Source organism: Bos mutus, chromosome 15, assembly GCF_027580195.1.
Source record: "Bos mutus isolate GX-2022 chromosome 15, NWIPB_WYAK_1.1, whole genome shotgun sequence".
NCBI lineage: Eukaryota > Metazoa > Chordata > Mammalia > Artiodactyla > Bovidae > Bos > Bos mutus.
Genome location: NC_091631.1, coordinates 15,099,515 through 15,234,293, shown reverse-complemented (window position 1 = coordinate 15,234,293; position 134,779 = coordinate 15,099,515). Strand labels below are relative to the sequence as shown.

Below are 134,779 nucleotides of genomic sequence, written 5' to 3'. Positions count from 1 at the left end.
ATAGAACAGAGACAGGGTAGATTTAGCAGGATTTTTAAAGGCTCTAGGATTTTTGGAATGGTAAATAAGCACTTGCTTCAAATTCAAGTCACCAGCGACATTAACCCCTAACAAAAGGGGGATCTGGTGCTTAAAGCCGAGTACTGAAGCTTTGGAGCCAAGCACTGATTTTTCCTCTCTAGCTATGAAAGTTTTAGGTATCATCAGCTTCCTCTACAAGGCTGTTTGTCTATCTTGAAAAGCTGTTGTTTAGTGTAGCCACCTTAATTATTTACTTTAGCTGTGTCTTCTGGACAACTTGCTGCAGCTTCTACATTAGCACTTTCTGCTTCACTTTGCACTTTTATGTTATGAAGATGGTTTCATTTCTCAAACCTCACCCATCAACCTGTGCTATTTCAAATTTTCCTTCTGCAGCTTTCTCACCTCTCAGCTTTCAGAGAACTGAGGAGAGTTAGGGTCTTGCTCTGGATGAGGCTTTGGCTTAAAAGGAAGTTGTGGCTGCTTTGATCTTCTATCCAGACCAGCAACACTTTCTCCAAATCAGCAGTAAGGCTGTTTTGTTTTGTGTGTTCACTGGAGTATCACCTTTCATTTTGGCCAACTGTTTCATATCAAAGGCCTAGTTTTAGGCCTATCTCAGCTCTTGTCATGCCTTCCTCACTAAGCTTAATCATTTCTAGTTTTTTATTTAGACTGAGAGACGTGTGACCCTTCCTTTCACTTGAACACTTAGAAGCCTTTCACTTGAACACTTAGAAGCCATTGCAGGGTTATTAATTGGCCTAATACAACCCTAATTGTTGTATCTCAGGGAATAAGGAGACCCAAGAATAGGGAGAGGAGTAGGAGAAATGATGGTCAGAACACACACAGCATTTTTCAATTAAGTTCACTACCTCATTTGGGGATGGCTTGTTGCAGCTCAAAAGCAAGTATAGTAGTAACATCAAAGATCACTGATTGGGACTGGCCTGGAAGTCCAGTGGTTAGGACTCCGTGCTTCTGATGCAAGAGGGGCGTTCAATACCTGGTCAGGAAACTGATTACCACATGCTACTCAGCCAAAAAAAAAAAAAAAAATCATCCATCATAACAAATACGAAAAATTATGAGAACTACCAGATTGTGACAGGGACACAAAGTGAGTAAATGTTGCTGGCAAAATGGCATGGATTTGCTCAATGGAAGGTTACTACAAACCTTTGATTTGTAAACAAACATAGCATCTGTACAGGGCAATAAAGTGAAGCACAGTAAAAATGAGGTCTCCTTACAATAAAAACAATGCTATCTTTCTCTCTGAACATAAAGCTCTTCAATGCAAATGCAAAGAGAAATTGCTCTTACTTGATTCAGCAAGTTCTTTCTTATTTGATAGGATAAGGAGGCAAATAGGGATAGGACTGTATACTCTGCAGGCTCCTTTTAGTCTCTTAGCATGAATTTAATATGGTAAAACAAATACACTGTCATTGAACTGAGAATAAATTTTATATGCCTCTGAAGCATTGGTCAGGCAAAAGAGGTTTTAGGGAGAGGCTTCTTGGGGTGCTCTTTAACCTGTCGTTTCTGCCTGACTTCCTGGCTAATGCATTGCTGCTTGCCTGAAATGGATTTTCATTTGTGCCTTTGGAATTAGCTTCTAGATGCTTGGAACAGCTGCTTCTCTGTGCAGATTCTCTCGTTTCCTCTAGGCTCCAAAGCCTCTGTGCTTTGGATGATCCTGTTCATCAGGGCAGCCTCCCTTCCCAGCTCCAAGTTGGAAGGTATACCTGAGGGTGTCAAGAAAGGGGTTTCAAGTCACTTCTCACTGAGCTTTCCCTGTTCTCACTTTTCCCCTTCTCTACTTGTTCCCTCTCCCCTTCTTGCCTGTTTTCCTTCCAGGCTATTTTCTCTGCAAAAATTGAGAAGTGGATTGCAGCCCTGTTATGGACTGAATTATATCCATACCCCTACCCAGATTCATATGTTGAAGCCCTAACTGCCTGTGTGACTATATTTGGAGATAAGGCCTTTAAAGGGGTGATTAACATTAAATTGTGGTCATTTCACATGCCAGCAAGGTCACGCTCAAAATCCTTCAAACTAGGCTTCAGCATTATTTGAACCAACAACTTTGAGGTCTACAAGCTGGATGTTGAATAGACAGAAGAACCAGAGATCAAATTGCCAATATTCATTGAATCATGGAAAAGGCAAGGGAGTTCCAGAAAAACATCTACTTTTGCTTCATGGACTACGCTAAAGCCTTCAACTGTATGGATCACTACAAACTGTGGAACATTCTTTGCAGATGGGAGTACCAGACCACCTTACCTGTTTCCCGAGAAACCTGTATTCAGGTCAAGAAGCAACAGTTAGAACCAGACATGAAATTGACTGGTTCAATATTGGGAAAGAAGTACATCAAGGCTGTATATTGTCACCTGCTTATTTAACTTATATGCAGAGTACATCATGTGAAATGCTGGGCTAGGTGAAGCACAAGCTGGAATCAAGATTGCCTAGAGAAATATCAACAACCTCAGATATGCAGATGACACCACTCTAATGGCAGAAAGCTAAAGAACCTCTTGATGAGGGTGAAAGAGGAGAGTGAAAATTCAACATTGAATTTCAATGTTGAATTTCAACATTCAACATTGAGAATTTGAATTACCTCATTAAAATTAATGAGGTAATTAAAAGCTTGAAATTCAACATTCAAAAAACTAAGATCATGGCATCTGGTCCCATCACTTCATGGCAAATAGATGGGGAAAAAGTGGAAACAGTGACAGATTTTTTTTTTCTTGGGATCCAAAATCACTGCAGATAGTGACTGAAGTCATGAAATTAAAAGACGCTCCTTGGAAGAAAAGCAATAAAGAACCTAGACAGCATATGAAAAAGCAGAGACATCACTTTGCCAACAAAGGTCCATATGGTCTAAGCTATGGCTTTTCCCCTCTAGCTCAGATGGTAAAGAATCTGCCTGCAATTCAGAAGACCTGGGTTTGATCCCTGGGTCAGGAAGATCCCCTGGAGAAGGAAATGGCTACCCGCTCCAGTATTCTTGCCTGGAGAATCCCATGGTCAGAGGAGCCTGGTGGGCTACAGTTAATGGGATCACAAAGAGTTGGATACGACTGAGTGACTAACACACATGCCCCCACACACACGTACAGATGTGAGAGTTGGATCATAAAGAAGATTGTGCGCCAAAGAATTGATGCTTTCGAACTGTGGTGCTAGAGAAAACTCTAGAGAGTCCCTTGGACTGCAAGGAGACCAAACCAGTCAATCCTAAATGAAATCAACCCTGAATATTCATTGGAAGGACTGATGCTGAAGCTGAAGGTCCAATGCTTTGGTCGCCTGATGAAAGAGTTAACTCATTGGAAGAGACCCTGATGCTGGGAAAGATTAAAGTCAAAGGGAGAAGTGGGTGGCAGAGAATGAGATGGTTATATAGCACCACTGACTCAATGCACATGAATTTGAGCAAACTCTGGGAGACAGTGAAGGACAGAGGACCCTGGCATGCTGCAGTCCATGGAGTCACAAAGAGTCTGACATGACTTAGTGATTGAACAACTACACAGAGGTCATGGGGTCATGTGGATGGGCCCTAATCCAATAGGATGGGAGTCCTTTTCAGAAATAGAAGAGACAGCAGGAATCTGTAAGCATAGGGGAAAGACCATGTGAGGACCCATCAGGAAGGCAGCCTCTAAGCCAAGCAGAGGGGCTCCAGGAGAAACTGACTCTGATGACACCTTGCTCTTGGGACTTCCAGCCTCCAGAACTGTCAGAAATCAATTTCTACTGGTTAACTCCCCCAGTTTGTATTTTGTTATGTCAGCCCTAGCAAACTAATGCAACCCAATTTCTTTCTCCTAATCTATAGAGATTCTGGAGATCTTGGCATAAGGCTAATTTTTATCACTTATATCTGGTCCTGCTGAAATTTTTCTCTCATCTGGGATGTTTTTATGGGCATCTTCAAGGGGGCATTGGAGAAGAAGGGTCTCCTTGGCCTTCCCTTAATCTCCTCTGACACTGTACATTTCTTATGGTCTCTAGCATGCAATTTAGAAGTTATGCCCTATCTGTTCCATTCATTAATAGCAACAGCTTTCATATCATCTGCCCAATTAACCTAGCTTGCAAGCAGCAGGTTATTAAATTCTGTTATCTCTGTCTAACACAATGCTCATGCTTAAAAATGCTGGAGATTTGGTCAATTGGTTTAAAACCTGAATTGGATCCAGGGCACAGGGATCCTGTTTCCTCAGTTTAGATTGTGAAGGCAGATTCCAAGGGGACTGAGGGAACTAGGGCTTCTTCCAACAATGTGAGTATTTTGGAGTCCCCAGTCTGATTTCCACATGAAGTGATGTGCTGGTCTGTTGTTTTCCTCAGGGACCTCCAGAAAGATGTAGACAAACAGCAGGTGAGGAGGAAGAGCCCCAGCAGAGCCCGCCGAGCGCTGTAAACAAGCGACGCTATATTAAGAAAGCTCTCCATCTGCAGCACTGCCTCAACCCTGCCCCCTACTGGGCGGATTCCTGAATTGACTTTCCACAGTCAGCTGCTTCGTGACAGGTGTGTCACGATTTTTAAGACACAAGTCGCAGCTTCTTAGAATTGGGAAGATTCTTAAATATCACATCCTTTGGTGTTCTGAAAAGTCTCATTGCGCAGCATGAAATGAGTTTAGGTAGCACATGAGATGACTTTAGGTGGAGACATTAGCTTCGTGTGCAAGTTAACTGCAGAATTGCTTTTTCTGTTTTTTTTTTCAATCCTTCTAAATTTGGGAAGGAAAAAGTATCTGTTTGGTAGATCTTTATACTCACTAACCTTCCTTTCTAACACAGAGAGAATTTTTTTTTCCTACATTGTATTTCGGCTACAAACATTTGATAGCTTATAAAAATCCTTCTCTAAGTAAATTAATAAGTAAAGAAGGTGGCTTCCTTTAAAGACAAATATTAAACAAATAATAGTGCAGGTGGTATTTGGATGAGGCAAAAATCGTGAATGTGGTCAGAGTGAAATTATGGAGATACTGCTATCCCATTCCCTCCCCTTTGCGTCTACAAATGGAGAAACTGAGGCCTCTTTGTAATGTTTCACCGAGAGGCTGAGTTGGGAGAGATGAGACAATTGAGTAGTGGCATCTGTTATGACTGGGGCTTCCCAGGTGGCGCTAGTGGTAAAGAACCCAGCTGCTGATGCAAGAGACTTAAGAGACACAGGTTCGATCCCCGGGTCAGGAAGATCCCCTGGATGCGGGCATGATAACCCAGTCCAGTATTCATGTCTGGAGAATCCCATGGACAGAGGGGCCTAGGGGTCTACAGTCCACAGGGTCACAAAGAGTCAGACATGACTAAAGCAACTTAGCACACATGCATGGATCTATTATGACTGCTGCTGCTGCTGCTAAGTCACTTCAGTCGTGTCCGATTCTGTGTGATCCCATAGACATCAGCCTACCAGGCTCCCCCGTCTCTGGGATTCTCCAGGCAAGAACACTGGAGTGGGTTGCCATTTCCTTCTCCAATGCATGAAAGTGAAAAAGTGAAAGTGAAGTCGCTCAGTCGTGTCCGACTCTTAGCGACCCCATGGACTGCAGCCTACCAGGCTCCTCCATCCATGGGATTTTCCAGGCAAGAGTACTGGAGTGGGATGCCATTGCCTTCTCCGCTATTATGACTAGGATGCCCCAAAGGAAGAAATGCTGGCCCAGAAGTAACCTGAGTTGGCCTTGCATCTGCTTGGACCTTCACAATGGTAATGCCTGATACACAGGGAGGTGAAAGGAATATCCAAGATGAGAGACCGATCCCCATTTTCTTAGTCTGCTGGGGCTGCCAGAACCAAATACCACAGACTGGGTGGCTTAAGCAGCAGAAACTAATATTCTCACAGGTCTGGAGGCTGGATGGTAGATATTAAGGAGCCCTCAGGTTAGTTTCTCCTGAGGCCTGTCTCTTTGGCTTGTAGACGGCCGCCTTCTCATGGCACCCTTACGTGGCCTTTCCTCTGTGCATGCATGTGTCCTTCTTCTCATAAGGACATCAGTCAGATTAGATTAGGATTCACTCTACAAAATTTTTTAACATATACTTTTATTTATTTATTTTTGGCTGTACTACGTCTTCGTGCTGTGCGAGGGCTGTCTCTAGTCGTGGCGAGCAGGGGCTGTTCTTCGCTGTGATGTGTGGGCTTCTCGGTCCAGTGGCTTCTCTTGTGAAGCATGGGCTCTGGCTTCCGTAGTTGCAGTTCCCGGGCTCTAGAGCTCAGTAGTCGTGGCTTACGGGCTTAAGTTGCTCCTCCCCACGTGGGATCTTCCCACATCAGGGATCGAACCTATGTCTTCTGCATTGGCAGGAGGATTCTTTATCACTGAGCCACCAGGGAAATGCAGGGATCACTCTGATACCTTACTTTAACTTAATCACTTCTTTCAAAACTCTATCTTGAAGTCTAGTCACATTTTGAGGTACTAGGGGTGAACATTTCAGCACATTCACATTCACATTTCAATCTAAAGCCCACGTTTAGATTGACAGACACAAACCACAAGTTACTTCAACATTACACTATATTGTTATTGATTGCCACCTGGAGGAATAGGTTTGTTAGAAAAAGGGATTTGTGAGTCCAGGTGGCCAAAAGGCCCGGGAACCCGGGGGAGATTCCTGGAAACTTACAGCAGTTTCTACGTAATGGTCTGTGGTCCATGAGAAACAGAGAAGCCACAAAGTCACTGAGGAAGTTTGAGCACTACTCTGATGTCATGCTACTGAGAGCCTTTCTTTTTTTCTAGAATAACATATGTAATATGTACATATTAGAGGTATTCATGGGTTTTGTTGTGGCTGGTGATTTGGGGGAATTGTAGGAGGGCATGGGAGAGACTGGAAAAGTTGAGGGGGGCCTGAGGAGAGTGAAGGTAAATTCTTCTTGATGGAAGTAAAGAGCATCAGGTCAGATCAGATCAGATCAGTCGCTCAGTCGTGTCCGACTCTTTGCGACCCCATGAATCGCAGCACGCCAGGCCTCCCTGTCCATCACCAACTCCCGGAGTTCACTCAGACTCAGGTCCATCGAGTCAGTGATGCCATCCAGCCATCTCAATTCAAGCTGAATTCAGCTGGTCTCCCCTTATTTATCACAAAGCAAAGTTATGTTTTACTTTTATTATTTAAAAATGTATGTTATTATTATTACTGGCTTCACTATAATAATAATTCCTGACCAGGAATTAAACCACCCAAGGCAGTGGAAGCATGAAATCCTACCCACTGGACCTCCAGGGAATTCCCCAGAGTTATTTTTTAAAACTGACATGTGGATAAGAAAGAATAGAATCCAGACTTTCTAATAGAAACTTATATAATGAAATAAATAAATGAATAATAATAATAGTATCTTCAGATACAGAAATAAAGATACAATTTTTTTTTCTGTAACGATAGTGGTAAAGTGTGCTTTTATCTGCATTTGAAAATAGTACTCTTTTTTGAGTGGGATAAATGTCCCAGAAAAAAATTTATAATAAGATATACATTTAAATCACATAAAATTTCAACTTTTTGATAAACATATTATAGACAAGTCAATGGCAGGTTTTTGTACAAATATAACTAGAAGCTGATTCTACCTATGTCTTTCCAAAAATCTATTCATAAGTTGAAAAACAATATAATTTTAATTAAAATTTATTAAAAACTTAGCAACTGTTCTCATTAGAGAAAAAGTTAAGCTACATAGTAACTATATATAGACACACAGTTAAATTACAGTTAAATTCCCTTCATTTAAGAGTATTCCTTTCTCACGCTCCAAAAACAATTATAAAATTTTTGGAGCCCCCAAATTGTAGAGCTTAAGACAGATGCCCAGTTTGGCTTTTTGTAAACATATCTGTGGCTGTCCTGGAATTAGTCGTTTCAGGCCATTATGTTTATTCCAGGCTTGAGAAACTCATTCCTCAGACTTGAATTCTAACCCCTGGGCACTTGGATAAAATTCATCCTACATTGATATTTGAACTCAGACCCTGTACAGCTGAATGAGATGAGGCAGAAAGAAATGCCTTTCAATGTTTGGGGTTGGAAGGTGGAACAGATGTCTCCAGTTTAGAAAGGATATCTAATAAAGTCTGAAACATTGGATGGCACTTCTCAGTCCTCAAACTCCCTCATGAAGACACGATCCTTAGGTCTTCACTTTCTTGAGGAAGGGGGAGAAGGCACTCATTAAATATTTTCTGGGACCAGTTAGCAGTAGCAAAGTAGGGAGTTCCATGTCAGACCTTTGACTTTGGTGGAAGACTAGAGTTAACTAGGTCAGAGGTCGTGAGCAAGTTACTTTGACCATCTCAACTTCTGATGCTGTTTCTTAGTCTACAGGAATTACGGGAGATCCCTACAGAGGCAGGAGATAGTGAAGGAGATGGGTAAGAAAGACGGAAGTCAGGATACAGGAAGAGAGAAGAGAACCAAACTTATTAACTGCTTCTGAACCAGTTCATGAACTTCCTAAGACTTCTCCTGATGGCTTTTTCTGACTGCTCAATGACACAGCCTTTTTTTGCCCACACGATGGCACTAGTTGTTTAGAAAACAGCTTAGCTAATAATGCCAGAAAGCCCGCCAAGGCACTCCTGAATTTGTGGGGAATGAGCTGCAGCTGACGTTTATAGCAATTAATAATGCATTAGAAAATTTACTAACAGGGATAATCCACATTGAGTTAATTAGAAAGCAATTTCAAGACTGGGGAAGTGGGGGAGAAACGAGCGGGTGGGGTGCCGGCTCTCCACCACCAGCTCTGTGAGAGTCTGCGTTATCACTGAAGGCTCTAGCCTAGCAGTGGCCTGTTGTGGTTCTGCTTCATCGCCAACTGGAGCTCCTTTCCAGGCTAAGAGAAGCAAGAAGGCATCGGGGTGGGCGGGGGACGGATGCTCCCTTTTCAATGTACTGGAAAGAATCTCTTCCTAGGACTCCAGAGACCCGTTTGTAATGCTATTTTTGCTACTAATTCTCATTCCCTCTAGGACATTGAATAGGACACTTTACCTTTAGGGGACTGTTTCTCACTTTTAAGAGACATCCATTGGGTCAGATAACCTCTAAGTTCCCTTCCAGCTCTGGCATTCGATTCAGTGATGTTGGAAGACAAGAGTTTTGTGAGCTGGAGATACACAGATACATGCTTCTATATGTAATCACAGTGTCGGTAAACAGCATCTGCTGGATTATGATAAGAGCAGAGAAGGCAGTGTTCACACACTCAGACACAGCTGCAGGAGTAGATTTTGATTGATATCAGCAACTGGAGCTCCTGGCAGTCTGGGAGGAAATTGAATTTGAAAAGGTCTTTTAAAAGGGCCTGCAGGGAGTCCAGGGGAATGAGTGGAGGAAACCTGCTAAGGAGGATTTGGGGCTTGGGTGGAGAGGCAGGTGAAGTGAGAGATAGTAGGCTGCCTGTGCACCATACGGAGCAGGGCCAGTGCTGGCCCCTTCGACATTTCTAGGATTAACCACAGCTAGTCTCTCAGCCAGGAGGGCTCCACTCAGTGCTGGGACCTGCCTGGCCTTGAACCGTCTAAAGTCTAGTTTGCCCTTTTCATTTGTTTCCTCCTGCTAAACTTGGTCAAGATCAGTCGGGCATGTTTTATTTTTAATCTGCTTGGAACAACATGGAAGTCTTGGCAGCTCTGACTTTGCTGTTTCGTGATGGAAGAAGAGGTTTGCTCCAGGTGGGGGTCTGTCACATGGCAAAGACTTGAAATGGGAATAGTGGGTGGAATTTCAGTGGCCAGGGAAAGGGGGCATGGATTCATGGCTCAGCGTGTTTTGCTGGCGATCCAATGGAGGTGTCATCTTTCAGCAGAGAAGACGGGACAGCTGCAAGATTTCAACATGGATAGGAAAAAGAGGTCCCCAGGTGTGATGGGGAGGGACAGGAAAATATTGGAAATCCTCTCCCTGAAGAATCTGATGTATAAAAATCTAGATTTTCAAATATAAAAAATTAGAAGTGTTTCTTCACATGTACCCAATATCTTATTTTGCCTTGTTTTAAATTTTTAATATTTTATTTGTTATCTTGATTTTTTCTATTTTAAAGGAGACATATGACTGATAAAAGCTTAAACAACACAGAAATCCTTGGCAAATATGATAAAAGATAAAGCTCAGATAAAGCTCTGGTTTGTCTCTGGTGCCTATGGCCTGATGCATATTCTTTAATGAGTCTCTTTGAACATCTAATTTTCCTAAGAACAGTTGAAAAGGATTCTATTTATGAATATTTGAGCTTAGAGAAAATTTCCAGCTCTGGTTTGGGGTTGAAGGATGTCCCACTGACTCTGTTTGCCTTGGATTTTCAGGGCCGAACCCAAGAAAGTTCCAGGAGAGTGGAACAGATGGGCCCTCTAGTGTTACATAACTTCTAAGTGGGTTTGTGGAATTGAAGCTGACCCTTGGAAGCTGGGACTTGCTGCTCTGTTCCAGTTCTGTGAGATGTGGCTGTTGCCTTGGTTCCTTCAAGGTGAGGTAAGGTGAGGTGGCCCTCCCTTCCTCCTTATGTGAGTCCAGTGGAGATGCAGGGTTTTACAGCGTGGGAGAGTGGAGGGGAAGGGAAACTTCCTCTGCATCAGTGATGCTCTGATGCTTCTCTACATGACCCCATAGTACAAAGAGGATATCAAGACCATAAGTCACATCCTGGAGGCCCTGCTTCCTGCTGATTTGAACATGGGCTTCGTTCTCCAGGAACTTCTCAGGTTCCACCCACCCAGCCTCATGATAGTGTTTGAAACTTGGGTATAAACACAGAAGCTCCTGCAAGACACAGGCCATCTCTCCCAATATTACTGCAATGGCTCCTGCTCAATCTTTATGACCGGAAACTGTGTCCCCCCAGGACTGTTTCGTGGTTGGACAGGCCTGAGTAAAAAACAATGGGGATATACGAGGAGAGGAGCTTCCCAGGTGGCTCAGTGGTAAAAAACCTGTCTGACAAACAGGAGACATAGATTCAACCTCTGGGTTGGGAAGATCCCCAAGAGAAGGAAAGGACAACCCACTCCAGTATTCTTGCCTGGGAAATCTCATGGAAATCTCGTTGAGCCTGGCGGGCTACAATCCATGGGGTTGCAAAAGGGTCAGATAAGACTGACTAAACAACAACAACAACATACTAGGAATGTCTTGGAAGACATGTTCTTCCTTGGAAGGAAAGTTATGACCAACCTAGACAGCATACTAAAAAGCAGAGGCATTACTTTGCCAACAAAGGTCCGTCTAGTCAAGGCTATGGTTTTTCCAGTGGTCATGTGTAGATGTGAGAGTTGGACTATAAAGAAAGCTGAGCTCTGAAGAATTGATGCTTTTGAACTGTGGTGTTGGAGAAGACTCTTGGGAGTCCCTTGGACAGCAAGGAGATCCAACCAGTCCATCCTAAAGGAGATCAGTCCTGGGTGTTCATTGGAAGGATTGATGCTGAAGGTGAAACTCCAATACTTTGGCCACCTGATGTGAAGAGCTGACTCATTGGAAAAGACCCTGATGCTGGGAAAGATTGAGGGCAGGAGGAGAAGGGGATGACAGAGGATGAGATGGTTGGATGGCACCACTGACTCAATGGACTCATGGTTTTGGGTGGACTCTGGGAGTTGGTGATGGACAGGGTGGCCTGGTGTGCTGCGGTTCATGGGGTCACAAAGAGTTGGACATGACTGAGCGACTGAACTGAACTGAACTGAGGAATGTCTAAAGAGGGCAGCACAGCACAGAGAAATCCTCACACTGATGCTAACAGGTTTTGCTGAAGATGAGAACAAGGCTGCCCCTCACATATCAGCTGAGCACAGGGGTACTTGGGTCTAAGAAATATAAAGGGGATTTGAAACAGAGACCTTGCTAGGTAGACTGAAGTTTGTTTTTGAGTCATCCTCACACTCTTGCTGCCGATGGCTCTCAGTATTCTCCTTTTACAGAATAGTGAAGTGGTTGAGAACATGCACTTTGAATCCCACTTCACTATTTAGTGGTGTGTGTCCACGGGTAAGCTTCTCCATTGCTTTAAACTTCTGTGGCTTCTCTTTAGAAAAAATAATGTCGAATGCACAGCGTTTTGGTGACAAATAAGTGATAGTAAGTAAAGTAAAGCACTTGGAAGCCTGGCCTATTGCTCTGGATAACAGGGGGCTAATATAATCAATATTGGGATGTAGACGAGGAGATAGCATCTCATAAATCTGTTACTTGGATTTAAGTAATATATCCAAGACCCAAAGCAATTGAAGGCACAGATCCTAGTCTGTTCCTTCAAAACTCTAGTAATGTAAACGTAGTGTTGTTTCGAGGAGCACAAACTTCCCTTACTGAGAACTGTCCAGGTAGGTCATTTCAAAATTATAGTAAAAGTGATCACAGAGTTAGCATTTGATAAGTTCCTATTAAGGGCAGATCTCTGGGCTTGCCAGGTGGCTCAGTGGTAAAGAATCTGCCTGTAGTGCAGGGGATGTGAGTTCGATCTCTGGGTTGGGAGGATCCCCTGGAGAAGGAAATGGCAAGCCACTCCAGTATTCTTGCCTGCGAAATCGAATGGACAGAGGAACCTGGTGGGCTACAGTCCATGGGGTTGCAGAGTTGGACACAACTTAGAGACTAAACAACAACAAGGGCAGATGCTGTTACAAGTATTTTCCTATGATAACTCTCACTGTATAAGCTCACTGACTATTTGAGGTATATGTATTTCCATCTTACAGATGAGGAAACTGAGGCACAGGTATAGAACCTTGGCAGAAGTCCAAAATTATGCTGACAAGATCACTTCCAACCAGTCTTGGGGAGTGACCTGGCAGCTCTGGCAGTGTTTCAGCACACACCAGAGTGTGGTTCTACACTCAGGTCCCCCAGCTAAGCTTCCTGAAGAACCAGGTGCCAGCTGGAGCTGGGGGCTCACGGGCTGTGATTGGCTGCCATCACTTGTGGTTAGCCCTGTGTGGTGGGGGGAGGCTGGGAAAGGCAGTGGAGACTGATAAATAATGCAGCAGCCTGCCTGAAAGACAGGAGAGCACCCTCTGCCTTCTCTTTGGTATCAAGTGATATCAACTGAATTGCAGTCTTCCTAACACTTTGCCCAGGCAGCCCGCTGAGCAAGGTAACACTCATGCTTTTCATGCCTTGAGTCACAATATTTATTATATTTTTATGTTGCTAACTAAAAGTACTTGGGCTTTTTCCCTTGTGGGGAATGAGAGGAGGGATCGAGGGAAGCTGACTTATGTTTGGTTTTTCTCTCTAATGTGCTTAAAATAGGAAAGGAACAAGAGACTAAGTTGAGGAAGACACTGTAGGTTCATAGAGAAGATGCAAAATACCCGAATTACTGTAAATGAGGGCTCTAGGCAGAGGAAGGGCTTGGGGGAGTGTGGTATTTATTTATTTGGCTGCAATGTGTGGCTTGTGGGGATCTTAGTTCCCTGACCCAGGGATCAAACATGTGCCCCCAGCAGTGGAAACTCAGAGTCTATCCAATGGACTGCCAGGAATTTCCCAAGTAGTGCCTATTGGAGGGATTTGCAAAGCGAATCAGCAGAAGGAACGGAGTGAGACTCTTGGAAAAAGTACTGCGCTTATCCAGGCAAGAAAAATAATCAGGAGCAAACAAATGTCAGGGTTGGAGGAAATATGTACTTGCCCAGGTATTTGCTAAGAATTGCCAGGAATTTCCTGAGCTGCATCAGATTAAGTAGGAGACCAGTATTTCCCAAAGCATGACCTGTGTGCCCCTAGTAACAGTGCCACTGAAATGCTTGTTAAAAAATACAGTTTCTGGACTCTGTCCCAGATGGAGAATCAGACTCTCTGGGACCTGATGATCTGCATCATTGTTTTAAAACACAAGCTCCCTAGTGATGCTGGCACATAGCAATTTTCAGAACTGCCACTGTAGAGACCCTACACAGAGGTTACGTTCGTGAACAGGATTCCTGATCAGGGGCTGTGACAATGCACTTCTTTCTGAAGTAGTTCAAGCAAGAAGTTGCCTGGAGGAAGAGCAAGAATCCTCAGGTCATTTTGTAGATGCCTTGAGACATAAAAAGGCTTTTGATGCTGTCAGTTTTTTGATGTTGGTGTTTGGCAAAAAGCAGACAATAGTTATTTGTGGAGTGAATGAATAAATGAACGAATGAGTGCAACGGGTGTGACAACAAGGGGTCACGCTTGGGCACACAGTAGTCACTCAAGCATTGTGTGGGGACCAAAGACGTTAAGAGGAGGGATTGTGGACCAAGTACTAACACGTATGTGTGTGAAGAGTTGGGGCTGGGCTGGGAGTAGGGGCAGTGCTGCAGCTCTGCCTTCCGAAATAACTAATGATGCACTCCCATGAATGACAGTTTCTGCCCCAGCCAAGTCACCTTAGACTGGCTGCCAAAGTGAATCCACGCCCTGTAGGGAGAAGGACCTCTCCAGCTGTGATGGAAGGTCATAGCAACGCTGAGAGGGTAGAGCATGGGAACAGGGCTGAGCCAGCAACAACCACCCTGCCTTATAGAGTCTGACGCTGGTCCACCACTGAGACCCTGTGTTAGAAGAGAGGAGATCAAGAGTTTGCAAGATTCCCAGGTGTCCAAAAAAAAAAAAAAAAAAAAAAAAAATGACCTCAGGATAACTCTTTCATGGTTCAAACTTCATGCTGTCTGCAAGTCCATATTTCAGTCCCCTTTCAACTTGTTTGGGATTCCAGGTGGCTCAGTGGTAAAGAATCCGCCTGTCAACGCAGGAGATATGGGTTCGATCCTTGGGTCAGGAAGATCCCCTGGAGAAGGAAATGGCAACCTGCTCCAGTATTCTTGCCTGAGAAATCCCATGGACAGAGGAGCCTGGCAGGCTACAGTCCACGGGGTCGTAAAGAGCTGGACACAACTGAGCAACTGAGAATGCATGCACAGGTTTACCAGAAAAGAAAAGCTAAGAATGGTGGTCAGATTTGACATTTGGCCAAACTTTTCTGGGAGGAAATTTAGGAAGAAGTATGGGAAAATGAGGAAGGAGAAGAGTGTGTCAGAGGATGAGGTGGCTGGATGGCATCCCCAGTGCAATGAACATGAACTTGGGCAAACTCCAGGAGATGGTGAGGAACAGGGAAGCCTGCGTGCTGTGGTCCATGGGGTCACAAGAGTCAGACACGACTGGGCCACTGAACAACAACAACAATGCGGAAATGACTATGGGTACATGGAAATCTAGCCTTAAAAATGTTTTTTCCCTAAAGTGAATATATCACAAAAATTTAAAAAATAATACATATTTGTTGTGAAAAATTCTAATGATATAAAAATGAATTAAATAGAAAATTAGAGATCTTACCAGTATCAATTCTATTTTTTTAAGAGTTGACATTGTGAAGGTTTCAGTGCATACTCTTCCAGACTATCTATATTTTCAGATATATACAAATATGAACAAATATGCAAGAATGAGGTCTTACTATACTTGCTATTGTTGTTCTTGTCTCAGCTTTGTCATGTGTGCATCATTTTATATCTTGATGTATATAGAAATTGCATATATGTATCAATGCATACAGAAAATTTTAATTTCTGTGTTGTTTTCCATTGTGTACCTGGTCCATAGTTTGTTTAATAATGCTTGGTGATTATTTATGCTGTTTTTTTATTTTGCAAAGTAAGAAAAAATTTTTTAAACGATTTTAAAATTTTTTTCTTTCTCTCTTTCCATATAAAATATCACTATGGGAATAACCTGTGGGAATGTTTTTATAGAATTTTCTAAAATCAGATTTATTCCACCAAAGATAATCTGTATTTCAACTTTTAAAAGACATTGCTGCATTTTCCACTAGAAATATTATACCAATTTATACTCCTCCCAAAAATGTATGAAGATACCTTCAATCCCTGTACCTTCATTAATGCTGATGAGCATCAATCTCATGTTTTCAATCTTTGCTAATCAAATAGATAAATGATATCTGATTAGAACTAGTTATTAAAAGTTCTGTCTTCTAAAAATAATAGATGCTTATTTCAGAGGCAGTAAAAATCCTCCATAAGGATAAAAAATATAAAACATCTATAGCTTTCACCTCGGAGAAGGCAATGGCACCCCACTCCAGTACTCTTGCCTGGAAAATCCCATGGACGGAGGAGCCTGGTAGGCTGCAGTCCACGGGGTTGCAAAGAGTCGGACACGACTGCACGACTTCACTTTCACTTTTACCTTTCATGCATTGGAGAAGGAAATGGCAACTCACTCCAGTGTTGTTGCCTGGAGAATCCCAGGGACGGGGGAGCCTGGTGGGCTGCCGTCTATGGGGTCGCACAGAGTCAGACACGACTGAAGCGACTTAGCAGCAGCAGCAGCATAGCTTTCACCTGTGTGCATGCTAAGTTGCTTTACTTGTGTCCAGCTCTTTGTGACCGTATGGACCATAGCCCTCCAGGCTCCTCTGTCCATGGGATTCTCCAGGCAAGAATGCTGGAGTGGGTTGCCAAACCCACCTCTAGGGGATCTTCCCAACCTAAGGATCAAAACTGCCTCTCTTCTGTCTCCAGCATTGGCAGGCGGGTTCTTTACCACTAGCGCCACCGGGGGAAGCCTCATAGGTGCCACACATCACCACTATTAGCTTCTTGGTGTATGTTTACCTAAAAAAGAGAAGAATAACACATTTTCCCTACTCCATTCTTGCTTCTAGTTTGGATAAACTTGTAGCAGCTAAATAGAAAAACAATCTAATAAGTAAATTTGATTTGGATGTCAGTGGCTAATAATAGCATGGTGATGGTACTTTTTCTGGGAGTACTTTCACAAATGTATTTCAGCTGATTCTGATAGACTATTTTAGGGTAGTGGGAGTCAAGGCGAGGTGTGGGTAGGGAGGGGAGACGGTTCTAGGGCTCCTTCTAACATGCCTTGACTTACTGATTATGAAAGTTCAGTATTTAACTTGAATAACTCTAGAGATAGTCATGCATTTTTTAAAAGAATTCAAAGTATTATCTTGGAATTCCAGAGAACTAGTGTGCTAGAAAAAGACAGGGAAGGGGAAGGCTAAAGAAATGAAAAAGACATTTGGGAATGAGTTCAAACCAAGGCGACAGAGAGGGCATGGGAAGGCCCCTGACCCTGACCCAGGACAGAATTTAGGAACATAATTGAACCGTATGCAACTTTGAGGTGTTGGTTGGGCTGCAGCTGAAATACTTCTGAGGTTAAGGAGGCCTTTGAAATGGTTTGGAACTGTTTGGTTCTCACACAGTCCTGCATACAGAACAAGGTAACAGGATTTCCTTTTCAACCAAGACTTGGAAGTTGGCTATTAGTTTTTACAAAAACATGAACCTCCGAAGCATAATGCATGCAAGATGGAGCAGACTTCAGCGGTTTAAGGGATGGCCTGACCGGAAACAGTCGGCAGCCATCAGGACAGCCCTGGCGGCTCCCCCTGCCCTCCCGCCCCCCACCGCCAACCCCACCTCTGAGCAGAGCCTGTTCCTCTGAGGGTAGTCTCCATGACCACATGACTAGAAAAATATCATCAATTTGGTTAGTTAATTGAGGGGAAAATGTTATTTAATATAATCGCCAAGTCAAGAGCATTAAACCAGAGACTTCCCTGGCAGTCCAAGTAATTAAGACTTTGCCTCCCATTACAGAGGGTGTGGGCTGGATCCCTGATCAGGGAGCTAGGTTCCTGCATGCCTCACAGCACTGCACCTGCCCCCACCAAAAAAAAAAAAAGCCCCAAACATAAAACAGAAGCAATATTGTAGCAAATGAAACCAAGACTTTAAGAAAAAAGAGCATTAATCCAGCCAAATATGGGATATATAGATGACAGTTTGAATATACAGTTGCTGTTTTTTCCAGTTATGTGTACTAAAGAATTTTGAGAATATTGGGCTAATTGGGTCTAGAGATACTCAAATGGCATTTTAAGACTTTTTCTCTACAGCACCATGATGGCTACACCACAACCCAGATTTCTAGGGTTTCCTGAAATGTATAATTGCTAATGTTTTTCAAAGAAGAAAAATATTACTCCCACCTCTTCTCATTACAAACTATAGAGCTAATTAATGATCAGTGCCTGGTAATGACTTTCAGGATGGCCTGTGGAATTTTATCTGAAAATACTCGAATTTTTCATCTTAAAAGTTCTTCAGAATCTTTGTATATGCACACTGTGGTTTGTTTCAGGTTTAGAGAGTTCTGTGGGGTTTGTTTCTAATGGAGACATAGCCTTTTAATTTACAGCAGCATTCACTAATTAAAATTGTAAGCATAATTACTATCCATGATACTTATTATTAGCATGCATTCATAAAGCTCAAAATTCACTTCATCCTTTCAAGTACTGAGTAATTAGTTTCTTTGGATTTGTAGCTTTATCATCCTTTTATGTCCCGTTTGGAAGAAATAAACAATCAACCTCCTGGGAGACAGCTTTAAAAAGCTGGAAATATATTGTCCAGCTACTGCAAAGAGGCTGATACAATGCAGAAAATATGACTTTTCTTTGGTTTTAGTAGCCAGTTTTTTCTTGCATTTATTCGGCAAACAACTATTGAGCATGTAATGTGTACTAGGAACCTTGGGGATACAGAGGTAAATCGTGAGATTTTTGTCCTCAAAGACCTTAAGGTTTTAGTGAAAGGGAAATAATATTGTACATATGGTATGTACATCAACTGTACCTCAATAAAAATAATAAACTAAAATATAAGGTTGTACACATATATGTAAAATTAACTATGGTGGTGTACGTACTTACATACCTGGTTTAAATGACCATCTACACTGTAAGAACAGGGAATGACTCTATTCTCTGATATATGATCAGCACCTAACATAGTATATTAAAATAGGAGATTTAATAATTAACTTTCTGGATGATTTAATAAGTGAATAATTGAACGTACTAATCTGTATTCTTTCCAAGATGCATCAGTGGGATGTTGACATTTTTTTCTCATCTGACTTGTTTTTATTGTTCCCAGGTTTCAGCCAGCATGGCTGTCTCTCTGCCACCTACCCTGGGACTCAGTTCTGCCCCAGATGAAATCCAGCATCCACATATTAAATTTTCAGAATGGAAATTTAAGCTGTTCAGGGTGAGATCCTTTGAAAAGGCCCCTGAAAATGCTCAAGCAGAAAAGCAAGATTCCTCTGAGGGGAAGCCCTCTCTAGAGCAATCTCCAGCAGCCCTGGACAAGGTTGGTGGTCCGAAGCCAGCCCTGACTCAACCGGTGTTAAAGCCCCACCCAAAATTTCAGAAAAAATCCCATGATGATGGAAAAGCAAGAGACAAAGCAATCCACCAAGCCAACCTGCGACATCTCTGCCGCATCTGTGGGAATTCTCTCAAAGCTGATCAGCACCACAGGAGATATCCAGTCCACGGGCCCGTGGATGGCAAAACCCAAGTCCTCTTACGAAAGAAGGAAAAGAGGGCCACGTCCTGGCCGGACCTCATTGCCAAGGTCTTCCGGATCGACGTGAAGGCAGATGTGGACTCGATCCACCCCACTGAGTTCTGCCATAACTGCTGGAGCTTCATGCACAGGAAGTTCAGCAGTGCCCCGTGTGAGGTTTACTCCTCGAGGAACGCAACGATGGAGTGGCACCCCCACACACCATCCTGTGACATCTGTGATGCTGCCCGTCGAGGACTCAAGAGGAAGAGTCAGCTGCCAAACTCGCAGCTCAGCAAAAGACTCAGAACTGTGATCGACCGAGCGAGACAAGCCCGACGGTGCAAGAGAAGAACTCAGGACAGGATCAGCAGCAAGGAACTGATGAAGAAGATCACCAACTGCAGTAAGATACACCTCAGTACCAGGCTCCTAGCAGTGGACTTCCCAGCACACTTTGTGAAATCTATCTCCTGCCAGATTTGCGAACACATTCTGGCCGATCCCGTGGAGACCAACTGTAAGCACGTCTTTTGCAGGATCTGCATTCTCAGATGCCTCAAAGTCCTGGGCAGCTATTGTCCTTCTTGCCAGTATCCCTGCTTCCCCACTGACCTGGAGAGTCCGGTGAAGTCTTTTCTGAGCATCTTGAACTCCCTGATGGTGAAATGTCCAGCAGAGGAGTGCGATGAGGAGGTCAGCTTGGAAAAATACAATCACCATGTCTCAAGCCACAAGGAATCGAAAGAGACTTTTGTGCATATCAATAAAGGGGGCCGGCCCCGCCAGCATCTCCTGTCCCTAACCCGCCGGGCTCAGAAGCACCGTCTGAGGGAGCTCAAGATGCAGGTCAAGGCTTTTGCCGACAAAGAAGAAGGTGGAGATGTGAAGTCTGTGTGCCTGACCTTGTTCCTGCTGGCGCTGAGAGCGAGAAATGAGCACAGACAAGCGGATGAGCTGGAGGCCATCATGAAGGGACGTGGCTCCGGCCTGCAGCCGGCTGTCTGCTTAGCCATCCGCGTCAACACCTTCCTCAGCTGCAGCCAGTACCACAAGATGTACAGGACTGTGAAGGCCATCACGGGGAGGCAGATTTTCCAGCCTCTGCACTCCCTTCGGAGTGCTGAGAAAGTCCTTCTGCCAGGCTACCACCCCTTCGAGTGGCAGCCACCTCTGAAGAACGTGTCTTCCAGCACTGACGTGGGCATTATTGATGGACTGTCTGGACTGGCCTCCTCTGTGGACGATTACCCGGTGGACACCATCGCCAAGCGCTTCCGCTATGATGCAGCTTTGGTGTCCGCTCTGATGGACATGGAAGAAGACATTCTGGAGGGCATGAGAGCCCGAGAGCTTGACGACTACCTGAATGGCCCCTTCACCGTGGTGGTGAAGGAGTCTTGTGATGGGATGGGAGACGTGAGCGAGAAGCACGGCAGCGGACCGGCAGTTCCAGAAAAGGCGGTTCGGTTTTCTTTCACGGTCATGAAAATCAGCATTGCTCACGGGTCACAGAACGTGAAGGTGTTCGAGGAAGCCAAGCCTAACTCCGAGCTCTGCTGCAAGCCGCTGTGCCTCATGCTAGCCGATGAGTCTGACCACGAGACCCTGACGGCCATCCTGAGCCCTCTGATTGCCGAGAGGGAGGCCATGAAGAGCAGCGAATTAATGCTGGAGATGGGAGGCATCCTCCGGACTTTCAAGTTCATCTTTAGGGGCACCGGCTACGATGAGAAACTGGTCCGCGAAGTGGAAGGTCTCGAGGCTTCCGGCTCAGTCTACATTTGCACCCTTTGTGATGCCACTCGCCTGGAGGCCTCTCAAAATCTGGTCTTCCATTCCATAACTAGAAGCCACGCTGAGAATCTGGAGCGCTATGAGGTCTGGCGTTCTAACCCCTACCATGAGACGGTGGAGGAACTGCGGGACCGGGTGAAGGGGGTCTCGGCGAAACCTTTCATTGAGACGGTCCCTTCCATAGATGCCCTCCACTGCGACATCGGCAATGCGGCTGAGTTCTACAAGATCTTCCAGCTGGAGATCGGAGAGGTGTATAAGAACCCCAATGCTTCCAAAGAGGAAAGGAAAAGATGGCAGGCTACCCTGGACAAGCACCTCCGAAAGAAGATGAACCTGAAGCCCATCATGAGGATGAACGGCAACTTTGCCCGGAAGCTCATGACCAAAGAGACGGTTGAGGCAGTTTGTGAATTAATTCCCTCCCAGGAGAGGCACGAAGCCCTGAAGGAACTGATGGACCTTTATTTGAAGATGAAACCCGTCTGGCGATCCTCATGTCCTGCTAAAGAGTGCCCGGAATCCCTCTGCCAGTATAGCTTCAATTCACAACGCTTTGCTGAGCTCCTCTCCACCAAGTTCAAGTATAGATATGAAGGCAAAATCACCAATTATTTTCACAAAACCTTGGCTCACGTCCCTGAAATTATTGAGAGGGATGGCTCCATTGGGGCATGGGCAAGCGAGGGAAATGAATCTGGCAACAAACTGTTCAGGCGTTTCCGGAAAATGAATGCCAGGCAGTCCAAGTACTACGAAATGGAAGATGTTTTGAAACATCACTGGTTGTATACCTCCAAATACCTGCAGAAGTTTATGAATGCTCATAATGCCCTGAAAGACTCGGGGTTTACCCTAAACTCGCAGGGAGGCTTAGGGGACTTGTTAGACCTAGAGGAATCCCCAGAATCCCAAGATTCAATGGAATTTTAAGCAGGGCAGCCGCTTATGAGTTGGTTTTGCAAATATGTTTTCCTCTGGGTGGCATGAGACCTTCTCCTGGCACCCTGCACTCCAGTGTGTGGGGCTTCACCACACAGGCAGTGGTAGGTTGGAGAGGCCGAAGATGCTGAACCCATGTCAGGAATGGGTAACTGGTGAGCTGATTGCTTGAGCTGTTTAGGGAGTTCAGAAATGCAACAGGGGAAACCAGTTATTTGAAAGCTCAATAGCTGAGAGGAGGAGTAACTGCAGAGGAGCAGAGATGAACAAAGATAGGTATGCGTGTGACTGAGTGACGTGAAAATCAAAGTCAGGGTTGCCAAAGAAGCCAGGGGAGAAATTTGACTTGTGGTCTCCATCCCCCCACCAAGTTACTCTAGTTTATATTGAGCTGTGTTTTTTATATCATTTTTGTAGAATTCTTGGTTTTATAAATTTGATGTATTTTGGCTTATTCTACAAGATTCAAAACAGCTTTTCAGATATCTGTAGGAATAATATCTTCCTTGTGTATGGTACAGTGACCTTGATAAAATGCTCTTGGTACATCCTGTCATTTGGTACACTTATGCAGAAATACCCTACATCCAGAATATTTTTGGAAAATCAGTCCTTTTCTGAATTTAAATGATGTCTCTTTTGTAATGGTTAGAGTTTAGGAGATCATCTGTACCATGGATTTTTCAATAACAAAGTTAGAAGAATAAAACTGTTAGCTGCAATTAGTTATTAATCTTGTGGTAGTACATGTTTAGTTTGCTATCAGTAGCCAAGTATGATCTTTATTTTTACTTTTAACTAGATTCTTCAAATGATTGTCCATACAATCTCAAAGGCACATGGGTCCTTTTTTGTTTTGTTTTTACTTTAAAAAATTATTTCTAATTGGAGGATAATTGCTTTGTAAAGTTGTGTTGGCTTTTGCCATATTATCAACATGAATCAGCCATAGGTATGCACATGTCCCTCTTCTCTTGAATCTCCCTCTCACCTTCCACTCCACAGTGGTCTTTTAAATCTGGGTTTGTTTACTGTATAAAAACAGATTTAATGTCTTGCTGAAAATTTCTGCCAGGTTTTCTCCATATGAAACCTGGACCAATTTTACTAAATCTAGTTCTCATGGCATCTTTCCCTCTACATTATGTTATTATTTTTTTTTTCTATTATGATCAGTTTAATTTCAGTGTATTAAGGTTTTTGTAGCAGGAAATTGTTGTACTTTTCTCACCTGCTAAGTTTAGAGGGAGGGCTTCCCAGATGGTGTCAATGGTAAAAAATCTGCCTGCCAATGCAGGAGATGAAAGAGAGGTGGGTTCAATCCCTGGGTTGGGAAGATCCCCTGAAGTAGGAAATGGCAACCCACTCTGGTATTCTTGCCGGGAAAATTCCATGGACAGTGGAGCCTAGTGGGCTATAGTCTATGGGGTTGCAAAGAGTCAGACATGACTGAGCCACTGAGCACGCGTGCACAAGTTTAGATGGAGCCTGCTCGTGGTAGAGTGGAAGAGTTAACATTTGTAGAGGGTTTTTTGGTTTGTTTTTTTTGCCACTTTTAGAATATTTCCACATTCATCCACATTCATTTGCCTCATTTTTCCTCACGACAACTCTGTGGGGTAGACATTGCTATGATTCTCATTTGTGGAGGGTTAAATGACTTGCCCAAATTTACGGGGATAGTAAATACCTGATCTGGAATTTGAACTCAAATCTTTTGTCTTCAGATTCCATGTTGTTTCTGCCACAAAAACGAACCATTAATTTTTTTGAAATAAAGCAGTAACATAATTTGTTTAGAATCTACAACTCACCACTATAGTTCATAATCTTGAGATTGCATTCTTGGGAGCAGGGACGGGTGGGTTTTAAGTCCTTGGTGTGCTTAGGGCCTTTTGCTAGGAGGAAGAATTGTCAAAGTTCTCAAGAGCCCCCAAAACCTCTGGTGGCTCCAGTTTCTGGAAACTCTTGTCTGCATCCTTAGGAATTTGGGAATTGCCAATTGCTGGCAATTTAGAGCAGGCATGGGAGTTTATATGCTAGTGAGTCATAATGATATGTTAGTGTTAATTAGTTTTTTTTCTTCATTTGATTTTATTGGCCTTAATTGCCACTCTTCACACACAGTATATCAAAGAGCTTTGTAATTTTGTTGTCAAATGTGCATCAGTGATATTATCCTAAATGGTATGCATTTGATGCTTTTATAGGGATTGAACCTGGTATTTTCCATTTAAACAATACAGCAGTTTTTTCTTGCTTTTTTTGTATAGAATATATAAATTACAAAGATACTTGTAATTTAGTTGTCAAAAACATATACATATTTTAATTTTATTTTCTCTAGAAAACGTTTACTTTTTGCATTAGGTAAACTAATGGACTTTGAAGCACCCCTTTCCTTCATCCCCTTTAATCCTTACAGCATGTCTCTGCCCTAATAAACAGCTAAATTCCTGTAATCTTCTTACTCCCTGAGGCATGCTTGCTCTGGTTTGTGGATTTTTTTTTCCCACTCCTCTCTGTTACTCGATTGGTGGCAATGTAAACACTCTCAATGTTAAATTCAACTTTTCTAGCATTGTAGGAATTCCTTTGAATGCATGTGACTAACAGCATGATTTATAGCACAACCCTCCCAGTAATCCCTTAATCAGATCACATTTTAATAAACCTCAGGAACATCTGGCTGCAGGAATTTCAATATGTAGAAATGCGGCCTATGGTTGTTTCTGTCCTCCTCACTGTTGAGATTGTAATATCCTAGACCCTGGTTTTATATTCAAGTCTTATTTTTGACAGTGTCCATTGTAAATGCAGTCACATTCTCTAGGGAAATTCACCACACTGAACGGAGCATTTTTTTTCCCTGAAGTGTAGACTGAGACTTGAGAAGTGAAAAGCATCTTTTTCCCATGAAACCTGATTCTACAAGTTCTGCCAACCCGCTGAGGTGCGCTGCAGGGCCAGTGATAATGGCTGATGAAAATTGATGAATAGTTGGTATGAGGTCAAAAAGCTCCTTGGGATTAATAAATATGTACCGAGAAGCAGGAACAGGAGGAAAAGATGTCTTTTCCTTCCAAGTGAATTAAAATTTAGTTTTGCCTCAATTTGTTATCACAAAATATAGATGAAGGTAAAGATTTCTTTTTTTGGGTTGAGCTTGTGGAGGCAGAGTTTGTAAGCACCAGGGGTGGCTGCGGGAATGAATCATCACTTCGATGCAAATGATTTTTGATTGCGGTTATGTCTGTGTCTTCACTTATTGTATGAGAGGTGGTCTATTCTTTCGATGTTGAGAGATTTTGTGACTGTATTTTGTCACTATTTGATTTTTCCCATTTAACTACAGTGACCTACATAAATGTACCTCATTCATTTTGGGTGAGATTTTTCCTTTTGTGAAATTGCACTTCACTTTATTTTCATACACATAATTATAAAGTTTGTTTAATGGCTTCTAAGACCTTTCTTCTTCTTTTTTTGTATTTGTTTTAGGAAAAGTTCAGGCACCAGGATGCAGTGGTTTTATTTGATGATTTGTTGTGGAGGAATTTCCATGTCAAATGTTTTTAATTAAAATATGTTTCAGCACTTAATTTTTATATTTTAATATTTCTATTCCTTATTAATATTATGGTTATAGTTAACAGTTGTATGTTTAAGTATTTGAAATAAAAATTTAAAATTTGGAAACAGTGGGTATTGTGATTTATATTCAAATAATAATATTGAGTACAACATTAAAAAAAATGAAATGACATTTTTCCTCGAGGGAACTACAACATGAATTTGGTGCTTTTATAATAAAAAGGCAACAGAGTAATGAATATAGTTTATACTAAAATAAGAGAGACCATTTGGTTCCAGATACTTAAGGTAAATATAGGATGTGAAATGAAAATTTAAATTCCTTTGACAATCATAAAAATACGATCCTCTGCCCCATAAAATTCATGCATTCATACACTCAACATTTTGATCAGAGTGGTTGACTTGCCAGGGCCACACAGATAATGGCAGAAGTGAGCTAGCCCCCAGGTTCTCTTGCCCAGTCCTTTCCCTAGAAACAACAACAATGGCGATCACAACAGTAATAATAGCTGCCACTGACCAAACCGTGTGGCAAACACTTTGCCTGTGGTTTTCTCATTGGATTCTTTTGGAGTCAGTACTACTATTTTCTTCACGTTACATGCGAGGTCACTGAAGCTTATCTCAGCCCGAAGTTGACAGGACTGCACCTCCACAATTTTTCCTCTAGTTCTGTCCACCTTACCTTCACACTAGTCTGTCAGTGCCACATCATCCGTGAAATTTCAAGCAACTTAGTGCCACCTTTTCTGGAGACTTCCCCAGCTCACTCCTACTCAGAACAGAGATTTGGCCTGGCTAGTGAAAGTCGCTCAGTCGTGTCTGACTCTTTGTGACCCCATGGATTATACAGTCCATGGAATTCTCTAGGCCAGAATACTGGAGTGGGTAGCCTTTGCCTTCTCCAGGGGATCTTCCCAACCCAGGGATCAAACCCAGGTCTCCCACATTGCAGGTGTATTCTTTACCAACTGAGCCACAAGGGAAGCCCTTGGCCTGGCTACTTCCATGAGTAGGGAGGGTACCAGGGTCTTTGGGGTACATGCTGTTTACCTACAAGTACAAACATATTTCAATATTTAAAAACTTGGTATGTTTGCATGGAAGTAGCCAGGCCAAACATACCAAGTTTTTAAATATTGAAATATGTTTGTACTTGTAGGTAAACAGGATGTACCCCAAAGACCCTGGTACCCTCCCTACTCCTGCAGCCCCAATCCATCTCCCAGGAAATTATATCCAGCAAGTAATAAGTTGACTGTGGGCATAGCAGGGGGCCTTAAGGGCTGTTCCAGTGCTGCCATCTTTGATTGACTTTTAAAAAATTCTACTATCTTTATTCTGTACTATTTTCCCCCACCTTTATTGAGGTATTATTGACACATAAAATTGTCTATATTTAAAGTGATGATTTGATATAAATGTTCATTGTAAAATATTTACCACAATCAAGTTAATTAGCTCACCCAGTGCCTCACATACTTACCTTTTGTATATGTGTAGTTCAGTTCAGTCACTCAGTTGTGTCCTACTCTTTCCCACCCCAAGGACTGCAGCACACCAGGCCTCCCTGTCCATCACCAGCTCCTAGAGTTTACTCAAACCCATATCCATTGAGTCGGTGATGCCATCCAACCATCTCATCCTCTGTTGTCCCCGTCTCCTCCCGCCTTCAATCCTTCCCAACATCAGGGTCTTTTCCAATGAGTCAGTTCATCGCATCAGGTGGCCAAAGTATTGGAGTTTCAGTTTCAGTATCAGTCCTTTCAATGAATATTCAGGACTGATTTCCCTTAAGATGGACTGGTTGGATCTCCTTGCTGTCCAAGGGATTCTCAAGAGTCTTCTCCAGCACCACAGTTCAAAAACATCATTCTTTGGTACTCAGCTTTCTTTATAGTCCAACTCTCACATCCATACATGACTACTGGAAAAACCATAGCCTTGGCTAGACGGACCTTTGTTAGCAAAGTAATGTCTCTGCTTTTTAGTATGCTTTCTAGGTTGGTTATAACTTTTCTTCTAAGGAGCCTGTGTCTTAATTTCATGGCTGAAGTCACCATCTGCAGTGATTTTGGAGCCCCCTAAAATAAAGTCTCTCACTGTTTCCCCATCTATTTGTCATGAAATGATGGGACCAGATGCCATGATCTTAGTTTTCTGAATGTTGAATTTTAAGCTAACTTTTTCACTCTCCTCTTCCACTTTCATCAAGGGGCTCTTTAGTTCTTCACTTTCTGCCATAAGCATGGTGTCATCTGCATATCTGAAGTTATTAATGTTTCTCCTGGCAATCTTGATTCCAGCTTGTGCTTCATCCAGTCCAGCATTTCTGATGATGTACTCGGCATATAAGCTAGAACACTTAAGACTGAGTCTTTTAACAATTTTCAAGTGTATGAGACAGTACCGTGTCAGTCATATAGTCACTCAGCTGTACAAGAGATCCTCACAACCTACTCATCTTACAACTGAAAGTTGATACCCTTTGACCAAGGGTATTTGATATTACCCCTGCATGTGAAAATGAAGCAGCTTCTTATCCTTTAAGGCTTAGCTAAATTCTAGATATTTCTTGATATGCTTTGTAACTATTTCAGCCTATTTTAAAAGCTATTTATAGGATAACTTTTAGGAGCAGGCAATGTATACTTGGCACTGGAGACAGAGGGGTGAATTCAGACAGTTTCTGCTCACAAAGAACTGGTTAGAGGTAGACACTGAACCAACAGTAATTATATTAAACGCATAATTCCACAGTCTAGTGGGTGTTATGAACGAGAAGTACTAGGTGCAATTCAAGTACAGTAAGACAAGGGGATTTAAATTTGGGAATCACTGAAACATCTAGGAAGAAGGAAACTTTAAGAGGAGCCTGGTAGGATGAGTGGGGTGAGGGCAGGTAAGGAATGATAGGCCAGGCCCAACATAACCTGTGGGAAGACCGGTGGGAGACCTGCCCACTTTTTAACCTTTAATGATTGGCCTCAGAACAGTCATGTATGGATGTGAGAGTTGGACTGTGAAGAAGGCTGAGCGCCGAAGAATTGATGCTTTAGAACTGTGGTGTTGGAGAAGACTCTTGAGAGTCCCTTGGACTGCAAGGAGATCCAACCAGTCCATTCTGAAGGAGATCAGCCCTGGGATTTCTCTGGAAGGAATGATGCTAAAGCTGAAACTCCAGTACTTTGGCCTCCTCATGCAAAGAGTTGACTCATTGGAAAAGACTCTGATGCTGGGAGGGATTGGGGGCAGGAGGAGAAGGGGATGACAGAGGATGAGATGGCTGGATGGCATCACTGACTCGATGGACATGAGTCTGAGTGAACTCCGGGAGTTGGTGATGGACAGGGAGGCCTGGCGTGTTGCGATTCATGGGGTTGCAAAGAGTCGGACACGACTGAGCAGCTGAACTGAACTGAACTGAACGGTCATGGCACTTGTGGGTGTGTCATTTAGCTTGGTAGTGTATTACAGTGAGTGTATAACGAGGATCAAGGTCTACTGGAAGTGGAGTCTTCTGCCATCTTGGAGCTGGTTGGTTCTAAACAGTTTTTGTCATGTCCCGTGACCATGCCATTCTTTTTAAAGGTTGTTCCCTGACCCCTTCCCTTTTGCTTCAACTGAAGATGTTTCAGAACTGAAGGAAGGTCTGTGTAGCAGAAGTCGACTGAGGGAGGGGCTGCTGAGTCCAGAGAATCAGGCAGAGGCCTCATCATGCAGGACCCTGTGGTTGGGTAAAGACTTTGGATCCCACCCCAAATGCAAATGGAAACCACTGAAGCATTTGAGGCATGCAACCCATGCAAGCCAGGGGAGGGATAAGAGTGAAATGCTTTTGGAAGGTGTTAAATGTGAAGTGATTTGTCTAAGACTGAGAAGGGCTATGTACATAATTTTAAATGTTGCAGTAGCCACTTCAAACGTCTTAGTGACACACTGCCTGTTAATTCTTTTGTCTTATTCCCTCAAGTGACTGTGGCTCTGTTTCTGGTTTAACAGAACTATGTTAGTGCCCTTCATTATTACTTCAAGGTACTGGGACTATTTAATCTGCATGTTTAAATATATACTATGGCAGATATTCCAGATGTTCAAGCTGGTTTTAGAAAAGGCAGAGGAACCAGAGATCAAATTGCCAAGATTCGTTGGATCATAGAGAAAGCAGGAGAGTTCCAGAAAAGCATCTATTTCTGCTTTATTGACTATGCCAAAGCTTTTGACTGTGCGGATCACAATAAACTGTGGAAAATTCTGAAATAGATGGGAATACCGGACCACCTGACCTGCCTCTTGAGAAACCTGTATGCAGGTCAGGAAGCAATAGTTAGAACTGGACATGGAACAACAGACTGGTTCCAAATAGGAAAAGGAGAATGTCAAGGCTATATATTGTCACCCTGCTTATTTAACTTATATGCAGAGCACATCATGAGAAATGCTGGGCTGGAAGAAGCACAAGCTGGAATCAAGATTTCCGGGAGAAATATCAATAACCTCAGCTATCCAGATAACACCACCCTTATGGCAGAAAGTGAAGAAGAACTAAAGAGTCTTTTGATGAAAGTGAAAGAGGAGAGTGAAAAAGTTGGCTTAAAGCTCAACATTCAGAAAACGAAGATCATGGCATCTGGTCCCATCACTTCATGGGAAATAGATGGGGAAACAGTGGAAACAGTGGCAGATTTTATTTTTCTGGGCTCCAAAATCACTGCAGATGGTGACTGCAGCCATGAAATTAAAAAACGCTTACTCCTTGGAAGGAAAGTTATGACCAACCTAGACAGCATATTAAAAGCAGAGACATTACTTTGTCAACAAAGGTCCATCTAGCCAAGGCTATGGTTTTTCCAGTAGTCACATATGGATGTGAGAGTTGGGCTATAAAGAAAGCTAAGTGCAGAAGAATTGATGCTTTTGAACTGTGGTGTTGGAGAAGACTCTTGAGAGTCCCTTGGACTGCAAGGAGATCCAACCAGTCCATCCTAAAGGAGCTCAGTCCTGGGTGTTCACTTGTAGGACTGATGTTGAAGCTGAAACTCCAATACTTTGGCCAACTGATGCGAAGAGCTGACTCATTTGAAAAGACCCTGATGCTGGGAAAGATTGAGGGTAGGAGGAGAAGGGGACAACAGAGGATTAGATGGTTGGATGGCATCACCGACTCAATGGACATGGGTTTGGGTGGAGGGAGGGAGGGAGGGAGGCCTGGCAGGGAGGATAGGGAGGTCTGGCATGCTGGGGTTCATGGAGTAACAAAGAGTCGGACATGACTGAGCGACTGAACTGAACTGAGCTGATGGCAGATATTGGGCTTCCCAGGTGGCTCAGTGGGTAAAGAATCCACGTGCAATGAGGGAGATGCAGGAGACTTGGGTTCAGTTCCTGGGTTGGGAAGATCCCCTGAAGGAGGGCATGGCAACCCACTTCAGTATCCTTGCCTGGAGAATCCCATGGACAGAGGGGCCTGGGGGTTTGCAGTCCATAGGGTTGCAAAGACTGAAGGAACTGAGCATGCATGGAAGATACTGGTTTCATGCTGACCACATCCATTTCCCTTTTCTGGGCACACAGTTAAACTATATTTCCCAGCCCCTTTGCATGTAGGTGAGGCTGTACTACTTGAGCTTTTTTTTTTTTTTAACAGTGGAATGTTGGAGGAAATGCTGTATCACTTGCAGGCTGAAACGTTTACAGGAGAGTATGCCTTCTCAGTGTTCTTTCTTTTCCTTGTATCTGAAGTCTTAAAGATAAGATAAAGATGGCAGAGTTGCAAAATTGAAACAGCCTGATTCTTTGAGACCCATCTTGGAGGAAACCTACTCTGGTGAATAGCTTAATAAGGGAAACCTGCATTGAACTCTTCTTGAGTGGGAGAGAGACTTTGTGACAATTTACTGGTGTTTTGGAGTTTTTGTTACCACAGCCAGTGTCACTTATCCTAACACCCATTTTCTTCTCATCTATGTAAGCATTCATGGGTCTGTTGGTTCCATTTATTCTTATATCTCTTGCGTATTCAGTTAGTGTAATGGATTCTATTTTACTTTCAATATTTATATCAGTATTAAGCTAGACAATGAGTAAGTCATTTTGGCTGCCCATAGTGGAATGCAGAGGCAACTCACTGAAGAATTTAATTCAATTCATTTCAATGAAAATTTAAGTGCCTACAGTATGCAAGGCATTATGCTAATTACTAGATATATAGAGATGACAAAGTCTCCTGTATCTTGGGTTGAACTGTGGACTTGGGAGAACAATACAAACTCCAGATAAGCTTGGGGAAGTCAAAAACAGAGAGAAGAAGCAACTCACTTTCCTGATAGAACCCGAAGTGAATGTCTTCCTGGGGTGGTTTAGCCTGAGACAGCTGGGGAGAGGTTCTGTGACCCAGTAAAGGTGCGGGATCAGGAAGAGGTGCCCAGGAGTGGTACAGAGCATAGAGAAATCCTAGATGGTCTCGCTAAGAGAACTGTCGCCATGCTGGGAAGGGAAGGGACAGAAAAGATAAAGATCCCCTCTTTATCATTTGAGCCCAGATGGACCTGAAAATAGCAGAGAGAGAGAGAGAGAGAAAGAGAAACTGTAGATGTCCTAATGCTTGTGGTTAAAGCTAAGGTGCCACCCACAAGTCAGGTGGGAATGTGAATGTTGTAGAAGCAGCTGGTGAGGAGGAATGATGACCCTAAATACCAAATGTTTCACCCTCCCTCGCTCCCACTCCTGACACCTCAGCATTATATTTCTTCCTAGAAATTGGAGAAAAAGCTGGGTGAAGACAGAGAACTCTAAATTTATTAAACTAAATTTCCAATGCACTGTGAAAGGGATACATAGTATAATGTGAATTCATTTACAGAAAAATACAGTTTTATTTCTTGTATTTTTGAGTCTGTAAGCAGAGATTTGGGGTGATGGGGTCCAGAGGAGTTTTCCGGGAGGAGGAGCAGATATCTGAACTGGGATGTAAAGAGTGGAGAGGAATGAGCCAGATGGATTCGGGTATTGGCAGGAGTTATCAAGTGCAAGAGGGAAAGCATACCCTGCGGAAGGAATGGGTTCCGCCAAAGCCCTGAGTACCTGTGAAGTAACAAGGGGGACTCAACACAAATGTTATCAGTTCAGCATTTGAGGAGATTGTGCATAAAGTGTGAAAGCATAAGCTCATTAGGTGAGATGTCCCCACACAGAGAATAGTAACACAGAGGTAAGCAGGAAGGAACAGCTCACATGATATGAATGAAGTTCTATGTGATTTTCTTGTACTGATGAAAAACTGGGGGTCCCTGCCCTGGCCACCTCTCCATGCGCATGCCATTCCACGATCCTCTTGTTTACTGTGTTCACCAGACTGATGCTGTTTCAGTTCCATAAACATGACAAGCTTCTTGCCCTTTAGACTTACTACTCCTTTTCCACTATGCTTTCCACTTTCTTGATACATTGAACTTGTTTGTGTATTTTGCTCTTGTTTATATATATACATATATGTGTGCCTATTTATATAGATATATAGATCCATGTGTAGATATCTGCGTGGGGGTCTTAGTTGCAGCACGGGGATCTTTGTTGAGTCATGCAAGATCTTTCTAGTGGTGCTTGGGCTCCAAGGGCTTAGTTGCCCCACGGCATGTGGGATCTTAGTTCCTTGACCAGGGAATTGAATCCACATTCCCTGCATTCCAAGGTGAGTTCTTATGCAATGGACCATCTTTGTGCTTGGAGAGGAGTAGAGTCCCTCAAAATAGTCACCCTGGAAAGCTATGTACTTATTTATTGACATTATTCTGTGTAAACCGTTTGGGACTTACCCTTAAAATCTATTTGTGAGGCATATCAGAAAACCCACTTTGTTAGCTCAGACTTCACTTTTGGCCTAAAGTGACAATAATGCTGAAAATGACACCTTACTTGGCTTTGGATAACATTTGTCTGTTTCCAAAAACCAAATTCATCTCTGACTGTTGAGTATCTTCTAAAGAATGAAACATAGACTCTGAAAGTGATTGAAAAGTGAGTCTTAGAACTGTGTTAGGCAAAAGCATTATATCCTTGGGATAAGTGAGTACTCTTCTAATGTGGTTCATTTGAAAGTTTGCATATGCTTAGTAGAAAAGAAACTTTATTGTCTTCAAATCACACGTGGTAGACTCATTAGTGCTGCTGCTGCTGCTGCTAAGTCGCTTCAGTCGTGTCCGACTCTGTGCGACCCCATAGACAGCAGCCCACCAGGCTTCCCGTCCTGGGATTCTCCAGCCAAGAACACTGGAGTGGGTTGCCATTTCCTAGTGAGATGACTTAAAAAGACCTATTTTTACTCAAACTTACGGTAAGTAAAACCAAAGTACTTGCCCTCGACTTACACACACACACACACACACACACACACACACACACACAAAAGCAGCTTTAATTGAATCTCTCAGATTCTAATTGAATCTCTCAGATTATCGTACGTAATCTGCTTTCACTATGAAACAAATACGTGTAATTACTTTTTAGCCACTTGGTCATTGTAGACAAATAAAGATAAGAGAAGACTGTGGGAATAACTACAACGTGAGGGAAAAACATTTTGAATACCGTGGAGGCTATTTCAGCTCCCACTCATGTCACTTTCTACTGACAGATAAAAAAGAAATAAAAGTAGAGTGATCTTGAAAAAATTAAACAGTATAATTTTGCCGATAACTGGGTAACTACAAATGTTAATAATAGGAATAAATCAATGTAAACAAAAGACATTTTCATATTTTATCAGCTTTATTAGGTAATAGAAACAACAGAAAATCAAAACAATGGTACAGCAAATTATGCAAAAAGAATATTCATCAAGCAACATTACTGAAACAAAGTGAACATGCTTTAATTTTTTCAGATTTATTTCAGTATCTGAGGCATGAACTGTTAGCAGAACTTTTCAGCACAATTTCATCTCCTGTATGGTTCATACTCCCCTAAATTTGACAATAATACCTTACACATTGTGGACTCAGTGGAAACAAATGAATGAGAGGCTGTGGTCTAAGCTCTTGGGCTAAAATGAAATACATCTCCAGAAAAATACTCCGGGGGGGAGGACATTTGTATCTAAGGTCATCTAGTTATCAATTTATGTGAAGCCTCGAAATTAACAGTTCTTTTAATTTCAGTTCTAGCAAGTATCTAATTGAACCTGAGCAAGCTCACTGATTCTACAACTTTCACTGGCAGCAAACGCCATATACCAACTAGACTCATAGACACACATACATTTCTTTTTCCCTTTTAAAAATTATCTACGTGTTAACTTTGTCAATCTCTAAACTTTTATTATTTGGGTAAGTAATCAATATTACTTGTGGAAATAATCTCTCATGAGATCTATTTAGAGATTCTTATTGTACTCTGACTCTTCTCCCTGTTTCAGAGAGCTAAGTATCAGTGGACTGAATTTTCATTAAATCTCTCAAAGAACTATTTCAACCCACTAGCTTACTTCATCATCTGTTAACCATATGACTGGGCAGGAGGGGAGGGGTGGGGTAGGGGGGTGGCGGGTAGGGGAGGAGGGGAGGGGCGGTGGGTGGGGGTGGGGGAGGAGTCTATGAAGAGAGTGCATGTGGATAGCTTGATAAAATGTAACAAACGATGTAGATTCATTTTGTCTTTCTTTATGTCAATGGAGATTATCTTTTTTTTTTCCATCTAGCTTCCCTGGTGGCTCAGACAGTAAAGAACCTGCCTGCAACACAGGAGACCTGAGTTCAATTCCTGGGTTGAGAAGATCCCCTGGAGGAGGGCATGGCAACCCACTGCAGTATTCTTGCCTGGAGAATTCCCATGGACAGATGAGTCTGGTGGGTTACAGTCCATGGGGTCCAAAGATTTGGGCACAACTGAGTGACTAAACACAACAACAGTCTACCTATCTATCTACCTACCTACCTATCTCCTTATAGTTTTTTCTGTATATGGGCATAGTCAAGTGGCCATCTTTGAGGTGTATAAAGAACATTCATGTGGGATACAGGTGATTCCAGTTTTAATTTCTGGTCAATCACCAAATTGTTACAGTCCAGAAAATAATTCATTTAACTCCTTTGGGTGTTAGCTTCTTTACTGGTTAAATTTGTATTAACTCCTTGGTGGATTATTTGTTACCAAAAGTCCTATAAAGGATATAAGCATACCTTGATTATTATTACTACTTCTGTGTTTAAGATTCCTTGAATAAAAATTCAGATCATAAATTCCATTGAATATAACTTTCAGTAAAATATTTTCAGAATACAGGTTATAGGTCCTTCATAGGTCTAAACACAATGACTGTATTCAGTATGGCATTATAAGCACTTTCCCCTAGTACTTTACTCATATAACTAAATGAAAACATTAGATATCTTCAATAAACAAAAATACAAAGATAAATTTTATCATTGTTACAATTCTTTAAAATAAGTTTAAAATTTTGATGCCCTTGAATCTGAAAGGCTTTCATGGAACTAATCAAACAACCTTCTAAGAAAGGATTTCTTGGCAGGAGTAATTATTTTCCCAGAACCCTTTTTATGGAGGGATCTCAGTGGAGGCTTTTTTAATGATTGAACTCTTTTGGGAGTTTGCAGTGCTCTTGCTATCTCCACATGCTCGTTACAGTAATATTTATTGCTTCCTTCTGATAGATGGATGAGTGTGCGTTCTGCCAGATCCATACACTGGGCATGGACCCAATGTCCATCTCCATGAGAGCAATAGATCATGGCAGGCTTGTTGAGCTCAGTTGAATAAAATGGTACCCACGTATTGATATCCACATCACAAGTAGGGCAGCATGTAATCCAATAGCCTGTCTCAGACTCATCTTCCTCATCATCTTCATTGTAGGTGTCAAATTCATCATCACCATCGAAACTGTTTGCTTCTGCACTAAAGCAAAATTCTTCTGAGTCTTCAAAGGGAGTGGAGTCCCCTGGGTCTTCTGTTGATGTCTGACTACTTGTCAAAGTTATCTGATCTTCATTCACATCGTCTTCAGCACATTTCAATGTATAGAAGTAAAATGCTTCTGAAACAGCCTGTTTATTGTCTCCTGGTATGCCGAGGAAAACAGTTCCATTTCCCATGTTGCTTCCAAACCATATCTTGCTGTGCTTAATATCTGGGGTCCAATCTGGGGTTTCCATCTCAAGAATGTCTATCTTGTTATCCTTGAAAGAGATGATGTTACAGACCATTCTTTTTTGATTTTCAAGCTGATAGCCACCAACAATAACAAATTCATCATTGCTTATTTGAGTCAGGATTGCACTGGAGACAGAGATTCCTCCTGGCAAGACTGTGCACTCCACAGCTGGGCTACCCAGGGGGAGATCAACCCTTATTCTGTACAGATTGGCAGGGCGGATGTTATTGGCAAGTGAATGGCCTCCTAAAATATAAACGGTATCATTTCTGGCAATGGAGACATGAAAAGATAGTCCATCTTGAAGTTCTGGAAGAATGTATGACGTAGAGCACCCAAATTCAAAATCCACCAAGAAGACATGGGGCAGGCAGTCAGCTACACTGTTCCATTTCTCTGTGGTTCTTTGGGCAGAAGGTATGTATGACCGTCCTCCAAAGAGAACACCCATACTTTTCCCCCGACTATACACCACATCAATGGAATGACCATATCTGCCTTCAGGAATGTCTCCTACCAAGTCCTTCTCTGTGCAGCGAAAGGTAACTTTTTTGTTGTTCTTGGAAACAACAGACATCACATAAATCTTATCTGAAAGCTCATTGTTTGGTGTTTTTCCTCCATGGATGATGTACTGATGCTTTTCAGACTCCAAGTTGCCGCTGAATGTGCAAGTGGCCGGGTATCGAAGAGGAGGAAGGTAGCAGGAATCCTTAGAGAAAACTGCAGGCTTCAGTTTGAGATGATTATGCTTTACCTCAAAATGGAAAACTCCAGTGGGGCAAGACCTCTTGGGCCAGCCTTTTTGGCCAAAGAAGAAAACTTGCCCATCAAAATTCATTAACGAGAAACCTGGTTGAATTAAGGCTATGCTATTTCCGACTGTTACCATCTGTAGTGACATATTCTCTGACGGTGGATAGATATTTTATCTGAAAGAATTAAAAAAAAAAAAAAAAACTTTCTTTACTTACTACATCTCTTCATATAAAATCACTATGTGTAGATTCCCTCACATGCAAAAAGCATGTTAAAAATAAAGAGTTGTCCCATAAGTTTGCAGTGGAATACCAAAAACTCAGGCGGCTAGACAAGCAAAGAGACACAGAACCTTTTTGCTTAAAACAATCGTAGCAGCTGGGAGCTGTTTTAGACATGGACTACCGTCCCTTAGATTTCTGGGAATTGTAGTCATTTTCCCTTAAAAATTCACCACTTGTCAGCAGAAAGAACTACATTTCCCAAGAATCCCTTCTCTGTGGGACGTGTGGCTCCAATAGTTGCTTCTCCAGGAGACAAGTCTCGCTGAGTAAAGACTCCCAAAATGCGAAGTGACTAGCTGGCAGCCAAGACAGAAAACTAGGGAATGGGAGGTGAGAATGGCTGATGCACACCTAACATCCGGGTTATGGGAAAGTTGCGTACCAGGAGGGGCGTCAGGCTTCCCCCCTCGGGTGTTGTTGGAGCCTCTCCCGGGGACTCATTAACAGATGACCGGGTAGGAAGCACAGCTGCTTCTGGCCAGAGTGGGGTTGCCTGGAAACCGCCGCTTGAAGAGATTCCTGGCCGAGGTGTCCTCACGGACTCCTGCCGGGACGGTTTGGAGCTTGGACTCAAAATTGCACACTTGGGCATCTTTAGGTTGCTGGGGCGGGAGTTTGAAGGGGGCACCAAGAGTACAAAGCTGTGACTGTTTTGCAGAACCAAAAGATTAATCTCTGAATACTCAGCGTGCTGGGGAGAATTTACCTGATAGTGATTTTTACCATTCCTGTATATAGTCATGGAAATATGGTAATTAGACTTTACCGAATACCTCTCCAAAGGCTGTTTGTTTTCTCAGCTGCTCTGGCTTCGGTTTTAGAGTTCTTTTAGGGAAGCAGAGAAGTTTTCCAACACCTCTTCTCTCCCCTGTCTCTTCCCATCCCTCCCGTCCTCCCTCTTTGGATAAGAAAATGAGAGTTAGTGGCCATTATTTCAGATCCCTTTCCTGTTCCAGAACCATGAAGTAATTCTTTAGTAATTCTGTTGTAAGCAAGCGTTAAGAAAAGAGGTACCAGAATTATACAGAAGGTAATATTTGCATGATTTTTAAAAAGAGATGTTTATCAGATGAAGTAAGCTTGATTAATTAAAAAAATTATTACCTACCTTGAAGAAATATCAGGAGCCTTTATGTGAAATACACTCCCTGTTTGCAAACTAAATTCCTAAATTAAAGGAAACAAAAAAAGCACAGATTCCTTGACTTCTAAGAATAAACTGTTAATGTTTCAAAAACAGTGGCTAAGAGGATGGACTCTGAAAGTTGACTCCCTGGATTCAAATCCTGGCTCTGTCACTTCCTATGTTACCTTGGGCAAGTACTTCAACCTGTGTCTAGTTTCCTCATCTGTAAAATGATAATTTTACCTACCTCACTGGTTGATGTAAGTTGTGACTAGTAAGTTAATACATGCAAAGCACTTAGAACAGGGCTTTGTACACTCTAAGTCCTAGTTGTGATGATTATATTTGAACTTATAAAAAGTAAGGTTGTTAATGCACAGTTAGCTGATTAGAAGGGTTTTAAGGTCTGGGAATCTGGTTAGTGGGTGTAGATTGATAATTTTTTAGACTGGTGAGAATTGAATAAACATATGCAACAGTCAGTCCTAAAGAAAATCAGTCCTGAGTATTCATTGGAAGGAATGATGCTGAAGCTGAAGCTCCAGTACTTTGGGCACCTGATGCGAAGAACTGACTCATTGAAAAAGACCCTGATACAGAGAAAGATTGAAGGCAGGAGGAGAAGGGGACAACAGAGGATGAGATGGCTGGATGGCATCACCAACTCAATGGACATGAGTTTGAGAAAGCTCCAGGAGTTGGTGATGGACAGGGAGGCCTGGTGTGCTACAGTCCTTGGGGTCACAAAGAGTCGCACATGACTGAATGACTGAACTGAACTGATGCAACAGAAGGGGCTTCCCAGGTGGCTCAGTGGTAAAGAATCTGCCTGGAATTCAGGAGACATGGGTTTGATCCCTGGATTGAGAGGATCATCTGGAGGAGGAAATGGCAACCCACTCCATTATTCTTGCTTGGAGAATCCCGTAGAGGATCCTGGTGGGCCTGTAGTCCACAGGGACACAAAGAGTTGGACACAACAGTGCATGCATAGGACAGAGGTGTTGGTGATGAGCTCAATTTAAGTAACAGGGAATATTTCCTTCTTCTTTTTACCCTTCCACTAACTCCTGATTAAATATGCAGACTCTAAAGTTAGATTGTCTGAGTCCAAATTTGGGCTGAAACACATATTTGCTATTTAACTCTCTTGGCCAAGTTTATTTCCTCTCTTTTCTTATCTGTGAAGTAGGGATAGTATTAGTATCTATTCATTGAGTTATTTTTGAGAGTAAGTGGGATGACACACATAAATCACATAGGACATATGTGATTATATATGCTGGTACATAATAAGTATTGAATAAACATTAGCCTGCCAATGCAGGAGATGCAGGTTTGATCCCTGGGTCAGGAAGATCCCCTGGAGAAGGAAATGACAACCCACTCTGGCATTCTTGCCTAGAAAATTCCATGTACTGGTCCAGGAGCCTGGAGGGGCTGCAGTCTGCTGCTGCTGCTGCTGGTAAGTCGCGTCAGTCATGTCCGACTCTGTGCGACCCCATAGACGGCAGCCCACCAGGCTCCCCCATCCCTGGGATTCTCCAGGCAAGAACACTGGAGTGCATTGCCATTTCCTTCTCCAGTGCATGAAAGTGAAAAGTGAAAGTGAAGTCGCTCAGTCGTGTCCGACTCTTTGTGACCCCATGGACTGCAGCGCCCCAGGCTCCTCCGTCCATGGGATTTCCCAGGCAAGCGTACTGGAGTGGGGTGCCATTGCCTTCTCTGGGGCTATAGTCTATGGGGTTGCAAAGAGTTGGACAGGACTTAGTGACTGAGCGTAGCACACCACACAGCAAACATTATTTGATGCTATAATTTATTTTATTCCGCCTGCAAAGTTTCCTTGGGCCATTTGGAATCTGTGGTCAGTCTAATGCAGTTTTGGTGGGGCCTTGAAGATCAGATCTAATTAATTGCTAATTATTCTCTTCTAGTTATTTTTAGCTTGGGAGATTCAAAGTGTGATATTTTAATAATCATCTTGTGGGTTATTAAAGCAAATAAGGAACTTGAATGAGAAGGATTATGCCTAAGGTTATGAAGCAAGCCTCTTTCTTCCTCAGACATGGTGGTTTGTAGGTCCAGCAACTTGCCTTGCTTATGAAATAACCTGGGCAAGTGTTTTATTTACTTGTGGCCTATCCAGGTATATGTGAGAGAAGGCATCTGTGCAACTAAGAAAGTGCTCTCCATCGGAACTAAAGGGAAATATTGTTGGCACTCAGTTTAGTAAAGGAAAACCAGCAGTGATTACACTCAGCATGATGTGTGCATGATTTTCAGAGTTGCGCACTCTGGGGTTGAGGGAGCACCTGCACCAGCGCCTGCTTATTGTAAACACCAGGGAAGATTGGCCTTCACCCAGTAATGACTGGGCTGGAAAGCTCGCTGTGCAGAGGTAATGGATCCCAGATCCCAAGGGGTGACCATACACCGAGAGTGCTTGCTTTTACACAGAAAGTTTCACTGTAGCCTATTGGCTTCATTTTAAAGTTCATGGGGATTTTGAATTTTAAATTAATTTTTATTGGACTATAATTCCTTTTCAACGTTGTATTAGTTTCTACTGTACAACAAAATGAATCAGCCACACATATACACATATCCCCTCCCTTTTGGACTTCCTTCTTGTTCAGGTCACCACAGTGCCTTAAGTAGAGTTCTCTGTGCTGTACAATGTTTTCTCATTAAAAAAAACATTACTAACAAAAAATTGATTACAAATAAAGTTCATAGGGATTTTGACTTCTCATAAAGGAAAACATGGTTATTGTAGATCAAACAAACATTTTCTTAGACAAGACATGACGAATACTATCTCTTTGTGTAGCCTTTTTGGGTCTGCAAAGATTCCTGACCTCGTTTCCCTTTGATGTCCTGCTCTTGGCTCACCCCATAATTACAGGGGCCTAAAAATAGTCGTAAAATAGATTACTGTTAAGATGAATTACCTCTTCGTGTAACACAAAGTATTTGTGTTTTTAATTTTTAGGTTACACATTTTAAACCATGGCCGGATGACTTATGTATTTAAAGAATGAACATTAACATTGAAAGTGTTTTCACTTTATTTTGCCATGTAGTTTAGATTTTGTAATTTTGCTTTACTAACTTAAATATGTCTTCACAGGAGTAGACTATGGTATATTTTCCAGTTTCAATGTGACTCTATTTGTCCCATCTCGGTTTTTAAATGAGTTTTTAAAAGGTGATACTATAACTAAAATAATCTACTGAAGTGGTTCTCTTTAAATAGGCCAGATAAAAACAGGCAGGGTTTGAAAAAGAAGACACTGTTCTTCGATTGAAGGAACTTTCAAAGTCAACACATTAAAGATTCTTTTTAAAAGACAGAAATACGGGACCAATAAATTTATACAAGTTTCTCAACCCCATGCTAACATCCCTCAGCAGGGAGCTTTTCACTTATTCACTATGAAGCTAGGGCATAGTTGAGAATCAAAAGAGGACTAATGGTGTGAGGTCTGGGTTTGTAGTTTCCTGTGTTTGAACTGACTTTTTTTCTCTTCCAAAGAAAGCTACTGTACTCGGAAGCATTAAATCTTACTGATCAGCGTGGCCCACGTTTTCCTGATTGCTCCAAAATAGCAGGTAACCTCATGTAACTGCAGTCTTTTCAGTGTGTGAATTAACCCTATCTTGCACAGTTAATCAGGCTTGAGGCACACATTGATTTTTTTTGCTGCCAGTGGAGCCAGGACTGGGTCTTCCTTCTGACCCTTGTACCAGAGAAGCATTTATGCACTAAGATTAATATGTCAACTCGGATGTCACAGGAATAAAATCCTTGTTGCAGCCTGAGACCAGAAAGCCCCTTTCTCTCCAAATTCTACATCATCCCTTCCCTATCTGGACACCCAGTCCAACTGGAACTAACATACTGCTAAAGGGGCATCTTTCCCTAAAAGTTGACAAGCGTAAGCTCCCAGGTTTTAGCTCCAGTAGAAATGAAGTTATTGGACCTACCTGAAGGCCAGGGGTCTGCTCAGCCCTCTCTCAATCTTTGCCGCTAAACCCGGTATTAAATGTCAGCACGTGGGGAAGATTCACTGACTGCTGACTCTGACCGTGGCCTGCAGAAGGATGACGGTAAACAGAGCATGTATGTGTGCCTACAGATGTCCCAGTGAACGCAGATCTAACGGGAGTAACTGACTGTGACTTTTTTTTTTCTTTAGATGGTTGAGGGAGATATCCACCAGGGTGTACCCTCAAGATTTAACTGTTTCCTTACTGGTGAGCAATGAAAACCTAATCTACTATTCATCTATAAAGGCAGAAAAAAAAAGCCCTGGTAGAAACCTGATTTATTAAAAACATTTTAGAAAAATGAATATAATTAATATGATTTAAATAAATACTGGGGCTTCCCAGGTGGCTCCGTGGTAAAGAACCCACCTGCCAAGCCAAACAGGAGTCATGGGTTTGATTCCCTAGTTGGGAAGATCCCATGGAAAAGGAAATGGCAACCCACTCCAGTATTCTGGCCTGGGAAATCCCATGGACAAAAGAGCCTAGCGGGCTACAGTCCAAGGGTTCACAAAGAGTCAGACACGACTTAGTGACTTAACAACAACAATGGCAACAAATAAATACTATCATAATTCAAATGGGGAAATTATTTTTCCTAGAACAGAAACCACTAGTACCAGTGTCAGTGATTTTGAGTGCTCTTGTTTTCTTTAATGCAAGGCTCAAGAGGACTTCTGTTTATGCGAGGCCTACCACCAGCTTTATATCGGGCAGCTGCTGTGTAGGATTGTACAATGGGGTGATTAAGAAAATGGGCTTTAGAGTCAAGTGGTCCTGGTTTTCTCTGCCAACTTTGCTGTTTTCCAGGTGGAGTCATCTTAATCCTTAAGCCTCTGTTTCCTCATCTCTGAAATGGGGATAGAAATATCTACCTCAAAAGATTGTTGCAAAAAGATTAAATAAATGTTCTGCCAAGGAAAATATTTCACAGCGGTCTTAAAAGCTGTGATGGTAGCCTCCCCCATTCCTACCCGAAAGTTGCACAGTCAAAGAAGAATAAACCAAAGGGTTCAGAACAGATGTAAAAGCTGGCTTAATTTTTTAAGATAAACTTTATTTTTTAGAGCAGTTTTAGGTTTGCAGCAAAATTGTATGAAAAGTAGAGTTTCCCATATACCTGGTGCCCCTGCTCATTCATAGCCTCTCGTTATCAGTACCTCCCACCAGAGGTACATTTGTTAAAATAGGTGAACCTGCATTGACACATTGTGCTGTGTTTAGTCGCTCAGTTGTGACCGACTATTTGCAACCCCATGGACTGCAGCCCGCCAGGGTCCTTTTTCCATGGGGATTCTCCAGGCAAGTGGAGTGGGTTGCCATGCCCTCCTCCATGGGATCTTCCCAACTCAGGGATCGAACCCAGATCTCCCACATTGCAGGTGGATTCTTTACCCATTGAGCCACCAAGGAAGCCCACACTGACACATTATTATCACTCAAAGTTCAGAGTTTACATCAACATTCACTCTTGGTGTTGTACATTCAGGGGTTTGGACAAATGTATAATGGCTGCTGCTGCTGCTGCTAAGTTGCTTCAGTCATGTCCGACTCTGTGTGACCCCATAGATGGCAGCCCATGTATCTATTATTATAGCATCATGCAGAATAATTTCACTGCCCTAAAAGTTCTCTGTTCTCCACTTACTCATTGCTCCCTTTCCTCAACCCCTGAAACCACTAATATTTTTTACTGTTTCCATACTTTTGCAGATTTCATGATGTCGTATAGTTTTCACATTGGCTTCTTTCACTTAGTAACATGCATTTAAGTTTCCTCCATGTCTTTTTATGACTTGATAGCTCATTTCTTTTTAGCTCTGAATAATATTTCATTGCCTGGATATCCACAGTTCATCTGTTTTCCTATCAAAAGACACCTTGGTTGCTTTCAGATTTTGACAGTTATGAATAAAGCTGCTATAAACATCCATGTGCAGATTTCTGTGTGGATGTAAGTTTTCAAGTCCTTTGGGTAAATACCAAGGAGCACTGTTAGTGAATCATATGGTAAGAGTAGGTTTAGTTTTGTAAGAAACCTCCAAACTGTCTTTATGATTTTGTATACCCACTAGCAATGAATGAGCGGAGAAGGCAATGGCACCCCACTCCAGTACTCTTGCCTGGAAAACCCCATGGACAGAGGAGCCTGGTAGCCTGCAGTCCATGGGGTCGCTGAGAGTCGGACATGACTGAGCAACTTCACTTTCACTTTTCACTTTCATGCATTGGAGAAGGAAATGGCAACCCACTCCAGTATTCTTGCCTGGAGAATCCCGGGGACAGAGGAGCCTAGTGGGCTGCTGTCTGTGGGGTCGCACAGAGTCAGACATGACTGAAGTGACTTAGCAGCAGTAGCAGCAGCAATGAATGAGAGTTCATGTTGCTTACATCCTCACCAGCAGTTGGTGTTGTCAACATTCTGGATCTTGGCCATGCTGATAGGTGTGTAGTATCTCATTGTTTTAATTTTGCACTTCCCTAATGACATGATGTGAACATCTCTTCATTTGCTTGTAATCTGTACGTCTTCTTTACTGAGGTGTCTACTAAGGTGTTTGGCCTATTTTTTAAACAGGTTATTTGTCTTCTCACTGTTGCGTCTTAAGAGTTCTTTGTATATTTTGGATAACAGTTCTTTATCAGATGTGTTCTTTGCAAGTATTTTCTCCCATCATATGGCTTTTCTTTTCATTCTCCTGTCTGTTTTTTTGGTGGGCATAAGTCTTTAATTTTGGTGAAGTTCAGCTTATCAATTATATTTTTCATGGATCATGCCTTTAGTGTTGTATCTAAAAACCCATTGCCATACCCAAGGTCATCTAGGTTTTTTTCTGATATAAAACTTCTAGGAGTTTCATAATTTTGTGGTTTATTCTTTGTTCAGTGAGCCACTTTATTCATAAGCCTAGATTCCTGTTTTTGCTTGTGGATGTCCAGTTGTTCCAGAACCCTTTGTTGAAAAGACTGTTTTTTTCTCTATTGTGTTGCCCTTGCTCCTCTGTCAAAGATCAGTTAGCTCTACTTATGTGGATCTATCCTGAGTTCTCTGTTCGGTTCCATTGATCTATTTGTATATTCTTTCACCAGTACCACACTCCCTTGATTACTGTAGCTGACTTAATTTTAAAACAATTCATTAAAAACAGTTACCTCAAGAAAAATATATACCACTTATTTAAGCTCATTTCCTAACCATAAAATTTTTTATTTATTTGTGTTCTAGTTTTTATCCAGGTGTACCTACATTAATAATTATGATAAGAATGTATTTAAATTGTGTATTATCTTTTTGATGTAATGTTATTTCATATATACTATGAAATGTATATTTCCACCTTTATAATTTTTAATACTTGCCTGAAATTCCATTAGGTAAATATAATGCAGTCTATCAGACCGTTCAGTGTTGTTGGTCATTCAGTCAGGTTCTGTGTGGCTTAGATGATAGAATGTAGTGATTAGAGGTAGATAGATTTGGATTTGAGTCCGAGTTCTGCCACTTACTAGCTGAAGGGCCTTTTTGAGCTTCAGTCCTTATCTCTAAAACAAGGGTGATACCTGCCTTATTGGGAGGATGGATGGATATGAAGTGTCTGTTATAGAGAGTGTACTCAATAAATCTGTCTAATATGATGGTGCCATACATTTATTTGTAAAAGTGAAGATGTTCATTTTTTGAAAAACTTTAGGATGCATTTTCAGGATTGACTTTTTAAAAACCGAGCAAGTAGCTCAGTTGTTTGGCTGATTTTCATCATTTGAAATGTTGGTCCATTCTTTAAAAAAGTGTCATCATCTCTTCTGGTTACTCCCACAGTGATTTTTTTATCTCTGTCTGCAAAAGAGCATTGGGTTATTTCCCTAACCTATTCATGGTGTCGTATAATGATTATGGCACTTGAAATTCCAGCATCAGTGACAGCGCTCATCTAATTGACACAGTGGATATCTCCACAATAAATATAAAATAATAAATGCAACACAGACCGGGGGTGAGTTTAGGTAAGTGCTTTAGCCTTTGCATTCTGCTAACACCAGAAAACAGGCAGTTGGTTGCTGAGTGGGTTCGTTGTCCCCAGCCTATCAACATCCTAGCACAGAAGCTAAATGTGAAGTCATGAACAATATTTATCCAGCATCCACTGTGTACCTCCACTGTGGAAGATTAGGAAAAAAAATATCACAGACACAGGTTTTGCCTTAAGGAGCTTGCATGATAGTAGGAAGTAGTCACCCTTAAAAATTCACCAAGAAATCACAATTATAGGGGCAGAGTCAAATTCATACTGAGATATGTGTATTTCTTCTGCCTTAAATCCAAAGACAGCGGGCAATTAAAGAATACAAGTCAGTGTCATTACAGAGTAAAATAATCTTTATTCCACAGAGGAGATAAAAGATTTAGTAATGGGGTATTCTGTCATAGTAACTGAATAAAAAGGAAACATAGTTGGAGAAAAATAGAACGTCAGAGATGGAAGACAACTTCAAATCCTGTCCCTTTATATCTACATTCACACTACTTAAGGCTAGAAAAGTTAAATAACTTGAAAGGGTAACACAGCTACAGGAGTGTGTGTACATGGTGAGCTGAGGCGGGCAGAGGAGGAGCACAGTCTTGTGAACTCTTGACAGTGTTTCCCAAGAAATGTAGTGACCTGTCAAGCATTTCCATCCCCTTTTATAAATGAAGAAACAACTGAAATGACATTGCCCAACGGGTTAGCAAGTGTTTGAAATAAGGTCGATGGCAGCTTTTCACAGCATTCAAACAGGCATAGACAATTTTTACTTTTTGAAATAAGTGGCTGATTTTTTTTCAGGAAATAATATAAATAGTATGGGAAAGGTAGGTGTCTGACTTGTTGAATGAATCCCACGATAGAAGGCACAACTGAAACTAGCAAGGAGGAGAAAAGAGGAAGGAAAGGGAAACATAGACGGAAGCAATCTACAGTTAGTATGATGGATTATCAAGAGAAGAACATGACAAGTGAGTTGTCATTTTTTATTTAAAGTGATGAATTAAATGCAGCCACCTGACCAGAACATTCTCTGATTTTTAAGGAGGATTCCTAATTGTAGAATAAAATGGAGCAACATTTGAGAGGTGATTACAGTGTTGTTTCAGAAAGAAAATGCACTTAAAATTTTTATTCTTAGAGAAGGAGGGAATATGTGTTTCTTAATTTCTGCCTTTGTGTATAGAAACCATGCTGGCAAAAAGAAATTGGTTTTTACGTAGGTGTGTGTGTGTGTGTTATGTTGTGTACACAAAGCAAAATTGCAAATAAAATGCTGAGGGAAATTGGAAGTTAGGGAATCACTGTGTTACTCCTTAAGGCCCATTTGTTATTCTACGGTCATAGGAATTTAGAATCAAAAATAGCTGAGAAATACAGCTTTAAAATCTTATTTCTTTTTAAGAGAATGTCAGATGAAAAGGTCGATATTATTTGCACCATCTGGCATTTTGAAACACTTTGTGAAATGAATTCCTAAAAACAGAGTTGATTTAGTCTGGTGGGTCTACACCTGCTCCTAACTAGCTGTGCAGGTGTTGCTTTAAAGCAGGCTTTCTGGTTTTGTGGAAGTGGTGTGTGCTGTGCACATGGCCCACAGGCTGGGAAGCCAGACAAAGAGATGACTTTAATTGAGAGTGGATGCTTTTGTGCCACAGTTGTCATGCAATACAGATAAAATGAGCAAAAATGGGACATCGTGTCCCATGGGAAGGCGGCATTACAATTGAGCTAATAACTCTTTTATGATTGAAACCTTATTGCGTGATTATAGAGCTCTAAAGTTGACTTAGAAACTCTACTGCCTGTTTGGATCCACAGGTTTATCAGGGGCCTTGAAAAAATGTTCACTGAAATACTCACTATTATTGTCTGTAACTCATTGAGGTAGATGATCACGTTTCTGAGGCCAGGAGATCAGTTTTGAGTAAGATTGAAATGTGCGTATTGTACATTTGTCTTGATAAATGTACTAGTCTAGAGGTCATGCATTGGAGAAGGAAATGGCACCCCACTCCAGTGTTCTTGCCTGGAGAATCCCAGGGATGGCGGAGCCTGGTGGGCTGCCGTCTATGGGGTCACACAGAGTCAGACATGACTGAAGCGACTTAGCAGCAGCAGCAGAGGTCAGTTAATATGTTTGTAGTTTTGTTAGGAGGTGAAGGTAGGTGATTGACTCAAATTTTTCAAAAAAGAAAATTAAGAAACAAAAATGATAGTGGAAAAGTAATTTTTCTGCTTTCAAAAACAATGAATTTTCTAAAATTTGTCTTATGGGTACATCTTTCAGCTTCTATGTCCACAGGTAATTTGCTTTTTAAAAAAAAATAAGGAGTAATCAAGGAGAGGGAAGTTCTGAATGCTTAACTGTTTGCATTTTTGTTTAATGGAATTAATAACTGTGTAATTGAAAACAGTCTAATAATTGACCCGCCTCAGTGAGTCAATGTAGACATTTCTGGATTGACTTGAGCAGCTTGGAGGAAAAGTATGTTTTGGGGAAATAAAATTGATTTTATACAATCTGTTGATGAACAAGTCTTAATAAATGATAGGCTCAAGAAACCCCATTACGGTAACTTGGATGGATGATCAGGAAAGGGAAGCAAATTTTTCAAGAGGAAACTTTCTGCTTAAACATGTAATTTTATAGATTAGTATTATTCCCACTCTCTAGAGCTTATTGCAGGAGGAAAACCATCAACACGCCTGAGTTCCAACATTCTTGGTAAACTTTTACTGGGTGTCTTCTCTTTCTCTTTTCCTTAAGATGAGATTTTTGTCAAGGAAAAAGTGTAACAAAGATGTGCCAACTTCTGAGACCTCTGCACAGATGACAATATGCAGCTTTTCTTTTCTAAAGCTTTGTTGTTTAGTTATTAAGCCGTGTCTGACTCTTTTGTGACCCCATGGACGTAGCCTGCCAGGCTTCTCTGTCCATGGAATTTTCCAGGCAAGAATACTGGAGTGGGTTGCCATTTCCTTCTCCAGGGGATCTTCCCAGCCCATGGATCAAGCCTGCATCTCCTGCACTGGCACTGAACCACCTGAGAAGCTGCTCTTCTAAAGCTTTGTAGTTAGCAGTTATCTCCAAGCCTCTACTGCTTCCTACCAAAGGCTTCCTGTAATATTCACTGCAAAGGGTTGTATCAAGGGGAATCTATATGGAAATCTAGAGGCTTATTGGAGGAGGCAATGGCAACCCACTCCAGTACTCTTGCCTGGAAAATCCCATGGATGGAGGGGCCTGGTGGGCTGCAGTCCATGGGGTCGCTAGGAGTCGGACACGACTGAGCGACTTCACTTTCACTTTTCACTTTCATGCATTGGAGAAGGAAATGGCAACTCACTCCAGTGTTCTTGCCTGGAGAATCCCAGGGACGGGGGAGCCTGGTGGGCTGCCGTTTATGGGGTCGCACAGGGTTGGACATGACTGAAGCAACTTAGCAGCAGCAGCAGCAGCAGCAGAGGCTTATACTGTCATCTTTTTTGGTGATAATGGAGAATTCCATGCTTTTTAAAGTATTAGAAAAGGCTCATTGGGAGAAGCTTGTAACTTGAAGTGTTGTGTATTCTTTGATGCCAAAATGTATGTTTTTATCACCCGGATAAAAAACTATAAAGGAATTTAGATCCTCTTCTATTTCATAAGAAGTTTTGTATTTATTTCTTCCTCTCTTCCTTTGTTTTCTTGTTTGTATCAGTAAATGTCTAAAACAAATGATGTATATGCATGTGTGTGTGTGTGAGTGTGTGCATTTTGCCTCAAGATGTTTTGTATGTTATTGGGATAAAGAACGTAGTGGTAGTCAGACACATGAATACACCCAACCTGAGTGAGATTTCTGCTTATTGCTTAATCTCCTGATGACTTCATCTATGCATTAAAAATCATAATCAGGAGATCTCATTACTGTTTATGAGAACCACATAATGCTGCTCTCCAGTAGAGTCATTAGTTGACAAAAACCTCACTTACAGTTTCTTTTCCAGATTCGTTTATTTGTATTCTGTGATTGAACTAGATGACCTTTAGGTTTCTCTCAACTCTGAGACTCTGTGCCAATTTCTGTCATTGAATTTCATTCTCCTTAATATGATCTAAACAACATGAAAATATTATAGGATGCAAAATAGTTTTTGTTCAGTCAAGGCAGAGGCTGTCAGTTCATACCGAGTCTCTTCTATCATGTAAGTAAATCTGTACCCTTACTGTGTAATTTGGTCTTTTGAGATTTGTTCATTTTCCAAAGTATAAAAAGAGACCTAGCCTGTGCAGCACCAAGGTTGACATTTTCCTTCTCAGACTTTGTGAATTCTTTGTAAAATATCCCATTTTACTTTTCATACATCAGGAGCTGCTTGAACAGAACTATGAGAATTTGAGACAATGGGCTTTGATAGTCCCTGCAAAACTCTTTAAAAATGTGTTATTTATTACTTTCAAGTATCAGCAGTAAGCCTCACAGTTAACAACAACAACAACAAACACGATTTTGCAGGCATATACCTTTCTGTACTGTTAGAAAGCAGATTATATGTTTTGAAAGCTTACTAGCTCAGGGTGACTTGTTTCTTAAGGCTTCTTGCTTTCATCTCTGACAGATGTGTTTTAAGTAAGTCACAGGAGGCAGGGATCTGAAGATAAGTATCCAAGAAATACTACATCAGTGGTGATAGTTCCACATACTTTATTTTATAATAATGTCTGTAAAGGGGTGGGACCCTTTACAGGGACCTTCCTAGGACAAATCACCCCCCAATCCCCACTCTTCCTCTGCTTGCCTCTTGTTTATAAAAAGGCTTTAGTCTCCTAAACCTTCCCTGAGCTCCAAAGAGCAGATTCAAACAGGTACTGTCTGGAAAAGTGAGGGAATGTACAAACAAAGGAAAAAACAGCCCAACATAATTTTTTTCTATTGTTAGCTTAAACCAGTGTCTTGATTTATGACCCCAAACTGTTGAGATAATGTCCTGTGGGTTTAACCAACTGGCTCCAAGTGGACCTGAAATTGATGACACAGGGAGAGTCAATTAAAAACCGAAACTCTTAAACCATCATGAAGGCTCTAAGTATATAACAAAATGTCCCAACCATTGCTTTTGCTTTCTCCTAGAAAGAAAGAAAGACCTTTGCCCCTGTTCCATAGAAATGGAATGAAGGATTGACAGTGGGGTCTTACACCCAGGGCATGAGCTGATCCATCTTGAACAGCACAGATTTTCAAGTTCATGGGCATTTTCCTTTCCTGCTGGCCCTGGCATGCCTCAGAGCTGCCTAGATAATGACAAGCTGACGAGGAGAGAATGAGAACTAATCTCGCTTGCCTAAGAATTTCAGAAACCAACCTCAAGGACACGGGAATGGAATGACCCCGAGTAGAAAATTAATGAACACCTAATGAAGATGACATTAACTGGACCAGTTTGGAGATGATTATCGGAGCTGACTGCTGTTGTGCATGTCGACCCCTGCTTGTACATCCCTGAAACTCCCCTTGAAAACCTTGGTCTCCTAGCCAGCAACTTGGAGATGATCTTGGAACATTAGCCACCATCTCCCCAGGTCACTGGCCTCCTGAATAAAGCAGCTTTTCCTTTTTTACCAATACTTGTCTCTCAAGTATTGGTCTTTCTGGCAGTGAGCAAACTTGGGTTCAGAACTAGCCTGGATGTGTTACATTTTCTTTCAGAGAGCAGGTGACACTACCTGGCTTGAGTGGTCGTTAGTTTTGTTATTTGAAAGGAAGAAAGCAGGACTCCAGGAAGATGGTGCGGTTCTTTTGCTAGCTCCCAGGGACTCAGTAAGCAGAGAATCCTGTTCCTAAGAAAGCTTGTGGTCTTTTGTGGAGTTTAGTAGTCCAAGCAGAGCGACACATCCTCCCAGCGGTTCCTTCTGGAGGCTGTGATTGTGAAAGTGTATGTTGTTACACGTTTACTTATCATCACAATATGTTCTGGGTCTTTTTTATGTGGAGCTTTAAGCTTTAAGACAAAAAAACCAAATCAAAGAATCCTGTTATCCAGGCAAGTATATCTCTGTCTCTTCCTTTTTGTCTTTTAGAAAAACACTTCATGGTAAAAACACAAACTAATGTGAGTGGTAACTGAAAAAGCAATGCTTCCTTCTAGAAAACCACTAGGATTTGCATAAACCACTTGATTGTCTGGTAAATGATTATCTGCTCTGTCAGTCTCTGAGGACTTTTAACATGAGGTTATTTGTATTTTCATAGATAAGGAAAGTGCTAAGTTTGAAGGTGGGTTAAACTCTTTAAATCATGACAGCTTGTAAAACTGGATTTTGCAAAAGTCTTTAAAATGTCTGTACAGTTACTGTATTGTGATAACCACAGGAATAAAATTAAAGACATTGAAAGATGTTGAATTTGTGCTGTGCTCAGCCTGTTAATTGTCTGCCTTTAGTAAAACTGAGATGTGTTAAGGCTAAATACTCAAAATATACCAATTTGAGAATTGCAAAGCATGTTTAAAGGAATTCCTACTACAACTCTCAAAGCATCCAGCAATATAAAGTACAACCTGGCTGCTACTGTTTGATATTTGTCCGCAGAAGTAGATTACCTGAGATGGGTTGAGGAAGAGGTTGCTATAATACAGTGCTGGAATTTTGCTGGGGTCCACTTCTGGAAAAGCAGATTGATATTAACATTTTGGTAATTAAGTATTTGTCCTACTGATAGTTAAATAATAACCACCTTTGAATTTATCATTATTTATTAGCTAGCAATTGCAAGCATAATTAAACTATGGGTTGCTGAAGCCTGGCAGTATTATAGGCAAATTTGCATAAACTGTAACTGGTGCTGTTTCTTATAGCTAATTTTCAGGTCCAAATTATTTCTTTCATTTTGGGTTGGTGTATAGCTAGACTTTTTATTTTCACTAGGACTGCTACAATATCATGTTTTATCTAGGATTGTAATGCATCATGAATTCTCTTGGTTGATCTTTGGGTAATATTAGTACCTTCAAAGTCAAAGGGGTCACAGTAAACACAGGTCTTGATGTAAACAAAGGACAGGGTACCAAGGCTGATCCGTTGTCGTCATCCTCATGGCTGACATTTCTTGAGGCCTCCTGTATATTCATCTAATCCTTACAGCAATCTTGAGAGGTACCTGTAGCTTCATACTTCGTATTTAAAACTCTTGGGGTCAGTTGTCTTTCAGAATTCAAAAGTTTTTTGGAGTTTAGAAAGGTAATCAGGGCAAATGCCACATATTATTAATACATAAAATCTCCAGTGGGGTCTGGAAAAGCACCTCAAAAGCAAGCCCATGATTTTTTTCAGGGAAACATAAATAGTAATACTATTTATACAGAATAAATAAAAGCCACAAACACTTTGATGTTAATTCAGGTTGGGTTTTGCCACTAAGTGAGTTCGGGTATCACCTTGTGAATATATTTTTGGTTTGTTTTTCCTGAACTTTATGGTAAATATCAAATAATGATGTTAATAACAGACACCAGATGTTCACTTTTATTCAGGAAAAATAGAAGAACCACGGGATTTATATAGTATCGGAGAACCCCTCCCGTGAATCACACTGGCTATTTAGGCTGTCATTGTTCTTCTGCTTTTTGTAGATAGTCATTTTTCGCAAAGCTGTGTAAGAATCATATTTCACACAGAATGAACAGAATTTAACAAGGTGAAATATCACAACTAAAAACAAAGTTCAAACTCCTCAAGGACTGAGGTACTGTCTCAGCTGACAAGCATTTAGTTACGAAGTAGTCAATGCTCTGACAATGTGAGGGGGCCACTAGCTTGCGAACGGGATCTTTGCATGAAGTAGGAGTAAGGCATTTAGAATATGAGCGTTAATCAAATATCACTGTCTCCAGACTGTTCCTGGAATCTTGTCTTCATTTTTGGAGGACACATTTTAAAGGGATGCAGACAGTGTGAAATCTTTTCCAGGTAGATTGATCAGAAGGGTGAAAGGATTCAAAGCCATGTCACATAAGGTACAGATACAGTGACTGGGTAGGCTTAGCAGAGTTTTTGGCCAACTTCTAACAATATTTGACTGTAGTACCTGCTCAAATGAGTAACTTTAGTTTGAGATCAATGGACCGCCAACTCTGTGCCACGTCCTGAGCTATGAAAAGATATGGACCCTTTCTCTCACGGGCTCCAGGTCTCATAGAAGACACAGAAATGTATACAACTATTTACAATACAATGGGATAAGTGGAACACAGCATAGAAAAGCAGCACAGAAATTATGATGTGCTCTTGTGGTGATGGGAGATGGAAAGCTAAAGCCTTCAGAGACAAACTGAATTCTGAACTGAATTTTGAAAAAGAAATTTGTGTAAGTGGGTGAAATAAGAAGATTGAGAAAGGGCAGGACAGGCTTGCCCAAATATTTGAAAGGAAATCGTATATGAAAAGAATTGAAATGGTTCAGTCCCATCCAGGGGCCAGGACCAGTTTGGGGTAGGGAACACAAAGACACATTTAGGCTGTTTTAGAAGGAGGCTTGAATAGAGCTGTCCAAAGGCTTCTTTGGACAAAAAGGGTTTTCAATATCTGGATGTGTTAAAGCACAGGCAGGTCAACTGTTTGGCAGCACAAGTACCAGAGTATGGAGGGTGTGTGTGTATGTCATGCAGTGAATAGAGAAACATAGTGAAGTACTTAGGGGCATGGGTTCTAGGGTCACACTTCTAGAACTGACATTTCTGCTTACTGGCTCTGTAATCAGAGCTAGAATTGTTATGAAGTTAAAGAACAGTATCTGGTACCTAATAGGTGCTCAATAAGTAACAAGTGTTAGCAACTGTTGCTGTTGTCTTTGGATGGGTGGTTGGTTTATCTCACCTTGAAAGATTTTGAGTTTCTAGTTATGTAACTGTGTGATGATATTGCTGTGAATTAAGAAGATGGTAACCAGGAAACAAGCAAAAATAAAATTGGGATAGTTCAATTCTACAATTGAGATATGAATATAACTCTGGTCTCTTAAACCAGGGTATATCACTCTAATAACTATCTTGATTTGTCCTTTTGGAGTGTTGGAATTCTTCCACCTACCCGTCCAGAGTAGTTTCAAGAGGCTGGTACTGCACAACTCACCATAGCTCATGTTTTTCTTGGTCTCATAGATAAAGTGGCCTTATGAATAGGAATGCCTGCCAAGACACCAGAATTGGAGATGATGGATGAAGATCGGCTAATTGAAGAAGTCTTGGATAAGTTTGTTAATTGTCATGAGCAAACATATGAAGAATTTCTGAGAACGTTCACTCATCTTTCAAAAGGTAAGATGGAAAAGTAAACTTTCTATGACAGTAGTGAAGTGAGAGTTGCTCAGTGGTATCTGACTCTTGGCGACCCCATGGACTGTAGCCCCCCAGACCCCTCTGTCCCTGGGGGTTCTCCAGGCAAGGGTACTGGAGTGTATCCTCCCCATGTCCTCCTCCAGGGGATCTTCCTAACCCAAGGATCGAACCCTGGTCTCTTGCATTGCAGGTGGATTCTTTACCAACGGAGCCACCAGGGAAGCCCAGTAGAGATAACGAATTTTATTATGATTTTATGTCTTTGCTGTCTTTTCAGAAAGACTATTGAATGAGCATTCATTCATTCCATTATTTTGATCAGGTTATTCTCATCAAGGCATTTGCAACTGATGCATATAAATGCTAACTTTTTTATCCAGCCAAGAGTTGTATTGTGGAATCTGAGCCATTGAATTTGAGAACTAAAAGGACCCAAGAAATCATTTAGTATAATCCCTTTGTTTTAGTTTTGAAAAAATACAAGTGCAAAGAGTCCAGGCTTTTAAGAGCACACTGAAAACATTGAAGAAACCTAGCACCATGCAGGATATGGAGTCACACCATACACGTTTGGATTCTGGCATTGCTTCTTTCTGGCTTGAGGGGACGTCACTTGAGTAGAGGGGGGATATTCATAGTACCATAAAGGTTGATGAAGGCTAATTGCGATAATCCATGTAAACCTCTTAGCATAGTGGCTAGCTTGTAAATGCTTAATGAAGGCTAGGTATTATTATTGTTTATTGTGGTGATATCATGCTGTGGTTTCTGTAGAATGGAAACCACCCTTTAGACCAGAAGTGATAACTGAAGCCCTAAAAGCCAAACGCGTGCTGTGTTTCGTAATGTGTTTGGTTACCTCATGCAGTATTGTTATTGTTTTATTGAGCCAACATTTAAAAGTTGGAAATGTTACACAAAAATCTTGATGTTCTATTTTTTCTTTTTTCTGATTAAGTGAGAAGACGGTTGCCTCTTATTTCCCTGATGGCAGTATCAGCAGCTAGAGTTCAGGAGCCTTACACTTACCCTGTGACCTTACTAGTGTGATACACTCTCTGGCTCTCACACACCCTAAAACTGTGTGCATATCCTGCCTGCTTCCTTCACGCCACTGGCTTCTATAGGCATTGAGTTCTGTTTCGACTGCCATTGGCTTGCTCTCAACCTTGGTCCTTTTTGGGTCATGACTCCACATTTGGGAGACTGTTGACTTACATGTATCTTGGACTCAACTCCAGGGCCCTAATGGGGCCTGGGAATACAGACTTTTTAAAAGTTCCTATGGTGATTCTAATGTGTACCCAGGATTGAAAATAGGGAGTTCCATAATTTCTTAGGTTATAACAATCTCAGGATCCTCAGCTCCATGATTTGAAGCCATAATTCATGTGTCCTTAACAAATGTAAAAGAAGTGAAGTTATAATGAAGAAAAGGAAAAGAGATTCTAACCTGTTTCTTTTATTGTACAAGGTAGTGGGAATATCTATCTGTTTTGTTTACTCTTAAGGGAAATATGGCAACCTACTCCAGTGTTCTGGTCTGGAGAATCCCAGGGACGGCGGAGCCTGGTGGGGTGCCGTCTATGGGGACACACAGAGTCGAACACAACTGAAGCGACTTAGCAGCAGCAGCAGCAGCAAGGGAAGTAGGGTTAGGGCTCCAAAATCACTGCAGATGGTGATTGTAGCCATGAAATTAAAAGACGCTTACTCCTTGGAAGGAAAGTTATGACCGACCTAGATAGCACATTAAGAAGCAGAGATATTACTTTGCCAACAAAGGTCCGTCTAGTCAAGGCTATGGTTTTTCCAGTGGTCATGTATGGATGTGAGAGTTGGACTGTGAAGAAAGCTTAGCGCCGAAGAATTGATGCTTTTGAACTGTGGTGTTGGAGAAGACTCTTGTGAGTCCCTTGGACTGCAAGGAGATCCAACCAGTCCATCCTAAAGGAGACCAGTCCTGGGTGTTTATTGGAAGGACTAATGTTGAGGCTGAAACTCCAATACTTTGGCCACCTCATGCGAAGAGTTGACTCATTGGAAAAGACTCTGATGCTGGGAGGGATTGGGGGCAAGAGGAGAAGGGGACGACAGAGGATGAGATGGCTGGATGGCATCACCAACTCGATGGAGATGAGTTTGAGTGAACTCCGGGAGTTGGTGATGGACAAGGAGGCCTGGCGTGCTACAATCTATGGGGTCACAAAGAGTTGGACACGACTGAGCAATTGAACTGAACTGAACTGAAAGGGAAATAGAGAATTTAGGAAATACTTTGTTAAGTTGGGGCTGAGAATGATCTATTTTGGTATCATATGTGGATCAAATTAATCTTGATAATGGCCAAATCACCATTTGTCTTATGCACATGGATTTAGGAAGATGCTTGCCTTCTCAGAGTCTAATGATTTAGTTTCATGTTTTCCAGACCCACACATGCATGGTTGTGTGAATGGCTGGGGCAGGCTGTGGAAACAAGGATAAAACTGGCAGAATTCATGCATTTTGGTATGCCAGTGGCATTTTGATAACCCAGATTATTTTGGAACTTACTTGTAAGGCTGACTTTATTTTTGTACTCTGGAAGTGTAAGAACTTCTTGCAAGGACTTGGATATTTTAAGGAGGTTACACTGTTTTTGTTTTTCCGGGTAAGGAGTCTGTTCTGTTTGCAGATTTCTGTGTGCTCATTCCATGCCCAGAGAATCTGTTGCAGATGTGGTGACTTCATTTTGAGTTCAGTTTAGGCCCCAAATTGAGCTGAAATAAATGATGATGCAAGTTACATAAACTGCATCTCCAAGCACACTAGTTTTTTCCCTTTCAAAATATCCTTAGGCACCAGTTCACATTATAAACTAATGACCTGAAAAAATTCCTCCTAGAGCACAAGAGCTGTGAGTGCAAAAATATGTCTTAAATCACTAAGTGTCCTTTCTTACCCTGAAACTTTTAAATACCTCTGAAAAACCACATAGGACTTAGGGTCGGGCCTAAGAGTTGAATGATAGCCAACAGAGTTGGCCACAGTCAATGCAGTTAGCTCTGTTTGAAGGAAGATCTGAAAGCTTTTTCTTCAGTTGTCTCCTGCTTTCCAGCCCTTCATTTGTCTTGGTATTTGGTTGTTGTGCTAATATGAAGTGGAATCTTGTCTGTGTTAAAGTAGTTCTCACCGTGTATAGTTACGTACGTTTCTTTAGTTTCTCAAGTATGCTTTCACTGATTGACTCTTCTATTTATTTTTGTAATAGTTACCTGCCAGAACGCATATGAGATTCATTTTCTTTCCGAGAGTGTTAAAAGGGTCAGTAATCCTATTAAAAATATTTCCCTGGAAAAAATTAAACTAGAGCCTTTTTGAAGAAATTCACGTTACTGCTTCAGGTGCTTGGGAAACAGTTGGAAACTGTTAATATTGTAGCATAATTCTCACTCCAGTACATTTATATTGACTATGTTTTGCAGTTTTTTTTTTTAAGCAGCTCTGGTTTTTATAATCATGGTGCATATTTGATGATAAATACTGTGTTTTACCAAAATGTTTAAAGAGATATATTGCTTATTAATTTTAAGCAGACATTTTAATTGAATTCTTCAGTTCAAGAAGGTTAAGACTGAGTTTAAGATTTGTATTAGAAAATTAGTGTGCAGATTTTGAGTTTGTTCATTATCAGTGAAGACATTATTATATTTTTGACATTATTGTAGATAAAAATAAGAGGCTGACTTTCAATCTTTGATATTTCAGCTTCTTTGTGAATATAATTAATTGATACCAGACTGTGTGTCTAAAGGGAAAAAAAATGCTTCTTCCTCCTTGTTATGTTTCTATCATTGTTTAGGTTACAAAAACACAGATATAAATAATTACATTTGATTTTCTGTTAATGCATTCATTCATTTATTCATTCAACAGTCCTCTGAGTGTCTTCTTGTCTGAATTTCTTGTTTTATACGCTAAGGATTCAAAACATTTAAGGTATAGTTTGTGTTCACCAACACTCATTGTCTCCCACACATACACACACACACTCACACCATTATTGTCTTTTTTTGTGTGTGCTTCAGAGTAAATGATTAATTTCCATTAAGATTGCCAGTTTTTACCAATTTCAGCTTAAAATGCTTTGGAAATTGAGATGAATCTACTGTAATTTTGTGATTAACTCTTAAATAAGACTTTGCTTTTCATTCTCTCATTTCATTCTTTAAATACCTGGGATCCAGATTCCCAAGTGATTTTATCAGTTTCTATATTATCACATAATAACAGCTTTCTACTCACTGCCATATTTATACACTTAAACCAGTTGAGATCAAAGATTTTGTTTCTGATTTTGATGTGTTCTTGTTTTCTTTATGCCATTCTCATTTCCCTTCCAACACTTCATGCTTTTAGCCTTTTATTGTTCTTTGAACATATATTTGGAAAAAAAAAAAAAAAACCCTGTCAACTCAACCTGCCTTTTTCCCTTCATACTTGTTAATATTTGAATGAAATCCCCCCTTAGGTAGAATACTATGTGTCTGAATGTTCTGGACAAATGGCCACACCTGTGACTTTATAATCAGGTTGTGGTCTAGTCTTTTGATTGTCTCAAAATTTTAGTCTCAAAATCTCTAAATATGTTTCAGTTTTTCTTAGGTTCTAATACTCTTAATAGCAGGAGAGGGTTTGACCTACCCTTATTGATAAGCAGCTAACATTTATTAAGTACTAGGAATTATGCTTGGCACTTTACCTGGATCATCTCAAACTTTGTAATAACCTAGTAAATTTCTTTTTTTCCATTGTAACTTTTAAAATTTTTATTATTCTCCATTTACAGATGAGAAAACCAAGGCTTAAGTTTAAGTAAATTGCTGTTGTGGACTAAATTTTGCCCCTTCAAAGTTTATCTGTTGCAGCCCTAACTGGCAAGGTGACTGCGTTTGGAGACAGGGCCTTTTAAGAAGTAATGAAGACTAAACGATGTCGTAAGGTGGGGCCCTAGTTCAGTATGACTGGTGTCCTCCTGGAGAGAGATGCGCCAGGGATGCATGCACACAGAGGAAAGACCACGGGAGGCCACTGCAAGGAGGCAGCCTTTTGCAAGCTAAGGGGAGGGACCTCAGGAGAAAAGCAAACCAGCACACGCCTTGATCTTGGACTTCTGGATTCTAGAAGTGTGGGAAAATAAATTTGTGTTGTTTCACGCCACCTAGTCTGTGGTGAATTGCTATGGCAGCCCTAACAGAATTACCTAAGGTCCTGTAACTGTTTAGTGATGGCATTGGAATATGGGCCTAGTCATCGTAGCGCTAAAGCCCATACCCTGAGCTGTTTCAGTTTTCTACCTTCCACATTGCAGCTGGGCAGTTCTCGAGACCTGGGGAGTCCCTGGCATGTGGGTAATGTGAATCATAGGAATGGATGTGCTTCCTCAAAATATAATTACTCTGTCTTCTCCAGAGTGTAAGCTCCATGAGGTCTAGTTGCTTGAGGGTTTTGTTCATTATTATTATTTTCGTGTCTAAAGCAGTGACTGGTAATGTAGAGTAAATTGATGCTTAATAAATATTTGTTGAATAAATGAAATAAAAAGAAAATAAGAGAACGCAGGATGGCAGAAAGATGGACAGGAGGTCCTCAGACCAGACCCTAAAGGACATCCACATGTAATGGCTAGGCACAGAAAGAAGAGCCTGCAAAAGATGCCCTGATGTCATGATGCCCTGAGTTTGGAGTTGATATACTAGCTAATTGGGAGCCATAGTGGAATTTGATCATGCGTGTGCACACACACACAAAGTGATTTTGAAAAACAGAGGCAAAGAAGGAGAGAAGCACCTAGAGTCAGGGAGACTAGCTTAGCCAGGAGGCTGAGCAGAAACACATATAAGGTGGTACAGACTCCATTAGGGCCATGGAGAAGGAAATAGAAAGAAAATAGGGCCAGTGAGACTCTGCAAGTGAGGAAGTGCAGCCCTTGGTAACGGGTGACTGACAGAGGATTAGGGAGAAGAAACAGCCAAAGATGGGTCACAAGTGTCCTGCCTGGAGATCCCAAGGCCCACCGAGGCCAACTTGTTCACAGTTCTCCTTTCAGGAGCCTTTTATTTTTTTTCCTTACTGAGTGTATGTTCTGTCAAAGAGCTTAGAATCTTGGGCTGGGATTTGGTTTACACTTCTGGACTGATAAACTTCGAGTTGTCATTTCAGCCAAAGGGATATGTATCACCATTCACCCTTGACAACTTCTAAAAAAGGTAATTAAAAATGAAACTGGTGACAGCACATAAAGCAACACGTTTCCAAAGCTGACATATCATTTTGGTCCCCAAAGCTATCTTGAATTTGATCGTTAGCAATGCATCTTTAAGACTTCCCCAGGGAGACGAAGCATCTTTTCTCCATCTGAAGAATGAATTTAAAACCTGCCATTGACAAATACCACAGAGAAAAATAGAGAAAGCAGCTGGCCCTCTTACCAATTTCAGAGCAGGAAAGGAATTTCAGTAAAGCATAAAAACAGCTTTCTCTCATAAAAGAAAGCACGACAACAAAACATAATCCTTGCTGCATAGCCTTTTGCAGTTGTTTTCTGTTGAGTATTAGAGACCAGTGGGCTTAGCACTGTTTTGACACCCTCACCACTGGCAGATTGCCCACCAGTGGGAGTTGGAAACGAACTGACCAGCTTTATACTTCCAGGTGGATCTTAAGCCACTTTTTCTGTGCTGTTGTTATCAGTCATTTAATTCCCTACTGAATATTGAGTGGTGTTTATAGTTCACAGGCCATTTGTAGTGTCTTTCTGTTTCCTTTTTTATATAAGCCACATTTTAAAAAAAAAAAAAAGGCAACTCGGGAAGCACTTTTACAAATGTGAATTTAACAGTAAAGTGCACTGTTGAAAATAGCACAGCAAGTAGTAATAAACTTGCTCTAAATTAGGATGTAGACCATGGGGATGTTAACTTCAGAGAAATTTGTAGAAGGCATCAAATGAGGATTTGCTAATAAAAGCAAGTAGGCAATTAAAAAAAATCCACCTAATTAATCTGGCATCCAAACGGAGAGAATAAGGATTGACTGATTGATTGATGTTTTTTGAGGTGGGGTTATTGGTCTGTCTAGTCAAGGCTATGGTTTTTCCAGTGGTCACGTATGAACGTGAGAGTTGGACTATAAAGAAAGCTGAGCGCCAAAGAATCGATGCTTTTGAACTGTGGTGTTGGAGAAAGCGGAAAAGGCAATGGCACCCCACTCCAGTACTCTTGCGTGGAAAATCCCATGGACGGAGGGGCCTGGTGGGCTGCAGCCCATGGGGTCGCTAGGAGTCGGACACAACTGAGCGACTTCACTTTCACTTTTCACTTTCATGCATTGGAGAAGGAAATGGCAACCCACTCCAGTGTTCTTGCCTGGAGAATCTCTTGAGAGTCCCTTGGACTGCAAGGAGAGCCAGCCAGTCCATCCTAAAGGAGATCAGTCCTGGGTGTTCATTGGAAGGACTGATGATGAAGCTGAAACTCCAGTACTTAGGCCCCCTGATGCGAAAAGTTGACTCATTTGAAAAGACCCTGATGCTGGGAAAGATTGAGGGCAGGAGGAGAAGGGGATGACAGAGGATGAGATGGTTAGATGGCATCACCGACTCAACGGACTTGGGTTTGGGTGGACTCTGGGAGTTGGTGATGGACAGGGAGGCCTGGCGTGCTGCGGTTCATGGGGTCGCAAAGAGTCGGACACGACTGAGTGACTGAACTGTACTGATTGCTGAAAAGACTAAAAGGAAAAGAAAAAAACTCATGATTTTATATCGGTCATACATTTAGTGGCTGCCTGTATGTGACATATTTATCACAGCATTAATATCAGATAAACACCGAAGGAGAAAAGAAGTATTGGATGAAGTGAGCTACTTTATAGCAGAGTCCAGTGGAAGAAATACCATCAGCTGTTTAACCTGTTCTTTCACTTTGGGGGAACATCTGCAAATGGTAATTAAGCAATTTTCATTTGTTTCTCTATTTCTTTTGTCATCACTAAATCACTACACTTGGGGAAAAATTGGCAAATTATGAAACACAGAAAACTGCTGGTTCAGTTGCAGAAGGAAATCCACCCCCCACCAAACTATGATGGATTTTGAGCTGATCAAGCCATTTTGCCTTAGATATATTAGCATAAATCTTCAGCTGCAGTTGTTACAATTCATATTCATTCTGCACAGGAATATTTGGTCCATAGATAGTCGTTTGTTTTCTGTGTCTGCTGTAGTTTAGGTGTAATTGGATAAGGAAAGAAAATGTATTTAAGTATTTACAACATTCTGAATTACAATCATTAAATTATTTTTGGCAGTGTTTTTGACATGTATTTTCTTACAGTAAATGTATTTTCTGGTGTGTTTTCTCAGTAAAACACACAAAAGATATTATGTGAAGTTTTAAATCTGGTTTATGTCCTAATAAATGAGTCATTTTCTTTCTCTTTTTATAACTTCTCAACACACACATACTATATATTATTTAGCATATTTTATATGTATGCGTAAATTAGAGAGGTGTACTTTCTTGGGCAAATCGAATTTTGAACTTTTCAAAACACAAGCAAAGAATTACTGGTAGCCAAAGAACTCTTTTTTTTTTGGGGGGGGAGGGGTTGCACTGGGTCTTTGTTGCTGCACGTGGGTTTTCTCTAGTTGTGGAATTGGGGTGCGAGGGCTTCTCATTATGGGGGCTTCTCTTGTCGCATATCATTGGCTCTAGATGTGTGGGCTCAGAAGTTGTGGCACATGGGCTTAGTCACTTTGCGGCATGTGGAATATTCCCAGATCAGGGATTGAACCCATCTCCCCTGCATTGGCAGGCGGATTCTTAACCACTGGACCACCGGGGAAGTCCCCAAAGAAACTTTTAAGATGGTCACTATCATCCTTTAAGTAGTCAATTTAAACAATATAAAGTGCATGCACGTTTGTTTAGAATGCTGAGGAAGACTTGGCAACCGCCTCCAGTATTCTTGCCTGGGAAATCCCATGGACAGAGAAGCCTGGCAGGCTATGGTCCATAGGGTTGCAAAGAGTCGGACACGCTGAAGTGACTTAGCACACATGCACGCATTTCTCAAAAATCATTGTTGTCAATGTATTGTTATACTTGATGGAAAAAACTAAATTACTGGACTTGAAACTGAGATGGTCGAGAGACTGTGTCCTTTCACTCCGTGAGTGGGTACATGTTCACATCTGGATGGTTTTAGCAATGTTCTTTCAGGCATGGAACAATAATATTTTCTTTGAAATGGTCCACTAAACCCAAAGGGATACAAACAGGAAACCGTGTTTTAACCAAACTCTTATCTTTCTTATATGAAAATCAAACCGCATCTGTCTAGTATGCCACTTTCTGTCTTTTTTCCCTTCCTATTCGGATGTGTCCCAGATGGGGTAGGCTGAAGTGACGCTAGTTAGCTCACTCTTTTTGCAGCCATTGCTCCCTTAGCACGTTGAGGAACCGCTGGACCATTTTTACATGCTTTCCGGACTTAGCTTCTTTTATTCTAGTTTCTGTGGTGTGCCAATCACTGGTTAGAAAAGAAGGGTTGTGAGCCAAGTACCATTTTTTCCCCTACCTTCTCCAAATCATGCTTTGTGTGACTTGTAGCCACTCATCTAATTTCTGAGTACTGATTCTAGTTCCTAATTGTGGTGTCAATCCAGTTTTTCTTGCTAATGTTGAGGCCATTTCTGTATTGAGTGTGTTCCTGCTGTAATTCAGGCATTGAGTTGGAATCTGGGAATACAGAAAAATGAGACAGAAATATGTCATTCTTACTAATTTCTGTGTACTGGGTGTCCCAAATGCTCTAGATGTATGAAAAAGCAATAGCAATCTGTATATTTGTAGACATTATAGTTATAGATTGATTGAGGAGCCAGTGCTCACTACTCTTTTAAACAGTGCTGATTAAACAGTATCCAGGATATTGCCTTTGGTTTTGGAGTCTCAGTTTTAGGTTGAATAAACGCTTAATATGAGTTAAGAAAAGAGCAATAAGAATGTTTAGAAACAGTGGATTTTCAGACTTTTCTTTGGTTTTTTGTTTCAAGGTTTTTTTTTTTTTTTACATTCAAGGATGTCTTGTAGTACTCTGAAAAAAAACGAGAGTGTGAAAGACATGTATAGTTTATCTCTGTGTTTGCATTGCTCTCACACATCAATGTATGAGTCCTGTGTTATTACAGATTTGTACAGAAGAGGTTATTCTACCTCATGAAGTTTGAAAACTTGTAGGAAGCCTTTATTTATGAAGGAGACAGAAAAAAAATTACTCCAGCTTTCTCCAACCTGTGTGAGTGAAAGAGATTGTCTTAAGTAGATGCATCTTTGTGTAGGCAGGCAGAAGGGCATGATCTCAGAGTGAAGGGGAGTTTCTTAGGTTGGCAGGATTTAGTTTTATGGGGAACTTAGTATACTGCCCTTGTATTTCTTATTTTGTCATAGGTAGGATGATTGTAATGGAAAGGATGCTATTCTAGTATAGGATTCAGAAGACTGGGTCCTGACATTCATGAATTCTCTGAGATTGTAGACCTGCCGCTTACTCTCTCAGAGTCTGTATATCAGGGATAATCCTGTCTGCTTGGTGTCTCTTATGGTTGTGGAGATAATGAGATGAAATATACATGAAGATTCTCGGTAAATTTTAAAGATTTACTCTCAAGTATTATGATTATGCGGGCTATTTATAATTTAAAAGAGGAAGATCAAGGTTAAATATAAAGAAATCTTGACTTTACAGTATAAAAAGTGTAAAATACTACCTATAGTATTTTATATTTTTGTAAGATGTTATATATTTCGGTATAGTTTTCCGCACTTCTTCACTGAAGTAGCTAAAACCAGCTATGTGTAGTGCGTATTGTGTAGTGTCTAAGTGTGTATTATGTAGTGTGATACTGTACAATGCAGGGAATAATCCTACACTGGCCTCTGGTGGAGGGACTAAATAATATGTCTACGTGGATCCTTCAGGCAAAGGCATTTGTGTGCTTTGACAAAGATGAGGCATAAGAAACCTCTAATTATAAATTTTTTAGATACTGCTCCATGGAATCTTTACTTGGGACTCTCACCCGAGGTATATGTAAAGATCACCTGGGAGAGGCTTATTAAAATGCAGGTTCCTGGGGACCAGTCTCCCAACTCTGATTTCCAGTTCTTATGTGGAGCCCAGGAACTTTGACTTTCAGACCAGCTTTGATAAACACCCTAAATGAGATTAAGGAAGGGTGTGGGAAGATGGATGAATTCCTCAGAATTCTGGGCTTTTGTATATATAGAATTTCTCTAGGAATAGTTGCATAGCTTTCATGAAATTGTCCACACTTTACCCAAAGGGTAAGGACAAGTATTGTACTTTAAATATCACTTTTAATTTAATGCCACCATTTTACATTATTTAAAAGATACTTTGACAGTGAAAAAGCATGGCAGGTTGCAGGAATGATAAAAAAATTTTTTTAATTGTTTTAAACTGAAATATAGTTGATTTATAATGCATTGATTTCTGCTGTGTAGCAGAGTGACCCAGTTATACACATGTACATGTTCTTTTCCATTATGGTTTCTCTCAGGATGTTGGAATAAAGTTCCCTGTGCTGTACAGTAAGACCTTGTGGTTTATCCATTCTATATACAATCCTTTGCATCTACTGACTCCAAGCTCCCAGTCCGTCCCTCACCTGCCGCACCCTCCTCGGCGACCGTAAGCCTGCTCTCTGGGTTTGCGAGTCCGTTTCCGTTCTCTAGGTGGGTTCATTTGTGCCACACTTCAGGTTCTACGTACAAATTATATCATATGGTGTTTGTCTTTCTCTTTCTGACTTGCTTCGCTTTGTATGATAATGTCTGGTTGCAAAAATATATGGAGCAATTCACGAATTTGTATGACATCTTTGCTCTGGGGCCATGCTGATCTTCTCTTATTTAATAGCTGATCTTCTATTATTTCAGTTTTAGTGTATGTGCTACCAAAGTTCCCCAGTCACAGAGAAGTCTCCCGCCTGCTTCTGTTGCTACCAGAAGAGTGTTTGAGCATTTTATCATTAGCAAGCGCACAGGCAGGAGACTCGGGAGGCCACCCGGGCTACGGGGGCATCTTGTCACGTGTATTTCTAGGAAATGCCCCACCGATAATTTTGTACTTTTGGTAACTTTTCTGGTCTATGTTTCATACATGAAGCTTCTTGGTAAGCTTTAAAAATTTAGTCAAGCATAACATTTTATGATTGGGGTAACTGATTTATAAGAGGACCCATCCATAAAGAACAGACCTGTGGATGCAGTGTGGGAAGGAGAGGGTGGGATGAGTTGAGAGAGCAGCACTGAAACACAGACACTATGCTATACTAAGGCGCTTCAGTCGTGTTCGACCCTGTGTGACCCCATAGACGGCAGCCCACCAGGCTCCCCCGTCCCTGGGATTTTCCAGGCAAGAACACTGTAGTGGGTTGCCATTTCCTTCTCCAGTGCATGAAAGTGAAAAGTGAAAGTGAAGTCACTCAGTCGTGCCGGACTCTTACAACCCCATGGACTACAGCCTGCCAGGCTCCTCCATCCATGGGATTTTCCAGGAAAGAGTACTGGAGTGGGGTGCCATTGCCTTCTCCGAACGTAGACAGTACATATGTTAAATAGACAGTCAGTGGCAATTGCTGCATGGTGCAGGGAGCTCAAATCTATCGCTCTGTGGCAACCTAGAGGGGTGCGATGGGTGGGAGGTTTAAGACAGAGGGGACATATGTATACTTATGGCTGATTCATGTTGATGTATGGCAGAAGCCAACACAATATTGTAAAGTAATTATTCTCCAATTAAGAATAAATAAATTAAAAAAATTAAAGAGGGACCACAAAGTTAAATGCCAAAGGAGACTTTTGTCCAAAATATTAAAACATGTAAATGTAAAATACCATATATGTATGTTTTTCTCCAGTATTTTTAGGAAAGTCTTCTTAAGAAGGAAGGAGATGCATGTAGGTATTCTCCCTGAATTGAGGGTTTGAAAACAGAATGCTTTTCACCTCTATAAATGAATGTTTATTTATTTATTTTTTTTGTTCATGGTAGGAAATTAGAAAATACAGAGAGGCATCAAACATACGCACACACACAACAAAACAAAAAACATACTCTTTCTCTGGCAGGAAAATCTTTAGCTACTCTGTGGTCATTCAGAATGAAAGTTGTATTTCTCCTTCTCCCTTGCAATTGGGTATAGCCATTTGACTAAGTATGTGCCTGTAAGAAGTGAGGGGAACTGATGTGTGTAACTTTGAAGTCACATCCTCAGGAAACATGCCCTGGACTCTTTTTGTTTCATTTCCCCTGGCTCGAACTAGGCAATCATTGGAGCAATTCCATAGACCCAGAGGTGGAAGCCCTATGCTGAGGATGGCAGGGCACCCCACCAGCCTGGATCCCTGCGTCGTCTCATGGAGCAGGGCCTGCCCACCTGCCCCATGAGGAATAAAATGAGAGAGAAATAAAATTCTTGTTTCAGCTGCTCTGTTTTGGTGCTTCCTCCATTTAGTAGCTTAAACCAAACCTTGGCGAGTAACAAGAGGGAGGCAGACATCCATGCTTTCTTCTTCTCTTTTCTTCATCCTCTTGCTTGGAGCAAGGGTGCTTCCTCCTGGGTCATGTGGAGAAGGGTGGTTCCTTAAAAACAGCAGAGCAGAAAGATAGAAGGAGCCTGGGTTCTAGGATGACTTTGTGGAGCAGAACAACCATATTAGCCCTGAATTATCTCTACCTGTACTATTACATGAACGAGAAATAAACTTCTGTCTAGTTTAACCAATCGTTACTTCGGGTATCTGTTTCACGTAGGCAAACCTATATCCAATTAATAAAACCATAATCCTGTGTCTTAAGAGATAAATCATGGACATATTATATATCCTTCTTGAATTTTTCTTTTGGTTAATTTGTATATACGAAAGGCAATGCGAAAGAATGCTCAAACTACAACACAATTGCACTCATCTCACACGCTAGTAAAGTGATGCTCAAAATTCTCCAAGCCAGGCTTCAGCAGTACGTGAACTGTGAACGTCCAGATGTTCAAGCTGGTTTTAGAAAAGGCAGAGGAACCAGAGATCAAATTGCCAACATCCGCTGGATCATCGAAAAAGCAAGTTTCAGAAAAACATCTATTTCTGCTTTATTGACTATGCCAAAGCCTTTGACTGTGTGGATCACAACAAACTGTGGAAAATTCTTCAAGAGATGGGAATACCAGACCACCTGACTTGCCTCTTGAGAAATCTGTATGCAGGTCAGGAAGCAATAGTTAGAACTGGAAATGGAACAAAAGTCTGGTTCCAAATTGGGAAAGGAATACATCAAGGCTGTATATTGTCACTCTGCTTATTTAACTTATATGCAGAGTACATCATGAGAAATGCTGGGCTGGAGGAAGCACAAGCTGGAATCAAGATTGGCGGGAGAAATATCAATAACCTCAGATATGCAGATGACACCACCCTTATGGCAGAAAGTGAAGAAGAACTAAAGAGCCTTTTGATGAAAGTGAAAGAGGAGAGTGAAAAAGTTGGCTTAAAGCTCAACATTCAGAAAATGAAGATCATGGCATCCGGTCCCATCATTTCATGGGAAATAGATGGGGAAACAGTGGAAACAGTGTCAGACTTTATTTTTGGGGGCTCCAAAATCACTGCAGATGGTGACTGCAGCCATGAAATTAAAAGATGCTTACTCCTTGGAAGGAAAGTTATGACCAACCTAGACAGCATATGAAAAAGCAGAGACATTGCTTTGCCAACACAGGTTCATCTAGTCAAGGCTCTGGTTTTTCCAGTAGTCATGTATGGATGTGAGAGTTGGACTATAAAGAAAGCTGAGCACCAGAGAATTGATGCTTTTGAACTGTGGTGTTGAAGAAGGCTCTTGAGAGTCCCTTGGACTGCAAAGAGTTCCAACCAGTCCATCCTAAAGGAGATCAGTCCTGGGTGTTCATTGGAGGGACTGATGTTGAAGCTGAAACTCCAATACTTTGGCCACCTGATGGGAAGAGCTGACTCATTTGAAAAGACCCTGATGCTGGGAAAGATTGAGGGCAGGAGGAGAAGGGGATGACAGAGGAAGAGATGATTGGATGGCATCACCGACTCAATGGACATGAGTTTGGGTAAACTCCAGGAGTTGGTGATGGACAGGGAGGCCTGGTGTGCTGTGGTCCATGGCGTTGCAGAGAGTCGGACACGACTAGGCAACTGAACTGAACTGAACTGAATACAATTATTGGATTTCCCAGGTGGTGCAGTGGTAGAGAATCTGTATGCCAGTGCAGGAGCTGCAGGAGATGTGGTTGGATCCCTGGGTTGGGAAGATGCCCTGGAGGAGGGCATGACAACCTCTCCAGTATTCTTGCCTGAAGAATCCTGTGGACAGAGGAGCCCGGTGGGCTACAGTCCGTAGGGTCGCAAAGAGTCGGACACGACTAAAGCGACTGAGCACACACAGGAAGGTCAAATCTGAATGAAGATTGGAAGGAAGTGAGGAAGTTAAACCTGCAGAGACTTGAGGGAAGAGCGCTCGAGGCCAGTGGAACAGTGCAGAGGCCTAGTGAGAGCAGTACCCAGCCTGGCTGAGGAACGGTGCAGAGGCCAGAAGGGCCAGAGTGGTATGATGAGGGGAGAGAGGAGGAGAAGCTGACATCACAGGCTGTGGAGGTGGGGATGGACGAGGCATGGTAGCTTTGTAGGTCCTTGAATGACTTTGGTCATATGTATTATTATTATTTTTTTAGTAGCTATATTTTTGCACCCTTCTTATTTACGGTCTTTGAATAAATTTTTGCACATGGAAATGCTGGTTCAAAGATATGCAAAAATGTAAGGCCTTGATTAAGTAAAAAAAATTTCAAGGGAATAGATCAGACATTTTTGGCTTTGTAGTGAAATCTTTGCCCACATAATTATTTTTTTGGATAAATTCTTAGACATAGAAATGCTGCTGAAAGATATGCAAAGTGTTATGCCTTTGAGTGAGTAAAAGTTTTAAGGAGATAAATTCTGTTTCTCTTAGGCAGAGGTCATGTCCTTTAACTTTCTCAATTCCTAGTTTTCCAGCCTAGCATGGTACAGAACACACAGAGATCTCGATGGGTGAAGGGTAGTGCGTCAGTCCACCTTCCAGTCTTAATCGTTACATGTCCTTAGGAATGGGAAAAGGATATTTCCCTTTCAGGAACTGTGAGTAAGTTTCTGATAGAAAGGTCCTTATTCTCCTTAGGCTTACAGTTTAGTAGGAAGGGATAACCATGGAAAATTAAAGAAAGGCAATTGCAGATGATTTCAGTATATTTGGAGAAGAGAACAGGATCATGTTTCTAAGTCTGTGACTATATGAGATGGTAAAATGATCAGAGAGTTATGTAGCTTCAATTGATACACACATTTCTTCCCTCGTTGGGGTGTGAAGGGAAGCTGGAACTCTGTGGTTGGCTTTTGTTTTGATTTCAACATGTCTTGGCACCACAAAGGAATTGGATTAGTGATGGTGGTCTTTGGATCAAACTCAGTATTTGAATCAAGGGGGTGCCAACAATCCAACTGTCCATTAACTGGTGAATGGAAAAAAAAAAATTCTATGAAGATAATGGAATAGTTCTTGACTATAAAAAGAAATTAAATACTAATATATACTACAATGTGAAAGACCCTCAAAGATGTCATATTAAGTGAGGAAGCCAACTACAAAAGAGAATAGGTATCATTTATATGCAGTATCTAGGAAAGGCAACTCTGTAGCTTTAAAAAGTAGATTAGTGGTTGCCTGTGTTTGGCAGTAGGAATGGAGAGTGACTACAGATGAGTATCTGAGACTTTTGGGGATGATGGACATGATCTAAACTGTAATTGTGGCGATGGTTGGACAACTCCATATATTTATTAAAAATTATTGAATTGTACACCTAAGTGACTGCTTGCTCCTTGGAAGGAAAGCATGACAAACCTAGACAGCATATTAAAAAGAACAGACATCTCTTTGCAGCAAAGGTCCGTATAGTCAAAGCTATGGTTTTTTCAGTAGTCATGTATGGCTGTGAGAGCTGGACCATAAAGAAGGCTAAGTAATGAAGAATTGATGCTTTCAAACTGTGGTGTTGGAGAAGACTCTTGCAAGTCCCTTGGACTGCAAGGAGATCAAACCAGTCAATCCTAAAGGAAATCAACCCTGAATTTTCATTGGAAGGACTGCTGCAGAAGCTGAAGCTCCATTACTTTGGCCACCTGATGCAAAGAGCTGACCCATTGGAAAAGACCCTGATGCTGGAAAAATTGAAGGCAAAAGGAGAAAGAGGTTGGCAGAGGATGAAATGATTAGGTAGCATCACTGACTCAATGAACATGAGTTTGTGCAAACTCCAGGAGATAGTGGAGGATAGGGAAGCCTGGTGTGCTGCAGTCCATGGGATCACAAAGAGTCAGGCACGACTTAGTGACTGAATAACAACAAGGCTATGGTTTTTCCAGTGGTCATGTATGGATGTGAGAGTTGGACTGTGAAGAAAGCTGAGCGCCGAAGAATTGATGCTTTTGAACTGTGGTGTTGGAAAAGACTCTTGAGAGTCCCTTGGACTGCAAGGAGATCCAACCAGTCCATCCTAAAGGAGATAAGCCCTGGGTATTCTTTGGAAGGAATGGTGCTAAAGCTGAAACTCCAGCACTTTGGCCACCTCATGTGAAGAGTTGACTCATTGGAAAACACTCTGATGCTGGGAGGGATTGGGGCAGGAGGAGAAGGGGACGACAGAGGATGAGATGGCTGGATGGCATCACTGACTCAATGGACGTGAGTCTGGGTGAACCCTGGGAGTTGATGATGGACAGGGAGGCCTGGCGTGCTGCGATTTATGGGGTCACAAAGAGTCGGACACGAATGAGAGACTGAACTGAACTGAACAACAACAACACACTTAAGTGAATTCTACAGATATACCTCAGTGAAGCTATGGAGAGGTAGAGTTACTGTTCACGGACACCTAGATGCTTACCTGAGTTATAGACACCTAGATGCTTACCTGAGTTATAGACACCTAGATGCTTACCTGAGTTCTTCACTGGATGAGCATATAGCCTTGTGACTCTGGATCTGGCTGAAGAACTCTGAGGGTCCTGATTGTCATAATTATTTCCTACCAAGAAAATAAACCATATGTGCATAGACTTGACCTGGAGGAGGGCATGGCCACCCACTCCAGTACTCCTGCCTAGAGAATCCCATAGACAGAGGAGCCTGGCAGGCTGCAGTCTATAGGTTCGCACAGAGTCAGACATGACTGAAGCGACTCAGCAGCAGCAGCAGCATAGACTTGAAAATTTTAGGTAGATAAAGACTGTGATACAAAAAAGAAACAAACTTCCCAGGTGCCACAGTATCCTACCTTGTGTAGACAGTGCCATTAACGGGTTAGCCTGTTAGGGGTTCTGGGAGCTCAGGGAAGCTGTGCTCACATATGCTGCATCTCTACCCACGCTGGGCCAGCTCCCTTCTGCAGCCTCGAATGAAGCTGTTGGCAAGGTGAACTCATCGTATGGGATGATGTATGCAGCCTCTTTGTACCACAGTGTGATCCATTTGACAGATTGCAAGCGTTCTGTAATACCTACTACCACCACCACCACCACCACCACATAGATTGTTTTTTTGTTTTTGTTTTTTATTTATCTAGGGCATGCCAAATGAAATTAAGAGAATAGTACAGATTGCCGTGGAAAGATCAGGTGAACCTTCTGAGATATCTCGAGGGAGAAACATAACCACTTGGAGACAGTGTCTTCATTTCCGTTCTAGAAACACAAGAAGAGCCCACTTTGTGAACTCTTTTCTCCTTTCTAAACTCCTGTTACCGAGGCTCCCTTTACTTCTCGCTTGGATTGTTGGAGTAACGTCGTACTTTTTACCTCCAGTTTCTAAAGCACTCTGCTGTGTTCCATCCAGTTCGTTTCCTTAGAGCTTGGTCTAGTGATGACTCCCTAGGGCCTTGGCACAGTGCAGAGTTTTTGTCAGGCCCCATAAGTAGCAGGCCTTCCATGCATCGCGCAGTGCGTTCTCCTGCCTTCCTGGAGGTGTGGTGGTTCTTCCTTGTGCGGTTCTTCTTCTGTGGGATAGCTCTGCACAGGGCTCACCTGCTGAAATCGTGGCCAGTTTTCAGAGTCTAGCTCAGACTCTGCCTTCCTGTATGAAATCTTTTGTGATTCTCCTAAACCAACCGTGACTTCACCGTTCTCTAACTCCTCATCCCCTTACAACCTCTCGTTTTTTTGTTGTTGTTTAGTTGCTAAGTCGTGTCCGACTCTTCTTGTGACCCCATGATTGTAGCCCTCCAGGCTCCTCTGTCCATGGGATTTCCCAGGCAAGAATACTGGAGCAGGTTGTCATTTCCTCCTCCAGGGGATCTTCCCCACTCAGGCATCCATCCTGCGTCTCCTGCATCGGCAGGTGGGTTCTTTACCCCTGAGCCACCAGGGAAGTCCATGCTCTGCCTCAGTTGTGTTCTAGCTGAGTGGTTTGCATACCCGGCTTGACTTCTTAGTCTATAGACTCTGTAAGGGCAGGGACTGGGTCTTCCTCATCTTGATCACATTGCACATATTCGATGCTCAAAATATAACCTCTGGGTTGAATGAACTGCATAATTCAACTACGACTCAGCTTTTCTCCCTGAAAATAAACTTACAGCAACTTTACATTCTCTTCACATTTTTTTTTTCTCCCTGAAAGCACCTAACACTGGACATTGCAGACACGTCAACTTAACTGCTATTGTGTCCCTCAGCTTGGACTTCTGACACACTTTTTTTTTTCCTGAGCTCGGGTTGTACATTTGTGTCCTGGCAGCTTGAGAGCTCTGACTATGAATAATGAGTCAGTTACCGTCCAGCCTTGGGGAAAGCCCAGGGATCTCTGGCTGGCCAGTCTGAGGCAAGTCCCTCTTCCCCGCGCCCTTTCCAATGAAGAACATGAAACAGTTGGAATTCAGAGCGCTGCAAAGGGAATTTAGGCAAAACCGTTGTCTGCTGAATTTAGCTTCTTTGGATTTATTCTGATTTATGATTGATTGGCTTTTAAATTGCTTATTTAATCCTAATGACTCTCGCTCCAGGGGAGGCCAGATACCAAGGAACACGTGATCAAGAAGCAGTGGAGTGAAGTAGTTTGGCTGGGCAAATGAAGAGCAGATATTGTCCAAAGAAACATTGCTCTAGGCTAGGAATGTGATGTGAAAATCACCCCCTGATTTTCAAAGTACCCAACCTTGTTATAAGCATGAATGCTTATCCCCTGCGCTCTTGGCAGAAGGCTTTTTGCAGCTACCCGGTGTTGCACAGAATTTTGCACGCCCACCCCCCGCCCTCACCCCGCCATGAATTTTTCTTTCCTTATAGCAACGTATTCAATATCACTTCTTGACTGGGAACATGCTCTTGATTTATATCGCTGTTGACCATGGTGCAGAAAAACAGACTCTTAGGGGTTGCCAGGAGGATTAGATCGTGAATTCTGATGTTGGTTGGGTTGACTTCTGAAAACTTTCCCAGAAGCCTAAACTTTCTTCTCAGCTCATGGACACTAGTCCAGCCTTTGAATGGGGAATTTGAATTTTTAAAAATTTCTTTTGAAACCGAGTTCTCTGAAATGGATGGCTTTCATCTGGAAGATATAGAGTTAATTTATGATAGGTGTTTAATTTATCAAGGTATCAGTAGTTTCAACCCTTTTCCAGGAGAGTAAACTTTTCTTTGGCCTGAAAATAGACACAATAGTTATAGTTGGTAGCCTTGTAAGGAAAGTCTGTTGGAAGCTTGTCTGTTTGGTATCAAAAGAAAATTGAAATTCCACTGCTTCAGAATAATGAAACTTTTAGGGGGGAAAAAATACAACCTTTGTTTCATGTATACTGAAGTTTTGACTCAGAAATACCCCAAAGAAACGCTCTTTCAGGTCTCAAAAACCTACTTGTTCTCTGAAATATTGCTGTTATATTTCTTAAGTGTATTATGTCTGACACTTATTTCAAAGCAAGAAACATTGGGGATCAGATGAAAGGATGGAAAAAGACTGATGAAAAACAGAAACAGCAGAATGTGAGACACACACTTGGATGGGATGTGCGGATCGCCAGCAGAATCACCCTGGGAGGCAGCATCTGCACTCGAATCAGGCTTGAGGCCACGTTGGATCCTGGGCTGTGCCATCTTCTGCCATTGTGTCATTGTCATATTGCAAAGGAACTTTTTCCCTATCTTATTCTGCCCAGAGATTAATTTTTCTTTGCCTTTGGTTTTTAAAATGATGAAAGCCTTTGTAAGAAGCACTTTGGTGTTTTTGGAGTAAAGCAGTATGTACTCTTGTGAGACTGCTTTCAAGATTTAGGAATGAGTCTTCAAGTGTAGGTTGAGTCAGAGAATAATTTTTTTTTTCTGCATCTTTCGGTATTTTAAAAATGAAAGCTCTATGTGTACAATAGGAAGAAGTTTTAAAAGAGTGAATGAGAAGTTTTGTTCAATCTGAGACCTGAACAGTCGTTCCACATCAGCATCAGAAGCCAGGACTTCATTATATTTTGCTCTTTATTTCGAAGGAGTTTCATCTGGTTATCTGTCAAATAACCTGGTATTTTATTGGAAATGGCAGAGGAGTACACTGAGTGATTACGAGAACAAATAGAACTTGTCCTTAGAGAGCATCTGTTCTTCCCAGACATCACTGTGCTTTTCAAATATGTAAGTCAATAGATTATTACAGTAGCGTTGTGCTGGGTACACAGTATTTTCTCTGGAAATACTAGACTTTAGGTTGTGCTAGACTTAAAGGATGGGCTTTCTATGTGCCAAGTGTAAAGAATCTGTGTGCCAGTGCAGGAGACAGAAGAGATGCTCGTTCCATTCCTGGGTGGGGGAAGATCCTCTGGAGAAGGAAGTGGCAACCCATTCCAGTATTCCTTCCTGGAAAATTCCATGGACAGAGGAAGCTGGTGCGCTATAGTCCATGGGGTCTCAAAGAGTCGGACGCGACTGAAGTGACTTAGCATGCATGCGTGCACCTTACCTCTGCTCCCTGATAGTACTTCTGTGTTAAATGTCCTGCAGACAGCCCTACAAGGCTTAATTCTACCAAAGATGAGGTATCCGGAAACAAACAAAGGACTCTGGCTACCTTGCACCAGGCTGAGGTCATTAGAACACAAATCCCACTGATTTCAGTGGGCCTCCTCTTGCCCACACCTCCCATCCCATCGCTCCAGGCCACAGAGCACCGAGCTGCTTGCCGTTACACCGCAGCGTCCTGCTAGCCATCTGTTTCACACACGGCAGTGTATCTGTGCCAATGCTGCTTTCCCAGTTAAGTTGCATAGCACAGTAAGTGGTTAGGAAGGACTGGGTTCAAATCCTCACTTGGCTACTTACCAGCTGTGTCACTTTGAACAGGGTCCTTAGGCTCCCTGTAGGCCTTGATTTCTTCCTTTGAAAAATGGGGATACTGACAGTACCTACCTCTACACCAGTGGCGAGGTTTAAATGAGATTTATGAGATGCATATAAAAGACTGTCTGACACTCAAGTAAGCGTTAACCCTTATTTATTTTAATATTACTGCTAATATTAAAATTCATTTTATGGCTTAAGCCCTGCCTCAGGGTAGTTGGCTCACTGGCCCTTCGCCTGTCGCTGTGATCTCTCTCATCCTCATTTTAGCTTATGTTTGCAGCTGCCTCGGGTACTTTTCCCTCAGTCTCCTCCGGCGTCTCAAATGCAACTTGGGACAAAGGTTAATTTGTCCTCTCTCATCTGAATTTATCCCCCACATTTCTGTTAATGGCACCATGTTATCATAATTTTCTCTTAATTTAGGATGAAATCTTAGACTCTTTCCTTATCCTAAGGACATAATCATGAATGTGCAAAGATTTAGTACAAAGGTATTTACTGTTTACAGTTTTAAATAATTGAGAATAGGAATTGGTTAAACTATGTTAAATATATACAATGGAATTGTCTACAGTCACTATAATTACACAGAAGAATATGCAATAATATGGAAAAGATATTCCCAAGTTGCCTTATAATATGGCATGTATCATACAGTTCCATTTTTGTTTTAGAAGTTTATGGATGCATAGATGAAAGATGAGAAAAATAGTCACTGAAAAAATTGTTTTGTAGCGTTTCTGTCTTGTAGGATTATGTGTGATATTCTAATTTTAATTTTTTCTCTTACAAATTTTCTAAAATCATCTGTACATTGCTTCCATATTTTTATTTTTTTAATTTATTTAATTGGAGGCGAATTACTTTACAATATTATATTGGTTTTGCCATACATTGACATGAATCAGCCATGGGTGTACATGTGTTCCCCATCCTGAACCCCCATCCCACCTCCCTCCCCATCCCATCCCTCAGGGTCATCCCAGTGTTACAGCCCTGAGCACCCTGTCTCGTGCATCGAACCTAGACTGCGATCAGTTTCACATATGATAATATACATGTTTCAATGCTATTCTCTCAAATCATCCCACCCTCGCCTTCTCCCACAGGGTCCAAAAGACTGTTCTATACATCTGTGTCTCTTTTGCTGTCTCGCATATAGGGTCGTCGTTACCATCTTTCTAAATTCCATATATATGCGTTAGTATACTGTATTGGTGTTTTTCTTTCTGAAAAAAAAAAAAAAACAAAAACAAAACCTCAAATTTAGGGGAAAAAAAAAGAGATGGGTAATGTCTACTGCCGCCGAGTCGCTTCAGTCGTGTCCGACTCTGTGCAACCCCATAGACAGCAGCCCACCAGGCTCCCCCGTCCCTGGGATTCTCCAGGCAAGAACACTGGAGTGGATTGCCATTTCCTTCTCCAATGCATGAAAGTGAAAAGTGAAAGTGAAGTCACTCAGTTGTGTCCGACTCTTAGCGACCCCGTGGACTGCAGCCTTCCAGGCTCCTCCATCCATGGGATTTTCCAGGCAAGAGTACTGGAGTGTGGTGCCATTGCCTTCTCCAGGTAATGTCTAAGAGTCTTGCAAATACTGTATTTTACTGACCTTTTAACACAGGCTGAGAACAATGCTGGATACATAGTAAGCTCTAAATGTTTGTTGAGTAGTGAATGAAATAATGTTGTCTTTTATGCATTTTTAGAAATAACTTTATAGGTTAAGAGTACTTAATGCTTCAAGCATTCAGTTTGTAGATGTCCTTGAAAGGTTTTCTGTTGCTGTTTGGAAGAAAAATTCTCAATAAACACAAAATAAACTAGACTGGATGTGGTGGGTGTTTTCTAATAGTACGTAATTTATCATTTCAGATAATGTGACCAAAAGAGAAGCCTTTGGAACTAATTCTTCAGAAAACAATTTTACTTCAATAAAATTTACTCAGAGAAATGAACCAAATGATTGCCGTCTTAGCAATAAAGCCATCTTTCTTCATACTTCATCACAGTGTTCAGAAGAGGAGCAGGTAATACCATAGCACCTTTATGGAAGCAGAGAAAAACATTCATCATGAATTTAAAACAAGAGACTGTAAGAACATAAAAAACACTGGACAGTTGCTGGATCAGTAACTCACACTCCTGATTTTAGAAGGAGAGCCCCTGGATTACTTTACTGAAAATCGTCATTACATTTCATGATTTCAACAGCCAACTTTTATGATAATATCAGGATCTGCCATCTACAGATTTTTCTTGTAATTATTTCTATATTTTAGCTTATCTTCTGTTCGGGATAAAAGAGTTCCTTTTTATAATTCTATGTGTAAATGGAGTTTCTTTTACTGTCCTGGATTCAGTCCTTCAGACTTAAAGCAGAATGTGTTATCTTGGTTTTTCCACGAGTTGGTCAATAAATAAATGTTAGATGCTCTCTTTCTAATCTTCAAGATTTCATAGATTATATTCACATTCTTTCTAGCTATGTTTTTTTAACAATCAAGGAATCCTAGTGGAAACTGTTCTATTTTTTTTAAGCCATTTGAGTTTCTACTTTATATCTCACACGTCTTCCCTGTGATATGGTGGATAGAATGTATATGAGATTGTGGTTTTATGCAAAGGAAAAACATCTCCACGTTAGAAGTGTGTTTATATACAGTGAAGGCCTGTAATTCTTTACTTCTATAACTTATTCCAGAGAGACAATTAAGGGACAAAACTTTTTTTTTTTCCTAGAAGATTTCCTGTCTGTTGGCAATCACTGGCCATTGGAATTACATTTTCTGTTGAATCTTTAACCTGCGTGTGAGAGGCAAAGAATTGTTTCACAGTATTTTTCCTAATAACTTGAAAATGTTGTACTAGCGTTCTCTGATTTGTCCTGCAGAGGTTCGTTGGGATGGCATGAGAACTGGGGTAATGAGGTGGGGAGTGTTCCTGTTTTACGCATGAGAAAACCGAGGTGAAGTATGTTACTCTAAGTTGCACTGTAGATGGGTCTAGAGGACAGAAGTAGAAGTCAGACCTCCTGAAACCTGTTCCCTGACTACCACTGTGACCTACTGAATCTGCCGTCACTAAGGTGTGATGGTCTGTCAAGCATAGCTAATGAACAGAAACCGGAAGGGGAGTTTTGTGCCTGAAGGGCTACAGATCAGCTCCTTTATTTTCGGTTATTTCAAGTTCCCATCAATCTGTCTTCAATGGTTTTTGTCTTGTTTTTCAGATAATGATAGATGATGGCCAAAAAGCTGGCAGTTCCTTTCAAGGTGATCTGAATCGAGCAGGGAAGGTGAAGGTGAGGCATAATTCAATTTTGTTCCATGGCCAAAACCCCAAAAAAGCACAAGAACCTCACAGGACTCATTTGCTTTCTCCCATACAAATTTGGAAAATTCAGCAGAATTTGTCCATATGATTTTTTTTTTAAATGGTGTTTGATTTAAAAAAAATGATGTTTGATTATCTTCAACTGTCTTGGTTGGCTGGGTTCTGGATCTTTTTTCCTCAAAGCTTTAGAAATGGAAGTGGTGCTTCAATAGAGAAACATGACTCTCACTCCCCTGAACTTATACCATTAAGAGAAATGACAATATAACAGATTCTCAAGTTTTAGCACTAAACCATCATTTGGAAGATAAGTTTTTGCTGTCACTTGGATGTCAAAAAATAGCTGCAGTTATGTACTTACAAGCCATGGAAGCTACCATTTTTAATTCCTGTGTAAAAGCCATGGTCTGATAAGTAGAGTGGGGAAGAAAGACCTAGGCTGTGTTTTGAATTCCAATGATGAAATCTAAATTTATAATTTTATGGTATTTTGCTATGCACATGTTTTAGATCATAAGCATAAAAGGCATTTCGACATCCTGCCTTTGCTAGGTCTGCCAGTGGTGAAATCATTGTTTTAATTTACACTCTTTGATATTCACCTGAGATGAATCAGTTCATGTATGAAGTGTTAACATTTTGTTAATCTAAAATGTCTCATTGTCAGCTTGCTGTGGAAAGCAGTATTCCACGTGGAATAGTTTTTCATTAAAATGCTGCTATTGTGTCTGTAAAGGTCATTTGCTCTGCTTTTTACCTTTAAAGTAATCTTCAGTTTTATTTGGTCGAAAGAGAACACTTGATTTTTTGCCCTGCTCACCTTTCTTGTGGTTACCTGGGGCAGGATGATTCTGTCTCGAATGAACCTTCTCTCCTGCTTTCTTTAGTTTCTTCTGTCTCTTTGGAGTTTAAAGCACACCGTTATGAGAACAGACAGACCCACCACCATCGCTGGCCAGAGAAACACAAGCAATAAAATAAAAACAAAAGACGGAGACACTGCTTTGGACTGTCTTGATGGTGGTATATATTCTGGGATAGAATCAGGAACAAAAACTTTTCAAAAACTCCGCAGACTGTATTTTTTCTTTCAGTCTAGAGATCTTATTATGGTGCCTACAAAATCCAGGCCAACTTCTAAATTTACTGCTGCTTTCAGATGTCTCTGGGAAAGCACAGAACTCTAGCTGGGACTCAAAAGTTAATGAGAAAATTGGATTCAGTTGCTCACTTGAGTGTTGTAGAAATGGATTCATTGATTCTTAACTGCATTTTTTTTTTCTCTAGGTCAGATTTGCATAAAATGATATTAATCCTTTTCTAGGTAGACAATTTCCTTGATATAGAAGATTTAGACCTGGATGAAGAGATTAATCCCCAACTGAGCAAGGGTATGTTTTCTGTTTCCTTCCTACACTGCTTGACCTCTTTCTAGAAACTACACGTAAGACTTTAGACAGCTTTTCTCTTTTTTTTTTCTGGGTGGGTGGGCGCAGGGTGCAATTCTTACCTCTCCTTTCCCCAAGATACAGAAAACTGGAGTCCTGCAGTCTTTTTTTTGTTAATAAAGATTTCAGCTGAAAGGTCAAACAAAGCTTGTTGAAGGTTGTAAAGTCTTTGATCTTAAAAGAAATAAAGATTTTCTTCCTCCCATCTCCCATTTACCATATGATTGATTTTTGGATAATTGTCTCAAGTAGAACCATTTAAGTCAAACTCTTATTTCTTAGAATTTCTGCATCATGCTGTAAATTGAGATTAGTTTTGAATGCTCCATAAAATACCAGTTGATCATAAACATTATGAGAGTTGGTCATAAAATAAACACAAAAGAAAATAAAATCCAGATCTTTGCTTTTATAAATATTTATTAATATGTAAGCCAAACACTTAAAACTAAAGCTGTGTTGTGAATGTTTTTTTCTGGGCTGTTCTACATAGGCTGGGCTGAGAGAGCCTGCTGTCCGCTGACATGTATGTAGTCCATGACTTTTATGAGGCCTTTTTCCTCTCCTGGTTAACATTTCTGTGTAAGCATAGGTACCCTTTGTTGTTCCAAGGAGCTTTGAAATATGTTCAAAATTTGAGTTGTTTTGAAAACTCTCATTCCTAATTTAATATGCAAGAATATCTCAACGTTAATGTTGAATGTTTCCATGGGGCAGTTTCCACAGGGGAGTTGGTTGTTGGCGTTTGTTGTTTACAGTCATTAGGTGGTCATAAACAGCCATTGTGGTCATTATTGTTGGGGAGGAGGGCTTCCTTGTAATCATGCAGGAGTTAAAGTGCAGGCTCTAGCTGGTTTGTGGACTGCTGTCTGTAAATTGTCTCTATAAGCCTCTGTTTTGGCTTCTCTGGTTCCCCCTGAATTTGAGAGGCTTTGGTAATTGGAAGCAATTAACATTTTTATTCTGCTTCCAAACATAACACTACTCCACCGAAGGGATTGTTTCTCAAGCAGTCTATTAACCAGCAAACTGCAGATTTTTTCCCCCCTTGCTTATTTGGTTTAAGGGAGGTGAGGGATCTAAGGGAATCACAGACTCCTGGGAGAGGTTCTCTTAACTTCCGTGCTTTAGGCGGCTCTGAATTTCTTTATAAGAGCAATTTAGGGGTTCTGATTGGATTAGAAGGTGTTGCTAAGGGTTTATGAGGGAGCCACATTTGTAGAGCAAGCACACTGTTTCTGGGTTTTGGGTAGTTTGGGGGAAAGGAGCAGATTCCTGGGTCTTGTTCCCAAAAAAGTGTTTAATTCAGAAGGTCTTTTGTGACACCTAGTGATCTGTGTTATTAACCACTCCCCCAGGGGATTCTGATACAGTTCTTCTGTGGGTAGCACTTGGAGTAGGTACTTGGAGTTGGCGCTTGGAATTGGCATGTATATATTTGCAACATAAAGTTAATTTCACAAGCGGACACAGCAGTGTACAGGTGGAGCGTTTCTGTGATGGTTCCTTTTCTTGCCAGTAATTAGAAAGTCTTTATACCGACATAATCCTGCATAGCCAGTGAATTTGATTTTGGTCGTATCAATATTTTAAATTAGTCTTTACTTTTCCCACTACTTTTATATTGTTTCCTTTAAACATTTTTTAAATTATTTATTATTACTATTAGGTCTGTTTCTTTTGTTTAAAGGATTGCATAAAAACGTCTTACTAGTATGATTTTTCCAGAAATTTGAGAACAAGTAGTTTTTCATTTGTGTATAAAAGCTTCCTGAGGCTGAACCAAGTCTCAGTGGACTTGGATTAGCTAGTCAAGACCTTCTGAGGTGTAAAATAATGTGAAAAGTCAAGGCTAAAAAGCAACCAAGGCTTCAGTGATCTATCCCAATTACTGAAAAGACCACCAAGCTTCACCGTTTTTATAATGTACAATCTGGGTCATCCGAAAGAAAACACACACACACACACACACACACACACACACACACAGAAATTTGCCAAAGTGGGTTTTATCTTTGGGTCTAATTTGTATTACACTTCAGGAATGTGAGCAGAAGGTAAATATACCAGATGGGAAATGTGACATTTTAAATAAGCAAGTTGCTTGTATAATTTTGGCAGCTGAGAGGCTTACTGATTAGATTCTGTCTTTATTGTTTAAACAACAGATTTGCCTGGGGCAACAAGGAAGTGAGTTGCCTATTGTTTTTCTACCATGGACTTTATTTGTTCACCTTCTTCATTTTCATAAATATTCTCCAAGATTCAGGCCTTTGATGCCGCCCTGGGATTTAGCTTGTTGTTTCAGCAGCCGGGGTGGACACACTTTTTCCAAGAAGCCAACCCAGTGATGTGCTATTGACCAGTTGTCGCAGGAAACTTTGGTCACAAAGTGTGGTACCCTGTGTTTATTTGACATTAAATTAACTTTTTTTTTTTCCTCCTTTGAGACAAGATAATTACCCTGGTTGCTTACTGTCATGCATATCCAGAAAGATTATTATTTGTAATAGGAATTAATTATTATAGGGGCCTCCCTGGTGGCTTAGTGGTAAAGAATCCGCCTGCCAACGCAGGAAACTCCGGTTTGGTTTGAGTTGAGAAGATTCCCTGGAGAAGGAAATGGCAACCCACTCCAGTATTCTTGCCTGGGAAATCCTTGCCTGGGAAATCCCATGGACAGAGGAGCCTGGCAGGCTAAATAGTCCACGGGATCACAGAAGACTCAACAATTGGTTTGCCCTTTAGAGTAGAAAGAATCTTCTGATTGTCTTTATTTCCGCCCCTCAGTTGGCCCAGCCTGTTCTCTGGATGAGTGCAGAAGGTCAAAGAGACTGTTTTGAGGTCTGGTATTCAGAATTATACTGTATTATACACGTTTCTTGACCAGTATATGTACTTATGTTGTGATTGATTTCACTGAATTAAAATGGGCAACTGATCCTGCTTGAAGATTGGCAGCCTTATTTGATTTTCATTTTCAAGCTTTCCAGTACTTCCAGTTTTAATGAAGGTATCAGTTTCTCTCCCTCTCCCTCTTTTTTTTTTTTTTTTTTAAAATTTTCCTTATCTGCAACTTAAAGCAGCTTTATGTACCCTGTGAATTACCTGGCTTTTATTCAATAAGTGTTTAACAACCGTGACTGGATCTGGGAATAAAATAAAAAATAAAACATATCTGGTTCCTGTCCTTACAAAAATTCATAGTTTATTGGAAGAATTGGACATTAACCAGATAATCACAAATATATAATTATAAGTTGCTCTAGATCTTATGAGAGCACATTGTAGGGGAATTTAATTTTTCTGTGGATCAGATAAAGAGCAGAGAGCTTGAGATCTAAAGGATGAGTAATTATTAACTAGGTGAGGGCTGGACAGGAGAGTATAGGAACAGGATAAGAACAGCATATGTAAAGGTCCCGAGCTAGGAGAGGATGGCATATTTCAGCCCTTCAGAGTTTAGGCATTTCATTTACTTTATACTTGAGACTGTTAAAATCATCCTTTCATTGCTTAGAAGATCACTAAAAACGTTGAGAAGGAAAAAAATCCTAGCTTCAAAATGTTTCTGTCTCTATTCCTCCAATTATTTTTTATGTGCAGACTTATCCATCTATTAAACTCCAGTTTGAAAGCAATGTCAACCACAAAGATAAATGCTTCCACTCCATTCCTCAGAACAGAATTGGCATGATAATTACCCCCTTTCAACAGTTCCTATGTTTATTTCTCCCGTAGGAAAAAAGAAAGGTTTTATCTAATTGGAGAGATCAGGGGAAAACACTGGATGTACATGGATGAGGCCTTTGCTTCCTTTGGGTCATGCTGTGTGGAAGGTGTATGTCCTCTCTTCTGTGCTCACACCGCCTTTCTTACTGCAGACATACTTTACATGGGGCCCAGGTCTGCCTCACCCGGTGGTTTTCAACCTGAGATACATTAGAATCACTTGAGAAGCTTTCAAAAAAAAAGACAATACCTGCATCCTGCCTTTGGGGATCCTTTCCCAGTAGCCTGGTGTGTGTCCTGGGCACTGGCAGGGTTTAAAGCTCCCCAGGTGACTCTAATATGCTATTGAAGCTGAGAACCAGCTCTAGACAGTTCTGGAGGTATCACTCTTGAGTGCCTACTCCAAGAGCTACAGGGATGTGAAGAGGTTCTCCTTTTACCTGGCTGGATTCGTGTCATCTGTGTGGACTTCCTCTCAGGTGGGATAGTCTGAGGTCTAGACTTGGGAGGAAAGCTCGATAAATAAGAGGTCCAATTGTGACTGCAAGACAAGCTCCATTTTCAAAATCAGCTTCATTATTTATAAAGCTCATATTTTGATCCCCATTATTTTGACTCCTGAATGTATTTTCCTCTATTTCTATATTTAAAGGGAGGGGGATATGATTTATTATCACTGTCAAATGCCAGCTCCAGCCGTAAGTAAGTCTTCCCTGATCCTCCCCAGCTTCTTCCCCAGCGCCTTGGATGGCAGTACTAGTCTTCTGCCTCCTTTTATATTTCCACTTTTACCTTGCAGTTTTTTTCTTGAAGTGGGTGTTGGTTAATGTGTCTCTTGAAAGTGGCGTATGATTTATTCATGTGCGTCTAGACACACACACACACACACACACACAGCTTTGTCTTTTAAGAGTGTCTAATCCATTTATATTTAATACATTGCTGATATATTTGACTTTAAATCTCTTATCTTACTCTCTTGTTTTCCACTTGTTCTGCCAGTTATATGTTCTTTTCTTCACTCATTTTTTGCCTATTTTTGGATCAATCAAATATTATTGTTTCATGGCCTCCTGTTTTTTCTGGGTAGAGAATTCTACCCAGAATATATATATAATTATTTTCTTCAGCATTTTAAAGGTGTTATTCTGTTTTGTTGTGGTGTTAATTGTTCCTCTATTGAAAACTGTAGAAAAACCAAATGTCAATCTGATTGTTGTACATTTGAAGGTAATATCAATATGTTTTTTACCTCATTTGCTTACTTCTATGATTTTCTCTTTGTTTTTCAGTAATTTCATTGTGCCTTGGCATTGTTTACTTTGTATTTATTCTGCTTGGGGTTTGTAGATTCTTGTAAATGTTGGGAAAGTCTCAGCTATTATGTCTTCAAATAATACCTGTGCCCAGACCTTTTCACCATGTCCCACATCTCTCCAAGCTCTTTCCTGCATTTCCATCATTTTCTATTTCCTTTCTTTCTTCAGCTAGAATATTTTCTACTGTGTTCCAATTCAGTAATCTTGTACCAAATATGATGTTAAAGCCATCAGTATTTCTGTTATAGTTGTCAAGAGATCTGGAGTATCTATTTTTAAAAAATTCAGTTCCCTGCCAAAATTCTCCATCTTGTAATATATTTATTGGAATGTATTAATTGGTTATTTTAAAGTTCTTGTCTCATAATTCCAATAACTGAGATGTTCCGTGGGTCCGTGTGTATCATTAATTTTCCCTTTTGATCCAGTGTCTTTGTATACCTGGTAATTTTTGTTTGAGTGCTGAATACTGTATATAAAATATTACAGAAGCTCTGGATGATGTTACCTTAATCTGTATTTAGAGAAACTTCAACATTCTCTGCTAGCATTTAGGTCATCTTAACCCAATATGGGATTGAGCTGATTTGGTGACTGAGTTTCAGGTTTTATGAAAGAAAGTAAAAGTGTTAGTCGCTAATTCCTGTCTGACTCTGCGACCCCATGGACTGTAGCCCTTCAGGCTCCTCTGTTCATGGCATTCTCTGGGCAAGAACACTGGAGTGGCAAGAATACTGGAGAATACATGTCATTCTCTGGGGAAGAATACTGGAGTGCCATTTCCTACCCTAGAGGATCTTCCCAACCCAGGGATTGAACCTGGATCTCCTACATTGCAGGCATATTCTTTACCATCTGAGCCACCACCTCAGGCTTTATGAGGGATGCTCTACTTCTAGTTCTCGCTTACTTCTAGGGTGTAGCCCTTCAGGGTAAATTACAGCCCTTTCTTTTTGGAAGTCCTGAGCTCTGTTTTTATCCTCATAGCACTGTGAATCTGTTGGTAGTTCTGCTAAGCTTCTCAGCCTCTTAGCCTATTTCTTCTTCTTGGTTTTTTAGCCTCTGCTTACAAATCACTAGATGCCATATGTTGAAAAACAGCTTAGAATCTTAGACTCACATTCAGTACTTTCCTTCTCTCCAGGATCTTAGCCCCTCAAGTTCTGGGCTTCCCTGGTAGCATTCCAGTGACTTTAACTAGTTAATTTTTATCTTTTTTCCAGCTATGCTGGTGTTCTTGGTGTGAGGTTCAGACTATCTGATGAGGGTCAGATATTAAATGTGGTCTGGGAGCTCCTTTGGAAACCCCAGGGTCTGAAGGTCAAATATGTTGACGTTTACACTGATGTTGCAAAAGCAATGGTGGGTAAAGATACTAGTACCTTAGTGTGAATCAAGGTAGAAGCACCAAACTATGCTAGTCGTCATTGTTATCTTCACTGTCATGAATTTGTAGTTAAAACAAATGCCAGTTTCCATCGAAAATGTCTTTGATGAAATGGTGTTTGTGTGGGGTGTGCTCAGTCACGTCCAATTCTTTGTGACCCAGTGGACTGTAGCCCCCAGGCTCCTCTGTCTGTGAAATTCTCCAGGCAAGAATACTGGAGTGGGTTGCCATTGCCTTCTCCAGAGTATCGTCCTGACGCAGGGATCTAACCCGTGTCTTCCACATTGCAGGCAGATTCTTTACCGTCTGAGCCACCAGGGAAGTAGTAAAAGTTATTAATTTTATTGAATCTTGATCCCTGAGTATACCTCTTTTTAACGTTTTGTGTGTGTAAAGCACTTCTGCTGCATACTGAAGGACAACAGTTGTATTTCACATGTGCATGAAATACATGAGCATTTTTTCATGGAAAAAAGGAAACACACTTTTTCATGAAAAACGCTTGTGCTGTTGAGTGGTGTGCTGAGTTACTTTTTTTTTTTTTTTCATGGATCAACATTTTTACTTGAAAGGGTGACTGACAAAGTGTAGTTCTCAAAAGTGAAGGAAGTGAAGCTGTCTTTTCAAGACAAACAACTGATACTCTTCATTGCCAGTGATAAAGTTGGCAATGGATCAAGTGAAAATTGGATTTTTGGAAAACTTATATCCAGTACTGTGAGCTTGACAGCTTCTCAATATTTAAAGGCTTTTTTGACAAAATTGGTAATGTTAACTAATGTGACTTTTATATTACATAATGAAATATGTCAACATTTGACAGATCTGCATAACAGGGTGAACCACCAGTTTCCAAATAACCGATTTATGGTGTTCCAAAATCATGCACAGGAGAACAATTCATTTATGATAAAGGGCAGACCAATGAATTTTAAACATAAGAGCATGAAAACTTCACTGAAAGGGTTTCACGTTGCACATTGAAAATATTTTTAAAACCAATATCATTTGTCAAGATCCAGTGTGTATCAAAGACTATGCCCAACTGTATAAAAGGAGTATTAAAGTACTCTTCCCCTTTCCAACATATATATCGTGTGAGACTAGAATTTCTTCATTTTCATCATGTGAAACAGCATGTTCCAAAAATTGAATGCAGAAGCAAATATAGAATCCAGCTTTCTTCTACTTGAGACAAGAACTTAAAAGATTCAGCAAATGTAAAACAATGCTTCTCTTCTATTATCTTTGCTTTTGGAAAATATCTTTTTAAAATAAAAGTATTTATTTTAATAATGATTGTATTATTTTAATAATTTGAAGTCAAATATTTGAAAATTCAGTTTCTAATATGGTGAATATTGTTAGATATAACTCCCACAAAAAAAGCTCTTTGCGTCTTCAAAAATTTTTAATAACAAGAAACTCTGACATAAACTATCATAGCTGTAATCCATATGCATAAGAGGCCTCAGTCCATTTCTTATGTGTATCCTTTTTGGTCTTGAGGAGTGCCCAAAATTTCAGGAAATTTTGGCTATTTCTACATGTCAACAAAGGAATGAATTGGTTGATCTTATAAATATGATAGGCAGATTAAGTATTATTGTTGTCGAGATTATCAGACATCAGATTACCTTTTTTTTTTTTTGATTGCTTACTTTTAAATGTATTACCTTTGACTTGCTGGTCATCAGTTAAATATAGGAAGGCAGATGGCAGAAACAGATACTTTATAAACATTGAGCATTCTTATTATGTAGTTGAGAAAGAGATTGAAATGCTTTCAACCAGGCTTGCCATCCAACATGAAGATTCCTTTTTGAGAGTTATCTTAACTCGACAAAGCCCATCAGTCAAGATGGTGGTATTTATCCATAGTTAAGAAAAAACTAGTTGTTGTAGAAACAGTAAGCCTGGATTGAGTAAGCTGTGGGAAATAGTAAAGGACAAGGAAGCCTGGTGTGCTGCAGTCCATAGGCTGCAAAGAGTGGACATGAGTCAGTGACTAAACAACAGCAGCAAAAGTGTCTTAGAGATCAGATTTCAGTCTAAAAAGCTTTAGAGATCTCCAGAAATTCCATTCCTCATCATCAATGAATACAATCATGTTCCCTCTCAGAGAATGAATATATAAATGCCCCATCAGTGACTATAAAATGGGTAAAGGACAAGGTAGCTTTCTTTATAACTTACTTATTATCAGACTGTTCGTGTCCATAAGAGTTTCACCATTTTATAAATCTGTCCTATTTAGAGGTAAAGCAGTTCAGGTTTTGTGTTGACTGTTCTGTGATTTTATGTGTAAAAATCATATCCCTGTAAAAAAAACTTAGCTTGTGAGGATAAGGACTTTACATATTTTGTATCATTCCAATGTTCTATGGATAGGTAGACTTATACGTGCTGTTCAATTTAAAAGTTGAGATACAGGAAATCCATTCCCTTTCTGCAAGTATGCGTTGAATTTACTACACGTAAGGTGCTGTGTTAGACTCCAACAACTATGCAAGTTTGTGCGTTTTCCTTTTACCCTGGAGAAACAAATGACAGGAATGTGGAATGTGGTGGATACTGAGTCTGAAAGAACTGTTCCCATGGCAGTGGGCTTTTTAGGAAGGAAACCATTATTGCTGAAAATCCAACCTTCTTTGCAAATATATGAGGGATGTGAAGAATTTCAGCAAAGGAATGGCAGAGTTATCCTTCTTGGTGCACAATATTGTCAGTCGGATCTTAAATAGCTCGGAAAGCAGAATTGATTTTGATTTCACATTTGAAGTGATGTTTGCTCTGGCAGCCAGTGGGTCTGGTAGATATTGGTTTTTCATATTAAGAGGCTTGACCCTTACTCTCCTTGCCTCTGTTGTTGGCTGGCCCCTAACTAGTGAAGGAGTTTAGCTTTGGACTCATAAAGGGAAAGCCAGTCTTTCCACCAGCCTTATTGAGTATTTAAAAGTACTACTTCTCTGGTTATAAAACACGTGAACACACTGACTGCTGACTAATCGTGTTAACATGCTTATCATAGTGACATTTCTTGGCCCTGAGTTTGGAGATATGAATCTGGTAGATATAAATAACATAAGTGATGAAACTGCTTTCTTAAAAATCAGTTTCTGATGTGACGTCTTGGGTTTAGAACAGGGCTCTGCAGCCAGGCTGCAGCTGTGGCGCCTTGAGTGCGGTGATTCTGGGTGTTAGAGCTCCTTGCCTGTAAAATAGGAAATAATAGAGTTGTTGAGAGGATTAGCTGAGTTAATGCATGTAAAAGGCTGGCTAGTATTATTGTTTTTATTTCCCCTAATTAATCAGGTCACATTCTACGATTTCAGTAATTAATCATAGTCATGCATGCATGCTCAGTCCCTAACTTGTGTCCCACTCTGTGCAACCCCATGGACTGTAGCCTGCCAGGCTCCTCTGTCCCTGGGATTTTCCAGGCAAAAGTACTGGAGTGGGTTGCCATTTCCTCCTCCAGGGGATCTTCCTCACTCAGGGATCAAAAAAGACATGATTACAAAATTCTTAAGCTTCCAGGTGGTATCTGCAGTGGAGAGAGATGTATTTCAAATCTGTTTCCGTTTTTGAATAGCAGTACCTGCTCAGTTATCTCCTCATATATGCTGCCATTGGCAACAGCCAAGGCATGCCTGTTGTTAATTAATCACTTCCACTGAGAACTTAATTAATGTCTTAATTAGGATCATCATTGAGTATCAGGCCGCAGCATCCTGCGCCAGCTGCAAGTTACTGGCTGGCTCCAGCAGCCCTTCTGGTCCTGCAGAAACAGGCCAAGGAGCTATCCTTTTGGGCTTCTATTTGTTTCTCTGTCTTCAAAGAGAGCTGTGGAAGATCATTGTTTGTCCATGATGCATCAATGATTCTGCCACATGTGCAAAAAAAAAATAAAGGAACACATCTACTTCTAATGGATTGATCAGAAAACCAGGATTGGCTTTTGAATTCTTGCTGTTGTGCTAAACAAGCTGGAAACACAGAGCACATTGTTGTTTGCAAGTGTTGGAAATGAGGCCCTGCATTCTGAGTATGACGGATTATTTCATTTTTCTGCTGCAAGTGAAAGTTCCTCCCTTCTGGCATCATTGTTTTTTAATATGTTGTTTTGAAATATTGCCATATTGTTACAGGATGAAATCAGCACTCCATTTTCTTTCTCTTTCCCCCCTTAGGAAAATATGGCAAAATGAGACAAAAGTAGCATCTTCTGGACTTAGTTTCCTATAGAAGTAGAAGTTGGGTTGAAAGGCATGAACAAGCTGTTCCCCAGACAATACTTCTCCCAGACCTTTTGGATGGGATGTTAACATAGCAACAATCAGAGGAAAACTAATGCAGCAGCAGCTTTTATTTTCTAGAAGGGAGACACCCTTGAGTCAAGTTCCCCAGTGAGAACAGGTGTTGTGAAACGGGCCTACTTTACTTGAGTATATTTGCTCATTCTTTTGACTACCGTAGGCTTCTTGATGGTTTAGGTCAATTGTGGACTTGGTGAAGGGATCGAGTGATGTATTTTGTGTTCAACAGATGTGCTGCTGCTTCCAGGACAAGTGGAGCAGGAAGTGAGCTTGAGTGTTCCCTCTTACATTCCTTCTGTGGCCGTCCAGACTGTCACCCCTGGAATGAAGCCCCGACCCACCGTGAAAGCAGCAGATAAACAAAGCAAAGAGGTACTTCTCAGGGAATTCAGGGCTCTTGAAATTGCCTCAATTCTCTAACTGGTCCTTTCAGAGAAATGCCACCATACCCGTGTGTGCCTGTATTTTTCTCAGGTTTGGGAAAATGTAGAATTCAGGTTGCTTAATTGGGTCCCTCTCCCTGTCATCTCTCTCTAATGTGTATAATCCCTTTTGAACACACAGAGAGCAATTATATTTTTACTCAGAAGCTATTTTTATGTCATGATGTTTGCCGTGCTGCGGGACGGTGCTACCTGGGGACTAATCCGCAGATAGGATGGACAGATTTCTTACCTCTTTTTGTCTGTACCAGCCTCTTTTCTTTTTATTATTGTTTCCAAGTTTCTATAAATATTTTGCATTAGTTAGGGTAAGGCCAGGCTGCTATAGTAGGGAACCCTAACAATAATTCAATGGCTGAAAGGAGACAGAAGTGTATTTCTCTCCCGTAACAGTCTATAGAGAGCCTTTAAAGTGGGCAAGTGGTGGTTCTGTTTTCAGTCATTGGGGCCCACCAGGTTCCTTCTCTCTGGATCTCACTGCCCCTCAGGACATTGTCTTCATGTGCGTGTTTCAGGTCAGGTCACTGTCCTACCTGGAGGGGCCGGGGATGAGAGGATGGAGATAGCACATTTCCCCAAGGCTGAGGACGTAGGCGCTTCATTTCTGCTCGCTCTCCGTGGGCAACCCGCTAGTCCCGTGTTCCTATCTGGTCACTGGGGAAGTTGAGAAATGTCATCTAGCCATGTGCTCCTCCAGCGTGGGAGAATGGAGTCTGCCACATGTTAATTCTCCCTAATACACAACAGGGAGACTCATCTTTTACTATCCTTTCCAGCTCATCTTCATCTACTTAATCGACATGCACCAACCGAGGCCGCTGATGGCGCTGGCTAGTGACCTTTATCACCTTTTTTACGCTAGCATAAAAGGGGATCAGGTACAAGAATTTGTTAAGGGCTCTTTATTATTGATTGCAAATAAAAATACTAGAGTGTTTCCTGATTATGTAATCGTTCAGGTACTAGTCTTGTCACCTGAAGATACTCTGTTATGGAAGCAGTCATTCAATCAGAAGTAATCCACACATTTCAATTTTTGCCCTTTGCTAATAGAACTTTTGTTCACTGACATCAGAAAAGTCTATCTAGGAGGCTTGCAGACTTATATTGAACCCCCAAATAGGTTACTTGGAGAAGGAAATGGCAACCCACTCCAGTATTCTTGCCCGGAGAATCCCATGGACAAAGGAGCCTGGTGGGCTACAGTCCATGGGGTTGAGACAGCTACTTTTCAGTGTCTTTTTGAATTACGGAGCTTTCTCTGAGTATTAAAAAGCTAAAATTGCAAGGTGATTGCTAGCAAGAATCAGCTTCTTTTAAAGACTTGTTCATGTTCTTGACTTCAGTTGTGACCATACAAATTATTGGGCCAGCCAATGGTCAGTGGCACCTCATGCCATTATAGAAATTGTTACAAAATGGCTTTAGTTGATGGGTTTAAAAAAATGAATGACTTCTATGATCTCCCATATAGCCAGCAAAATGCTAGTTAAAAGCCTGTATATGACTGTATCTTTAAAACAAGTATAAGTTTCTTCTCAGAAAATGTGAAAATTTTTAAATGTTCAAATCAAAATGATAGGAACAATTTTTGTGCTGGCAAACTAATGACACATCAGTCAGTTCAGTTCAGTTCAGTCGCTCAGTCGTGTCCCACTCTTTGCGACCCCATGAATCGCAGCACGCCAGGCCTCCCTGTCCATCACCAACTCCCGGAGTTCACCCAGACTCACGTCCATCGAGTGATGCCATCCAGCCATCTCATCCTCTGTCGTCCCCTTCTCCTCCTGCCCCCAATCCCTCCCAGCATCGGAGTCTTTTCCAATGAGTCAACGCTTTGCATGAGGTGGCCAAAGTACTGGAGTTTCAGCTTAAGCATCATTCCTTCCAAAGAAATCCCAGGGCCGATCTCCTTCAGAATGGACTGGTTGGATCTCCTTGCAGTCCAAGGGACTCTCAAGAGTCTTCTCCAACACCACAGTTCAAAAGCATCAGTTCTTCGGCCCTCAGCTTTCTTCACAGTCCAACTCTCACATCCATACATGACCACTGGAAAAACCATAGCCTTGACTTTGTTGGCAAAGTAATGTCTCTGCTTTTCAATATGCTATCTAGGTTGGTCATAACTTTTCTTCCAAGGAGTAGGCGTCTTTTAATTTCATGGCTGCAGTCACCATCTGCAGTGATTTTGGAGCCCAAAAAAATAAAGTCTGACAATGAGACATAGATGAATAATTTTTGGTGTTTCTTTAAATATTCAGAGTAATATTGTGGGTGGGATTTTAATTTCTAGACACTATTTGTTAGAGAAACATTTCAGGACTGTCTAGAATCACAGTACCGCACCACCTCTGCCTTGGTTTAATAGTATTAATCTTATTCTAAAGTATGCAGTGCAAGAAGAAGAACATAATCACCAAATTCCAGCACATGTGTCCTGTGAGGACCTATCAAGGGGCCATTTTGGGCTAGAGATGGCGGTTGCTTTCTGTGATGTCAGTCTCAAAAGATGAAAATGTATCCTGGATGTACTGACTTCCTCTTAATTGCGTAATACGAATCTATAACTTCTTGATATGAACTGAACCCATTTAATTTTTTTCGCTAATTTTATCACTGCTTTTATACATGTGCATTTCCCCTTTAACAGTCAAACCTTTTTCAAGAACCTTCCACTTTCCCTTTGTGAATAATTTCTTGCCGTGGTCACTCTATTTTGATGAATTTTGGAAGTTCTGAATAGCTTTATAGAGCAAAAAGAATTCACATTAAGAAGATGAAAAATTATGAGTTCCTTTCCTACTTCCCAAAGTACAGAAGAGGTCATTGAAGAAACTTTTGTAATATTTTAATGGGAGATGGCCTGTTTTTCCAATTCAAAATAGGACTCTCAACTTTTTCACCTGTAGAGACAGTTGAGTTACCATATTACTGTGCAAGACAGCCTATAGCTAAATGCTGCTATTATTGATTTGAGCATTAGTTTTATTTTCTTTAATTTTCCTGTGTGGTTCTGTGAATGAAAATGATTCTTCCTGTAACAGTGCCCGTCTTAGAATAAGTCACAGAAACAATTTTAAGAAAACCAGCAGTTTTCTAATAGTGTAAAAATTCTATTCCCTGGGAGGCTACAAAAAGATTTCAATTAGATTTGAAATTAGACACCTGAAATCTGTATATTTCTCTCAGCTCCTTAGGCAAAAATAACAAGTTAATAACTTAATTCACAGTTGTTTTCTGTTTAGTAGCAGGGGATTTGGTGTCCCATCGCACAAATTCTGCCCTTTGAAATAAATCAGAAGTTCAGTTTGCAATCTAAAAACCTCAGCGCCTTAGAGCTTAGAACCCGAAAATGAACCCAACTTGAAAGAAGAGAATTCCCAAAGTGTGCCACAGTAGCCAACAGCTGAAATGCATAAATAGAACTGCAGCTTTACTGTGGCTGAAAAGCTGTCATTTTGAAGATCAGAGCGAAGTCTTCTAAACTGCAGGGTACATCAGGGTACACTTTGAATTACATGTATGCCCCTTGTCTTAGAAGGCTCTACATTCACTCGTGTGTGTCTCTATAAGGAGGTTACTTAATTGAAATGCAAAAAAGTCAGAACTAGTGCTGAGTTCAGTGCTATGCCTGTAGAAGACGTAGTAAATACTGAATGAGAAAAAAAAAAAAAAAAAACCTTTACTAGCTACCAGGAGTGACTTTCTGGTATAATAAGATGGTGAGGGTCATTCTCTTTTTCCTTTTCTATTGGTTCATTCCCCTCAACATGTAAACACGTCCAAGTCTCTCCCATTCTTAACAAAATGAAAGAAAACTAAGGAAAAATATCCTCCCCTTTACCTTGGACCCCTCTTGGCTATTGTCCTTTTTTCTCACTTTGCATGTAGACTTCAGAAACCGTTAGATCTAGCTCCCCTGGTCGTCTCTGCTTCCTTTCCCCTCATTCCTCATTCAGTTCATTGCAAAATGTCCTTGTGCTGATCATCTGCCTGGATAGATTCAGAATAAAGCTACTGAGCACTTTATTATTGCCAAATGCCAGTGGACACTTTTCTGTCTTTAATGGATCTCTCTACTGCAGTTTTCACCACTGATCTTGCCTGACACTCACAGTCCACTGGTTTTCTCTTCCTGGCTCTCCCTGTGTGTATTTCTGTGGGTGTTCTTGCCCTGCTTCCTTTGGGGGTTTCCTGCCATGCTCCCCTTAGGAGCTGGTGTTCCTCAGGGTTCCATGCTAAACCTACAGCTCTTCCCACTTGCACACATGGATCCGTTTTTGTCTCTAGGTGACTCCCCTTTGTACTTCTGTCTCCAAATCTGTATTTCTGTAGGTTCAGACCTTTTGCTGAGCTCCAGGTTTGTGTGTTCAGCTGCCTGTTGACAATTCTATCTGGATTCCTTAAGGTACATTCAAATCAGCATGTTAAATACTGAACTTATCTTTATCTGCTTCCATCCCTGCATTCTGTCCTTTGTCCCTTCCCATATCCAAATTAGCCAGCAAGTGCTGCCAGCTTTTCTAAAATTTTCAACCGTCTGCTCTCAGTGCCCTGTGCTCATTGTCTCTTGTCTGGACTGCTTCAGCTGACTCCTGACTCCAAGCCTACCCTTTGTTCCATCTTCAAAGTGACTTATCTCGATGTACCCTCAAGGAGGGCAGGGCATCCTGTTCTCTGCACCACACCTGCGTCCCCAGCACTTGTCTCAGTTAGCATTTGAATGAAGGAAGGAATTTATTTGAAATGCATAGATGACCAGGTATCTACCTGCTTTCAAAAAAAATCCTTCAGCGACTTTTCATCATCTCTGGGAAAAGCAGCATACAAGACCTGTCGTGATCTGGCGCTGTCCTCGTCTTCTGCTGCTCTCTACCTGACATTTTCTGCTTTGACAGCACTGACCTACTTGTAGATCTACATACATGAAATTCTGATCTGTCGTGACTGGCACTGTCCTCGCCTCTTCACATTTTCTGAAGCACTGACCTTTGTAGATCTGAAATTCTGTCTTTCTTACTTGGCCTCCTCTGCTCATGAGACCTGCGTTTGTCCTCAGATCATTTTCCCTCACCTTGTTAAATAATATTACCTTTGAAGATTCTGCTTAGATAGCACCTCTTCCAGGAAGCCTCCCCTGATTCCTTCCCAATGCCTTCTAATCTAGGCTGGGTTAGGCTTTCTTTCTCTTTCCTATTCCCTCCTAACTATACCATGTATACTTACTACATTTTACTATGATTGTTCATATATGTATCTAAATCATTTCTCTGTGATTTCATACAAGTCTGCAGCTTTGTATCCTCAGCACCCAGCGCAGCACCTAGATTTTAATAAACATCCGTGGAAAGAATGGAATATATCTGAATGATTGCAGGAGACTATTCCTCTGATATTTTGATCCCGAGATGTACTGGCCACCTTGCAGTACAGAGTGACAGTGATACACCCAAACAGTTTTAAAATGTCTTGAGTATCATATTTTGGCATTGTAAATAAGAAATTATTATCACCCTTGGTTTCTTTCTTTATTATATACGTCAGCATTTAACTGATTGCCTAAAGGAATTAATCTAACAATAAGAGCTGCTGTTAATAACTGAGTTTCTAATGAAGACATTTATATTTTTAAGTATACTGTTATGTTTTTAAGTGTACTATAAATGAATAATTCTTGCATTGGCATTGTATATTTATTGGCTAGCTAAAAACTTGGCATCATTTAAGTTAATACCAAATAGCTGATGAAGGAAATTATGCTCTATAATAGAGAAAAATTTAAGTGTATGAAAAATAACTTACGGAAAATAAAAACTTTCCACTTAAAGATTAATTTCTATATCTCCAGTTCCATAATGTTGGATATTGTGGCCAAAAGGTGTCTTGGGTCCCTTGGGAAGGAAGAGTGGTAAGAGGGTGATGGGTTGGGCCGTACCTGGGAGAAAGGACTGACTTTGACTGTGGGAGTCAGCTGTTGTCAAGAGAGTCTAGAAATTCAACACACCAGCCTTGCTCTGTCTGGGTTGCTGGTACAAGGTGGGTCATGACTAGGGTGTTGAGTGGGGAGTTGAGTAGGATTTTCTGGAGAGTGGCCGTGCTCAGTTGGAAGTAAGCTAAGCTCAGCACTTCGCCCTCCATGCTTGTGTAGCCCTTTTGCATCCCTCTGTTGGGGAGCATGGAGCATGATCAGGAAGTCATTCCCTTACTTCTCTCTTCTCCTTGAAGTTACAAAACCTCGTGGACACAGATTTTCCTTTTCTTCATCTTTATGTGTTCTCAGTATCCAGTTCACATTTAACGCTCAATAGCTGTTTATGGAGTGGACATGTAGAGGGGAGGGAGGTGGGCAAGTGAGGGCTGTTCATGTGGTGTGAACGAGTTCGAGAAGGATGATCTTGCTGAGATTTTAGCTCAGCAAAGAGATTTGTTGAATTTGCACCCGCTTTCCAGGTAGGTGAAGGCAGAGTGACCGCATCTATTGAGAGTGGCTGGTGAAGTCTGGGCAGGTCTTAGGGGCCTCAGGACAGGGTTCAAAGTCCTAGTGCAGTGGGCAGCTGGAATCTTGGTGGACATGTGGATGGCAGGCCTTTAACCAGGCTACAGGGCAGCAAGAATCCCATCAGACAGAAGCTGGCAGAGAGGGGACTCCTCCTCGTTGTCTGCCAGAACCAGGCTTGCAGGCCTCAGTGCTCACTGCCGGAGTTGGAGATGGTAAGGCTGCTTCTGTTCAGGAAATGAGCGTTTTATGTCATTGTGTACACGTTTCTTCACTTGAGCTGGTCTTAGCCCTATTACCCCACTGGTGATGAGAAATTTAATTTTCAGAAAGTGACCAGAATGGACAGATCAACCACTCAGCAGACTGATTTGATTCCTGTATACACTTGCTCCTTTAAAGACAGTCACAGTATTATGTGGATCCTTGAGTGCATTTTTTATGGTAGACTGAGAGAATTGTTTAGCTTGTTTAGAAAAGATCTTTTCTCCCAAAGAGACATGATTGGCTTAGTGAAACTTCAAGGTTGATCTTTGCTGGTGTTTTTTGTTGAGAAGGTGGCAGCTTTATCTACAGATCACCTGGGATTCAAATCTTGCTTCTCTACCTTACTAATTGTACAGCCTTGATAAGTTACTTAACCTCTTAGAGCTTTGTAAAATGGGTTGTTTGAAGATTACTGCTAATTCCCACAAAGTTCCTAGTACTGGGGCTGGCGTGTGGTGGGAACTCATTCAATGACAGGTCCCATCATTACTGTTGTCAGGAAAGCACAGATACTTTCTAATAAAGAGGAAATGAACAAGTCTCTGAAATTTGTTCTCTTGCTGGTTTTACTAAGAAAGGATGATAGATGGCTGGGTGTTTGCTATTAGTACCGTATACCCAACTACAGAATGCAACTTGCTAAACAGATAGGTGATACCTACTTTTCATGTTTTTTTTTTTTTTTCGCATCTTTGAAAACAGCACACAGCTTCTGAGTGAGATGCTCCATTTTCAAGAACATTGCAAAAGCCACTCGATGAGATAATTTTCCATGCAAGAATATTTAAAGCTGATTATAGCTTCAGGGCATTTTTTTTTACTCTTGCATAAGCCATAGTTTTCAATTATTTCAGCATCATCATACATAATATAGAGCTACAAAGAAGTACTGGGTGATCTCATAGTATCACACGCCATTTGATTTTGGAGAGGCTTTCTAACGGGTAATACAATGAGATTTAAAGCATTCTCTTTTGTTTATTGGAAAATACACTTTTTAAACTACCTTCCTTTAGGAAGTCTTTAAAATTCACTGATTATGAATAAGCAGGTACAAAATTATTATTTCTTTTTGCAGCTACTCTGAGTTGCAAATAAATTCTGTAATATTTTAAAATGCTTGGTGGGAAGAAAGGATCCTAGACTTTTTAATTTAAGGGGGACACTGTGTTTTAATTCCTGCTGTTATTGGCCCAAGTACTATCTGAAGAAGTATGTTAAGCATAGAGTATTTTTATCTTAAAAATGAATGTTTTTTTGATACAAGTCTTTTTTAGTAAATACTAAAAATAAAAATGTCTTTAAGATTGAACAAAATCTTAGGGTTTATTTTCTTACATTTGAATATAACTCTTAAAAAGCAGGGACATCATTTTGCCAACAAAGGTCTGAATAGAGTCAAAGCTATGGTTTTTCCAGTAGTTATGTATGGATGTGAGAGTTGGACCATAACACTGAAGAACATTGAAGAACTGAGGCTTTCAAATTGTGGTGTTGGAGAAAATTCTTGAGATTCCCTTGGACTGCAAGGATATCAAACCCGTCTGTCCTAAGGGAAATCAACCCTGAATACTCACTGGAAGGACTGATGCTGAAACTGAAGCTCAGATACTTTGGCCACCTGATGTGAAGAGCCAACTCATTGGAAAAGACCCTGAGTCAGATAGGACTTAGCTTCTGAACAACAGCAAACTTAGTTTTTTTTTCCATATGCATGTAGCCCTTATGCTACAAATGGTAAAAATGTATTGAATGTGTGCAAGAGAGACTTTCTGATTCTTGCCGTGGGTGGAATTAGCTAATGATATTCATTCCAATGCAGGATGGTACAAATGGGGCATATTAAAAGGCCTAAATTAGGTCAAATTGAATAATTGAATTTATTCCTTTACTTAAAAACAGCTTAATCAGCTGAGAGTGCTGAAGTCTAAAAAAAGTTTAATTAAATATTAATAGGGAGTTTATGTTTTCAGCTTTATCTTCATTTACAATGATTATATATGATTTTCCTCCTCCATTACCTTTTATAGATCATTGGAGACGAAGTTCAGCCCTTCTCGCTTGATGAAGAATTCGATTACGATGCGGTGGTGCTAACCCCCAAGTTCACTCCTGCAGAGATGAATGCCATCAAAGAGCTATCCAAGCAGAAGACAAAGAGCGCAGACTTAGAGGACCCCCATGACTGATCCACCCAGACCTCTTTACATTTATTTTTATTTTGTTCTTATTCAAGCAACATGAAATTAAAAGAGAAACCTGTTGTAATCCCCTTTATGTAAATGTATGTGTGTGCATTGATTTATAGGGTTATTTGTCAGTGGACTTCCCTGGTGGCGCAGTGGTAAAGAATTTGCCTATCAATGCAAGTAGACGCAGCAGATGTGGGTTCAATCCCTCGGTCGGGAAGATGCCCTAGACAAGGGAACGGCACTCCAGTATTCTGGCCTGGGAAATCCTATGGACAGAGGAGTCTGGGGGGCTACAATCCACGGGGTTACAAAGAATCAGATACAACTGAGCATGCCCATACCACCAATCTTTTCAGTAGGGCGATGAGTCTGAAAAGTGAAAGTGAAAATAGCTCAGTTGTGTCCAACTCTTTGTGACCCATGGGCTATACAGTCCATGGAATTCTCCAGGCCAGAATACTGGAGTGGGTAGCAGCCGTTCCCTTCTCCAGGGAATCTTCCCAACCCAGGGATTGAACCCAGGTCTCTCACATTGCAGGCAGATTCATTACCATCTGAGCCACCAGGGAAGCCCAAGAATACTAGAGTGTGTAACCTATCCCTTCTCCAGCGGATCATCCTGATCCAGGAATGGAACTGGGGTTTTCTGCATTGCAGGTGGATTCTCTACCAGGTGAGCTACCAGGGAAGCCCAGGCGATGCGTCTAACAAAACCAAACTGCTCTCTATGGTTTATGTGGTTTAGTCGCTCAGTCATGTCCAACTCTTGCAATCCCATGGATGCCAGACTCCTCCGTCCATGGAATTTTCCAGGCAGGAATACTGGAGTGGGTTGCCATTTCCTTCTCCAGGGGATCTTCCTGATCCAGGGATGAAACCTGGTCCCCTGCATTGCAGGCAGTCTACTGCATTGCAGACAGATTCTTTACCAGTTGAGCCACCAGGGGAGCCTCTATCCTTACAGAATTCTCTTCTGTCACTTGGCTGTATCCATGGCTGATAGGGGGAGATGGAGGTGGCAAATGGGAACAGGAAGCAGCACCTACAGAAGGGTCTATCTGGTCAGAGCACTGCAAGAAGGTAATGAGGGTATTGTGACATTGACTGGAAATTTCACCCTACCTACTTGGGGAGGAAGGGCAATTGAGCATGCAAAGCCTGGAGAAGAACTGGTCATGTGGTAGGTCCCAGGTGCCAGGTATCCAGAGACAGTGATATGGATGTGAGTGTTGAGAGGCTGGGCTTCGAGAATTGACTGGGAAAGACTTTACTGAAAAGGAAAGCATCTGAAAATTGATTATATGTCATATATTAAATTCTTGTACTTTGTTACTGCCATTCAACCATGTATAAGGATAGTTACAAAGTACAAGGAATGATCTCTATCTCCAGAAGTTTGAAATATAATTTGAGAAGGCAAGACATAGAGAAGGCAACCAGCGAATGTAAAAACTATTATGAAGTGCCAGTTGTGTACAATACCCATGAATGCTTTAAAGGGAGGATAAAAAGGGGGTGAGGGCACAGAAGGGGGATAGTATATATGAAGTGATTTTTGTTATTGAAGGAATGAGTAACAAATCAAATGTACTTAGCCTTTTTTCCTTTGTATGTATTTTATTCCTATTTTTTTCCCATTATGGTTTATTATAGGGTATTGAATATAGTTCCCTGTGCTGTATGGTGGGACCTTATTTATCCATTCCATGGATAATAGTTTGCACCTGCTAATCCCAAACTCCTTATCATTCCTCCTTCCCTCCCCACCCCCATGCTTGGCAACCACACACCTGTTCTGCAGACAGCCTTTCTGAGTCTGTTTCATGGATAAGTGCTGTCAGTCTTTCTGTTTCACAGATAAGTTCATTTGTGTCGTATTTTAGATTCCACATGTAAGTGCTGTCATATGATATTTACCTTTCTTTTTCTGACTTGCTTCAGTTGGTATGAGAATCTCTAGGTCTGTCCATGTTGCTACACATGGCATTATTTCATTCTCTGTTTGACCGAGTAGCATCCCATTGTATATATGTACCACAGCTTCTTTATCCATTCATCTTTGGATAGACATTTACACTTTTCCCATATCTTGGCTGTTGTAAATAGTGCTGCAATGAACATTGGGGTGCATGTATCTTTTTGAAGTATAATCTGTTTGGATATATGCCCAGGGATTGAATTTCTGGATCATATGGCAACTTTATTTTTAGTTTTTTGAGGAACCTTCATACTGTTCTCCATAGTGGCTGCCCCAATTTCAAATGTACTTAGTCATAATTATTTTTAATACAAGCCTGTGCTTGTATGTGTGTGTATATTCATAAAACTGCCATTCATATTCCTTACAAAAGAATTTTCTTGATTTATTGTTGCTGTAGTCAGGTGATTTCCGTGTCTGTTTTTCTTTGTCTAGTCAACAGACTTTCACGAAACACCATATATGTGGCAAGCCTATGCTTGAGGAGGATATAGGTAAATTAGATATAGTCTGATTTAGTGGGAAGGACAAATGTATATGCAAATAATTACCATAGAGCTACATGACCCAACCTCATAGCCACTAGCCACTAGTGTGACTGAGGAACTGATTTTGGATGTTAATTTTAACTTAAAATATAAAGTTGATATTTGATGCAGTTATTATAAAACTCTCAAGTTCATTTGGAACAACTTGGGTGTGTGAATCTACTTTTTTCAGTTGTAACTTTTATGACAACTAAATACAGATCAACTATTTTTGATAACACCTTAGTGTCTAAAATATGCTGTAAAGGGAAAACATACATTGGATTTCAAAGAACTAATATGAAAAATTATAGAATATCTTGTTTTTTGTATTGATTACATGTTGACATGATAATATTTTGGATGTATCTGGTTAAGTAAAATATATTGTTGAAAATTACCAATTTCTTTTTGCCTTTTTAATGAAGCTATTGGGGCATTTAAAATTATGTTTGTGCCATGTGTATTTTTATTTGATGGCATTGCAGTAGAGTATAATCAGTATTGTAAGAGTGGTGTGTACTAAGAGCTACTGGGTGAAGCAAATCAGAGTTACTGAATCTCCCCACCCTGGAGAGGTGGGGAATATTCACAGAGGAGGAGAGGTTTGAGGTTGGTTGGAAAGAATCAATAGGACCTTTTGATTTGAGGCTGTTAGAGTGGTTGACGTGGGAGATGAGAGCTGGAACCAAGGCAGGGGAGGTGGACATGACATGGGGGCGTGGATCTGATGAGAGGTTGGAAGGTGGAACTTTCAGGGACTGTTGGTTGGTGCACTGTGGGCATAAGGGAGCAGTTGTGAGGTTAAGACAATATATTTTTTGATGATTAAATTTACTTTAAATTAGAGGATAATTGGAGAAGGCAATGGCACCCCACTCCAGTACTCTTGCCTGGAAAATCCCATGGCTGGAGGAGCCTGGTAGGCTGCAGTCCATGGGGTCACTAAGAGTCGGACACGACTGAGCAACTTCACTTTGACTTTCACATTCATGCATTGGAGAAGGAAATGGCAACCCACTCCAGTATTCTTGCCTGGAGAATCCCAGGGACGGGGGAGCCTGGTGGGCTGCCATCTATGGGGTCGCACAGAGTTGGACACGACTGAAGTTGGACACATTAGCAGCAGCAGCAGCAGCAGAGGATAATTGCTTTACAATATTGTGTTGTTGTGAGGTTAAGACAGTATTTTAGTAGGCAGTCTATACATATGCTAACTTGACAACCACAGTGTGTTATAGTTGTTCACAAGATCAGAGACTCTCTTTTGACTATATATATATACACACATATATATAGCATTTTGGTATTGTAAATAAAAGCCTTCACCGTTTTATTTTATTTTATTTTTTTAATTATTTTGTGATGGTTTTTGCCATATATCAACATGAATCGGCCATTTTATAAACTTAAATAGTTTTATAATAGAAGAAACGAAAGCAACTATTCAAAAAGAATTACATGTTGGCAGAGTATTCCATTAACTGGGGGTGGGGTGGGGGTGGTGGTAGATGGCAGATGCATGTTACTGCAGAGCATTCTATCTGTAGAGTTGGTATATCATTAGCTTCATTCCCTTTGGAATTTTTTTTTTTTTTTTTTGATTCTTGCATTATTTGGGGCAGGTGTGCATTACGGCAAAAATGACACTGGAAATAGGTTCCTTAAAGCCTTTGAATGAATTAGTTTTGTCTCAACCGTACCATTACTCTTGCCCTAACTAGTAAAAACTCCATCATGACTTTCATCTTTATGGATCCCTTGAATTGATGTGAATGGTTCATTTTGTATTGACTGGCAAACCCTAACCAAGTGCCTTTAGAAGAAGCCTACAAGTGTATGTATGAATGATCCTTACTTGGATTAGGTAGTGGGATTTAGGATAAGAGTAAGAAAGAGTAGAAGATCAGGAGAAGCTCCTGCAGGTATGCACCAAAATGGTAGGGGAGAACATGAAAATTTTGAGTATCTTGAAATAAAGTGGCAGTCGCTACACAAACTAGCTGGAATGGAGAAAAGTTCACTCCAAGTCTGCAATACCAGCCCTAGCTTGTTCTGTGTGGTGGCTCAATGGGCAGTCTTATTACTGCAGGATCCATCTTATATGGAATCACATAAGAAGGAGAAAAAAATATTTAGATCTGGTATTGAACTTTCTTGCTTCCTTCATCAAAAAATGTCTTTTCCCATGAATGAGATAGAGCTGTATCCTCTTATAAAAAAAGAAATTTTCCTTCAGTTCAGTTGCTCAGTTGTATGCGACTCTTTGCGACCCCATGGATTGCAGCACGCCAGGCCTCCCTGTCCATCACCGACTCCCAGAGTTTACTCATACTCATGTCCATTGAGTCAGTGATGCCATCCAACCATCTCATCCTTTGTTGTCCCCATTCGCCTCCCACCTTCAGTCTTTCCCAGCATTAGGGTCTTTTCAAATGAGTCAGTTCTTCACATCAAGTGGCCAAAGTATTGGAGTTTTATCTTCAGCATCAGTCCTTTGAGTGAATATTCAGGGCTGATTTCCTTTAGGATGGACTGGTTGGATTTCCTTGCATTCCAAGGGACTCTAAAGAGTCTTCTCCAACACCACAGTTCAAAAGCATCAGTTCTTCACTGCTCAGCTTTCTTTATAGTTCAACTCTCACATCCATACATGACCACTGGAAAAACCATAGCTTTGCCTAGACAGACCTTTGTTGGCAAAGTAATGTCTCTGCTTTTTAATATGCTGTCTAGGTTGGTCATAACTTTCCTTCCAAGGAGTAAGCATCTTTTAATTTCATGGCTGCAGTCACCATTTGCAGTAATTTTGGAGCCCCCCCCCCCAAAATAAAGTCTGTCACTGTTTCTACATCTATTTGCCATGAAGTGATGGGACCACATGCCATGATCTTCGTTTTCTGAATGTTGAGTTTTAAGCCAGCTTTTTCACTTTCTTTCATTTTCATCAAGAGGGTTTTTAGTTCTTTCATCAAGAAATTTTCCTTATGTGATAGTAATTGTATGATTGAATTAAAATATGAAAAAGGGAAAAAAATTTCATTTCATTGGCTTGTTTCTTGGAGGCGAAAGGTGTATGAATACAATAGTATGGGAAATGACGTGAAAGAGACAATCTTGGAATTTCCTAGAAAAATATGTCTCCATAAGCAAGAGAGTTCCAGAGAAACATCTGCTTTATGGACTATGCCAAAGCCTTTGACTGTGTGGATCACAACAAACTGTGGAAAATCCTTAAAGAGATAGGAATAATAGACCACCTGACCTGCTTCCTGAGAAGTCTGTATGCAGGTCAAGAAGCAACAGTTAGAACTGGACATGGAACAACATACTGGTTCCAAATTGGGAAAGGAGTACTTCACGGATGTATATTGTTGCCCTGATTATTTAACTTATATGCAGAGTATATCATAAGAAACACTGGGCTGGAAGAAGCACAAGCTGGAATCAAGATTGGCGAGAGAAATATCAATAACCTCAGATATGCAGATGACACCACCCTTATGGCAGAAAGTGAAGAACAACTAAAGAGCCTCTTGATGAAAGTGAAAGAGGAAAGTGAAAAAGTTGGCTTAAAGCTCAATGTTCAGAAAACTAAGATCATGGCATCCGGTCCCATCACTTCATGGCAAATAGATTAGGAAACAGTGGAAACAGTGGCAGACTTTATTTTTGGGGGCTCCAAAATCACTGCAGATGGTGATTGCAGCCATGAAATTAAAAACGCTTAGTCCTTGGAAGAAAAGTTATGACCAACCTAAACAATATATTAAAAAGCAAAGACATTGCTTTGCCAACAAAGGTCCATCTAGTCAAGGCTATGGTTTTTCCAGTAGTCATGTATGGATGTGAGAGCTGGACTATAAAGAAAGCTGAGCACTGAAGAATTGATGCTTTTGAACTGTGGTGTTGGAGAAGACTCTTGAGAGTCCCTTGGACTGCAAGGAGATCCAACCAGTCCATCCTAAAGGAGATCAGTCCTGGGTGTTCATTGGAAGGATTGATGTTGAAGCTGAAACTGCAGTACTTTGGTCACCTGATGCGAAGAGCTGACTCATTTGAAAAGACCCTGATGCTCAGAAAGATTGAGGGCAGGAGGAGAAGGGGATGACAGTGGATGAGATGGTTAGATGGCATCACCAACTCAATGGACATGAGTTTGAATAAAGGGGAGTTGGTTATGGACAGGGAGGCCTGGTGTGCTGCAGTCCATGGGGTCGCAGAGTTGGACACGACTGAGTGACTGAACTGAACTGATAAGCAGAAGAGAAATCCATTCACCTCACCCTGGCCTACCCAGCCCATATATCCTATGCCCCTCCATAGGGGCCTCTTCAATCTCATTTTGTACCTCCTTCATCATTGGAGAAGGAAATGGCAACCCACTCCAGTGTTCTTGCCTGGAGAATCCCAGGGACGGGGGAGCCTGCTGGGGGGCCGTCTCTGGGGTCGCAGAGTCGGACACGACTGAAGCGACTTAGCAGCAGCAGCATTTTTAAATGATGTTCTAACCAGTTTGTATTCTTTTTGTTTTTCAAATACTCTACCTTGTTTCCACCTTTGTGCTCTTCTCTTGCTCTTCTTTCTGCCTGGTTTTCCCTGCTCTTGGTGTGGCTCCTATTTCTCTTTATTCAGGTCTCGGTGAAGTGTGTTCCAGAGTCTCTTTCTGACCAGTCTGTCTAATCCTCTTCTCACAGCCTTCACCCTGTCACTGTGCATCCCTTTACCTTACCTTGTCTATGTCTTAACGAACTCTCCCATTAGATCATGAACTGCAAGAGGGTACCGAGCTCCTCTGCCTTTTTGCTGCCATGGCCCCAACACCTGAAAAGGGCCTGCAATATAGTAGTTGTTCAATAAGTATTTACTGAATGAATCAAACCTCTAAAGTTTGAAGAAGAACCGAGAGGTCCATTTCATCAATTCGGTTTGGTTAGGCATTTATTGAGCACTTTTATATTCAAGACATAATATATATGTATATGTTTTATATAAATATATTACTTCTTAGACTCATGATGATTATCCAATGGCCAATGTGAATATGGACTAGAACTATTCCATTTACCCTGTTCCTTCTTTGCCTTGCCTAACCCCATGGAGAATTGTGGCTCACATGGGAACTTGACTGACTTCTCAGTTGTTCTTTTAAAACCTTGTTATGACTTCTTTCATTGAAAACCCTATTTGGGAGCCATTCATGAGATATAATACCAGTATTCCCAACATTCTGCATTAAAAAGTGTGGACTGCTGACTGGAAAAGAAAAGACTGAAAGGGAAAAAAACTGGAAGGGAAAAGGAAACAGAACTTAAAGAGTGAGTTAGGAAGAAGGAAATTTCACTTTGGTAGCTGACTGTAACGCAGAATCTTTTATCCATTCATTCAAAAATGTTAATGCTCACCAGAGTCGTCACATTGTAGGGGGGGTCTTAAAGCCTAACTGCCTTGTTTTCATTACTTTTTATTTTAGTGTCATGTAAGTCACAAGAGATTTGTAAACAGAGGAGGGACATAATCTGATTAATATTTGAGGGGAGACGGGTGGAGAGGGGCCAGGGCTGTACTATGTTGGGGAAAGGCTCTGCTGGAGGGGTGTGCCAGGCTGCACTGTAAAGGGCTTTTCTACCATTCTCTCTCTCTGTGTAAGTTACTGTGAGTTCATTATCCCCTGTTTTCTGAAAATTTACAGTGATCTTTGCTGACACAGGTCTGTTTTCACTTTTGGTACTGGGCACTCAGTAGCCTTTTCGTCTGGAAAGCTACATCCTTGGTTCTGGGAAATTGCCTTGAATTATTTTTTGATGACCTTCTTCTTTCCATTTCCTCTTTGTTTTCCTAGAATGTTTGCTTTTTGGATATCAAACTTCTTAGATGCTACTCTAATATTTTTGTACTCTCTTGTTTTCTTTCTTTTGCTCTATTTTCTGAGACTTTCCTCAATTTTATTTTCCATGTTTTTTATTGCAAGATGCATATACTTTTATTTTTTGCATTTTATTTTAAAAATCCACTAAATAGTAAAGCCATTTTCATGAAAAGGAAAATAAGGACAGATGCCACAAAACCACATCTAGACTGATTAGGACAGCATGCCAGAGCTGCTTCAGGACTGGACCATTAGAACTGTGTGAATGAAGGTAGCATCTCATCCTTGGTAAGGCTGAACATGGTGCCCCTCGAGGGGAAGTGCTTGTGTTTATGACACTGAATGAGCAGAGGTGATGGAGATGTCAGGAGGGTCTTGGGTATTCCTAGCATGTTGTAGAAAGCCTCAGGGGTGAACAAGTGGAGGCTGAGTAAGTTCTAGGTTGCCTGACACTGAGAGAGGGAAGTGATACATTAAGTGCTGGGTCTCTGGCTGGGTCTCTGGAATGTGTGTCTTTTCAGTGTTAGGCATTCCATCCTCTGAAGCACCTCCCTTTCCTATTCCTGATGTTCCTATTTCTGTTTATGGCACCACATTGGTTGCCTGAGTATCGTTTTGGCCTCTATACTTCCTTTTGGTTCCAATCTCTCCTTTGTATCCTCCTGGCCTTTATTCAAGACTTCATTGTTACTGATCTCCTTCTGGAATCCTTCCTACTTCCCAATTAGTCCCTAAATGCCTCTATTCTTTCACTGTAGCTTGTTTTGCACATTGCTTTCATATTCATCTTTGTGTTGCAATCTTTTCAAAACCACTACTAGCTGCTCTTTGTCTGCTGCTGCTGCCAAGTCACTTCAGTTGTGTCCGACTCTATGCGACCCCATAGACGGCAGCCTACCAGGCCCCGCCGTCCCTGGGATTCTCCAGGCAAGAACACTGGAGTGGGTTGCCATTTCCTCCTCCAATGCATGAAAGTGAAAAGTGAAAGTGAAGTCGCTCAGTCATGTCCGACTCTTAGCGACCCCGTGGACTGCAGCCTACCAGGCTCCTCCGTCCATGGGATTTTCCAGGCAAGAGTACTGGAGTGGGGTACCAGCTCATTGTCTACTGATTGTTAAAAACCTTTTCAGTTTAACGTACAAGGCCCTATTCCCTAGTCTGGCCATGACACAGACAAAACTCAGTACACATGGTTCCCAGATGTTCCTTTCCACCTTCTTGATTTTCTTCTTATTGTTCATTCTTTCTGGATGGTCACCCTTCATTTCTGCCCAATGAATTTCTACTCATCCTTTAAGATTCACCCCAGGGGTCACTTCCTCTGTGGAATTTTCTGATCCTTCCAACCAGTATAATTTCATCTTCCCTGAAACCTCCCTGATGCTGGGAGGAATTGGGGGCAGGAGGAGAAGAGGACGACAGAGGATGAGATGGCTGGATGGCATCACCGACTTGATGTGAGTGAGTCTGAGTGAACTCCGGGAGTTGGTGATAGACAGGGAGGCCTGGCGTGCTGCGATTCATGGGGCCGCAGAGTCAGGACTGAGCACTGAACTGAAACCTCCATAGCATTTTATGACACTGTTGCTACTTGTCACATTCTGCCTTGTGAACACTGTTTCCCTGCCCAAACACTAAATCTCATTCATTCATGCCTATTTAGAAAGCAGGTTTCTTAAATATTATGGTTCTCATCACTGGCTTCCTTTAATTACAAAATCTAGGATGTGTGCCACAAAAGTGGGTCACATCAAGATTTTTTCATTCAACTAATGTTTCTTTATAATCTACTTCCTTTGTTACATTTTGTTATAGAAAGAAATAATGTCATGATTTGTTAGCCCACTGAACTTATGATAAAAAAGGAACCCAAAATGTCTGCACAAGCTGCACCAGAATGTTGATTTACTGAGCGAACAATTAGAAAAAGTAATTCCATCTGGTACAAAGGTGGGAGGAAAACCCAACAACGTGATTTTAATGTAAGTAAAGTTTGTAAGAAGAAATAAAGGAAGTCATTTTAGTATCAAAATAATGGCAAGTCAGTAATAAAGGTTATGGTACATGACATGTAATTATAATACTTTTCAGGTCTATACAAATGCTCTTTTTAAAGAGCTTTTCTGTTGTTCATTACACTTCAGATGATAATAGATTATCTCCATTGTATATGCTTAGAATATGGACATCCCTGTTAAGATTAGAAAAGTGAATCTAATAACTTTTCAAATTGTGTTAATATTGGCTAAATTCTCAGAAGAAATTAGCATGAATTTTAGTTTAGATTGAACAGGATTTTCAAAGGCAGTAATGGTGCTTGAAGTAATTAGGGTGTTTAACAACCAGGCAGAAAAAAACCACTAATTATTCTTATCTTCTTTTCCACCCCCGCCCTGACAAAGATGGGAAAATCCAGAAAGTATTTGTATCACAAGCATTGGGTCATTTAGAAAAAACATGGTATATCTTTGCAAAAATGATTTCCTCAGTCCTTTGGGTTTCAAAAGGTTGTTGTCTTGAACTTATAGAGGATTTAGCTTGGAAAGCAGAGATCTGTTTAGGAGACTTTAGTTTTTGGAGAATAGTTTATGATTTTCTTTAAATGCTTTGGTTATAGTATTATCCTGTTGTTGACATATTGACCGTAACGACTTTTGATGACTTGATGTTTTTATATCCATATATATACCCTTGGGGCTTCCTTGGTGGCTCAATGGTAAAGAACCCATCTGCCAATGCAGGAGAAGTGGGTTTGATCCCTGGGTCGGAAAGATCCCTTGGAAAAGGAAATGGCAACCCACTCCAGTATTCTTGCCTGGGAAACCCTGTGGACAGAGGCGTCGTGTGGGCTACAGTCCATGGTTGGCAAAAGAGTCGGGTACGACTTAGCCACTAAACAACAGTATATGCATGATATATATTGTGTGCAAATAAATTTATATTACTTTGCATTGAATCCAACTTATTTTCAAATGTGAAAGAAATTCACAGATTAGTTGGTCTGTGTCGCCTTTTTGTTTTGCTAAAATTGAGTTTGCTAACCTTTCTCTGGGGACAACATCCTGCAGTGTTTGTCTTTCTTCAGCTTATTCCTTTTTATTGTTCTGTCCTGGAGGCTTTGCCTGTAGTGCCGGTTTCTGCACCCCCTCCGTGCACCAAGTGGAAGTGTGACAGAGGGAGCTGCGTGTTGGTGGTCGTTTGGTGTCGAACAGCTGAACACCTGGCTGCTTGTGTGCAGGTGCACAGGACTCTGGAGAGGGGGCTTTCATCCAAGACAAACAAAGAAGAATGTGTGCAGGTTGCAGGTGAGGGCTTGCATGTTGGACTTGAGAGGCTTCTGTTTTCAAAACAATAAGGAAACAAACAAAAAGCAGTAAGGAAACGTGAGTCCCTTACATGTCAGGAACTGTGTAAAGGGCTGGTCAGAGTATTTCTGGAAAATTTCTTCACTTCTGTAATGGCTTCTGTATTTGTTGGCCTAAGTGAGTGTATTATGTCCTGTCATTAGGGTCCTCGATTTGTCAGGATCCCAGATGGTACCCACAATGATCACTTCACATTGTGGTGAAATTAAGCTCTAATATGCTATATATCAAATAAATAAACCATCCAATGCCATCCACCGTAATTTAGAATGAGAAATGAAATATATTTTGCTACAAGTGTGCTCCCATCTTCAGTTCCCCCTAATTTGACAGTCATGACATGTTAAGCAATTAATTAATCAAAATAGAAAGCATTAAGAAAACACTAAGTGTCAATTGAGTGTTCACCACATGTTCGCCTTCAGTTTAGATGAGATGTGGAAGAAGGAAAAAAGAGTGGCTAATTACTCAGTAACATCACAGAGAGGCCAATTTTGACACAGGAAAGAGAAATCAATGCAATATCCAGAGAACCCACCGGTGAACTAGTACTACATTAGCTAGACGCATTGTTTCAAATAAACTGACCTTCCATAGCTAAAGTGTTAGTTGTTCAGGCATGTCTGACTCTTGGTAACCCCATGGACTGTAGCTTGTCAGGTTCCTCTGTCCATGGAATTCTCCCTAACCCTAACCCTCCAGGCAAGAATACTGGAGTGGGTAGCCATTCCCTTCTCCAGGGAATCTTCTTAACCCAGGGATTGAACCCAGGTCTCCTGCATTGCAGGCAGATTCTTTACCATGTGCGCCATCAGGGAAGCCCTTAGATAAGGGGAGAAGTAAACAGACCTTGCTTTCTAGAAGTTGAGCTCAGTGTTCCTTTGGGAAGAGACGGCTCATCCTGATGACATGACATTCATGGTACATACCTGCATCTGTATGTATTTCCCTGCCTGGCCCCTCCCCCTCACACACTACCCTACAGATGGCACATATTCATCTTGCGGTGCTGGAGGGTTGACATCAGAAGCAAAGAAACCCTTGAAACCCCATCCCTCTCAGCCCACAAGAGCAGCTTCTCTCCACCACAGCGATGCAAGCTGGAGATAAGAGGGGCATTCCCACCACTGTACTCTCTTGTGGGTAGCTGACAGTTAACACAGGTGGGCGTCAGTGGCTGCCCATCTTTTGAAGGTCGTCTGTTGAAGTGGAAGCCCACCTCCCTGGGATCAGTGCCCTGCTTTGGCCCAGGAGCTGCTCTGAGAGTAACCAGGTGTTGAGGACCTGCCTGGATTTTCAGAAAATTAGAGGTGGTTGTCAAGAAACCCTCTGTCGTTCAAAGGCAAGCTGGTGAGCCTTTGGGATGAGTGCCCGTTTGAGGGGCCACCTTGATTCTTGTTTTTGCAGAGGTCAGATTAGATTGCTTCACAACTGGCTCATCCACCTCCTCCCATCAGCTGGGTGGGAGAGAGGCTGAGTCTGTGCAGCTCTGGGGTGTGCACAGCTAAAGTGCAGAAGAGAAGCAAGTGTTAAATGAGTCAGCCATTCACTGAGCAAACATCATTTCATTTAAATTACACTGTGCTACTTTATCTTGACCCGCAACCCAATGCAACTCATTGTAATACATTATCACATACAAGATAGTTGGCTCATTAATAATACCCCAGGAAGGAGACAGGGGTAAACAATGAAAACTCCCACACATTAGCACCATAATGTACTACACTATTTTTCTTTCCTTTCATCAGAATCCTCCATGTAATTAAATCCCAAGTAAGTCAGCAAACAAATCCCTCAGCTTCTTTTATTGTACTTTTTTTTTCTGAAGTGAATTAGTTATTTTTCATACTAAGTAGCAACTAAGCACAAGTCCTAGATGGAGATGAACATTTTCCTACAGACAATAAATATTCATTGAGTGCTTGTGATAAGCAAGGCATCAGCACTCTGGAGTTGCAGCAGTAAAGACACATTGCTGATAAATGCTGCGATGAATGCCAACCTGGATGAAGGAATAGAGAGCATTTGGGTGGAAAGTGAAAGCCTCATTAAGGAACATACAGGTAAGCTGAGACTGTAATGGCAAGATGGGGCCAGGCTTGCAGTGACCTGGAGAAAGTGTGTTCCTGGTTGAATCAATAGCTAGGTTAAGACCCTGAAGTGAACCAAACTTGTTGACCAGAGAAATGTAAGGAATGACCGTGCGTCTGGAGTGTAACGAGGGAAAGCCAAGATTCTTGGGGGTGAGTGAGGCAGCTAGTGGGATTCACTGTCTGACATTGGAGGTCATGGTGGGGGTTGGAGTCTAATCTCGGTGCTATGAGAAGTCATGGAATTTTGAAATCTTTGATGTGCTTTGTATTTTAAGAGATCCACTCTGCTTGATGGGGTTGAGATGGGATCAGGAGAAGAAGCAGGGTGACCGGCTATGTGGCTGGTACTGCAGTCATCCAGGTGGGGTGATGGTGGCTTGGTTGGTAGTGCTGGAGGTGGAGAAACGTGGATGGATTTAGGACCCATTCTGGATGTGGGGTTGATGGGGCTTAGTGAGGGTGACATAGAGGGAGGGTGAGTGAATGAGAGAGTTGAGGCTGAGTCCTGAATTTTTGCCTCACAGTTTTCTCTTCCAACCTCTGAAGGATAAAGCTGGGATAAAGAAAAACAGGTTGACCAGGACGTTGAGATCTGTCTGGAACTTCCAAACACAACACTATGATAATTATTATAGGAGGTTTTATTCTTTACGAAACATCGTCTCTTCTGACTTGTGATACTTCTCAAGCCACATGCTAGTTGCCCTCTTTTCAAGTTAAAACCTATGGATTACTTAATTCCACTATCACTTTGCAATAGCCCGGTCTCATTCTATCTCAGCATGTGAGAGAGGTTTTTTAAGCCAGTCATCTAAATATCAGTGGTGCCCAGGTCACCTAGTATAGACCTAGAAATTGCCTAATAAATGTCTGGAATTGAATTGTAAAAGGATTTAGGGCAAAGCCTCTCTTGTGTGGTCTGCAGTCCCGCATGGTTCTGTGAACTGTTACAGGTCCATGGTAAGATAAGTCTGCGACTGAAGAGTAAACATTTTGAAACTTTTATGGCAAAGTGAAATTGCTGTGACACCCAAGCAGCCTGTCATTTTCCCATTAATTTACTTTTATTCTATTTTATAATGAATGTAGCCATCTAAGATAGATTGGAAATTCTCAGACAAAAAGAACTGATTTTTCACCCCCGACCCTTCAAGAAGCACTGGTTGAGGACACTAAACAGTATCATGGCCTTTCCAAGCGAGGAAAGTGTGGCGGCTGCACTCGGTAGGTCGGGTGTTAGGAGGCAGCAGAGCCAGTTCTTGCTCTTTGTTGCTTTGGTTTCTTCCAGTCACAAGTGGGTTCTGGGTTGCCCAGGACATGCCTGATATGTGTCACCCCGGAAAAGCTGAAACAGGAAGTGAGTGAAGGAATTCCAGGAGTGTGCATTGTGGGGAAGCATGAAACTGTGCTCAGTCGTGTCTGACTTTTTGCAACCCCATGAACCACAGCCTGCCAGGCCTCCTTGTCCATAACCAACTCCCAGAGTTCACTCAAACTCACGTCCATTGAGTCGGTGATGCCATCTAACCATCTCATCCTCTGTCGTCCCCTTCTCCTCCTGCCCCCAATCCCTCCCAGCATGAGGGTCTTTTCAAATGAGTCAGCTCTTTGCATCAGGTGGCCAAAATATTGGAGTTTCAGCTTCAACATCAGTCCTTCCAATGAACACCCAGGACTGATCTCCTTTAGGATGGACTGGTTGGATCTCCTTGCAGTTCAAGGGACTCTCAAGAGTCTTCTCCAACACCACAGTTCAAAAGCATCAATTCTTCGGCGCTCAGCTTTCTTTATGGTTCAACTCTCACATCCATACATGACTACTGGGAAAACCATAGCCTTGACTAGATGGACTTTTGTTAACAAAGTAACAAGTCTGCTTCTTAATATGCTGTCTAGGTTGGTCTAGTTGGTCATAACTTTCCTTCCAAGGAGTAAGCATCTTTTAATTTCATGGCTGCAGTCACCATCTGCAGTGATTTTGGAGCTTGCATAGATGATTGAAAATTGTGTGTGGACAAGACCAATTTCATCTATTTCTTCTCTATGAGCCACTCTCAGGGGATATTTGAAATTGGTTTTGCAATTCAGAAAGCCGTCAAATGTGGAGTCGAGAGGTACTTTCTGATACTGTTTAGTTCTATTCCTTCATTTTCCAGATGAAGTGACTCATATCCTAAGGATATGTTTCGAGAGGAAACAGTTTTTAAGGTCCAGGAGCCAAGGGTAAAGGGCACTGACTGATCCTTTCCACCCCAAACCAAGCTGAGTGTGTGGGTGGTTTTGCACAAGGCTCATGTTTCAGTGTTGTGATTTGGATCAACTGTCTTCACAAATCCACATCTCTGTGGAGCCTAGGAATCTATTTTCAGCCTCTTGTTTTGACATAAACCAAAGTTCTCTTTAGTTGTAAATTTGGATTGGAAACATACGATCACGTGCTCTAGCAGCTTTCCTCAGTTTGCACATCTGTCGTTGGAAATATTTGCCAAGAAAACTTCACGAAGAGTCTTTTACGAGGAAACCAAGGAAACCAAGCAACCCACATGGTTTGTCTGCCTCCCCTCTGTATCCATTTCTCATAGGATTTTATGAGCCTTTAATTGTTATACTGAGAGTCATCAGGGCTTGGTGGATAAAAGGGTGAGTTTTGGGGTCCGGAAGAACAGGTTTGCGTTTAGCACACATTAGTTGGATGATCATGTGAATAACATCTACTATATTGGTTTAATGCATGCGTCATCCAATGGGGGTAATATTACTTACTTCACAGTGTTGTGGGGTTAAAAAGGTGGTGGTGGTGGTTTAGTTGCTAAGTTGTGTCTGACTCTTCGTGAGCCCGTGAGCTGTAGCCTGCCAGGCTCCTCTGTCCATGGAATTTTCCAGGCAAGAATACTGGAGTGGGTTGTCGTTTCCTTCTCCAGGGAATCTTCCTGACCTGGGGATTGAATCCATGTCTCCTGTACCGCACATAAATTCTTTACTGCTGAGCCACCAGGGAAGCCCGAGGTTAAAAAGAAATGAAGCCTATAAGCCCTTAGCATGGCATGTGCATGCTTAGTTGTGTCCAACTCTTTGTGACCCCATGGACTGTAGACTGCCAGGCTCCTCTGTCCATGGGATTTCTCAGGCCAGAATACTAGGATGGGTTGCCATGCCCTCCTCCAGCAGATCTTCCTGACCCAGGGATCAAACCCACGAATCCTGCCTCTCCTGCACTGCAGGTTGATTCTTTACCACTGAGCGACCAGGGAAGCACTTAGCATGGGGCCTGGCCTAAAATCACCACTCTGTAGTGGGCTGCTGTTGTAGGCAGATGTCATACCTCATGCAGTCAGGGAGTAATGCATGCAGAGGATCAAGTGAGGAGGTGGGCTGTCCAGTCAAGTCCAGTGTGAAGACCACCTGTTATTCCAATGTGACAGCAGAGGCCAGCTCTCCAGAGCTTACTAGATACTGCATGGGAAAGGAGAACCCCAGACAGGAGCTGTTGGTCCATGAGTGGCTTCATTTGCTGGGTGGGCTTCCTCCCAAGCAGGGAATTAGAAGTGGTGACGTAATGCTTCCAGGGAGATCTGAGGGATCCTGAGCTCCACGTTGGCCGTCTCCAACCCAGGGGCTCATCTATGGGAAAGGTGGGTGAGTCTGTGAAAGTCGGTCACTGCTGAGGACTCTGAGTTGAACAGAAATGTTAAAGGCAAGCAAATGAGGGTGACGGAGATGTGAGTGAGAGATCGAGACAGAGGCTAAGCCAGTTACTAGCAAAAAGGCAGTCAGGTCTCCAAGGAGAACAGATGTCTGTGGTCAGGATTTGAATCTAACACCCCTGTCAGGGAAGACGATGTTTCATTAAGTGGATCTGGGTGAGCTCACCAGCCTTCACCAGCAGGCATGGTTTGGGGCAAATTTCTCAGCTTTTCTGTCTCATTTCCTTAAGGTATAAATTAAGTTCATTCCCACCTTGTCAGCTTGTTGTGAGAATCAGAGAAAATGCATGTCACGTGTCTAGCACAGTGCCTGGTATGGCAAGGTGGTTAAAATGATACCTGCTGTTCTTATTTATTAGTGCCTATTCTGGTTCGTGGGCTTCCCCAGAGGCTTAGACAGTAAAGAATCCACTTGCAATGCAGAAGACCCAGGTTCAATCCCTGGGTCAGGAAGATCCCCTTTGAGAAGGAAATGGCAACCCACTCTAGTATTCTTGCCTGGAAAATTCCATGGACAGAGGAGCCTGGTAGGCTATAGTCCATGGGGTTGCAGAGTCAGGCACGAGTGAGTGACTAACACACACATACACACACACATTCTGGCTCCTAAGGATACAAAGTAGAGGTTGAATGGTCTGGAAAGATGTACGCATGACAGTCCTTTTAAAGGTCCAGGAAAGAAAATGGTTTACTGACACCAATATTTCCAGAGCTGAGTTCCTTAGCATATGAAGGCCTTGGAAGCTCTATAATAAAAAGCTTCTATAGTCATATGTCAAAAATATCTCCCTTTGGAATTTCAAATTGCACATGAGAACATTAAAGGCTCTGATAAGTCCTGCAGTAAAGAAATCATTTTGCTTAAAGTTGTACAAAGCATTTTTCAAACCTCACTGTCTCTTTTTCTTTTCTTCCTCCTTTCTTCTTTCTTTCCTTTTTTCCTCTCTACATCCTTACATTCTATTTATTTCCTTCCTTCCTCCTTCTCTTATTCTTTCCCTCATTTCCTCCTCCCTCCCTTCTTCCTCTTCTCCCTTCCCTTCCTCCCTCTTTCCCATCCATCCCTCCTCTGCTCTCCCCTGACCTTCCTGTTTTTCAGAACACCTTTAAGCTGTGAGAGGTTTTGACTGAGGAACAGTAAGACCTACTTGGAATGTCTGAATTTTCCAATAATTATAAAAATTATTCTTTATAATTATAAATTATTAATATTAATAAAATTTAATAAAGTAATCTAATAAAATCCTTGCAGTTTTCTCATCATATTTAAATATAAAAAATTGTCTAGAAAATAATGTCCAGTCTTACTCTTTGTCAATAGGTTTGAAAAATAGCTTTCTCTTTTGTGGATTAGCACAAACCTGATTTGTGATGCAGGAAACATGGGTTCAATCCTTGGGTCAGAAAGATCCCCTGGAGGAGGAAATGGCAACCTAATCCAGTATTCTTGCCTGGAAAATCCCATGGACAGAGGAGCCTGGCAGGCTACAGTCCATGGGATGGCAAAGAGTAGGACACAACTGAGCATGTAAAAGACAGACAAAGCTGACTGGATTTTCTAAAGCAATGTTTCTCAACCTTTGCATGTAAATCCCTCAGGGAACTTGTTAAAATACAGATTATGATCCAACAGTCCTGGGATGGAGGCTGAAATGATTCTAACAAACTCCCCAGTGATGTTTATTTAGAGAAGCAGAGTCTCAGGCCTCATCTTTAGATTTACTGAGTCAAGACACACACTTTTTTTTTTAAATTAATTTATTTTTATTGGAGGCTAATTACTTTACAATATTGTAGTGGTTTTTGCTGTACATTGATATGAATCAGCCATGGGTGTACATGTGTACCCATCCTGACCCTCCCTCCCACCTCCCTCCCCATCCCACCCCTCAGGGTCATCCCAGTGCACTGGCCCTGAGCTCCCTGTCTCATGCATTAAACCTGGACTGGCGATCTGTTTCACATATGGTAATATACACGTTTCAATGCTATTCTCTCAAATCATCCAACCCTTGCCTTCTCCCACAGAGTCCAGAAGTCTGTTCTTTACATCTGAAGATACACACTTTCTCAAGATCCCCCGGTGATTCGTAAGCACATAAAAGTTTGGGAAGCACCGATCCATCAGGGTTTCTCAATATTAACTCTATTGACATTTTGGACCTGATAAATCTTCATCCTGGGGGCTGGCTTCTGCATTGTAGGATGTTTAGCAGCATGTCTGGCCTCTTCCCACTGGATACCAGTAGCATTTCCTTGCTACTGCTGCTGCTAAGTTGCTTCAGTCGTGTCTGACTCTGTGCGGCACCGTAGATAGCAGCCCACCAGGCTCTCCCGTCTCTGGGATTCTCAAGGCAAGAACACTGGAGTGGGTTGCCATTTCCTTCTCCAGTGCATAAAAGTGAAGAGTGAAAGTCAAGTAGCTCAGTCGTGTCTGATTCCTAGCAACCCCATGGACTGCAGCCTACCATGCTCCCGTGTCCATGGGATTTTCCAGGCAAGAGTACTGGAGTGGGGTGCCATTGCGTTCTCCAAGCATTTCCTTACCAGTTGTTATAAGCAAAACTTCTGCACGAATTGATGAGCATACTCCAGGATGGGAGGCAGTAAGAACTCACCCCAGTTGAGAACAGCTGGTCTAAATCCAACAAATTGTCTCATATTTCTGTTCCAGGCACTTAAAAAATTTTTTTTTGCTTTTTCTGGTAAGTGCCTCGTGGGCTTTTTGTTTTTTTGGCCACACCACTTGTCTTGTGGGATCCTGCTTCCCCAACCCGGGACTGAACTGAGGCCCCAGCAATGAAGGTGTTGAGTCCTATTTGACCACCAGGGAATTCCCTTGGGTTTTGGTTTTATAATTTTTTCTTAATGACATATTATTGACATATAACAGTATATTAGTTTCAGGTATATAACATAGTAATTCAATATTTGTATGTATTGTGAAATAATCCCCACAAGTTAATATCCATCACCATACACTGCCAGGATTTTTTTTCTTGTAATGCGAACTTTTAAGATCTACTGTCTTAGCAACTGTGAAATACACAATAAAATATTAGTTTTAAACATGACTAGTAACACAGTCACTATGCTGTGCACTATATTCTCATGACTTGTTTATTTTAGAAGTGGAAGTTTGTACCTTTGACCCATTTAGAGATATTTTAAATAAGATAACTAAGTGATAATCTCACTTAATCTCACTATGCCCATCCATAGTTCCCAAAGCTGTCTCGTATGAGAATCACCTAGGGGAAGGTTTGCAGAGTCTGACTCAGGACTGGGGAGAAGTTTAGGAGCCAGTTTTTCAAATAAAAATAATATTTTAGACTTAGGTAACAATGTGTGCCAGGCACAGTTATAGGAGCTCTATGTGCATTAACTCATTTAATCTTTATAAAACCCTATAGGGACTTTCCTGATGGTCCAGTGGTTAAGTCTCTGCATTTCCATTGCAGAGAGTGTGGGTTCGGCCCCTGGTCAGGGAACTGAGGTCCCACTGGCCCCTCGGCACAGCCAAAAAATAAAGAGAAACTACAAGCCAACACTGTAAGGTGGGCCCAGATATTATCTCTATTTTACAAATGAGGAAATCAAGCCACAGGGTTTTCAAAGACCACAGAGTCGGTACTAGAAACTGCTTGGCAGTGCAGGCGGGGAGGGTGTCTGCTTAGAGGATTGTGCTTGGGAGAAGTGTCCCAAGTGCTGGTGTTCCTGAGGATGGCAGGGTGGGGACTGCGCAGCCCGACACTCACTCTCTGGATAGTTTTCCATTTCAGCACTTGGAAAGATTGGACCACTGACATTTTCAGAGCTATTTCCTTATGCCAAGATTTTGAAATCCTTCACTTTTTCTGGGAATAGTAATATAGTTGTCCATTTAGGGCATATTGACATATTTCCCTCAGTTGACTTCTCTTGCCCTTCTATTTCGGAGAAGGCAATGGCACCCCACTCCAGCACTCTTGCCTGGAAAATCCCATGGATGGAGGAGCCTGGTAGGCTGCAGTCCATGGGGTCTCGAAGAGTCGAACACGACTGAGCGACTTCACTTTCACTTTTCACTTTCATCCATTGGAGAAGGAAATGGCAACCCACTCCAGTGTTCTTGCCTGGAGAATCCCAGGGACGGGGGAGCCTGGTGGGCTGCCGTCTATGGGGTCTCACAGAGTTGGACACAACTGAAGCAACTCAGCAGCAGTAGCCCTTCTATTTTCAATTGCCTTTTCCTCAGGCTTCCCAGTTGGCACAGTGGTAAAGAATCCACCTGCCAATGCAGGAGAAGCAACAGATGTGGGTTCAATCCCTGGATCAGGAAGATCCCCTGGAGGAGGGCATGGCAACACACCCCAGTATTCCTACCTGGAGAATCCCATGGACAGAGGAGCCTGGCAGGTTACAGTCCATGGGATCGCAAAAGAGTCAGACCTGCCTGCATGACTGAGCCCACCTCTTCACCGCCCCTGCAAAGTGCTTGCTTTTATCCAACAATTGCTTGTATCTTGAGTGAAGGAAATGGAGATAGCATTTATGTCCTGCTGCTGCTAAGTCGCTTCAGTCGTGTCCGACACTGTGCGACCCCAGAGACGGCAGCCCACCAGGCTCCCCCGTCCCTGGGATTCTCCAGGGAAGAACACTGGAGTGGGTTGCCATTTCCTTCTCCAGTGCATGAGAGTGAAAAGTGAAAGTGAAGTCGCTCAGTCGTGTACGACTCTTCACAACCCCATGGACTGCAGCCCACCAGGCTTCTCCGTCCATGGGATTTTCCAGGCAAGAGTACTGGAGTGGGGTGCCATTGCCTTCTCCAATTTATGTCCTAGTGATACTTTATAAAGGATAAAACTGTATTTCTTAAAAATCTAGAGTTTAAATGATTAACATTATGTTACTGACACATTTAGTCTACTACAGATAATTTTTATTTCTTTTTACCTCACCTGGTGCAGAATGAGGATATTAAAGCTACAATTAATTACTTTGGTGAGCGCTGAATTGTGGGCCACATGAAAACAAGATGACATTTTAAAAGGCCTTAATGTAGAGTTCTTCACTTAGATCTTCACTTAGACTTTCCTCTAGCTCAAAGGGTAAAGAATCTGCCTGTGAGGCAGGAGACCAGAGTTGATCCCAGGGTTGGGAAGTACCTCTGGAGAAAAGAATGGCAATCCACTCTAGTATTCTTGCCTGGAGAGTTCCATGGACAGAGAAGCCTGGTGGGCTACAGTACATGGGGTCGCAAAGAGTCGGACACGACTGAGCGACTAACACACAGTCTCACTTAGATCGAGACATCCAGGGACACAAGTTTCTAGAAGTATTTCCTGGAGTTATTTCTAGAAATAAAGCTGTTTAAAAAAGTAAAGCTACTTTAAATTAGCATTTACTATCTTTCAGCACTGTTTTAAGTTCTTTAAATATATGAATTCATTTTGGTCTCTCCAACAGCGCTACGGACAGGTGCAATTATTACTAGCAGCATATAGGTGAGATCATTGAGACACAGAGGTTGTGCAACTTGCCCAGAGTTGCACAGCTGACACGTGGCAGAGCTGGAATTCTAGCCTGGGTGCTCTGGTTCCAGAGTTTGGTCTGTGGACCACCTTTACTGGATTTTGGCTGGTATTATATCAGCTTACTGCAGTAACGTGGTAGCCCTGTGCTGATCAGAACTTAAATTATCATTTTCTGTGTCCTTCGTTAATTAAAAAAAAATGGGTAACAAAGGGTTATTAATAAATGCTATCATCTTATTATTGGTTATTAGCATAACGAAATCCCATGGACAGAAGAGCCTGGTGGGCTACATACAGTCCATGGGGTCATGAAGAGTCTAAACGCCTCTTCCACTAAACAACAAAAACAATCATGTTTCAATATGTGGAAATTTGGGGAAGAGTGTGACAAGGGTCCTTAATTGTGAAGATCCTGGACAAACATTGGTGATGACTGCTCATGGGACTATCGTGTTGCCCTCCTGCAATGTTTCTGTGTCAGACGGGGCATTCACTGGAGGGGCTCAGGAGTAAATTTAGGGGCTGTGGAAATGTGAATGTAGGGGATCAGGGACTGGGGAAACCTTTAGAATCCCTGTTTGCAATTGAGGTAGCTGTGTCTATTGTTTCAATAAAGCTCTTATTTGGCTTTCAATAGAGGGGATCAGTCTTCTTTTTGGAAGTGAATATTGCAGGTGAACAATTTTTTTGTTTGCCTGAGTTTTTGCTTGTTTTTGTTTTTTCCCCAAAGAACTGAAGACAATCAAACATGGCCAGCAGTTTTTTCTCCATAAACCTGATCTGGCCTGTTAAAACAGATAGCTCTAAGCTTTACTGAAAGAACATATTTTCATCACTCTTTTTGCCCTCTTCTGACTATTCAAAGGAATTCTGGTCAAGAGTTCCCAGAACTCTGAACGTAGCTACTGTAGACCTATAACAAATTCGGTAGGTGCCCCACTACCCCCATAGCCTTGAAGCTGTTTTTTTGTGGAAAGTGTGATCTCTTTTGAAGAGTTTATTCCAAAATTATTCTGAGTTGAGATATTTCAGGAAACCTAGTCTTTTAGAATCCTTATTTGAAACATTAAAAAAAGATATGAAAATCAATTAACTTCACACATGAAAAAATTCTTCATATGGTTAATCTTCCTTTACATACTTTCTTGATTATGTTTGGAAGTAAATTGCCGTGATTATACCTTGGATGGAAAGGAATGTCTTTTAATTAATTTGAGGCATGCTGTTGTGATGCTGATTTGAACCATAGAATGAGAAATTGGGTTGAGAGCTACAAGTCTCTCTGATAGGAGTGAGCAGAAGTTGGAATTTTATTTTATTTTTGGTTGAGTGGTGGACTTGGAGTTCTGCTTTCTTAAAGGGACAAACTGAAAATCCCGTCCCTTATTTGGAAGTCAGGCTGAGTTTTATTGGCCTTTTGTTGCATGAGAATTTGTGAGGGCATTTTACAAACTTCTCCTGTTTTCTTTCTTATTTTTTAAAAAAGTAAAGACTCTGATGCTGGGAAGATCGAAGGCAGGAGGAGAAGGGGATGACAGAGGATGAGATGGTTGGATGGCATCATGGACTCAATGGACATGAATTGGAGCAAGTTCCGGGAGACCGTGAAGGGCAGGGAAGCCTGGCCTGCTGCAGTCCATGGGATCGCAGAGTCAGACACGACTGAGCGACTGAACAACAACAACAACAACAGATTACCAGGGTCATCAGCAGAGACACTGGCTACAAAGATACGGATTTTGAATGACAGAGCTGAATAGAGTGATTATATAACAATTTCTAATGATATGCTTTATTAAGGAGAAGGCAATGGTGCCCCACTCCAGTACTCTTGCTTGGAAAATCCCATGGACGGAGGAGCCTGGTGGGCTGCAGTCCATGGGGTCGCTAAGAGTCAGACATGACTGAGCAACTTCACTTTTACTTTTCACTTTCATGCATTGGAGAAGGAAATGGCAGCCCACTCCAGTGTTCTTGCCTGGAGAATCCCAGGGACAGGGGAGGTTGGTGGGCTGCCGTCTCTGGGGTCGCACAGAGTTGGACATGACTGAAGTGACTTAGCAGCAGCATGCTTTATTAAGGGCATTATCTCATTTAATTTTAACTCATTTTCAGCTGAGGAAACTTTGAAGAGAGGTTAAATAACTTGATCAAGGTCACACTGTTAGTTTATGGTTCAGCAGATCTGTTTGATTTCAAATTTATGTTCTTAATTGTTTAAGTCTTGGTATCTTAGAAAATTGGGAGCTTCTCATATGACTAGTGTTCAAGGCTAAATTGCTAAAATTAAACTTAATTTAAATGGTGCAAATAGTAAATAAACCTTGTAAGGTATATATGATGACTAAGCTATAGGTCTACCTGTGAGTTTTAATGTAGGAATTTATAGAGTTGGCCAAAAAGTTTGTTTGGGTTTCCATAACATCTTATGGAAAACCTGAATGCACTTTTTAGGCCAACCCAATAGAAACCAGATAGCCTTTTGTCTGTTTGCTCTTATGGTAACAGTGTTCAAATTTTGGGTTAAAGATTTGTTGCAATAGAAACTATTACTGATCTTTGTTATGAGGCCATTGTTCATTGCTGTGGAATTCTTTAAATGTCAGAAAAGTATAGAAGGTATTTGTATCCAGGATTTAAAATACATGTATAATTTAAAAAGAATCTGAATATGCCCAATGACAAAATCTTTGAACATTTTGCTGATAGAAATAGAATAGATAATGTGGATAAGGTAGAGAGGTGACCTTACACTAATGTCAAAGACACCTATATTTTTAAAAACATTTTGTATCCTTTGAAAATCACTGGAAAAGTCCTGAAATGTTTTTGTTTTTTTCTCAGCCAGGGTTAAAAGAAGACTTACTCCATCCAAGGAATCTTTTATAGATGAGCAGAGGATTTGGCGTTATAGGTATGTGATCAAAGCAGATGTTTACTAAACTTGGGGCCATATTAAGAAGATATTTAAACATCTCCCAAAACCAGTAATTGATTAATACATGTTACATAATCTTCATTTTTCAGATGGAGAAACCAAATTTTGTAATAGTTAATCAGTCATGTTAAAGATTATCCAGAATATTCCAGAATTATCCCTCCTTTCTGGTAGTTAATTCCTAGTTTTTTGCAAAACAACTAAATAGCATTCAATTCTGAATTCAGTCACTCAGATGTGTCCAACTCTCTGTGACCCCGTGGACAGCAGCTCGCCAGGCTTCCCTGTCCCTCACCAACTCCTGGAGATTGCTCAAACTCATGTTCATAGAGTCGGTGATGCCATCCAACCACCTCATCCTCTGTTGTCACCTTCTCCTCCTGCCTTCAATCTTTCCCAGCATCAGAGTCTTTTCCAGTGAGTCAGTTCTTCAAATCAGCGGGCCAAAGTATTGGAGTTTCAGCTTCAGCATCAGTCCTTCCAATGAATATTCAGCACTGATTTCCTTTAGGATGGACTGGTTGGATCTCCTTGCTATCTAAGGGAGTCTCAAGAGTCTTCTCCAACACCACAGTTCAAAAGCATCAATTCTTCAGCACTCAGGTTTCTTTATGGTTCAACGCTCACATCCATACATGATTACTGGAAAAACCATAGCTTTGACTAGACATAGCTTTGTTGGCAAAGTAATGTCTCTGCTTTTTAATATGCTGTCTAGGTTGGTCATAGCTTTTCTTCCAAGGAGCAAGCGTCTTTTAATTTCTTGGCTGGGGTCACCATCTACAGTGATTTTGGAGCCTAAGAAAATAAAGTCTCTCACTGTTTTCATTTTTTTCCCCTATTTGCCATGGGAATAACATTCAGCTGGGTTTAATTCTTATATTAATTCCATTGTGTAATATCAAGATATTACATTATTTAAAAAATCACAAATGTACAAATTATTCAATACAGAAAGATTTGAGTGTCAAAAAATGTATCAGAAAAACAAAAGCTCCTGCCAACTCAGAAAACCTCTCCACAAGGATAGAAGAGAAACAGTTTTATTACTGAACCAGCATTAAACAAGGACATGATGAGTATCACAGGCAATCCATTAAGAGATTACAAAGACAGAAAGAAATCTCACCTTTTTCTATAGTTTGTATAGCCAAGCAGATATACCCATTCCATACACATTCTCAAGATAAAGGACAACTAGCCCTCAAGAGGACTTAACAGCACTATTTCCACATGTAGTTGTTCTTCCTAAATTCACCATGTAATGGGGATAATGATCTGTGTTTGTTAGTTGCCTTTATCCAAAGAAAAAGTAAATTTCTCATATCTCCCGACAAGAAGTAAGTTTGCAATATGAATTCAGGAAGGGAGGGTCCTGTCCTCTCATGAAACTGAGAAATAGGGTCCTATCTTTCTTGATGATTACTTTTCAAAGAGATGGCTCCCTGCTCCTGGAGGAAACATCCCTGGATTGTAAAATTGGCAAGAGCATTATTTACCTTCTACAGAGATTTACATACATTTTGAGGAGGCAGAGAAAGAGCTTACAATGATAAGTTTTTAAAAGTAAAGCTCAAAGAAGAAAGGGAGTTGGAGGATAGTGCCTTTCCATTTTCTTTGCCTCATGGAGAATTGCCTTTTCCCCCTTATTTCTAATTTGTATTTATGCTTACACCACCAGTATCAGCATCACCTAAGATTCTGACTTCTAAATGTTACACTTTTTCATGCTCTATTTGTAGCTTATTCAATGTTGGTGCTTCTCTTAAAAGTATAACACACACACACACACACACACACACACACACACGATCTGGAGTAATTACTGGCAATATTTAGTTCTATTCTTTTAAGTCTTCTCTCTATGAAGTGAAGTCGCTCAGTTGTGTCCAACTCTTTTCGACCCCATGGACTGTAGCCTATCAGGCTCCTCCCTCCATGGGATTTTCCAGGCAAGAGTGCTGGAGTGGATTGCCATTTCCTTCTCCAGGGGATCTTCCCGACCCAGGAATCGAACCCGGGTCTCCCACATTGCAGGCAGACGCTTAACGTCTGAGCCACCAGGGAAGCACACTTTTTCTCTATGAAAGTTGACTTTAAAAAAAAAATCAACATCTACCCTTCTTTTAAGAGGTCTTACTGAACAAAGAGCAGACGGGTGGAAGTTACTAGATGTGAGATTTCTCTTTCAGTGGACTCTGACATATTAGAAGCCTGCACAGGAATGAGACGTTTTGCATAGCGTTTAATTAGGGGCTGTTTGGTCCAGTTTGATGTGGCTTGTGCAGTACTCAAAATAATCATGAGCACACATTGCCTGTGTACAGTTGAGACCCGGTAGTGTCCTCATCCACTCCCCTTTCCCCTGGGGAATTGTTGGTTCCTGACGACCGGGGGAGGCGGGGGGGGGGGGGGTGGGCTGGCTGCAGACAGCAGTGTAGAGTGCAGGGGTTGCTTGCCTGCTCGCTGCTTCAGGGCTTCTCGTCCAAGAGGCAGAGAGATTAAACATTAAAGAGCCTCACGATAGCAGAGGAGGAAGGGAAACACCAGGGGTCGGGAGAGGGCCTTCCAAACTGCCAGCAGTTTAGTGCCCTCGCCACCAGTTTGTGCGAGTCAGGTCTTCCCTTTGATTATTCAAGAGTCTCTCTTACTGTTAGACTGAAAGTTCCCTGAGGTTGTGACCATGTATCGTGTCTCTTCTGTACTTCCTGTAGTGCTTTCTCAAAAACTGAAGATGAAGCAAGTACTCAGGAAGGATCTGGAGAATTTAAATGAAGAGCTAGGGTGATATTTTGAACAGGGTGATATTTTGAAACGTTTTCTTATTTTACACTTCCCTACATGTAATCTTCTCCCTAGTTTACTTGAGGCAATCCTCCTAACTCTTAGAATGGTTCCTAGAGGGGGGCAAAGAGAAAGAAGGAGTTAATATTCCAGGTTTGGTGTTCAAATAGTGTTTTTGATTCTGCAGTAAGATAAGACATTTTCCCCCAGGGGGAAAAAGACATCTAGGACTCCTTTTTTAGGGGTCCCACTTCCCTGGTGGCTCAGATGGTAAAGAATCTGCCTGCAAGGCTGGAGACCTGCATTCAGTCCCTGGGTTGGGAAGATCCCCTGGAGAAGGGCATGGCAACCCACTGCAGTATTCTTGCTTGGAGAATTCCGTGGACAGAGGAGCTTGGTGGGCTATAGAGTCCATGGGGTTGCAAGGAGTTGGACACGGCTGAGCGACTAAGCACACACTCACTCCCAGCATATTGAGAGGAGGCCTCAGTAGACTGAAGGATAAAGATTTTCCAAGTGTAGAGGCTCCTCCTTCTGCCTAGGACAGGTAGGGCACAAGACTTGATGTGCAGAAGGAGGCCAGTTTGTAGAGGAAATGGAAAATCCATGGTCTATCCCTCTGGCATAGGTGAATGGGAAGAAGAGGAGGGAGAGAAATGAAGTGAAGTGGGGGAGTGAGATGTCCTTTCTTTTGGGCCTGAGCTGGGGCGCTGGGAAGTGTGTGTGTGTGACTGTGTGTGACTGTGAGTGAGTGTGTGTGACTATCTGTGTGTGAGTACGTGACTGTGTGTGTGTGTGTGAGATACCAGCAGTAAGCTGGGTTTCTGGGTGTAGACTGGTTTCTCAGGTTGCCCGTGCAGCCACCTGTGGCAGGTTCGTCAGAAGACACTGCCATCTCAGCTGGGTTAGGCCTAGGAGGGCCTGGCTTTTCTGAACCACCCTTCCTTCTCAAGTGACTGAAAGGGACCTGGGATTTCTTCATACCCCCAGGGCTGGCCACTGACTTTTGCAGAGCCTGGGGAGCCTGGCAGAAAGGGGTTACTTCAGGGGGCAAACTGGGCTTCCCTGGTGGTTCAGATGGTAAAGAATCCGCCTGTAGTGTGGGAGACCCAGGTTCAATCCCTGAGTTCAGAAGATCCCCTGGAGGAAGGCATGGCAACTGACTCCAGTATGCTTGCTTGGGGAAGCCATGGACAGAGGAGCCTGGTGGGCTACAGTCCACGGGGTTGCAAAGAGTCGGACATGACTGAAGAACCAACACTTTCAGGGTGCAAAGGAGTCAGTGTTGCTGAGGCCAGCAAGGCAGAGATTCCTGGCAGATCTTAGGGGTGTGTCCACTGTGCCGGCAAGAACTAAGGTGAACTGAGTCCAGCAGACCCCGAGTGATGTTAGCCAAAGACTCAAGTGGCACCAGCAGAAAGTCCAGGGCACCTGCTCACACCTCCGTGGGCTCCAGGCAAGGGGTCAACCCAGCCTGTATCCTTCTCTGTGGATGCTGGCCGACATCTCAAGGACCCTGGCCATCTCCCCTCTCTCTCCGAGAGGTCACACAGCCACACTGTTCCTTTCAGATTCTAGGGTATCAGCTCAGGAGGCACCCGGGACTGGGAGGTGCAGACTCTGAAACAGTAAGCACATATCCAAGCCAGCCCAGCCGAGATGGGATTCCAACCAAGACTATGTTGCTGGGCCGGATAGACATTTCATTTTTTTCTTCTGCCATCAGCTGGTTGAAGTCCTGTGAGGGAAGCCGATCAAAACAGAGGAATAAAAAGGCTCTTTGTGCATCTGAATATAGTGTAAGTGAATATTGATCCTGCTAGTGTGGGTGTGTTATGCTTTTCTTTTCTTTTTTTAATTTGTAAATACTATCTTTTTTTTTTTATGGAGGATAATTGCTTTACAGTGTTGCGTTAGTTTCTGCTGCACAGCAACATGAATCGGCTAGAAGTATACATATCTCCCTCTCTCTTGAGCCTCCCTCCCACCCCCGAGCTCGTCACAGAGCGCCCTGTG

The 134,779-nt window shown here is 41.5% G+C and overlaps 3 protein-coding genes and 1 pseudogene across 6 annotated transcripts; 2 read left to right on the top strand and 2 right to left on the bottom strand.

Moving 5' to 3' along the window:
• The first annotated feature begins 19,063 nt into the window (after nucleotides 1–19,063).
• RAG1 (recombination activating 1) lies at nucleotides 19,064–22,195 on the top strand. The gene has a single exon (XM_005890914.2). The coding sequence runs from the start codon at nucleotides 19,064–19,066 to the stop codon at nucleotides 22,193–22,195; it is 3,132 nt and encodes a 1,043-aa protein (XP_005890976.2).
• Nucleotides 22,196–36,288: 14,093 nt separating this feature from the next.
• Nucleotides 36,289–37,872, bottom strand: RAG2 (recombination activating 2). The gene has a single exon (XM_014476742.2). It carries the CDS (start codon nucleotides 37,870–37,872, stop codon nucleotides 36,289–36,291), a length of 1,584 nt encoding a protein of 527 aa, XP_014332228.1.
• Nucleotides 37,873–38,217: 345 nt separating this feature from the next.
• On the top strand, nucleotides 38,218–104,071 carry IFTAP (intraflagellar transport associated protein). Of its 4 annotated transcripts, XM_070383539.1 has the most exons (9): nucleotides 38,231–38,341; nucleotides 42,676–42,752; nucleotides 43,340–43,397; nucleotides 56,357–56,512; nucleotides 80,923–81,077; nucleotides 82,280–82,351; nucleotides 83,708–83,774; nucleotides 94,818–94,960; nucleotides 103,825–104,071. In XM_070383539.1, the coding sequence occupies exons 4-9, from the start codon at nucleotides 56,380–56,382 to the stop codon at nucleotides 103,981–103,983; spliced, it is 729 nt and encodes a 242-aa protein (XP_070239640.1). In that variant the 5' UTR covers nucleotides 38,231–38,341; nucleotides 42,676–42,752; nucleotides 43,340–43,397; nucleotides 56,357–56,379; the 3' UTR covers nucleotides 103,984–104,071. The 4 variants fall into 4 exon arrangements, with proteins under 4 accessions (XP_005890977.2, XP_070239640.1, XP_070239639.1 ...); XM_070383538.1 differs by lacking the exon at nucleotides 43,340–43,397; XM_005890915.2 differs by lacking the exons at nucleotides 42,676–42,752; nucleotides 43,340–43,397 and having other exon boundaries at nucleotides 38,218–38,341.
• On the bottom strand, nucleotides 68,447–68,567 carry LOC138991058 (U6 spliceosomal RNA; annotated as a pseudogene).
• Nucleotides 104,072–134,779: the final 30,708 nt, after the last annotated feature.

Bases quoted from the DNA above. Each gene is read 5' to 3' on its own strand.
- RAG1 (XM_005890914.2), top strand. From the start codon at position 19,064: ATGGCTGTCTCTCTGCCACCTACCCTGGGACTCAGTTCTGCCCCAGAT.
- RAG2 (XM_014476742.2), bottom strand. From the start codon at position 37,872: ATGTCACTACAGATGGTAACAGTCGGAAATAGCATAGCCTTAATTCAA.
- IFTAP (XM_005890915.2), top strand. From the start codon at position 56,380: ATGCCTGCCAAGACACCAGAATTGGAGATGATGGATGAAGATCGGCTA. The intron at 81,078-82,279 runs GTAATACCATAG...CTTGTTTTTCAG, and splicing joins AGTGTTCAGAAGAGGAGCAG to ATAATGATAGATGATGGCCA. The intron at 82,352-83,707 runs GTGAGGCATAAT...ATCCTTTTCTAG, and splicing joins ATCGAGCAGGGAAGGTGAAG to GTAGACAATTTCCTTGATAT.